The sequence below is a fragment of the Strongylocentrotus purpuratus genome, unplaced genomic scaffold (genome assembly GCF_000002235.5).
Source record: "Strongylocentrotus purpuratus isolate Spur 01 unplaced genomic scaffold, Spur_5.0 spur5_scaffold_2, whole genome shotgun sequence".
Lineage (NCBI taxonomy): Eukaryota > Metazoa > Echinodermata > Echinoidea > Camarodonta > Strongylocentrotidae > Strongylocentrotus > Strongylocentrotus purpuratus.
In genome coordinates, this window is record NW_022145605.1 from 42296759 (window position 1) to 42423357 (window position 126599).

The 126599-nt window shown below is 36.6% G+C and overlaps 8 protein-coding genes across 11 annotated transcripts in view; 3 read left to right on the forward strand and 5 right to left on the reverse strand.

Moving 5' to 3' along the window:
* Positions 1-1787, reverse strand: part of LOC585965 — a 3293-nt gene extending 1506 nt beyond the window's left edge. Inside the window, exons 1-3 of the mRNA XM_785768.5 lie at positions 1624-1787; positions 324-826; positions 1-19 (exon numbers count right to left, since the gene is read on the reverse strand). The exon at positions 1-19 is cut by the window's left edge and continues 1506 nt beyond it. Coding sequence (XP_790861.2) covers positions 1-19; positions 324-801 — 497 coding nt within the window. The 5' untranslated portion in view covers positions 802-826; positions 1624-1787. The remainder of the gene's footprint in view (positions 20-323; positions 827-1623) is intronic.
* A 16483-nt stretch (positions 1788-18270) lies between these two features.
* LOC115918848 (protein HGH1 homolog) lies at positions 18271-21183 on the reverse strand. The gene is made up of 3 exons (XM_030992493.1): positions 20398-21183; positions 19808-19998; positions 18271-18849 (listed from the first exon to the last, which is right to left on the reverse strand). Exons 1-3 carry the CDS (start codon positions 21056-21058, stop codon positions 18583-18585), a joined length of 1119 nt encoding a protein of 372 aa, XP_030848353.1. The 5' UTR covers positions 21059-21183; the 3' UTR covers positions 18271-18582.
* Positions 21184-21264: 81 nt separating this feature from the next.
* On the forward strand, positions 21265-26205 carry LOC588383 (serine/threonine-protein phosphatase PGAM5, mitochondrial). Of its 2 annotated transcripts, none has more exons than XM_788071.4 (5): positions 21265-21599; positions 22334-22506; positions 23045-23262; positions 24251-24384; positions 25252-26205. In XM_788071.4, the coding sequence occupies exons 1-5, from the start codon at positions 21415-21417 to the stop codon at positions 25400-25402; spliced, it is 861 nt and encodes a 286-aa protein (XP_793164.1). In that variant the 5' UTR covers positions 21265-21414; the 3' UTR covers positions 25403-26205. The 2 variants fall into 2 exon arrangements, with proteins under 2 accessions (XP_793164.1, XP_011673375.1); XM_011675073.2 differs by having other exon boundaries at positions 24254-24384.
* Positions 26206-28939: 2734 nt separating this feature from the next.
* LOC588405 (mediator of RNA polymerase II transcription subunit 19) lies at positions 28940-40221 on the reverse strand. Its single transcript, XM_030992495.1, has 6 exons — positions 40001-40221; positions 34710-34829; positions 33917-34047; positions 32820-32928; positions 31573-31685; positions 28940-31122 (listed from the first exon to the last, which is right to left on the reverse strand). The coding sequence occupies exons 1-6, from the start codon at positions 40176-40178 to the stop codon at positions 31054-31056; spliced, it is 720 nt and encodes a 239-aa protein (XP_030848355.1). The 5' UTR covers positions 40179-40221; the 3' UTR covers positions 28940-31053.
* Positions 40222-54765: 14544 nt separating this feature from the next.
* On the forward strand, positions 54766-80398 carry LOC115918849 (histone-lysine N-methyltransferase SETD1B-like). 2 transcript variants are annotated; one of them, XM_030992497.1, is made up of 13 exons: positions 54766-54848; positions 58453-58630; positions 60006-60089; positions 69879-70589; positions 71147-71233; positions 74076-74229; positions 74584-74765; positions 75720-75854; positions 75897-75998; positions 76375-76553; positions 77195-77304; positions 79449-79648; positions 80039-80398. In XM_030992497.1, exons 2-13 carry the CDS (start codon positions 58505-58507, stop codon positions 80384-80386), a joined length of 2418 nt encoding a protein of 805 aa, XP_030848357.1. In that variant the 5' UTR covers positions 54766-54848; positions 58453-58504; the 3' UTR covers positions 80387-80398. The 2 variants fall into 2 exon arrangements, with proteins under 2 accessions (XP_030848357.1, XP_030848356.1); XM_030992496.1 differs by having other exon boundaries at positions 75720-75998.
* A 148-nt stretch (positions 80399-80546) lies between these two features.
* LOC115926892 lies at positions 80547-89939 on the forward strand. Of its 2 annotated transcripts, XM_030992498.1 has the most exons (5): positions 80547-80724; positions 83507-83687; positions 84030-84143; positions 86209-86272; positions 87295-89939. In XM_030992498.1, the coding sequence occupies exons 1-4, from the start codon at positions 80578-80580 to the stop codon at positions 86268-86270; spliced, it is 504 nt and encodes a 167-aa protein (XP_030848358.1). In that variant the 5' UTR covers positions 80547-80577; the 3' UTR covers positions 86271-86272; positions 87295-89939. The 2 variants fall into 2 exon arrangements, with proteins under 2 accessions (XP_030848358.1, XP_030848359.1); XM_030992499.1 differs by lacking the exon at positions 86209-86272.
* Positions 89940-93845: 3906 nt separating this feature from the next.
* LOC591435 (pescadillo) lies at positions 93846-103914 on the reverse strand. The gene is made up of 14 exons (XM_030992500.1): positions 103811-103914; positions 102553-102632; positions 101737-101890; positions 101113-101222; positions 100388-100559; positions 99934-100023; positions 99053-99169; positions 98290-98478; positions 97564-97697; positions 96884-97009; positions 96272-96459; positions 95418-95596; positions 94475-94642; positions 93846-94156 (listed from the first exon to the last, which is right to left on the reverse strand). Exons 1-14 carry the CDS (start codon positions 103829-103831, stop codon positions 94073-94075), a joined length of 1812 nt encoding a protein of 603 aa, XP_030848360.1. The 5' UTR covers positions 103832-103914; the 3' UTR covers positions 93846-94072.
* A 6641-nt stretch (positions 103915-110555) lies between these two features.
* On the reverse strand, positions 110556-121038 carry LOC586058 (sodium-dependent serotonin transporter). Its single transcript, XM_785856.5, has 12 exons — positions 120474-121038; positions 117395-117529; positions 116786-116996; positions 116081-116219; positions 115527-115661; positions 115016-115119; positions 114422-114546; positions 113844-113956; positions 113304-113435; positions 112750-112950; positions 111527-111697; positions 110556-110825 (listed from the first exon to the last, which is right to left on the reverse strand). The coding sequence occupies exons 1-12, from the start codon at positions 120994-120996 to the stop codon at positions 110745-110747; spliced, it is 2070 nt and encodes a 689-aa protein (XP_790949.4). The 5' UTR covers positions 120997-121038; the 3' UTR covers positions 110556-110744.
* Between the last annotated feature and the right edge of the window lie 5561 nt (positions 121039-126599).

Consider the following 126599-nt stretch of genomic DNA (forward strand, 5'->3'; position numbering starts at 1 on the left):
ATAGCCACATCGGCAACAGCTGTTAAGTAAATGAAAGAAAAAAGATTGATAAATGAGTGATGAAAAAGGCAAGAAATTATAAACTTACTACCTTCATAGTAATAATATCTTAAATCGATTGTGCTATATTGATTTTTAAATCGCTTAAGTCTATACAATCAACTATACAACGTTTTGTTTCAGAGAGGAGCTTCAGAAAATTCAATTTCTCGACATTCTAATATCATTTGGATAAGTTCAAATATACAGCTTTCAATCTCTACTTCAGAACTGAATTACATTTTTGGACTACTTTACCAAGAATGAGTAGCGAATAAATTTACCTTTGCAGACGAAGGAAGAACACATAGAGCTGTTGGACGTATCGACACCGGACCAGGTGACTCCAGTGTATGCCATGATAGACACACAGGCATACTGATACACGGAACCATCACCACATTCAATATCGGTCAGATTGAGAGAGGCCTCGAGGTTGCTCCACGTCACAGAGTCATCATCAGTAAGAGCAGTAGTCTGTTGAGCTGATGTCAGTTCGACTGTAGAGTAAGCATCCAGATCTAGCGTCTCACCATCCTCGGACAGAGTGAAGACGGGCATGAAGCGGGTAGAGCCATGGGAATTGGTGATGATTGAAGCAGCTCCGCCAGTAGGCGTGAAGGTGACGTCGAACACGACATCGAATACTTCGCCATCGTAGATGACAGAGGGACTATCGATGGTGAAACTGTCGAGGTCGAGGAACTGTGCGTAAGATGCAGCAATAAGAGCTACCAGGATGATGAAGCGTGTGAAAGCCATTGCTTTGTAGGATGTAGAGTTGAATCTGGAGAAAAGATTGTGAAATTGGGGATGAAAGTTAATCCAAAAGCCTCTTACTCTAAACACAATTAAATATATAGCAATTTATTGAAATAAAAAAAAAAGATACGTAGCAGTTGGAAAATAGTTTTAAAAAAATACTTATTCTTAAATTACACCAAATTCACAACAAGAAATGTGATAAAGGAAGCAAAGAGAGAAAGTTGCCGTGCCAAGACAAAAAATAAAGTTGTAGTCAGGCCAACATCCAAACAACCAGTCGACAGGGGGTGGGGCCGACAATGCACATGGCGGTCAAAATAAAAGAAACTATCGATCACCCCTCCATCTTACGCGCCCTATTTACGTTGTTGCCATCGTGACGATAAGACCACGCCAGCCCTCTCGTACAGATCGCCCACCCCCCCCCCCCCCCCATCGAATTACACAATATATTAATATCAGATTGTTCAAAAAGTGGATCAAAACGGAAAGTTAAAGGATATTTATGCTTCATTCTCACATTAAAAAAAAACCTTTCCCCATTAAGGTTATAAGAGATATCTATCTCAGATATGAATACACTGAGTAACTGAACATCTTTAAAACATGATCAGTTTGCATCAATAAATCATCATCTATCTTTTTCAAATAAGATGAGAATTGGATCATTGATACCAATTACTCAGGGGAAAAAATGATATTATTTCGAAATGAAACCACAAAGTTTAAGAAAAGTTACAGAAAAAAGACTTAAAAAAGACGGAAGACGATGTTAAATAAAAATAAACTAAACAAATATTTAAAAGAATCCACGCTTACCTTAATAAAATCTAGAAATAGCTGTAGTATCCTTAAGGATGGCACAACACCTTGTATAATGAAGATCCAGGTAACGGGTTTTTTCTTCTTCTATCAACTTTTTGATCCAAGTATTTTACAATATCCAAAGATAGAGATGTCTCAGTAATGACTACTTCTTGAAGACTGATACCCCTCTACCAACCTAACATGCTTATATGGATCCACTCTGTGTACCCCCAGTAACCATCAAACCGCACCCAGTTGCTACCCTGGGACAATGAAAGAGGGTAAATCTAGCCCTCTGATTGGTCCAAAGCAGGAGATCGAAGACCAAGATGACGACCGAAAGAGTTGTGTAGGGGTGAAAGTGTGTTACCCTGTGCCATGGAGTCGGATAAAGATCGATATAAATATTGATGGAATTTACGTAGTGACTGGGTCGTGAAGAAAGGTTGCGACGTAAAGAATAAATGCTATTTGGGACGGGTGGTCATAACAATGGAGAACCAATACCCGTTATTACATACAGTAACCAATATCCTACGATACAAGAACACGAAATATTCATCTCCATCCAAATAAAAACAGGTTTGATCATGTGCGTTATGACGAAGGCAATATTAGGCAATAAGATTATACTGTGCAAAGGCATAAATCAACACACTACGTCCCCCTTAATCCTTTTGGACCACATACAAACAAATTGGATTAGGTTTTTGTTCTTATGAGTTGAGTAGAACTATTTAAAAAAGTTATTTTAACAATTTAATTTTTAATTTCATTATGTTGTTCTGATTTTTGATAATGATCCATTTCGAACAAAGAAATGAAACAGAAGCACATAATTATATGACAAATCTTCGGCGTGGAATCTGCTTGATGACTCTGAATTTTGCTTAATACCTAACGAATCATGTAATTATACTACTAATACTAATACTAATTCTACATAGATTTTAGTATGTTATAGTAAGGAGAGAAAACTAAAATACTAATAATTCTGCTACTTTACTTCCATCGCACTATAAAGTCCCTTTTGAGGGCAATCCTATCCATGGAGTATAGGTTTATCTGTATGAATGCAGAAAGTAAGAGAAACATTTTTTTTCTCCTTTTATTTTGGGGCTTTAAACAAAATATATATTACGGATATGTATTTTCATAAATAATTTAAAAAGACAAGACCCTCCTAAATAATATATTTCGAAAAATTGACATTTCAGATTTTCAATAATTATGTGTGTTGGAACAATAGGGAAGGTTGTATGCCACTACTTCCGATTCGGCCAATTTGACACTCCGACTCGCAAACTGATTACAACTTTCAAAATGTGTGGCTTTTTTATTGTTTCTCCAATTTCATTCAAACTTTCACAAGTCTGCTTCTCTGGTTTTTCTTCTTCGTTTTAGAGAAGTTGTCTTAAGTTTGATTTCCCTTTAACACAAAATAAATCCCCCAAAATGTTAACCTCCAACGCTAAAGAATCAATTTTGTGGAAGCTTTTCTAAAATTAATATCGATTGTTATCGTATGAAAAAGTAAAAATTGAAAAAAATATGAGTAAGACATTTCAGTGTAGATAAATGTCTTTCTTTTTGTGTATTCTTTCAATTCCTAAACTAGTTACAAAAAAGAGCAAGATATCGATTTTGATATAAATATGTTCAATCTCAGCAAAGAAAGCGTGGTTTGTGTTGACGGATCACCCTAGTCAAACGCTTTAAAGGTATAACTTGCATATAACCGTACATTATGTTTATTTACTTGTATCCCTTCTGATTAGTATACATGTATTTTTGTTAAAGCTTCTAAAGCTAGAATGATTTGACACGAAGTTTACTACGTTTCATGGGTATCATTACGTTCTGTTACACACCTTAATGAGTGTTGAACCTAAAAATTTAATCAGGTATTTTGTACAAGCGTCGATCGGTATAATGAATATTTAAAAATGCAACCAAAAGTTCAATCTTCAATTCAATTAAATTCAATTCAATTTCAATTCAATTCAATTTATTTCTCTACAAATGCAAAACATGAATAGATACATGAAATTAAATACATACATACAATACAATAATAGAACATGTACATCATATATAAAACGACTAACCCTAACCCTAATCCTAACCCTAACCCTTCATTTCATAAAGAAAGAATTGAGAAATCAGCCCTGTCGCTTTAGGACAAATGTGGAAGGGGTAGTCAAAAAATCAAAAATGATTTGTCGAGATCTACCCCCAATAATACAAAAATATTATACAATTAAAACTTAAAAGTAAATATTATACAGTTATTGACTGGCAGGGGGTGTAATAATATACAAATAACGCACGGTCCAGAGTGCAATAGCGGTGAATGCAGTACGCGCGAGGTTTCTTTAGATTGGTGCCGCTCTGTGCAACGAGCCGCTTGCGGCGAGTTGACAGTGCGAACCATCTGAAGAAACCGAGCGTACACTGCATTTACGTTTATTCGCACAACAGGGTCAAGTGCGTTATTTGTTTTATAAAATAGCGACACAAATAGCAACAAACGAAACTTTAAATCTTAAGTTAGAGTCTACGAGAGTTCGATCTAGATCTAGAGTTATGTTGGTTCTAGACTAAGTCTAGACCTTGCATTTGCAGGCTTACCAAAAAGTCAATGGGATTCGTTGCCTTGATTAAAAATAAAATCCATACAGTCTAGAGACGAGTCTACATCAGACAGCTGAAATTCCTGGCTTCATTATAAAATCCGAAAGTCAAAACAGGCCTAAATCCAAGGCAAAAGTAAAATAAAAATTTGCTTTTTAATAATACCCCGCTCTAAAGTTAGCTAGCTAGCTAACTGTTAGAGCTAAGCTACGCGTACGTTGCGCTGGGGATCATGGTGGATCGAGCGTACAATATTAGCTACGCGTAGCCTACAATAATTGCAATGCAACTCGAGGGAGCGCGTACTACACGTACGCGCGCGCACTGGATCTCCATGGTCACGCGTACGCACCGTGCAATATAACTTTTTACTGCGCTTTTTCTGCACTCATTTCTGCAAAATCGTGCTTGCATCAAATTTTTTTCAATGTCATGTGACGCGTATTGACCAATCACGATGCTTAAAATACTAGAGCCATTTTATAAAACATTATTTGGACCGCTGAAGGGAGTTATATTTCCCAAGTGGTTATATTTTCCCGAAGCGCGCAGCGCTGAGGGAAAATATGGTCACGAGGGAAAATATAACTCCCTTCAGGTCCAAAGAATGTTATATACCCCCTGCCAGTCAATAACTGTTATATTAGATAGCCTTGGGGGTTTTTTTTTGTGGGGGGGGGGGGGGTCCATATTTTTTTTAGCCCGAATATTTTTTTTTTTTTTTTCGGAGACAATCAAAATTACGGAAAAATAATTTGTCGAGATCACCTTTAAAAAAAAAAAAAAAAATTGGGGTTAAAAAAAAAAAAAAAAAAAAAAAATTAGCATTAGCAAAAAAAATAGCATTTTTCGGGAAACAAAAAAAAATTATTAAAAAAAAAAATTTACCCAAAAAAGCATTTTTTGGGGAAAAAAAAAATGTGGAAAAAAAAATTTCTTGGGAAAAAAAAAAAATTCATGAAAAAAAAATATTGAAAAAATAAAATGGCCCTCGATAATGGTGTAATGTATGTAGTTGGTGACATACAGTCCTCAAGAGGGCGACATGCATTGATTAAAAATATATTCATTTCACCAGCCGGTAAAATATAACACTGAAAAGTGACCGGCCAGGAAAATATAACAATTTGGATCCTCGCAATTGATATCACGTGACGAGCTCTGGACCAATCACATCTCGGTATCTGTCTAAGCTATCTAATATAAGGTATTATTACCCGTATCAGACATCTGAGCTGGTCATTTACAAAACCGTATTGCCCTAGTTTTCACTAGCATTGGGAACGGAGGGGTATATTCTTTGTATTTTCCTTGGTCTCCCTGCGCGTATTGACTTTGCGTGTAGAGACGAGTGAAAATATACCTTGGTATTTTCCACGGTCTCCGCGCGCGCCGTATTTTGTCATTTTCATTGCGCATCTATTATGCGTACGAGAACCTGCGCACTTTGCGCGCACTCTATTGTGACGTAATAATCACACCAAATGCACACTGTTTGCAGTGTATCGAAAATTTTGTCAAGCACTGGATGCACAGTGCCGGTTTGACAAAGTTTGTTCAGTTCTTGAGATTGTCATGGTGGATTTCTGTATTTGCTCTAGATGTCTGATTTGGATAACAATAAAAATATTGACTGGCTTTACTTTCGGGGGATATCATAAATATTGACCGCGCTAAGACCATATTGCCCTCGTCTTTCGACTCGGGGCAATATGATCTGAGCTTGGTCAATATATCTGATATACCCCTCAAGGCCAGTCAATATTATATAATTATTACCCGTATCAGACATCTGAGCTGGTCATTTACAATACCGTATTGCCCTAGTTTTCACAAGCAGTGGGAACGGAGGGGTATATTCTTTGTATTTTCCTTGGTCTCCCTGCTCGTATAGACTTTGTGTGTAGAGACGAGTGAAAATATACTTTGGTATTTTCCACGGTCTCGCATCCGGGCATCTTGTATTGACCACGCCGTATTTTGTCATTTTCATTGCGCATCTATTATGCGTACGAGAACCTGCGCACTTTACGCGCACTCTATTGTGACGTAATAATCACACCAACTGCACACTGTTTGCAGTGTACCGAAGATTTCGTCAAGCACTGGATGCACAGTGCTGGTTTGACAAAGTTTGTTCAGTTCTTTGAGATTGTCAAGGTGGATTTCTGTATTTGCTCTAGATGTCTGATTTGGATAACAATAAAAATATTGACTGGCTTTACTTTCGGGGGATATCAGAAATATTGACCGCGCTAAGACCATATTGCCCTCGTCTTTCGACTCGGGGTAATATGATCTGAGCTTGGTCAATATTTCTGATATACCCCTCGAGGCCAGTCAATATTATATAAAAATGATGAAGTGGTACCAATAACGAGAAAGAAGAGGGAGAAAAATATCAAAGACAGGGAAAAAAGTGTATCTACCTATATGTGAATGTTGTAAAGGATGGATTACTTATCAGGAAAATTTTAAGTTGCTTAGTGTAATGTGCTTTTTCAGTTAAACATTTAGAATGAAAATGTATATGTAGACTTAATACGAAGAATGAAATAATCAAAGGAAAAAATAGCAGTATCTTGCGAATTACATATTTCACAAAGATCGCAAAGTGAAAAGCATCCTCGCATAAAATCTGCAATGTGTAGTGTGCGTATGTAGGTGTTTTAAACGTGTTTGTACATTATTGGTTTTAAAAAGCTGACCCATTTTCAGTGTATTTGGTCTTTCAATAAAATATTTATCGATGAACAATTTTCTTTCTGAACGAAAGGTAGGGCATACAAACAAGTAATGAAACTCATCCCCAAGCGATTGCAAATTGCACAGCGTACATAGCCTCATTTCCCTTGTATTTGAGTATTTGAATATCTACCAGCTACAATTGAAAGGTAATGATTGCCACAGCGAAAACGACTTAATATTGTCCGATCTCTTTTAATGAGATCGATTAAGTATCTTTATAAACATAAAGAATGTTTGAAGATTCGATAGTAAACACAATGCGAATTATCGTACATACAAGCAGACCAATACTGAGCATGAGAATCTCTCAATCGACGTTCCACAGTTTGTTTGACCCACTCATAGCTAGTATTTTCACAAATTTCCCATAAATTAGACATCCCCATATTGTCCAGAGTCAGCTTGATTTTTTTTAACCAAGGTGCCTGATATATATTCTTCTCAAAGAGTAATTTTAAGATAATATACACCTTACCAGAAAATTTATCCTGTCAACTATGTACAATCCTACACCAGAAGTTTATCATTCTGCTTTCGATATATTTCTCAAGTTTAAGCCTCCCCAATTCACCAAGTACCATACAATTTGCAGTTGTTTTGTTGACAGAAAGGGCTTGCTTACAAAATTTCATGTGGAAAATTTCAAGATCATGTAGCACGCCCGGCCTATTTATACTTTTACGTCGGCCCACATGGCTTCAACCCTCGAGGCGGATCAGATCCCGTTTACACGACATACAATTGCAGGGTTGAAGCCGCGAGGCGGGTTGAGACCTGCAATTCTGGTGGATTCAAAAGGCGGCTTCAACCCGGCTTAAATCCTCACTGGGATCCCGTTTACACACATAAAACTGTAGGCTTCAACCCGGCTTCAACCCCCTCGCTGCTTCAACCCGGCTTCAACCCTCGATGCGGATCACTGTGTAAACACGGTATTCATGACCGGGGGGGAGGGGGGACGAAACGCGAGGAACGAGGGGGAGTGACGTCATAAGCAAAAACCTTTTTTTTTGGGGGGGGGGGATCCGAATCATCACCGCTCTTACATGTTATAGCAGGCCCCCGGAACGTTTTTAGAAGTGGGGAGGGGGGGGGGGTGGGGGCTAAAGTATTTACGATCAGATAGGGCAAAGGAAGTGGAGCGTAAATCGGCGTGGGATCCTAGGGCAAAGCCCCGGCGGGGGTCAGGTTTTTAGGCATTTAATAAGGGTCAGATGAGCATATTTTGATACCTTATTTGTGTCACTTGAATGCAGGTCACAAATTGGAGTGGGGTCCAGGGGGGCGAAGCCCCCAGAAGGCCTTTGCACATGGTTAGGTGAGCTTCCAGTAGCCCGCTTAGGGCCCTGGTGGGGCCCATGGGGCGGAGCCTACGGAAGCTCAGGTGTTTTAGGCATTTAATTATGGTCAGCTGAGCAACCAGGGGGCCTTATAGGGCCATTAGTGGGGCTAAGAGGGCAAAGCCCCCGGAAGCTCAGAGAAAATCAAGCCATTTCAGCAACATTTGTAAATTTGTCACTGGTATCGAATTAGAAATAAACCACTTTTGAATTTTATCGGGGGGGGGGATACTGCCCCAAGCCCGAGTGAGTGAGCATAGTGAACGAGAGGGGTGAAGGTGACGAAAGTGACTACTCCCTCACAGGTTTTGTTGCATTACAAAATTATATTCCTTAGAAAAACTTTAGTAGTATGAAAAGAAACAATTTTTTTTTCACACTTTACTTTCTACAATATTTTACTTGAACATTTTAAAGGATATTATGCAAGGGAGCATAGCTCCTGAGCCAGAAGATTTTTACATTTTTATGTCTAAACGCTTAATTTTTAAGTCTAAACGCTGCACTCTTGGACCCTCCAAAGCCTAATAGTGTGTTGCAGTCTTTAGTCAGTATTTGCTGTACATTATATGTTAGCACTTCTTCAAATTTACAGGGGGGGGGGACGATCTCCCCCTACAAAAATCGAGGGGGGGGGGACGTGTCCCCCGCCCCCCCCCCCCCCGGGATCGCCGCCCCTGGTTGTGCGTATGTAGGTGTGTGTTGTGAGTTTGCGTGTGTCGCTTGTGCTTTTCTTTTAATTTTATTTACAAGTATACTATGGCGGAAAGAATATAAATCAGTGCCATATTTCTAAAAGTATCTCCATTGATGTTCTGAAGTAGAATTCAAATATCAAATATATCCAATACGTGCAAAAGTTACAATTAAACATTTTAATCAGTTATCTTTTACACGATATTGCAGCATTCCTAATGTAGAGATCATTACGAGACAGCATTGAAGTAATTTAAAAAGTAATTTAAGTGTCATCAAGGACGACTTTAGGCTACCATAACATAAATCACATTCAAGAGAATGCATTTGCTGGACATACTCTTTTTATGAAATACTAATGTGAAAATGTACGCTTAATAATTATGTACAGACGTTCTTTACTGTCCTCTTTTGTAATGTCTTTAACAGCAAATAACTTTCTGCTTTTTCCTAAATCCAAGTGAAATTCATGCGATAACAGACGAAGTTTTTACATTGATTGACTGTTTAGGGTTGTGCGGTCTACAAGTATGTTTTTGTTTTTGCTTATGTTCTACTTTGATTTTGTTTTTGTTTTTTTTTGTTATTGTTTATTCAAATACCATATATCATTTGTATGATTCCTATACTGTTTTTTTTTTCTGGTGGCTGTCCAGACAAACCCTCTAGGGTTTTTATACAGCAACCTAATTCATATTTGTTTGTTTTCACTGTCAATATTGTACTATGTTAATCATATTTATGTAAAAGTAATATTTTGATGTCACTGTTTTTTTTTTTACTATGGAATTAAATAAATACTGAACTTGAACTTGATATCTCAAGAAATCGCGTAGTAGATATCGCGGTGTGTGTTATTTTGTTGAGGGTTTAACTTGCCAACGCAGCGCCTAGATTTTCATAATGGTAGAAATACTAGTAGCCACTAGGTACCTCGTAGCTCAATATGTTCTTCATGATCATCGTCGTCATGAATGTTAAATAAATTTGCTAAATTTGTATATTTAAATTTATAACCCCCAAACTTCGTTTAAAAATGTGTACGAAGTAGGATTATACAACATAAAAAATGCCACAATACAAGAATATACAGAATCGAGTACCGAGTCCATCGTCGTTTTATATTGATTACGAAGCTTCCCAAGCTCGTGATATGAATAATTAATGGTGAGCACTGGGTGTGCAGATGTGTTTACCCGGCGTCTAAGAGACACGATTGATTGTATGTGTACTTATAATGATCAACAAAACTCATCGGTGGGGGTGTAAACACAATAGGGGCTGCTATGGTATGTTTTTGGCTGTAGTTAGATTACAGAAGATAAAACCCCTTTTTGATTGCGGACGTATCTAACAACTCAGAGTTGGGATGCCTTCCTATGGGATGTGATGACGTCACAACCAAGTTTCATCATCATGTTTGACCACTTGCAGTCTATTGGAAAATAGTACATTTTATGGTTCAGCGGTGATCATGAAAACAAAAGGTGATATAAAGGATGTTTCATCGTAATAGCCCCATCTCAAGACATACAATAACATTCATTTACAGCAATATCAGGATTGTGTTTTACCGTGTGCTTATAGTGCGGCATAATCATGAACATGTAAATGAGGCAGATGGTTTTGTGTTGGTCTAATTAATATTGAAGTAGATTTAGAAGGAACTGATACAGTTTTTTTACAACCCAAGTCTTGATAATCAGTCAACAATCTTGTTGATATTTAAAAAAACGAAAAGAGCTCAGTTGTAAAGCAATTGTTTTGAGATCACAAAGTTGATGCTCACGTATTAATTACCATGTTCCATGATTATAGCCATGGGTACACTGGCAACTTATATACAAGCATGTTTTACATGCTCTCTCAACAGACAAATAAACTAATTAAAATGATGATATTAAAGAATAACATAACGGAGAACAAACCATTATTAAAAAACATTTTTGCTGTATAATGATTATGATTGAAACTTTTTTACAACCAAAGAAAAAGAAAGGGCACCTGAGAAAATATAATAAATACGACCACAACATGTATAGGAAGCTATTTGTCTCTTTTTATTATTGACCGATTTTATTCTTGATATGCTCGTCTCAATCTAAGAAATTGAATTGAAATTGATTTGAATTTTATTATTTATTTTCATGCACAAATAAAGGGAAGGCATACAAATCTTCTTACGACTCGCAGTTTGTATAAAATATAACAATACATTGATATGTCATAAACCTATCATAAACAAATAACTACAAATAACATGAAACATAACAATGTCAACTCTCTGTTGAGAGCCAGAGGAATACCAACCCGTATTATTTTGTAATCTCCTGGCTCAAAATGTTGATGCTTTTAATAAACCTTGAATTGAATACATGTTGTATTTTGTAGCAATAAGTAAGATTCTAATGGTACTGAATGGTGTGTTTTGTCTGTATAAAGAAAGAAAAGGCAAAATTTATTATATTATTTATACAGAAGTCATCAATTTTCTTTTATAATTATATTAAATGCCTTGTGCTGATATGGATGGGTGTCATTGACATTATAGGGTAAATTTGTACGTGTGTTTCTCAGGCACTATACATTGATATTTTTTTGCATAGTAGAATAGTAACTGTTCATTGTACATTGTGTACTTTTTGCAAACACTACATGTACTTGATATAATATAGATCAAATTTGAAATGTAATTCTTGTTTTCAAAGAAGGGTCTTATGATGGCTGTGCATAAAATCCATTTGGAAGTGTACAGGTTACTATTATTGCTTCTCTATTGAAATAAAATGTTTACATTGTGAATTTTACATCAGAAGCGCAATTTGATTTATTTTACATTTATTGTTAACAACTTAAACGGTAGGCCTAATCCTTGTCGCACTTCAAAATGCTCAAGAGGTTAAAATTTTTACAAAATTTGTTTAGGAGAACACTTTTGTAAAATACCCGTTTAGGGTGTGAATTCGGGAATAACCACGCGAAATCCTAATTATGGTGTATTTTGGCTTCAGAAGAAATCCTCGTTTAGTGGGTGTCTGAAAACCTGTGGTCACACATGCTAGCGGTATTTCTACATGACCAAGACCCCTACAGGGGCATATATAACGACGAATACAAAGGGGTCGTCACCCTTAGAAACTATAACGATCGCGGTCGGGGGGTAGCCCCTGTGTACGTCTCTCTCGTCGACGGAATAGAAATGGTTGTGTTCAACCTTCAGAAATATACGTGTAGCGTCAACTTATTCTTTGTATTGAATTGATTTGTAATGAATAAAGGCTACTGAATAATCAATGAGGTTTACTGTTTGCCTGTGTTTCAAAGACGATATGCGTTTTATTTATTAGTTTTGACCATCGTAGAAGGGACGTATTATATTATTTTAGTCATTATTGACATCTTTTTTTCATTCTTTATCTGACAGTTATAGCGTTATATTACATTCCATGATTGTGTTTGTGTAGGCAGGGCCATGATAAGAACACTGACACGGCAACCCTGGGTTTAAAACAAAGAAAACTAACCACATGAATAAATAAATTCAGCTGCAAATTTTCGGGATATTGATGTAAATAAGGTTTTAAATACAGCAAGATATCGGCGGAAACTTTAATCGAATATAGTTAAAGAGCTTGAATTGTATAGTAAAGCCATTAACATTCAATTGCATGGAAGAGATATGCTAAAAAAAAAAGTCATCGGTTGATGTTTTCCAGCATAAAACTGGTTTGTCTATGCCAAATCTTAAAGGTTCACTTGAAAATGCTGCAGAGAATGTTGACTACATGCAGAGGCGGCCCTCCTGGGGGGGGGGGGGGCAGAGGGGGCACAGTGCCCCCACCACTTTTTCAAGCACCTGAAAAGTGCCCTTTTTACATAGAAAAAGTGCTCCTTTAACTTTGTAAGAAGTGCCCCTTTTTACATAGGAATAGTGCCCCTTTTACTTTGACAAGTTCCCCTATCAATTAATAAAAGTGCCCCTTCCCCTTTTCACCTCTGATAAGTGCCCCATTTATTTTCACACATGCCCCTTTTCCTTCGACAAGTTCCCATTTTCCTTTGCAAAAAGTGTCCATTTTCCATTCTTGTAAGTGCCCTTCTTAATCTCTATAGTAAGTGCCCCTTTTCAGGTATGAGAATTGCCTTTTTTCACTTTTGATATTAAAGTGCCCTATTCAAATCTGTGAGGTGCCTCTTTTACTGTGACAAGTGCCCCTTTTCCTTTGTAAGAAGTGCCCCTTACCCTTTAATGACTACCTCCAATTCAACTCGGATAAGCGCACCTATATTTTCACATGTGCCCCTTTACCTTTCTAATAAATAAGTGCCCTTTTTCCCAATGAAAAGTTGCCCACATTAAAAAAGCCCCTTCCCTTCTCATAAATGCACCTTTTTATCTCTGGTAAATGACCCTTTTCAGGTACGAGAAGTTACTCCTTTTTACCTCCGATAAATGCCCCTTTAAAATATGATCGGTGCCCATCTTCAGGTGCAATAAGTGCCTCTTTTCACCGATACGTGCCCCTTTTACTTTCTAATAAGGTCCCTAGCCCCTTTTCATAAATACCCTCTTCACCTCTTATAAATGCCCCTACAAAAAATGCACATTTTCATTTATTATAAATGTCCCTTTTTCATTCACATAAAGGCCCCTTTTCATATCTGGTCGTTGCCCATTTTCAGGTGCGATAAGCCTCTTTTCACCTCTGATAATTTCACGTTTAACAATAATACGTGCCACTTTTCCTTTCTAATAAGGAACCTATCCCCTTTTATAAATGCCCCTAACAAAATATGATGGGGGCCCCTTTTCCGTCGACAAATGCCCATTTCCTATTCTCATGACTGATTTTTTTTTTTTATCCCTGGTGAGTGCCTCTTTTTGAAGGTGTAAGAAGTGCCCCATTTTCACCTCTGATAATTACTCTTTGTACTTTGACAAATGGTCCTTTTCTTTCAAGTGATCTATGTGATGAAGTTAATGCAATTGAGATTAGAATATACTTTTTTTGGTGGACAGTTGCTAAAATCGATTTTGATTTATCATTATTGATTTACCAATAGAAGCCATTGGACTTTGGATAAGTGTCCCCTTTTCCACTCATCATTAAACGCGCCCCTAATTTCAAGCGACTAATAGCAATTTCCCCAAAGCTCATGCACTCGCTACGCTCGCACGCATTTGTAGATGATATACTTATGTTACTTCTCAAAGGCCTTTTCGGTCTACCGTTTTGAGAATGTGCTTATTATCTCATAAGGATTAGGTTTTTTCCTCTTTATACGCTCGCAAATAATTTTACAGACCATCACACCCAGCTGCATGGAAAGTATGATGCTTAAGCAATATCTTGTATGGTGTATAAAGTTAAACAAATATTGAAATCATCCCTGAAAATGTATTCATAATGTAGACGTATAAACCAATGTAACAAGGGGGGGGGGGGGAGGGGTTGTGAGCGCTACTTTTTTTTTCCCTTGAAAAATTGAAAATTCGCACCCCCCCCCCCCCTTGGGCGCCAGGGGAGGGGGACCATCTTCCCGAAAAAAGGTAAAATAAATGTGTTTTTACCTGTTTTCCCCCAGGAGAGGGGGCCCGACCCCCTGGATCTGCCACTGGGAATAACGGTACAGGGGAGGGGGGGGGGGGGGCTTGGTAGGCTTGTGGAGAATGTCCTCAATCCCCTTACCCGGAAATTTGCGGGAAAAGAAATAAGAAAATAAAATAAGAAGAATATGTATAGTGAATAATTAGTTAAATAAAGAAAGATAATTCTTTAAAGGCCGTCGCCATGAATGCAAAAACAAATGTCTACTGTAAAAGGCAAAGCCTCCCCCTCCTTTGCGTTCGATTCTTCCTCCCCCCCCCCACCCGCCCCATCACATTCCTCAAATCTGTGGCTCAATATAACCCCAATGCTCGTCCAGAACATTTAAAATAAAATATTGAGCGTCATGGGAGGACCTAGTGTCGATTAGATAACAGTTACAAGTTTGTTATAATCAATGTGTATACAATGTTGCCATGCATGCTTGCTTTCTGTTTGCTTTCTAAGTAATGGTACCTTGTTTGCTCTAACCACGGGTGATAAACTTTCTTCCAATCGATGAGGGGCTTAGAAAGAAGTTTATCGCATACTTATATAGGTTAAGACCCTGGCAGTCTTGTGAGGTCGTGTATTGCTTATTCTTCATTAGCATGATGAACTTAAGTTTTAGGCCGTGAAAAGAGGTAATTTGAATCACATCATAAGCTTTTTTCATTTGAGATGCTTACACGGTGGCAAAAGTTTGTTTCATCAAAAGTAGAGTAGTATTCAAATAAAGATTACAAATAGCTTATGACCACACTGTCCGCATTATCAATGAGGTGTTTTTGTATATAATTAATGTGATAAATAATTAAATTGCAAGTTCCGGGTATTCGATGCATAGCATGTCTTGTGAATAATAAGCATTAAATATGTATTAATCTAATTTGAAAATACCATATTTCAAAAGCAAATTCATGAAAAGGAACATAAACAAATAAGTTTTTGATCGAGAGTACTGCTTTGTGGTGGTTAAACGATATAAGTGGTAAGTAAATGGTGAGAATTAGAGGGGCCCAGTTAAATGATGAGGAACAAAGGAAGATTTTGTGAATAATTTCTTTGGAAACACTCTTCTTTAATTAAGTAAATTCTGTCATCTTACTTAAAATCATCTCTCACCTTCTCATTGCGTGTGTGGGTGTAGGTCCCTCACATTGCGATGTACTCGTCACTTCTTCATTTTACATGATTTAGCTGTTGATCTGTCTCTTCTTTCTCTCTTTAACTTTCTTTCCCTCCATTCATTTAACCACTTCTCTCTCTCTCTCTCTCTCTCTCTCTCTCTCTCTCTCTATCTATCTATTTCCTCTCTCTTTCTACTAATACCCTATAATCACCATTTCTCCTCTCCAACCCAAGTGTTTACTCATTACAAATAGGCAATTCACATTATTTTTCTTTGTGTTATCTGCTTAACTTTATGGTCAAACCACTTTTGAAGTACTCAATCATTATAACATGGACTAAATATACATGTACTTACAATTTATAATTCAATACTTATGTATATAATATATTTATAATAAAGGTATTTCACTATCATTATACCAACAGGAACTAGATTGTGAATAGCATTCATGTAACTATGAAATCATATTTTCCTTTGCAGAAACACATGTTTTTTCAACAGGTTAAGGAGAACAAAGTTTCAGTGCCTTAGGCTTCAATAGACCATGAAGCAGCCAAAAGGTTCCACATGAATGGAAATTTATGACTGGTTTCACCTATTCTTTTAAAGGAATGTGATTGTTAGATTTGATAGGAAATATGATATTTTTGATCAATGAATTCCTGTTCAGTGATTGGTCAACATACTGTAGCATCATGTGACCAAACATAACATTGCTATGATGTATCCGTGACATCATCCATGGTATAGTGCACTATACCATGGATGACGTCATATGCGATCGATCAAGATCAATGTGCTATCGGTCGCAGTGGCGGTACTGTCATCTGCGCTGCTCTCACTGCACTCTACACTACTTCAGTGACAGTTCACATGATTATTATTATTATTATTATTTTCATGACGGTTGGTTTGAAAAATATAAAACAAAAATATCATGCACTATTTCAAGCCATTACCGGTAGTTAAAATTATGGATTCCTGTGCGACAGAAATAATAATAATAATGAACGTTATTTGTATAGCGCATATCACTAACACAAAGAAAGTCCCTATGCGCTTAGAAAAGAAGGAAAAGGGCGGAATAGAAATGAACATTTATGCCTGATACATGAAAATAATTAATTACAACAACAATATGGCACTATTTCCTGCCACCTCGATCCATAATTTCAACTAGAGCCTCTCAGTGCATGGTATATTTGTTTACTATTGTAAATCTGCACTAACAAAACAAATGTTCTGGTAAAATCTTACTTAAATATCAAATAATTTGTCATGTATTTTAACAATTATTGGGAGGTAAGAATTAGTTGCAAGGATATACACCTGTACTATACTTTGGGGGTAAATAATATAAAAAACAAATTCAAGAAAGTTCAGTAATCTTCTTTTTCTCTCATTAGAATCAAACTGCAGTGGATTGAGATGCTATTAATCATGACATGGCATCATTACCGGTCCTTTGCAATCATGAAAAAAACTCACAAATGGAAACTTGTAGAGTGAAACCTGCTTTAGTGACCACCTGTATATAAAGACCACATTTTCCATTTCCCTTGACAATCGTTTCTCATGAAAACCTGTACTAAAGGAACCTGTACATAAAGACCACCTGCCTATAAGACCACATTTCTTGCAACCCTTGAGTGGTCTTTATATACAGGTTTTACTATGAAAGGTACACATTACATGTTAAATGATACAAAAGTATATTGTTCAGATGAGCCTTATCATAAGGTCCTATATTAAACTCCTTCTTACAAGACAAGTATTTGAAGTTTATTATTTTGCAGTTCATCTTGACAGATTAGACTTCCCTCAGTGGTTGTAATGGTTGTTCTTAGGCTCCATGTCAGTCATTTGAATCCACATAAAGATATCTTCAATAGAAATACAAATAACTAGATGAGGTATAAAGCTGTTCTGTCTATAGTATATATCATTCCATATGATCCTGTAATGTTCCAAGTATAACAACTGATTTTCTACAGATAATTCATCTCAGACTTCTCTTTTTTTCTTCTTTATCTACATCTTTCCTATCTCATTATCCTCATCTTTACTTCCTGTCTGTCTCTCTCTCTCATATGATCAGACTTTGCCCCCCCCCCCTGAATGTGATTCAGCTGAAACTCTTACTCTTTCTTTCCGTTTCTTTTTCTGTCTTCAGATCAATCTGTTTCTTAATCTCATCTTAATCCATCTCAACCTTCCTTTACCTCTCATTGACCATTTATATACAACACACAATGTATGAATTTAATTTTCATCTTATTCCTGCTCTTCCATCTGTCATCCTACAGTATCTGTTGCGTCTTGAGCTCCTAATAATCAACCTTTATTTAAATTAAATACCGGTAGATTGTAATGGTAGTCCTCCTGCTCCTCCTTCTCTCGGAGGCGCGATAGCTCAGTCGGTAGAGCAGTGGTCTCGTAATCCGGTAACCAGGGTTCGAAACCAAGTTGATGCGCTAGTGCCCTTTGGTAAGGCATTAATCCTCATTACCAGGTCCCTCGGAGAGGACCTAAAGCCATCGGCCGTCTGGTTGCTTACTAACAAGCATTTCTGCTTTCTTAGCAGTCAGGCAAAAAATAACCACCACCACCACCACCTAATGACTAGTGTGTCTTGATTTCATCATATTCCATTCTAGTCCTTCTCCTGCCCCTCCCGACCCTCCATCTCTTTTATCTGATCTAGCTCTGCTTTGACCTCCTCTAGTCCTTCTCCGGCCCCTCCAGACCCTCTTGACCCTCTATCTCTTTTATCCGATCTAGCTGAGCTTTGACCTCCTCTGGTATCTCGACCTCCCTCAGGTTCTCCATTCTAGTCCTTCTCCTGCCCCTCCTGTTCCTCTATCTCCTGCCTCTCCATCTCTTTCATCTTATCTAGCTGAGCTTTGACCTCCTCTGGTATCTCTACCTCCCTCATGTTCTCCATTCCTGGCTGTGGTTCCTCCATGATGAGAACCTCAATGACCTTACCACATAGACTCTTCACTGTAGCATCCCTCTCCCAATTATAGTACTCCCTCAGGATAACATACGTTCTTTTCTCCTTTACTATACGCCGACCTTCCTTGGTGGAACAAAGCTGGAAAAGAGAAAGAAAAGTCATCGAGTATATCACATATGTTTTTCATAATGAAGGGACTCTATGACTACTCCTGAGTTTCAACATATTGTATATGTGTGTCCACACATAATAATAATAATAATAATAATAATATTCCGCTTATATAGCGCTTAATACAAATATCTCTAAGCGCTTTTACAGCTTACCTCGGTCATTGGACTCAGTGCTTGCTATTCTATTAGCCAATGAATATCAAGTTAACTTCAATACATAATTTTGTGACAATCTCTTTGATAGCTTTAATAAGCATAATCAATACTAGATGTAAATTCCAACTATTTCCAAGACTAATATATTGTACAAGGCCCAGGAGTGAAGAAATAATAGAAGTGACATAATCGAAAGCAAAAGCCTAAATTAATTCCTAATTTCTTGTGTAATGTGTACATAGGAGCAACTGAGTGATACAATATTCTGAGTCATATCCCAATGATTGGAAATGATGCCATGTCTTTGATTGAAAGGTATCATAATCCTCATGAGAATACGTGTTCCCTGTTTCAAGGACATTGATAGAACATCAAGCTTCCTCACTAACAATATGCTTTGATTCAAACGTACTTCTTATAAAATAAGGTTTAAACTTTAATTAGACTACAATATTTGGTTTATAAGATCTACAACAATGGATCAATTGTTATTCATTGACTGAAGAAAACAAATCCTCAATGATTACTTTTTAGGCATAGCAAAACTGCACTAGGAAGTAAGGGGACACATGTATACACCAAATACTTTTTTTTGGGGGGGGGGGGGCGGGATCCTTTTAAGGGGTATGCACACTTAAATATTTTTTTAGTTTAATAATATTTGGGAACTCTTAAACAAAATAAATATCAAGTTTGTTTGCATTTTCGGAGTAGTAAACATTATTTTAATTGAAAAAAAATACAACTTGAGTTAAAGGAGTGCTTACTTGATAGATAGCTTCCAGGAGCATGACACGTATATCAGGATCATCCTCTCTCTTCTTACTCTCCTCAAGATATTGAAGGTCATCTGGTAACCCTTCCATGTCCTCCTCACTCAGCTCCTCAGGACCAGCCAATGGAAGCAACAGATGAGGCAAGATATCCACATGGTCTCCTAGCAACCATTCATGACATGCTGATGGGGTGAAAGGTCAAAGAGATCATGGGATTAAGTACAACCTGAAGCTTTGAAGATAGAATAATAACAATTCATACTTATTTGATGAAGTATAAATACATGTACATTTAGAAGTAGAAGTATGAACCATGATACTCTATAATATCTCAGCACACCTCAGCTTGTAAATGAAAATACACTGTATATATGTAACTGACATCTTTAGCAACAAGTTGTAATTATTGGGGTAATTTAAAACTAAAACACAAAGGGATGACTTGTGAATGTGATAAAGACCTACAGTGGTTTAATTGAAACCTAATGAAGTTGGCTTTTTCCTTTCATTCATATAAACTTTTAATTAATCCTCTAATCATGGCAATAATGTGATACAATTTTCTAAAGCTAAGATCTTACCAGTATCAAAGCAGCAATTCCTCAATACTGTGACCACTCCTCTCCTTCTGACCATTGATAATCTATACTGAGTGAATGGAATCAGTCTCTGAACTACACAGCGCTCTCTGTCCAAGATAAACTCCCTCGCTTCATTCAACTGCGTCAAGTTAGATAATAAGGGTCCAACAAAGTCCAGACTAGAACTCTTCTTGTTGTAACCTTCTATACAAAATGATTCAACCAGTTTGTTCATTCCAACATGGTTCTCCTCATGCTCAAGGATTGTCAAAACTCTTGCTGCTCCAGCCTTGTTTCGAGTTAAGTTATTCAGAATCATGCATGCCTGCCTGGCAAATGGACTCGAAGGGTCAACAATTGTCTGCAGCAAATAAGAAATGTACGACAATTCAAGGGCAAGTTTCTCCGCATAGCTGTCCTCAGATGATAAATTGACGACAATGTGATAAGCCTGCTTTTTGTGTGACTCGTCTATCCCTTCCGAACGGACGAGCTCCCCCAGAGTTTCGGCTACAGGCAAGAGCTGTTTCCCGATGGCAAGCCGCCCGACTCTAGTGGCAGTCGTCCCTTCCACATGTACTAGTGCGGTGTTCCTGATGTCCGGTCTGGTTGTCACCGATAGGAATTGAATCAATTCTTCTATTACTGATGCATCTGCCATCGTGGATGTTAATATTGTATGTCATAAATGTGAGAGAAACAACAAATTTCTTGCATGTGAGCAGTCTAGTCACACGTATACCTTTAGTCACATGTGTGTAAGATAAGGATTATTTCTTAGATTTTTGACAGGAGTTTTATCTTAATCGACAATTCACTGAACGAGCGTATAAGTTCAAAGCACGCCGAGTTGTACAAAAACGACTGCAAAAGTTAGTCTTATCTTTTATTAGCATTTCGTTTCCGGTAGCGTAACTGCAATGATTCAAGTGGAAAATACTTCTTTGTGACTGATTTTGTTACCCATTACTGTGTGTGAAGAATTATTTGAATCACTTTGTGTACTGCATTTGAGTAATGCCAGCATTTAATCACGGTTTTAGAGCTGTTAAGCTCATATTCGGCATTTCAGGCGGGGTTGCGTTTGGAGCAGCTGCAGTTGGATATTCTCGCCGAGAGCGCGATGGATTCCTCCCCACAGCTCTGGCGGCGTGGACTACCAACCACAACCCCAGTGTGAGATGGGATACAAACTGGGATAAGTGAGTCTTCAGTTCTTGAATCGTTCCTAGCTCCTGCTCCCCCCACCCCTCACAAAAAAAAAAGGGGGGGGGGGATAAAAGATAGGTATCTAGAGATAGAAAATCTAATTAGACTTGTTATTTCTTAATTCATTTTTAAAACTTTTTAGTGAAAAAGAGATCCAAGAAAAGGCAAGATTCAGGAACTTAGTACTGGTACTGGTAGGCCTATTTATCTATTTGTCATTAGGATATTTATAAAGAAGATTTAGGAGTAATGAATGAATAGGGGCATTAAGGCATCTAAACAAAGCCCCTCCCCTTTATTTATGGCTTTAAGAAATAATGGTCAATATTCAGTAGTTGACGTCTTAACCCACCTGACTCTTCATGCAATCAGCACAACAAATAAGTAGATAAAAATTTACCTACACACTATGTACAGAAATATAAAGTTCTATAGATCTCAAGTCAGTTTCACATTAAATGAATATTTGGCATTGTGAAGTTTTCTTCATTGAAATTCAGTTTTTCCAAATGTTGAGCTACCAAATCATCAGCCTTACTAGATTCTAGATAACGATAATACTTTTACAAAATGTTAAATGAGTATATTATTCATTTCATTTCCCTACATTTATCCTTTGAAAGATTTGGCTTATTTGAATTTGAAATATTTCTAGAATCTGTATCTTTGATTAATGATTACATGTACCTTGATTTACCATTTCTTTATGAAACGTCCTTTATGCCAGGAGAGATCCAGAAAGCTTGATAAATCCATCTAGGACTGAGGTCGACTCTAAGGATCCAACTACCAAACTTACCGGAGTGAAACCTACAGCAACCAGGCATCTAATCCTCATCAGACATGGGCAGTATAATACAGACGGAATCACTGATGATGAGAGGATACTAACTGCACTTGGTAGGTACTTCTTCTTACTAAGTTAAGCGTATAAGGTTTGTTCAGATATGATGCCACAAAACTGAAGTGTGTGTGATTCGCTTCATAGTATCTTATAACACAGAGACCTTTTTGCCTGCAGTTGTCATTCATTTTCACTGGGAAAAAAATGCAACTGCTTTTTTGCGCAGTTTACTGTTTCATATCTGAACAAGCATTCAGCCTAACTTAGCTTAGGTTTAGAGAAGGAGAGTGGCATGTTCATGTAACAGTCTGTAGAGGGAATCGTTAATGTGGCTCATAGTAGGGGAGGAGTGTGATCTTTATAATACACATCTGTAAACAATTGTATTCAACAGTATAAAAGACCAAACTTTTTGATGTTGATTGATTCAAGTATCCAGGTTGTGTGTCTCTTGAAATTCAAATAGTTAGCTCTGACATTTTGCAGATTCCAAAGATCTTAAATGTACATACATGCCAAATTTTGTGGGATTTTTTTTTTGATGGTGCAATTTACATCCGATTCTTTCAGGATAAATATTATTAAATGTTTCAGGTAGGGAACAAGCTGCAATGACAGGACAGCGTCTGAAGGCACTGAACCATCCCTACACCACCATCATTAACTCCACTATGGCTAGAGCTATAGAGACTGCAGACATCATCAGTGCACAGATACCGGATATACCTCGTGAAACATACTGTGAACTCCTGAGAGAAGGTGCTCCTATCCCTCCTGAACCACCAGTAGGTCATTGGAAACCTGAAGTAAAGGTAAGATCGTGACTGTATCTTCCCTCAATTTTACTTGTCCTTGCATCATTACAAATTCCACTCAAGAAACGTGAATAGAGGTGGGATAGATTTGATGAGAAAACTTCTAGTGTGATTATTGAATTAAAAGTTAAGAGGCAGAAGACAAGAAAGAGTGGGAAAGTGAAGAAGGAGAGTTCAAGGAGATTTATCCATACTGAAACAGAGACTCTATCAACATGTTTATTTTAGGCTCCATTAGTACCTACTTCATGGAAGTTGATTGTCAAAGAGAACTCCAAACTAATGATTTTTAAGCAAGCTTTAATTGCCTCATGTACAGGTACATGTTTGACTGGATGAGGCGACTATGAAGCAAGAATTAATCTACCAATGGTTCTAAACTGTTCAGCTTTGAAATGAGGATTTTTGTAACACAGAGATGTTCTTTTAAAGATTTTTCTTCTCTTTCTAATCTGTTTTTCCTGCTCATTTCATTTCTGTAAATCTCCATCATAACTTCACAACATACATTGTGACCATTTGATGTACGGTATATGTAATCTTTTGGGGTAAAAAATCTGTTGTGAAACTTGTCCTTGTTTAAATCTTTCATTCCCTTGTATTACAACATTACTTTTATGTTTGAGATGTTTGTTGTACATGTTTATGTAATGTATCCCTCTTATGTTTGCATATAAGAGAGAGAGAGAGGGAGGGAGAGAGAGAGAGAGAGAGAGAGAGAGAGAGAGAGAGAGAGAGAGAGGGGAGAGAGAGAGGAGAGAGAGAGGGGAGAGAGAGAGAGAGAGAGTGAGAGAGAGAGAGGGGAGAGAGAGAGAGAGAGAGAGAGTGAGAGAGAGAGAGGGGGAAAGGAAGGTTCCTTCTAGGTTAGTAGCTTATGATATCTTTTAGGATGTTCTTGTGTTGCTAACACTTTTCTATCTGTCTGCTCTGTTCTCCTTTAACACTCCCTTGCATCTTTCTGACCCCTCATCTTGGCCTTCTCTAGCAGTTCTATGAGGATGGAGCTCGTATTGAGGCTGCTTTTAGGAAATACTTTCACAGAGCTGACCCTGCTCAAACCGAGAATAGCTTTGAGGTCATTGTATGTCATGCTAATGTCATCAGATACTTTGTATGCAGGTAAGAAGAGTGTACCTACTTGTGAGTGACTCCATGTGTGTTCACAGATTTTTATGACCTGAATGCTTCATATTTCATTCTTAACACTGGTTGAATTGCAGCAAAACAAGCAGACTTAAATCTGACATCCTAGAGCTCTTCTTCTTGCTCTCGTCCTAGTAAATCGCAAGACTGAATAGAAAACTCAAATCAGTCAATACAAGCAGAAGCTAAAGAAAGAAAGTGTGTTAAAAATTAATGGGCTGTGTTTGGCTTTGGGAAAGTAGATGTAAATCCAGCCATTTAATGACAATGGGCTATAGCAATGCTAGCCAGAATAAGACAAGAGTCCGTACTAGCTCTTTTGTCTAGACTAGAAGCCAATTAATTTATTGACGCTTTGCTCCTTTAGCCTCCGCTTACATTGATTGATTTTGGCTTTCTGTTCATTCTTGCAATGGATCCAATTTTGTAGTACAGGTTGAACATCTAACTTAAACCTAGGATTCAGCAGTATATACAAATACAAATTAACCCTTAAATTAATCTTAAATCCATTTTGCACTGTAATCCTATGATATCCTAGGATAGGATTAACATTCTTTGAGAAATAATTCTTACAGTTTAAAATATCACATAAAAAAACAATGCATTGGAATATATACATGTATGCAACAAATATAGATTTGTATTGATAGATAAATGTATTTTACACAGCACAGATCTATGTTTTATGGTCGATATGTAATAGATTATCTCATATTATTTAATATACATACCGACATTATATTTCAGGTGCTTTTTTATCAAAAGACTAAATATCTGTAATTTGTAGAAATGATTAATGATAGTAACAAACTCTTTTTTTTATTATTTCTTCCATCACAGAGCTATGCAGTTTCCACCCGAGGCATGGCTTCGTATGAGTTTATATCATGGCAGTATAACTTGGGTTTCAATACGCCCCAGTGGACGAGTCTCACTAAGAGCTTTAGGTGATGCAGGATTCATGCCTGCTAACAAGGTCTCCGTTTCATAATACTCATCACTGCCAGGTCAGATACCTTAGGATCTTCATTCGGGTGGTATTCCATATCGTTTGTTCAGAGCCAGAAGAATTTTAATTCTGTAAACATAGGTTTATGCCCTTTTGAATGTTAGATGACATGCCAAGATCATGAGAAACTATTGAAATAATAGCAATTCATTTGTGTGTTCTATATTGTAAAGCATTACTTTTGTATGCTTAGTTGATAGGGAGACTATGCCGTACCAGATTACATGTACAAATAGTAAGTGTATACTTTTTTTGTGTGAATTAAAACAAAAAAACTACCTGAAGTCTTTGGCAGATTTAAGATAAACTCACTGAACGCCATGAATGATACCCATTAGTAGACGCCTGGCATTGAATTACCTCATTTAAAAAGTTGTATGTCAAAAGAAATTAGCCAAAATACTTGCATAAGCTTGATGCTTATCAAATACCAAACCTGCCTATATTGTGACACTGAACTTTATGAAGTATGCCAATTGTGCTTTTAAATGAACAAGAGTACTGGATAGTATTGTGCTCCATATCTCGACACATGTGCATTCATCTCTTTGTATTGTCAAGAATTTGTTCACTTCAAGTTATCAATGCCATGTAGGTATATAAGTAATTACAGTACATCTAATAATCCCTAAAATTTTGTATAGCTTTCTTCAACGTGTAAGAACAATGCTTTCTTCCGTCCTTTCGTAACAAATTTGGTTTCCAATCGATAACTTCAGTAATGTTTGACGGATTTTAATTAAAGACCGTCACCACTACTGGGCCAGAAGAGCCATCGAGGTCACTGTGACAGGTGGCTATCTCATTAACTCAGCTCTCATTTAACATAAGAAAAAGAGGATCATGGATCAGTTTTTTATATAGAGGGAGCAAGTAGCTACAAGTATGGCAGTGTGCCTTTAAATTTGATATGAAGGTACATGATATCAAAATACAGGCTAAGTTTGATTTCGGCATAGGGTATGTAGGTCAAAGGTCATAGCTCATTAAATATGCGAATTTGGTTTGCATTCAATAACTTAGGTAATGTTTGACGAATTTTAATGAAATTTAATATGAAGGTACATGGTATCAAAATACATGTACAGCCTAAGTTCAATTTCCGAGTATGTAGGTGAAAGGTCGTAGCTCATTAAATATGCAAAAACACCTAATTATATTTGTAAAAATGTGGTTAACTTCCTTGCCTAGTAATATTATAGTATAGTCCAATGGAGGTAACTTGTTCTGACGTATACAGGCCATTTGTACCCTACATGGGGATGCTACGCTTTGCATTGACTTGTTTCCTATTGATCCTATGCATATTTTGTTGTCGCTATTAACCTAAATGCTGACTTAAATGTTAGATGCTGCTTATAAGATTGGCTTGCATGTATCAACTTTAAGGTTATTCAAAAGATTTAGACTAATGCATGCATACATGTACTACAAAAATGGGATGCATGCACCATTTTCCTGATAAGAATACTGGGGCACCTAGCCAATAAGTATTTAAGATACTAACAGTTCCCAGAATACTACATGTCTCATAGTACGATCAGGATGTTGTTATAGATTCACTGCATGTATTCTCAACACTTTATAATATTGATGTGTCATAATATCAAATCTGTAAGAGAATATATATATATATATATATTTGGGAGTAGGCAAAAGCTGTTACATGTAATGTGTTAAAGAATAATGTTGCCGTATTGACTTTGTGTGTTTGTTTGATTGTAAACTTTGAAAGTTCCTTGACATTTAATATTATTCTATTAATAAATTGAGCCTTGGATGTCTCTTACTACTTAGAAATCAACCAGAAGATGAGTGACAAGGCTTATGAGAAAGCATGTTTATATAGTGCTGGCAACCTAATCATAACGGATGGACAAACTGTTATTTTAAATGTGAGATGTATTCACTTGTATTATGAATGTGTAGCAAAACTCAGTTTTATACTTAGCTGTGTTAAGGTCTGCATGTATTGTGAAAGGTGTCAGCAAATAGTAATATGGAAGAAATTTCTGTATTTCAGGAATTAAAAAACAAAAAGATGTGGTTGCTAACTTGATATTTTGGTTTATGGTAGATGAACCCTTGTGTAATATCTAATCAGTCAACTTGTACAAATGAGCTATTTCTTTACGTAGTCATTTGCCTTAACTTCTTTTATTATGCATACATAGGCCTCGATGCTACGGGTGTGAATATCGTTGAAACCAGCTGAGCAAAGCTAAATGTTAGATGAGAATGTGCTTTACATCATCTACAATACATTACAGGCCAACAAAATAATTTTTACTTCAGAGTATATTTATGATTATGTGACCAATAAAAAAAACATCTGAAAAATAATCTTTGCCTGCTTGTGGCAATTCATTTGTGTACTTTGGATCTTGGTGGTGGGATTAGTGATACATATCGAGAGGTCAGTGACACAAAGACGTAACTCCATTTTTGCCATTTTGAGAAAAAGAGGTTTAAAGATTAAAGACCCACTTGGGTCTTAAGGAGTTAAGTCTATGTTTACTAGCCATTGACTTCAATTGGGTTTCTTTGTCTTTCCTGGAAAAACCCACATTTTTCTGAACATTTTGATATCAAATACTCATTTTGACAAAACATGGAGTTGCGTCTTTGAGGCACTGAACCCTCAATATAGGGCTCTCTGAATCAACAGGAAGTAGGACCAATGGTATAACCATGGACTTATTACGGATGGACATTCATCGTTTTCTTAACGAATTCATTGTGATCGTCTCTGTCAATGTCGTCTCAATAACATTCCCTACATGTTTCTTCACTTTGATCTCATGATGGTCACTGCCAAGAAGCCGGGACAGAATCAAGATAGTGATTTTACACATGTTAATCTACCTGCGCAGAAGATAATAACTCGCCTAAGTCATGGAAAATAGATGTGCAGATCTGGCTTATAATCCAAAATTGTTGTTCCGTGTACTGTACATGTATTTTTTTGAAAAACATGTTGATATTAACAGATGGAGCTTATTTTTTGATTTTTTGGTTGTGATTTAAAATCCTGTTTCCCCCTATTTCCTCATAATATTCCAGAGCTACAACGCACAGGGCTGATACAGATCATGGCCTTCTAATTGTTTTATAAGGTCATAGGTGTGTGCGAAAGTTTGCGAATCAGTAATAATACATTTCATTTCACCAAAATCGTCTGCTTTTCAACTTTGCTGCTCCCTATTGGGGATGCTTTTATTTAAGACACACTCTTACAGAGCACACCATCCAAACAAAACCCAAGAGAGGGAAACTGCTCCTTTGTCAATGACCGAAAATGCTTACGCAGTCGTTATTGTTAAAACAGATGAATTTTATCATTAAGATGCACATAATCAGAAGGCAGTGACTATCATTGGATCAAAGAAAGAATCATGTTGAATGTCCATCTGTAATAGGTCTATGGTATAACACATTCAGCTATGATACGTTCAATGAAGACAATATGTATGCTATCAAACAACACGGACAAGAATAAACTGCGTAACACAGACAGACTTTCATTTTAAATAATTTTCTTATTTTTTTCTTTCTTTTACATTTGTATTAATAAGAATGAGACATCTTCATACCATTTAAAATAATAAAAACATGCATCTATTCATACATTTACATAAACAAGAGTCACTGCTCTGCAAGATTTTTTCTCATTTAGAACACTTGTTACCAGCATGCAACTACATGTATTAGAGAAATTAAAATATACAATACATGTAACATAAATTCTTGTCTATACCATCACTCTGCTTGGTGTTTTGTCGTTGAAATTATCATGTGCTTTAATAGCAGAAGAGAATGATTGGATGCATGGAAACTGAACTATTTCAAGTTTTCGTCTCCTTTGATTAATCCAAACAACACATTCAAAACATACACCATACACAATCTACATCTACATTGGCACTTAATAGTCTTCTCTTAATATTTCTTTATCTTTTCAACACCAATAATATAAATGGTAAAACTTGATCAAATCTATGTTGGTGAACTTCTGCTGGACACATGATGATATCAAAAGAAATAAAACAACTTCAAAGTTCTTTGAAACTCAACAGCTAAAATCAGCATCATGATTCCAAAATTCAGAATTAATTACCTGTAATATTTATAATAAAATGCTCTCTCTCCTTTTCTCTCCTGCTCTTTTATTTCTTCATTTTCTAAATGCAAACATTAATTTACAAAAGCTGATTCAAAAGGCCTGATCAAGGCTAAATTAGTGAATCATGTTGTCAATGATTAGGTGTTTGAAATGCTAGAATACTTACGGTATCAAACAAACCGTAGAGTTCCAGAGTAAAAAAGTTGAGTTAAAAACAATGAAAGAGCGGGTATCATCCAACCCAACACAGGAACATGTAGTGTCTGCATTCTTGTGTTTGGTTCAGGATGATCCTTTTCCTCTTTCATTAGATCTACCAGTACTCAGATTTGTTTAATTAGTATTCTAGCTGTAGAGAAAAAACAAATTGGCTATATTTCAAAATTACTTTCCCCAATAAATAAAAGTTATTTATTATACATTTTTCATTCCTCTATTTCCAGCCCATTCTTAATCTGAATATTGAAACAAATGACATGAATAGCATGCTTAATAATTCAACAATTTGACAATATTGCATTTCTATTGTGTGATTTACATGACTTTGAATAAGATCATGCTACAGCAAATTGGTATGATGAAAATGTATGCCATTTCAAGTCATCAGAAATACAGTCAGCCCTTTTTGTTTCATTTGAAATACTTGAGTACCATATATAATGGTCAACTAAATTACTGTATGAAAGTGTGATAGTGATATTTAAAACCATGAGATTTTAAAATCTCATTTATACATTTAGTTGAACATGGTCCTAGTAGAGGGAGCCCTTCAATCCTTCCTGACACAGCTCTGGAATAGGTGCTCTTGAGCACGGCATCAGAATGATCTTGCACCAGTTGTCCTACAAATCATGATCACTGACCCTTTGTGACCCTATTGATGATGACATTCCAACCACTTCTATCCTGGGCATAGCGATTAGCTGCGCAGATGTTCATGCCAGTCATCTCTTTTATTCCGTCAGCCCATCAAACTCTTGGTCTACCACGTTTTTGTTGACCCTCAACATGACCTTGGGTAATGATCTTCTCCAGGTTGTCACCTCCTCTTCTAGAAATGTGCTCAAAATACTGGAACTTGTTCTTATCTATCTTTTGGTATAGGGTGACCTTCAATCTAATTGCACCAGGGTCTGTGTACTATTCTTGATAAAGTAAGTACAAGTCCCCCAACTTGCTTGGAAAGTATCAAAATGTAGATGAGCCATGATAAGGGCAGATTCATTCAGGAATGTGCTAAAAAACATTCAGCTTTGAACTGGGAGGTAGTTTACTTGTGATATCTCTGCACACACACACACTCTCTCTCTCTCTCTCTCTGCTGGTGTGTTAGACATAATTTAATGATTTATGCAGAACACATAATGGGGATTTGAAAGCTGGTTTCACCCCCTAGAGGAGCTAAGTTGCAGAAAGGTTTCATCTGGATATCACTATCCGTTTCAGGAGAACTGCTACAGTCTTTGCTTGAATAACGTTCATTCATATTACTAATATACGTTGGACGTCGTTAGGGCCTACCTGGTCCACTGCCCTCGTGTGTTGCAGGCATGCCAGGGTGCATCGGATCTTGACGAGCCTGTGAGACAGTGAGAAGAGAAACAGGCAATTTAAAGATTTCCACTTACAATACTAACAATACCACTTTTTGTTCTTAATAAATATAAAATAATCATGTATATTTCATATGCTTGGTTGCACATGAAAGAGAGATTAAACAAAAAACATACAAGCATGTTTTAACACATCTTAGCATCCCCCTCCCCCCCCCAAAAAAAAAGATTTAAACTTTAAAGAGTGTGTTCTATTGAGTGTTTCTCAACTATAGTAACATCATACACCTCGAAGATTACATGCAACATCATTTAATACCAACAGTACCATTTTAATATGTCCAGTGCACATCAGTAAAACTCGTAACAATCTATGAGTATGATTTTAGCTGTAAATATCCAAAGACATACCCAGAAAGCAAACTTTCTTTATATGCTAAGTATAGGTAGGAGGACAAACATGAAATCAAGTTTACCTTCTTCTTTTTCTTCTTCTTGTCTCTCTTTTTCTTCTCTCCATCTTGGTCTCCATGTTTCTTGGTTTTCTTATGTTTCTTCTCATGGCCATTGTCTCCTCCAGCTTCAGCTCCTATTATAAGAGAAACAAGATTCCAAGGTTACACTTCATTCAGAAACAAGTATGAGATTCCAAGGTTACACTTCATTCAGAAACAAGTATGAGATTCCAAAGTTACACTTCATTCAGAAACAAGTATGAGATTCCAAGGTTACACTTCATTCAGAAACAAGTATGAGATACCAAGGTTACACTTCATTCAGAAACAAGTATGAGATACCAAGGTTACACTTCATTCAGAAACAAGTATGAGATACCAAGGTTACACTTCATTCAGAAACAAGTATGAGATTCCAAGGTTACACTTCATTCAGAAACAAGTATGAGATACCAAGGTTACACTTCATTCAGAAACAAGTATGAGATACCAAGGTTACACTTCATTCAGAAACAAGTATGAGATACCAAGGTTACACTTCATTCAGAAACAAGTATGAGATACCAAGGTTACACTTCATTCAGAAACAAGTATGAGATTCCAAGGTTACACTTCATTCAGAAACAAGTATGAGATACCAAGGTTACACTTCATTCAGAAACAAGTATGAGATACCAAGGTTACACTCCATTCTTAGATTTCATTCCAAGACTCTCTCCACCTCTACACTTGACACATCTGACTCTGACACCTTTCTCATTCATATGAAACAAAAATGTGTCTAGTCTAATTCTTTTTATTGCAGTTTTACAGCAGCAGATTTTCCAATTGCAAGAAGAAAACAAAAATTGGACTCTAGAATTCTGTAATACAACTCATGTTTTAACCAGGGTATTAATACTGAGCTCTGTTTCAATCTTGTTTCAAACAAAACTGCTACAATTCTATCACATGCAATAATGTCATCATCTCACAGTAAAACCGAAAATGTCAGTAAACCATTCTATTTTCACAGCAAGAAATGTTTGTGCATGGCAAAAGTTCAATGTTGTGATTCATTTTTTAAAGCATTCTACTTTCACAAATCTTGACCACTTGCAAAACAAGCAAAGTTCTATGGACACATACATCTCACATTATAGAGTACATCAATCATGTATACATATTCATGAATCACAGCCCTGGAATGAATGGATCATCTTAAATGACAGAGCACAATATAATGATTGTACTCTTCTTAATACTCCTGAATATGTGGCACTCTTTACCTGCGCTCATTGGTTCACTGAGTTCCGGTATGCGATGATCTCTCTTGTGCTTCTTGTGTTTGTGTTTCTTAGCAGGTTGATGATGAAGTAGCTTATACTGGTCAGGAATCTGAAGAGAGAAATAAAACAAGTGATACAAATTTTAGTTGAGAGGTGTAATGTATACATGTAGCATGATGTCAAGAAGTATATGGGATACCCTGTAAATCTGTTCTCTGAGTGCTTTGCTTTTGAATATAACAATATCTAATCACAAAAGAGTAAAATGTCATATATGCCACAGAAGGGTAATGGTGACGACCATCCTCACACCTCATCTATATCAGCCTTTTTAGAGTCGTGGCAACCTTTCATATTACAGAAGATTCATTTTCTATCACTCTGGCTCACATCATGCATCAAGTGTTTTGGACGCACGTAAATCATCCCGTTTCTAAATGTTTCAAACGAGTGGGATGAACGAGCGTGGTAAAGAGGCAATTTCAATATATACAAATATAAGACGTATTCAGGCACCTTGCTCTCAAAAGAGATATTCTAACACCTCATAGACTAATTATATGGGTATTCAGGCACATCACAGTTTCTTAATTTTGCAAGCGAACAAAGCGAGCGAAGTAAAAAAGACACTCAAAATGTTATTTCTTCATGAAAATACATAGCAGTTTTTTAATATTTTGTTTTCACAAAATTGAGGTTTATTTTTATGATGGATCCAAAAATAGATGCTTAATTAATTTCCCTGGCAGCACCACTAGAGATGTCCTGCAGCACCCCGGGTGAAAAACGCTGATCTATAATAGAGTTTGGCATGTTTCCTCTACATTGGGTGGTAGGAGGTAACCCATATACATGTACGTACATGCAACCATGCATGCATACATTTTCTGACATTACCATCTCTTAGTTTAATTTCTTGGATCTATGACTGCATATCTATAACAGAATAAAAATCAGGTTTTGTAAAACATTGGTTTACTGAATACAGGTGGCTAATTTTCTTTAGCATAATGAATATGCATTAGTATAATAAATACTGGTATGCATCAGTATAATGAATATGCATCAGTATAATGAATATGCATTAATTTACTTACTGATCCTGGATGCAGTTTGAACCCTTGCAACATGCCTGTAGTAAAGGTAGTGATTTCCTTTGTAATTGGAGGTTTCTCAATCACAGACTGAAGACTGCTGTTGTCTTGTGAACTAACAGTGTCAATATTCCCTGAAACACAATACAATTGTTGAAAACATCATCTTTAGTACAAGAACAATAGGAAAATTGTAGAAGAGAAGAGGACAATGTTTTCGGATCTGATTATCATGAAATTGAATTTCAACATCATTCTACTTTCAAAGGAAAAGGATAAATGGAGTAAGGAACAGAAATAATCAGTCAGCCCTGCAAATATACTTCACCTATTCCAGAGCTGTGTCAGGAAGGATTGAATGAAACTAATAACATAAAGGCTCTCTCTATCCATTATCAGACCTAACATTTCTAAAACAAAGACTATTTCATGACTGGTGAAGCCACCGGTACTTAAAATGAAACATTCTTTGTATCACTATAAAGAAAATACAATGAAAATGCAGACTACTGTATAAGTAACATCAAGTCTCTTTGTATTTTTCTTTCCATGTGCGTAAAAGGTATCAAAAACGTACAAGACCATCTAAATGAACCTCATTCCATAGAGAATATTACACAACTTTCTTTAAATACTTGATGTTAAGAAAACAGTGTCCCTTAAGAAATTTTCCCCCTTAAGTTAAGAACAGGGGTTGCTACCGCAGCAACCTATAAACCTGTAATTCCCTATCCAAGAGACTTGTAGCGACCTATACACCTGTAATTGCCTATCCAAGAGACTTGTAGCAACTAACCTGGTAAGAGAGGCAAGAATGCACTGAGCTGTTCTTTGAGTTTCTTGGTGGAGAATTTGTTATAGCTGTGCTCCAAACCATAGTGGCTGATCATGTGGGTTTCACCTGTCACCTCAGAACCTGATGAGAGAAAACAAAAATACATTCAACATAGAACTTTGTTAGCTGCAACACTTCTTCTTTATACATGTACATTCTAACCACAAAATAATCTTCTTCTCCTTCTGAAGTGCAGACTGTCCTATTTACATAAATTTATAAATATGTTGACGACTTAACGATTGTAGAAAGCCAAAAAGTAACATCTCAGTCTAAACTACAAAATGAAATCACTGATCTATACCAATGGTCAGCTAAAAATAATATGACATTGAATCCCTCCAAGTATTTCTCTATGGTTATAACATTTATGAAAAATTGTGAAGAACAAACTTCAATTTCATTGGCGACAGAATTAATTTATGTTCATCAAGCCAAAGTCCTCAAAATAATTTTACAATCAAACCTGAAGTGGGATAGTCATGTATCCGATCTCTCAAAAAGGTTTAATGGGAAGTTGTTTATGTTTCGTTGCCTTTAAGAAGTATGGATTGCCTGTAGATGACCTTTTATTTATATATAAAGGATACATTCGTTCGATTTTAGATTATGGGGTACCGGTTTTCAATGGTAATTTAACAAAAACTCATGTATATATTTTAGAATGTATTCAGAAAAGAGCTTGCAAAATCATTTTAGGACATCAGTATGAAAATTATGAAGCAGCATTGGAAACGTGCAATCTACGTTCATTAAAAGCAAGACGTGAGCAGCTATGTTTAGACTTTGCCAATGCACTTGCCAAACACCCACAATTTAAAGAATGTTTACCTCTTAGACAACAAAGCGCTTATGCTCTAAGATCTCAATCAAAACAATACCAATGTAAAACAAAACGCTTCCAGTGCAGCTCTCTTCTTTACTTTATAAATCTTCTGAATAAAATGTAATACCAATATAAATTGTATTTTTACAATTTCACAGTCCATGATTCAACTACGTGAATGAATTTTGACAGTTTTTATCTCAATTTTCTGCATTACTGAATATTTCTTGCCATCTCCCTCATCTATAATGATAAGGTACCCTTTGTCTGTCTCTTCGTCTCTTCAACTCTCTCTCTCTCTCTTTCCGTCTCTCTTTTTCGTCCCCCTTCTCTCTCTTTGTCATTACTCCAACTCTCCCTCCCCTACACCTCTCCCCATCTCTTTCTTTTTTTAAGAAAAATTTGAATTTGATCAATGAATTTTTATGAAATGTCTATATGTTTGATTAGTGATTTATGTCATATTTTGTGTTATTTCAATTTGAATTGCAATTGTATTGTATCCTTGTAAAATCAATCGCAATTCAGCCATTGGCTGCGATGATCTTTTTAATAAAAAACATATCTATCTATCTATCTTAAGGTGCAAGTAAAAACAATTGTCCCATCTGGTGCTGATTCAGCCATTGTTTTTTTTAAATTCAACTCTTTCACATGTATGGCACAAAGAACTTTGAGCATTGAGCACTGTACAGTGAGTTTACGCGCTCTCATTGGCCGATCCGCTTGAGTGGCTTTGAATTTAAGTGAGAGAGGGTCTACTTAAGCGCAACTTAAGTTCAATGGCAATGTCAATGCTTAATGTTACGTCACAACACAGAGATTTTGACATGTCATGCTTTAACAGGTGACGCACTTCACACATAACTGACGCACACATGAAATTGCACACACATAAAGTAGAAAAATCAATGAACATTTCAGAACAAAATTCCAGTTTGTACCATAAATATGACGAAAATGAGAATTGTTCAAACTTAAAAATAGCTATATAAGACTTAAATCAAGGGAAATACTTAACCTTTTAAGGATGCTGAAAAAGTTGTAACAAATAAAGGGTTTGACTGAAATATCATAATTTTGGTATCAAATGAAACGGAAAATCGCAAGCTTGCTCCTCACACAAACATTGAGCAAATGGAGGCCAGCGATAGCCAATAAGAAGGTCCCTTGTCAGCGCCAATTTCGTAAAATGAGACTGCGATTCGCAGAGATCGTTTTGCGCATGCGCTAAATGTAAGCTAAAGTTCTCTGGCATGGCCAGGTTTGCCAGGTTAAAACATTTCATTCTCAACTTTCACACAAACCACATTCAATCACAGATCCATTTCTCTAATTTCTATTATCCTTCTATTTGAATGGTTGGAAAGATTGGATTGCACTTCATTATTGCTTTATTATGGACATAAATCTCTAAAGATCAAACAATAACAAATAAAATAACTTGGCCTAGAGTAAAGGAGCCCGTAATCGGCCAGCTCCTGTTTTCGGCCGATTGGTTGGATGCAAGGTAAAATCACTCTAAAATACATCGCATAATAGCATAACACATATCCCACACATACCATACCATGCCAGTGTCACTGAAGAACCACATTTGCAATGGAAAATATATCCTAAAATATCACATTTTAGCGATGTAATCGCCGGTCCCGCTACCCAAATCTGAAAAATCGAGTATCTTACGCGTGTCTGTAAGAAATATGGGTACCATAAAATGAGCTTTATTTCGAGTATTTTTCAGATTTAGAGCCCGATTTTGTGCTAGTCGCAAGCTCAAAAGTATGTCATCGCATGTATTAAATCAATGCAGCCGCACACCGCGACGCACACACGATATCTCTGTCTAATTCAGATTCCAACTTCCGATCACCGCTGTGCCTGTCTTCGGCCAGGCGAGCATCAGGGAGCTCCGGCGTGGGATACCTGCTCCGCCCGCTTGTGCTGTACATCAGCGCGGAAACGCACGGCGTGCGCGAGCGCTTCCTATTGACTTTGTACATGCGGCCGTAAACTGAAACGCTCGGCCGATAACGGGCTCCAAAACAGTGAAAATTGAAATGAATATTGTCATGGCAATTCGTGATTTTTTTCTGGGATTCTTTTTTTGTTTAAATAATAACTAGCAGGACCCGTGGAAAATCCACGGGATTCTAGGGGAGGGGGCCAAATAGATAGATAGAGGCCTATGTGCTATCCAAAAAAAATTTAGATTATCTTTATATAGAGAATTTTTATAATATATGCTGTTTGACCATGAATGGCGCATCGTAAAACAAACTATGTCAGATAGGATCTCGATAATTACGATTTATTTGCATTATTAATGTTGTGATTTCAATGTAGTTTCATGAAAAGACTACATATGCAGAGGCTTGGATTATGATTATGTTGGCATTGTTCACAAAATGTGTACAATTATTTTCAAAGTAAAGATTTTACGCGAAAAATCGGACAGTTTGTGCACAAATTGACTCGATTGTGTGTGGGACTGTGAGCGTAGAATCCAGTGAAAGATTTTTTGTTCGGGGACTCGATCTATATCAAAGTTTGGGAAAATTTTGGGGGGCTACTTTTTTATCTTTCGGGGGCTCATTTTTCTTGGGCTAATTTTTCATTAATTCATTTAAAGATGCAGTTTGTTTAGTTTAGTAGCGTAGTGTTACGTAAAAAAAGGCGTACTTTCTGCGTCAAGTTTCTACGCCGAAAGTACGCGAATTTTGTTAAAAATATTAAATTGTTTGCGTCCATCTTGCGTACTTTTTTGCGTTCCTCAGGGTATGGTAACGTAGGCCAGCATACTCTCAGCTCAGCGTAGTTGGTACGCAACTCTACTATGGACCCTACGCCAATTAGTGATCGACCTGCCAGTGTCACAAATAAGGTATTAAAAATATGCTCATCTGACCGTAATTAAATGCCCAAAACCCCCGAGCTTTCGGGGGTTCAGCCCTTTGTACCCGTAAACACCACGCCTGCACTCAAATTGCTTTGAGTTACCTGACCCCCCCCCCCCCATACTTTAAAAATTGATTTGATGCAAGAACTGTATCATACTAAAAGTATTATCATGTTTTTAAACGACCATGACGACCGTCTGATTTTCTTGTGAAAACTTTACTTTGAAAAATGATTATCGAAATTCAGTATACAACTATACATGGCCAGAATAATCACAATCCAAGCCCAGGTTTCATACATCTATTCACGAAACTATATTGAAATCGGGGCAATAATAGCAATTTCAAAGTGTTGTTTAGACTCTCCTCACACCACGGATAGACCTGGCTACTCCGGTCACCGCTACTCCATGCTCACACACTCAGCTCCGACAGCACCCCCGACAGCAGCGCTCAGCCGCGGTGGCAATACACTGTAGACTCAAGGCAGTTTGCAACTGAACTGTCACGTGAAGGCGTACTATCACAAATCTATTTGCGCTATTCTTGTTGTGATTTCGATGTAGTTTTCATGAAAAGACCAATAAAACAGAAGCTTGGACTATGATTATGTTGGCATAGATCACAAAATTTGTATAATTATTTTCAGAGTAAAGATTTTACGTGAAAATAGGTCCATGGTTTGCGCCAGTTGTCGCAATCGCCTCGACTCGAATCGACTGTGGTGTGTGCATGTGTGTGACCTGAGAGCGTGTAATACACTATGAACGCCTGGCCTACAAAGCATATCCTACAGAAAGACGCATAACACGGGTAAGCTCAACCCGTTGAGCGTACATATTGGCTACATCCCATCACCCGGGTGAGTCGTCTGTTGATGTGTATTTCTCTTACATGCTACAAAGCGTATCCTATAGCAAGAGGCCTTACTCGGGATATGCCGCAGCCTTTACAATGAGACTTGCTACACCCGTTGACGCGAGTGGATTCTCGTCCATCGTGTGTCTCTTCGTCTCTCTTTGATAATTAGACAGAGGGCGGGTGCACGCCTTGCCGACTCGCTCTCGCGGGTTCGTCGCCCCCTCGCAATCCGCGACGCCCGCCGTGCTCTCGTCCGCCCGTCCTCCCCGGCCGCCCCGAAACCGCGTTTAACGGCATGGACGTCGATCGCGGGGTCGACGTGGCACGCGGGTTACGGGAGACAGGCCTGGTGGAATTGTGCCGCCCTCCCCGCGCCACGGCGGAGGCGGGCGGGGTCGGGGAAAGACGTTTTTGAGGAACCGTTTTGGCCCGTGTTGGACCCCCCGCGGCGATTTTGCGTATTAGTAATATAGATAATATTTGCTTCATGATTTGAACAAGAAATGATAATAAATAGGAAGTAAAGAGTCCTAAAAATAGGATTTTGTCTTAAGTGGCCGAAAACGGGCTCCTTTACTCTACTCTGTTTTAAGTTGCACTTGAACCAACGCCATTGTGTATATGTGGGGCTACATCAAGTGCTATTTCTATTTCCTATGGCTTACCAGGTCCCGATATAGGTGGGTCTTTCAGCAGATAAAACGGCTCTGGATCAACACTAGGTGGACTAAGAAACTGCTTTGTTGGCATTGGAGATCTCTGGCGAATTGGAGTTGGCATTTTTGATGGTATTCCTCCGTAGTTTGAAGAGGAATCGGAGGGACTTCGCTTGAAAAACGACATTTTCACAACATCGTCAATAATATCGACAACTTTCCAAGAGAGGGCGCTATGCCATTATGATCTGTGGCTGGTACCGGTTGCATACCCCTCCGAATTAGAACTGAAGATCCGTATTTTCAGTTCTGTGAATACCGCCCCCCCCCCCCCCCCGCGAAATAAAATAAAATTCAAACGTGCTTTATTTTTTAATTCGATACCAGTAATTTACAAATGTCGGTAAAATGACATGATTATCCGGGTTCCCCCCCCCCCCAAAAAAAAGAAGTTTTTTGCTCATTACGCCACTGCCCCCTCACCCTCTTTCAACAGTTAGTGAGGATTATTTATTTTTCACTCTTTTTTCACAGTTTAAAGTCAAGCTTTACAAAATTCCTTTTTTTGTTTCTTTCATTTCCTTTATGAAGAGAAAATAGAAGCAAGAGTCGTATTTTTTTTCTAAACCGCACTGGCTGAATAAGCCCAGCATAATTTTGTCGTGAAACTATTTTGTTTAGTTAACATTTGATTGTCATCTTAGGCAGAAATAAGTAAGGGAAGCCTAGGATATAAAGAAATCCCGGACAAAGCGATATCCGTTTGCAAGGAGGAGAATCGTGTAAAAAAATAGGTTTAAGGGTCACTATATGTTTGTTTGGCTTGATACAAAATTAAGTTCAGAATTAGATTCGTTTATTTTCAAGTTTTTAATAACATCAATAGTGCATAACAACATCAATACATTTGAGATGAAAGCAATGTGTTTTTATAAATAAGTAAATTATACAATAGCTTCACAATAATTATATATCATAACGGCCTATATAAGTTATGACCCTCAGGAATTCTGTTGTTGTTAAAAACATGCTGACATGCTGAATAGCTAGACTGAATCATTTCCCAAAACGAGTTATTTAATTTCATCTTTTTCATTCATTACCATCTCAGTTAATTCATACGACAAACATATCATGCTAAAGTTATGGCAATCTATAATGACCTGAAAATGTCTTCCCTACCAACGGACTCGGAATGGTTTCTCTTGGTTCTTAGTCGATCAAGGGGCACTGGATTTATTGGGATGCATCGACAATCGAGAAAAAAAAATAGTTTAATGAAATGCGAGAAAAGAAGTCCAAGAAAAGTGTGTGTTGCACAATAATTTCATCAAGTTGCCTCCCCTCATAAGTGGGGTCAAAGTAACAACTTTGAGAGCGCCTTATTTTTCTTCTTCTTCTTTGTTTTTCTTTGTTTTTCTTTTTGTGCGTGTGTATGTTGGGGCGGGTGGTTTAGTGGTATGAAGGGTATGGAGGGGAGGGTTTCGGCTTTAAGGGGCAGGGAGTGAGAAGAGTCAATGTAGCATTCAAACATGGCTACATTCAGTAGGAAAGGTTAGGGCTAATCATAATGTAATCATGATAGATTTCATTCTGTATCCTTTTTGTTGTTGATAATCTCAGTTAATGTGGGTCTTTTTTTCACTTGCTCTTATAGTGGAATGTTATTTGTATCACTATCAAATTTTAATATGCATTAATTGACTAAAGCATCAGTGTTTAAAAATATAATTTCCGTTTCTGTCAACAGTGAAATATAATTTATGTGCAATGGAATCAAATAAGGATTACGGGGATAAAAATGTGTTCCGGGTCGTGAACCAATAAAATGAAAATGGCAATCATTTTCTTTCTCTTTAAGCATTTTATGATACTTTTTGATATACTGCACTTACAATCATTTTGTTTTCCTCACTTTTTTCTCAAAACAAGAAGCAATATAAACATGATTATACACAAAGAAAGAGCCACTTACAAAGTCGAGTAACTATCAAACACGATTTTGTTTTTGTCAATTTTGATTGATGTACGGATTCTCTCTCTCTCTCTTTCTTTCTCTCCTCCTTTATATTTCTCTCTTTCTCGTTTCTTCTGTACCGGTCACCCTCTTCATCAATCTGCCACACCTATCCATCTCCCCCCCCCCAGCTCTCTCCCCTCCCACTCTCCTATTCGCCACCTCCTTCTCCCTTCTCTTACCAACACAAACCCATAGTCACCTTTCCTCTATATCACATTATTGTCCTCTCTTTGTCAGACTGATTCGGACAATGAACCTTGATTCACATCACATGCTTTCGAAATTCAAACTGCCTTTCACGTTGCCTTTATTATCACATCACTAATCTTTTTCTTTATCATTAATAAAATCACACAGAATATAACTAATAATTATGAGAACTGAAGTCAATCTTATACGAGATCACATTACAAGGGTTTTTATTGAATAATATAATGGCATAAAGGTTGAGTACATTACTCGTTATAATTATCTGTGCTGAATGATTTCTTCGAATATTCATCACGATTTCTTGCTTGTAGAACTATATCAAGGTTGAGGTATATGAACAGATTCCATGATGAGATCTATAAAATGACACAAAATGAAACACAAGGGACATCCAATTAGCGGTATGCATAGACTCGGCACTCGGCCGTGATTGATCAGAAACAATAATAACAATATATTACATTCTTTTAGAATAAGCAGCATGAATCACATTTTTTATCAATGATTTGTCAACTTATAGACAACATCATTTCTATGATTGAATATCATGCATTCTATAGCTATAATCATTGCAATATCTATAATAGGCGGGGGCGGGGGTGGTTGGCGGTAAATAAGCCTATACCCGAATTGCAAAATGAACGCAAGCGCTATACAAAGATCACTTGGAAGACGGGGGAGAGGAGCCGGGAGGGGGGGGGGGGATTCGCATGCTCTCCAAAAAGAACTTGATATTTATTTCAACTAATCTTCAAAAATGTGTAGCATCCACTGATGACGTAATAGGGGAGGGGCTGTGCTTGGTTATAAGGCGCATCGTTGAAGTCAGGCGTGAAGCTAGGCGAAGTGGGTGTGGTGAATTTTCTTATTTGAGGTTTTCTAAGATCGATAACAATGATTAATGTAGTTGCTCACCTGAATGTAGTTCATTCATGATAGTTACACGAGTGTGTTTAGTGAATCTAGACGGGTGTACCCATGTTAGCAGGCCTGCAGTTGACATAACGTCTCCTGCTGTTACGTCTGAACTTCCTATCACAGACACAGTTATCACCACGGAAGTTCTTACAGACTGAATTCAAAAGATATAAGGAGAAAACAGAACATGTTAGAAAATTATGTTTTAAGCAAACAAACGCTGCTGTATATATAGCCATGGAATAATCATCCTTGCTTGAATGTTCTCTATTATTGAAATTATTTTCAACATTATTATCAAGCAAAAGTGGCATCAGAAGCGTCGCTAGAGGTGTAGAGGTGCCCCCTCCCCATTACCCCCCCCCCCACATCTTACAACTTATTTGGTCAGACGCCCCCACCACATTATGTGGAATTCCTGTAAATTTAAAGTTAGTGGGGGGGGGGGGGGTGATTTGCTTAATCCAAAAATTGATCAGTGTAGGGAAAAGAAGTTAATAATTATTTTTACAATTTTATGCGAGGCATGATTTTCAGTGAATAGGCTTTTAGACTCAAAAATACTTTTTGATCTTAACATGGAAATTAAGTTCCAACTCAGTTTCTGTTTCTGGAGTAAGTTTCTGTAAAAAAATTATGGTTTAAATTTCAGTGTTTCAAGAGTTCTTTTAGAATTTGAGTTTATTCCATTTTGGGGCAAATCTTGTCTATCGGGTTAGACTCACATTTGAATCGTCCTCTCTTCACCATAGGCTCACTTCCATAAGCCATGTCCTCCAAGAAATCTCCTTCCTCCGGCGATCGTTTGTCAATCATGTCAAAAAGCTCCTCCTCTTCCTCCATAGCAACAACGGAGGCGACGATGACGGCGAGGGCGAGGAAGACGTAGAAAACCTTCATATTGGAGTTACTGATCAACAGAAATTAAGATGAAAGGTAATATACATGTATAAGCTGATTTATATGATATAGGTTTACAAACAGAATATTGATGTACTTCAATGAAGTTTAATAAATACAATACACAATACATGTATTGCGTAATGAAAATTGGTGTGATGCTGATGGAGGAATCCATGCAGTATGATCTGAAGAGGGGAAAGAGAACCTTGTGCCCCTCCCCCTTTCCCACAAAATGTGCATTTGAAAAATCCGGCCATGCAGCTCCTTGACTCCCGGGGAAAAGGTACATTTTTTGACGAAAGATAATTATTATCAGTTTAATTTTCCAAAACACCTTCACCCCTTTATGGATTACCGATTTAGATCATGTAGTCTGTCGTAGTTCAACCGTTATAGGCTCGTACCCGAAAGTATATGGTATATAAACGAAAGTTACTATTTTCCTACATAATATGTGTCAGCAACTTCATATAACATACACATTCTATATTTTGTAGAAATGAAATGGTGGACGCGTATGTTAGACTGTCCCGTTCATCATATTATTCTATGTCTCCCATTAACATGTTTAACTTTCATGTTATCTTCTAACCTGAATAACAGAATGATCTTCATGTTCTTTTCCCCTCATTCTATAGTTGAGCTACAGCCAAAGCTCTTTTTTCTTATTTTAAAAGTTGCATGAAATAACGAAGTTGACATCACAAAATGACACTCATATTATTTTAGTCATGATGTTAATTCCTCTATGTAATAGTCATCAAGCGTTCAACGTTCTGTTTTCATATGACAAATATTTTATTCGAATGACAGTGAACATTAAAAAAAAAAAAAAAAAAAAATCCCATTATTATAATAAAATTGATGCTATCATCCATTTCCGAATGCGCATTGCTCATTCCCACTATTTTAAAGACTATTATACAACTAACATACTATACCCTTTGGAACCATTAACTCACAAGCGCAGTTTTCACCTATTATAATATTATATAGGTACCTCCATATTTCACGCTTCTTTTTAGTTCAGTCTTTTCAATTTACTGCATGCAATCAAATTGAAATAAGGTACTCAATTTCTTTTCTAGTCTCTGTCATTATAAATCATGCGCGTTTGTACCATTTATATTGTGAATCCTTGCAAAAAATATTAAGAATAAACTGAAACTGAAAGAAGAGAATCATATGATATTATCAGACTTACCTTGATTCCGCTGTATGTTGCAATGAGAGACTTGGATGCGAATGTCCAAAGACCAGATATTGACGCCTTTTTATACTTTGTCATCGTTTCGTAGATGTCATTACCCTTCAATATGTTCGTTCATCCAAAACTATATAAAACCCAAAACTATACCAGAAAATTGTTTTTATTAGAAGTTATATAAAAAAGAATGATAACATTTTCACCGTTTCTGTAACCTCTACACATCATCACCAGTCACTGTAATATCATCAGGATTTAATGTGTTTTAGTTTGTTACGGAAAATCAATTAATGAAACTCATCTGCCTGTAACCAAGGTTTGTTGTTATTGGAGTGATCCGGAAGAGCGTAACCAGGGTAACGGACATGGCCTTCAAGTGTCTGTCATCTTCTCGAAGAGTTTCTTTGATTAATACCTTGCTACCAAGTAATATGGATGTGTTGATGTGTTGGTCGTTGCATTATTAGCAAGATGGAAGAGGAAGGTATGGATGCCCACACTATGACGTCATCGATTGGGATTTTGGATGATAAGCAATATTGCCCTCTGCTGTGTCTCAACTCATGACAGTTTGATGTTTAAAAGCTTAAAAAACTTCGCTATTATGTTGAATGAAGATACACAATTAATTATCCTAAGCAACATGTCATTGACCGTGATTCAACATCGTGTATACTGAACTGTCGATGCATGAAACGTATATGCAGTAGTATCAGGGCTGGGCTTGAGAAGAGATAATGGTGTTTCTATTTCGATTTATGCTAAATGATCATTGTCTGAGGCCACATGTACCTCCTTTTCAATAAAAACAGCCAAGTGTATTATCTTCTTTGCACCAGTCAAACTACTCAGGGGCGGATCTAAGGGGGGGGGGGGGGATTCGGCGATTTTCCCCCACCCCCTTGGGCGGCCAAGTGAAGAAAATAAAAAGGAGGAAAAAAGTGAGAGAGAAAAAAAAAGAAGTAAAACGGCGCGATTTTTGGAAAATCCTGGATCCGCCACTTGGTCGAACCCCCCCCCCCCTCCTTGGCAAAAAGCTAGATCCGCCCCTGCTACTTGTCGGATCGATTGAGAAGGGGGCAATTGCACGGGTGTACTGAACCGACATACCGTACACATGAAATAAGATGTACTCATTGTGCCCCCGGTAGCACTGTTTAGACCATAGGCACTTGAAATGTAGGCTTAGTAATTCTGACTATGATTATATTTCTTTTTTTTCTTTCTATCTTTCTTTCTTTCTTTCTTTCTTTCTTTCTCTCTCTCTTAATGTATTTCATGTCAGGGAAATTGGGAGAGAGAAAAAAGCTAACAATCCAATGACCCCCTCTTTTATTCAGAGAATATTTTAATTTTTTCCGGTTAATTTCTAGAGTCATTGATGATTGGTACGGATCTTTTTATGAAAAGAAAAAAGTTGGTGCATGTTCTCTTGATATTTCAAAATGTTTTTAATTTGTATTGACCATGAACTTTTGTTGTCCAAATTGAATAAATATTGTATTTTAAATACTGAACTTAAAAGGTTTTCTAGTCTTTTATCGGGTCGGAAACAAGCATTAGGGAAATATTCGTTTTAAAATAATATGCCATAAAAAGGGGAAACATTTGAGATTGTAGCTCATCATAGATATTCAAGCCATTCGGAACTTTGTCTAAAGCAAAAACTATCATAAATTTTGTCTTTTCTCTCTCTCTCTCTCTCTCTCTCTCTCTCTCTCTCTCTCTCCTCTCTTTCACCCCCGTTTCTTTTGTTTCCTTTTTCTCTTTTTCTTTTCTTGTTTTCCTTTCCTCTTTTTATTTCTTTCCTCTCCTTCCTCTTCTTCTTCTTTTTTCCTTCTTTCCTTCTCTTTCCTTTCTTTCACCCTTTTTCTTTTCTTTCCCTTTCCCTCTCATTTCCCCCTCCCCCTTTTCTCATTTTTCTCGATAGCAGCGCAATTTTACCGACAATACTCCTGACAGGTGGGGGGGGGGGGGGGTGTCGCACCGCACCCCCCTTTAGCAACGTCCCTGGAGGCGACTATATAATATAGAGGAGTAGATTTTAGCAAATGCCAGAGAAGCGCGGAATCTTTGACGTTTCATTAAATCATTAGAGAAAAAAGACGATTCGTTGTACCGTTCTCGACTCTTATTCCTTGTCTGAATTCAGTCGCCCCCTCCCGCGCGTAGCGCGCCAGCGTTTTATCTTAGAGAAAGAAGACGATTCGTTGTACAGTTCTCGACTCTTGCCCCCTTCCACGCGAAGCGCGGAAGCTTTGACGTTTCATTAAATTATTACTCTTAATCCTTGACTGAATTCAATTTCGCCCACTCGCGCGAAGCGCGTAAGCTATGACATTTCATTAAATTATTAAAGAAAGAAGACGATTCCTTGTATCGACTCTTAATCATTATCTGAATTCTCAAAAATGTTTCTTTGCCGGATATAAAGTCATGAGTTCGAAGGGAAAACAAATTGACGGCCGACCGACATATTACATCGCACCGACTTCAAACTTCTGCATTATTATACACGAGGATTGAGCAATTGAGGATTGAGCTGACCCGACACAGCAACAAATATTAATCTATGCGTATCTTTCTTGCTCCCGCGACTCGACGTGGCGACTTTACCCAGTGACCCAACATCCCCTTCTCTCTTATTCCCACCCCTCTTCTTTCAGGCTCTTATCTCCCTCTCTCTCTCAACTTCTCTCTTTCAGGCCCCGTTTCTTATGTTTCCTTATATTCACTTTTTCTCTTTTTCTCTTCTTGTTTTCCTTTCCTCTTTTTCTTTCTTCGATCCTCTCCTTCCTCTTCTTCTTTTTTTCTATTTCCTTCTTCTCTTCTCTTTTCTTTCTTTCCTTTCTTTTCCTTTTTTCTTTTCTTTCCCTTCCCTCTACCCTCCCCCTTTTCTCATTTTTCCCGACAGCATCGCAATTTTACCGACAATATCAAGACAGGTTGGGGGGGGGGGGGTAGGGTGTCGCACCGCATCATTATCTGAATTCTCAAAAATGTTTCTTTGCCGGATATAAAGTCATGAGTTCGAAGGGAAAAACAAATTGACGGCCGACCGACATATTACATCGCACCGACTTCAAACTTCTGCATTATTATACACGAGGATTGAGCAATTGAGGATTGAGCTGACCCGACACAGCAACAAATATTTATCTATGCGTATCTTTCTTGCTCCCGCGACTCGACGTGGCGACTTTACCCAGTGACCCAACATCCCCTCCTCTCTTATTCCCACCCCTCTTCTTTCAGGCTCTTATCTCCCTCTCTCTCTCAACTTCTCTCTTTCAGGCCCCGTTTCTTATGTTTCCTTATATTCACTTTTTCTCTTTTTCTCTTCTTGTTTTCCTTTCCTCTTTTTCTTTCTTCGATCCTCTCCTTCCTCTTCTTCTTTTTTTCTATTTCCTTCTTCTCTTCTCTTTTCTTTCCTTTCTTTTCCTTTTTTCTTTTCTTTCCCTTCCCTCTCCCCTCCCCCTTTTCTCATTTTTCCCGGCAGCATCGCAATTTTACCGACAATATCAAGACAGGTTGGGGGGGGGGGGGGGGGGTAGGGTGTCGCACCGCATCATTATCTGAATTCTCAAAAATGTTTCTTTGCCGGATATTTATTTATTTATTCAGTTTTATTTAAAAACAGGGTAGTCTTTTCAGTGCCAGAGGCCTGCTTTACAAAAGAGCCCTGTGCATACAAAGATTTACAAAAAATAAAATACATTGTAAAAAAACAAAGACATTATATAAACAAGATACCATAAGAGAGCTAAAACAACTTAAAAACTAGATCAAAATTAACATAAGGCCTGAACTATTAAACATTAAGATATTATTGATACAATACAAAATACAAATACAAATACACATGCCATAAATAAATAACAGACATAAAATCAAAAGGGTAAAAGGGTAAAAGGGTAAAAGGTAAGAAATAAAACTACTACAGACTACAAAACAAACAAAACCAACTGTAATAAGTCATAATATAACATTAGGTACCAGTGCATGCATTAAAGTGGAGGGAGTGATTTAATTTGTTTTTTGAACATTTGGAGTGAAGTTGCCGTGCGAATATGAGTCGGTAGATGGTTATAGATGCTTGGAGCGATGAAAGAAAAAGATCGTTTTTTAAATTCAGTCTTAGGTTTTGGGATAAATAAGGGATTAAAGGTAGAATGACGAGTAACATAGTAAACTGGACGTTTACAAGCAAAAGGTTCTAAATAATAAGGGGCTAGATTATTGAGTATTTTGTAGACGAAAATGCAGTAGTGGTAGTTGATTCTATTTTCAACACTTTGCCATTGAAGAGTGCTTAAAAGGATGTCTTTTGGGGTTAGATAGTCTGCATTAAGGACTAATCTTGCATACCTGTTCTGCGTCCTCTGTAATTTGAGTAAATCTTTCTTTTTGCATGAGTTCGAAGGGAAAACAAATTGACGGCCGACAGACATATTACATCGCACCGACTTCAAACTTCTGCATTATTATACACGAGGATTGAGCTGACCCGACACAGCAACAAATATTTATCTATGCGTATCTTTCTTGCTCCCGCGACTCGACGGGGCGACTCCACCAAGTGACCCAACATCCCCTTCTCTCTTATTCCCACCCCTCGTCTTTCAGGCTCTTATCTCCCTCTCTCTCTCAACTTCTCTCTTTCAGGCCCCGTTTCTTATGTTTCCTTATAATTCACCTTTTCTCTTTTTCTCTTCTTGTTTTCCTTTCCTCTTTTTCTTTCTTCGATCCTCTCCTTCCTCTTCTTCTTTTTTTTCTATTTCCTTCTTCTCTTCTCTTTTCTTTCTTTCCTTTCTTTTCCTTTTTTCTTTTCTTTCCCTTCCCTCTCCCCTCCCCCTTTTCTCATTTTTCCCGACAGCATCGCAATTTTACCGACAATATCAAGACAGGTTGGGGGGGGGGGGGGGGTAGGGTGTCGCACCGCATCATTATCTGAATTCTCAAAAATGTTTCTTTGCCGGATATAAAGTCATGAGTTCGAAGGGAAAACAAATTGACGGCCGACCGACATATTACATCGCACCGACTTCAAACTTCTGCATTATTATACACGAGGATTGAGCTGACCCGACACAGCAACAAATATTTATCTATGCGTATCTTTCTTGCTCCCGCGAATCGACGTGGCGACTCCACCCCGTGACCCAACATCCCCTTCTCTCTTATTCCCACCCCTCGTCTTTCAGGCTCTTATCTCCCTATCTCTCTCAACTTCTCTCTTTCAGGCCCCGTTTCTTATGTTTCCTTATAATTCACCTTTTCTCTTTTTCTCTTCTTGTTTTCCTTTCCTCTTTTTCTTTCTTCGATCCTCTCCTTCCTCTTCTTCTTTTTTTTCTATTTCCTTCTTCTCTTCTCTTTTCTTTCTTTTCCTTTTTTCTTTTCTTTCCCTTCCCTCTCCCCTCCCCCTTTTCTCATTTTTCCCGACAGCATCGAAATTTTACCGACAATATCAAGACAGGTTGGGAGGGGGGGGGGGGTAGGGTGTCGCACCGCATCATTATCTGAATTCTCAAAAATGTTTCTTTGTCGGATATAAAGTCATGAGTTCGAAGGGAAAACAAATTGACGGCCGACCGACATATTACATCGCACCGACTTCAAACTTCTGCATTATTATACACGAGGATTGAGCTGACCCGACACAGCAACAAATATTTATCTATGCGTATCTTTCTTGCTCCCGCGACTCGACGTGGCGACTCCACCCAGTGACCCAACATCCCCTTCTCTCTTATTCCCACCCCTCGTCTTTCAGGCTCTTATCTCCCTCTCTCTCTCAACTTCTCTCTTTCAGGCCCCGTTTCTTATGTTTCCTTATAATTCACCTTTTCTCTTTTTCTCTTCTTGTTTTCCTTTCCTCTTTTTCTTTCTTCGATCCTCTCCTTCCTCTTCTTCTTTTTTTTCTATTTCCTTCTTCTCTTCTCTTTTCTTTCTTTTCCTTTTTTCTTTTCTTTCCCTTCCCTCTCCCCTCCCCCTTTTCTCATTTTTCCCGACAGCATCGCAATTTTACCGACAATATCAAGACAGGTTGGGGGGGGGGGGGGTAGGGTGTCGCACCGCATCATTATCTGAATTCTCAAAAATGTTTCTTTGCCGGATATAAAGTCATGAGTTCGAAGGGAAAACAAATTGACGGCCGACCGACATATTACATCGCACCGACTTCAAACTTCTGCATTATTATACACGAGGATTGAGCTGACCCGACACAGCAACAAATATTTATCTACTATCTTTCTTGCTCCCGCGAATCGACGTGGCGACTCCACCCAGTGACCCAACATCCCCTTCTCTCTTATTCCCACCCCTCGTCTTTCAGGCTCTTATCTCCCTCTCTCTCTCAACTTCTCTCTTTCAGGCCCCGTTTCTTATGTTTCCTTATAATTCACCTTTTCTCTTTTTCTCTTCTTGTTTTCCTTTCCTCTTTTTCTTTCTTCGATCCTCTCCTTCCTCTTCTTCTTTTTTTTCTATTTCCTTCTTCTCTTCTCTTTTCTTTCTTTCCTTTCTTTTCCTTTTTTCTTTTCTTTCCCTTCCCTCTCCCCTCCCCCTTTTCTCATTTTTCCCGACAGCATCGCAATTTTACCGACAATATCAAGACAGGTTGGGGGGAGGGGTAGGGTGTCGCACCGCATCATTATCTGAATTCTCAAAAATGTTTCTTTGTCGGATATAAAGTCATGAGTTCGAAGGGAAAACAAATTGACGGCCGACCGACATATTACATCGCACCGACTTCAAACTTCTGCATTATTATACACGAGGATTGAGCTGACCCGACACAGCAACAAATATTTATCTATGCGTATCTTTCTTGCTCCCGCGAATCGACGTGGCGACTCCACCCAGTGACCCAACATCCCCTTCTCTCTTATTCCCACCCCTCGTCTTTCAGGCTCTTATCTCCCTCTCTCTCTCAACTTCTCTCTTTCAGGCCCCGATTTTTATGTTTCCTTATAATTCACCTTTTCTCTTTTTCTCTTCTTGTTTTCCTTTCCTCTTTTTCTTTCTTCGATCCTCTCCTTCCTCTTCTTCTTTTTTTTCTATTTCCTTCTTCTCTTCTCTTTTCTTTCTTTTCCTTTTTTCTTTTCTTTCCCTTCCCTCTCCCCTCCCCCTTTTCTCATTTTTCCCGACAGCATCGCAATTTTACCGACAATATCAAGACAGGTTGGGGGGGGGGGGGGGTAGGGTGTCGCACCGCATCATTATCTGAATTCTCAAAAATGTTTCTTTGCCGGATATAAAGTCATGAGTTCGAAGGGAAAACAAATTGACGGCCGACCGACATATTACATCGCACCGACTTCAAACTTCTGCATTATTATACACGAGGATTGAGCTGACCCGACACAGCAACAAATATTTATCTATGCGTATCTTTCTTGCTCCCGCGAATCGACGTGGCGACTCCACCCAGTGACCCAACATCCCCTTCTCTCTTATTCCCACCCCTCGTCTTTCAGGCTCTTATCTCCCTCTCTCTCTCAACTTCTCTCTTTCAGGCCCCGTTTCTTATGTTTCCTTATAATTCACCTTTTCTCTTTTTCTCTTCTTGTTTTCCTTTCCTCTTTTTCTTTCTTCGATCCTCTCCTTCCTCTTCTTCTTTTTTTTCTATTTCCTTCTTCTCTTCTCTTTTCTTTCTTTCCTTTCTTTTCCTTTTTTCTTTTCTTTCCCTTCCCTCTCCCCTCCCCCTTTTCTCATTTTTCCCAACAGCATCGCAATTTTACCGACAATATCAAGACAGGTTGGGGGGGAGGGGGGGTAGGGTGTCGCACCGCATCATTATCTGAATTCTCAAAAATGTTTCTTTGCCGGATATAAAGTCATGAGTTCGAAGGGAAAACAAATTGACGGCCGACCGACATATTACATCGCACCGACTTCAAACTTCTGCATTATTATACACGAGGATTGAGCTGACCCGACACAGCAACAAATATTTATCTATGCGTATCTTTCTTGCTCCCGCGAATCGACGTGGCGACTCCACCCAGTGACCCAACATCCCCTTCTCTCTTATTCCCACCCCTCGTCTTTCAGGCTCTTATCTCCCTCTCTCTCTCAACTTCTCTCTTTCAGGCCCCGTTTCTTATGTTTCCTTATAATTCACCTTTTCTCTTTTTCTCTTCTTGTTTTCCTTTCCTCTTTTTCTTTCTTCGATCCTCTCCTTCCTCTTCTTTTTTTTTTTCTATTTCCTTCTTCTCTTCTCTTTTCTTTCTTTTCCTTTTTTCTTTTCTTTCCCTTCCCTCTCCCCTCCCCCTTTTCTCATTTTTCCCGACAGCATCGCAATTTTACCGACAATATCAAGACAGGTGGGGGGGGGGGGGGGGTAGGGTGTCGCACCGCATCATTATCTGGATTCTCAAAAATGTTTCTTTGCCGGATATAAAGTCATGAGTTCGAAGGGAAAACAAATTGACGGCCGACCGACATATTACATCGCACCGACTTCAAACTTCTGCATTATTATACACGAGGATTGAGAAATTCAGGATTGAGCTGACCCGACACAGCAACAAATATTTATCTATATGCGTATCTTTCTTGCTCCCGCGACTCGACGTGGCGACTCCACCCCGTGACCCAACATCCCCTCCTCTCTTATTCCCACCCCTCTTCTTTCAGGCTCTTATCTCCCTCTCTCTCTCAACTTCTCTCTTTCAGGCCCCGTTTCTTATGTTTCCTTATATTCACTTTTTCTCTTTTTCTCTTCTTGTTTTCCTTTCCTCTTTTTCTTTCTTCGATCCTCTCCTTCCTCTTCTTCTTTTTTTCTATTTCCTTCTTCTCTTCTCTTTTCTTTCTTTCCTTTCTTTTCCTTTTTTCTTTCCCTTCCCTCTCCCCTCCCCCTTTTCTCATTTTCCCGACAGCATCGCAATTTTACCGACAATATCAAGACAGGTGGGGGGGGGGGGGTAGGGTGTCGCACCGCACCCCCCCCCCCCCTTTAGCGACGTCCCAGAGGCGACTATATAATATAGAGGAGTAGATTTTAGCAAATGCCAGAGAGGGAGGAGGTGGGAGAAACAGGCGAAGTACGGAGAGAGAGAGAGAGAGGGAGAGAGAGAGAGAGAGAGAGAGAGAGAAGGGGAGGGGGGGGGGGGGTGAGAAAAAAGACAAACAGACAGACATACACAAGAATATTCTACAGACAGTGCTAAGTACCGGGTAATAACGAAAGAATAGAAAGAAAGAAGGGAAGAAAGGGGAAAAGAGGAAAGAAAGAAACATGAACATAAAAATAAACAAAAATAAAAAGGAAGATAAAAAAAAAAAAAAAAAAAAAAACAAAAAAACAAATCACGGCCCTAGCTGTTTTATAAAAAGTTGCGATTAGTCCAAATCGCAAGTCTTCCAACTCTCCAATGAATCGCAAGTTTGCAGTCTCCTATTATGACAGTTGCGATTGATATAAGTTGGGATCTCAGACGGGTAGCTTCATAAAGTAGCTGCGTCGAGTATTTATAGCGCCATCTATTGCTATGTTCTTGAAATTTTGTCGATCTACATAATTTTTCTCTCAAAAGCGAAGTCGAGTCGTCAAGTCAAAAACACCTTGGCTGAAAGCTATGAGAGGGAGAACTGTGGTAAGCTAAGCCTATTTATCTGCTCATCTTTTCAATTGATTATTATGAAATGGAATATTTTAGTCTTTTTTTCTCATCATATAAGATTGTGGGTGTGTTCGAAAAAGTCGTGGAAATATATGTGCAAGTCCCGTGAGTTTGACTTCTCGCTCTGTCTCAGACTTCACCGAAGCCGATGCCTATGGCACTGGCAGCTGTGCAATCAAACAAGTGGTCTGCATCTACTATGGTCTAGCGCTCAGCTAGACCGAATTTTTCTGTCTCTTTCGTTCGTTAGCCTCTGATTTGTGTAAGGTCGGCTCTCTCTTTAGAGACAGAACAGCCCTATACGCTGTAGTGGACGCGCGTTTGTGTAAACATGGTAAAGAAACGTTACACAAAACTTGGCCAAACTTAATCCCTAATTTTGATATTTTACCGAATGCGTATCCGATGCATTTAAAGTCCTAAATTAGTTAAATGCTTAACTACTTCGGTTTCACTTACCAACTTGACTACTTGAATCCATCTAATGGTCCCTTTTCAGGAAATTATGGGTCAAGATTGACATCCATGAAGAAAATCTTGCAGCCGGGTCTCGTTCCTTCTAGTCTAGACTCTACGCCGAAGGCAAAATGATTATAACGGAAAAACAGTGCATGTCATTACGAACTCGTAGCTCGTGCACAGTCTTTCCGTTATAATCAATTTTACATTGTAAAACAAAAGCGTGGACGGCATTATCCTGAAATAGAAAACCAAACCACTATTCACTCTGCCCGGCCCAGCACGTAGAACTTGAGCTTACAGCTAGCCGATTCTAGTGCATGCGCATTACGTCGATCCAGTCTCAGCCTCATTTTGCTAAATTGGCGCCTACAAGGGCCCTTCTGATTGGCTATCGCAAACCTTGTATTTGTTAAGATTTTTGTAGCATCCTTATTTCACTTTATAAGTTTAAGTTTTACATATTTTTTTTAAAGTTTGAAAAATTCTCATTTCTTTGTGCAGCACAAAGCAACAACCATTCTGTAAAAGGGTCTGAAAATCAGACTATTACTTAGGTGATTGCATTACATGTATATAATTTTCTCCAAAAAGAAAAAAAAAGCTAAAAGAAAAGGGATGGAAGAGAAAAACTGAACTTTTTCAGTGCCTGCATCACTATCATAGCTTGCAGTTTAAAAAACCTGGCACAAAACCTCATTTTTCAGACCTTCAGCTCATTTTGGGGATCCTGTTTCTTATCAGTGGGCGTAAGTGCTGACTTTCAGACTTTTTGGCAGCAGAATTCAACCTTTCATTTTTTGTGAGTTTAGTGTGAGCGCTCAGCTATTTTAGTTCAGAACAAATCCTTTCTAAAAGTTGGTCCTCTGTATTTTATTGTCATAACAACAAAGTGCTTCATTATGGGACCTGTTTCACGAAGCCTTTTTTCAATGACAAATGACAAGTCTGCTGATAACCAATCAGAAGCAAGGATTTCAGTAGCTTATAACAAAAACTGTCATTTGTCACTGATGACAAGTTTTGTGAAACACCACCCTGGTTGTTCAAATCCAGACAAATGCTACAAAAGTCCTATGAGTGACTTTGGTTTTGTGTTGTTTTGTTTTGTTTTTGAGCATGGATGTTTCTTAAATGAGATACATTGTTTAAAAACTCATAAGAAGCTTCAATATACTGTATGCCTTAAAGACTTTCAAATTAAGAATTCAACACGGCCCTTCACATTGCATTGGCATGTTGTTTACAAAGTACAGATGGATTGAAAATCTTGTTCATTAAAAACAAAACAAACAAAAACAAAAAAACAATGCACTTCCTATACCTGTAGGTTACAATACAATATGCATCATGGTAGTTGGCCTGACATAGTAGATTGTCAATACATGTACCATGTACAGTACATGTATACAAATAAAAAGGTTTGATTAGATTTGTATTGAAATGAAACCCAAAGTTGGGAAAGGTTATTTGTCAGGCCTTGTAATGACATCTTATCTTGATACGTGAACCTTGGTATACCCAATCAATGAGTGTTTGTCTGCATAGTTTATCATTCCTGTATTAATAGAGCAAGCATCTGTGTTGTGTACATGTAGGTGTGAAGAAAATTCATTATTGATTTATTTCTGCTCTATCCACCACTACCATGTAAAGTACATGTAATGCCCCATATGGATATATCATGCAGTTTATCTTGAGGCTGAATCACTGAATACATGTATGTTTGGAAATATATTGGAATAGTTGTTTTGTCTACTAAGAATTAATCCTTTCGTCATCTCTCAAAAGTAAGTTTGTTTCAATTTGTTATGGAAATTACTATACATGTACATGTATGTGTGTCATCTACCATGACACGTTGTTAGAAATAATTTGATGTTTTGATTGAAATTTGGTCAGAATGTGAGCAGCACACCCGGATTTTACCTGTACTCTACATACTGTATGCACTGGAACTAAATTATTCCTACCCCTTCTTGTTCTGTGTCAGTTTATTATATGTTTTTTTTCCCTCTTTTTTTTCATTTAACTAAAAAATGAAAGGTGGATTTGTTAAATTCGGGCCTTTGTTGAATACTTTTAGATATAGGCTTTAATATGTCACATTCTCAAGAAACATGAATTGGGACAAATAAATTGTTCACAATTCCAACACTTTGTAACTAAAGGGTATGAATAAATGAGCTGTTAAGGAACCCTTTCCTGTCTGTTTGTTGTTTTGTTTTACCTTGTTTAAATTAAAAAGAATGTTTTCCAGAGCATCTTATTTCTATTATTATATTGTGAGGATTATTATTAATATTATTACTGAATAATAATCATAATCATTATAATTATTATCATCATTATCATAACTGTTATACTCATTATTTTGTATAATTATTACAATTATTATTATTTATTTTTTTATTTTGAGTATCGTAAATTATTATTATTTTTATTAATTCATTAATATTACATTTGGCACAGACAAAATCAGAAAATAGTGAAAACAAAAGCAAAAGTAAAGTTTGAAATGAGTCACATGGATGCTTGGAAAGAAAAAGATCTATACATGTACTACATGTAGGTGTGCTTGTTCATGTAAATAGAAAACTCCAGCTTCTGTTGCCCTTCATAGACAGGCCTGATAATTACCCGATTTAAATCAGTTTCCAGATTATTTTTTTTCTTCATGATTTTATTCCAATTTTCCAGATTTTTCTGATTTTTCTCTAATTTTCTCTATTCTTCCCTATTTTCCCTATTCTTCCCTATTTTTCCTATTTTTTCCCTATTTTTTCCCAATTTCCTTACTCAAAAGGGGGGAATGTTGTTAGATGCCATCCCCCCCCCCCCCCCGAATCCTCTTCTTCTTCTTTTTTTACTCAAGGGGGGGGGGGGCATGGTTGAGGGGATGAATGGATGAATTTGGGTTGATTTGATCGATATACATGTTGTATGTAAAAGAATGTTTCAAAGGAAGTGTCTGAAGTTTGTGCTGCATTTCTGGCTGAAATACACTGATATCGAATTTGTTGAATACTGTAGCCTTCATGTACTGTAATTGTATGTAGACCTACAAAAGGGAAACTTGAAGACATTGTTTATTGAAAATTGTTTTTTTTGTCTGCAGGGGATGCTCTTGAGTTTGCCCCCACAATACTGAGTGAGAAGGATTTATAGTGATGTCCCAAGAGGAACCTAGTGATCTGTCAGCGTTAGATTCTCTGTTCAGTAGATACGGACAAGGAGGAGCTCGTGGGCTGTCAGAACAACGCAAGAAACAGATCTATGCAGGCAAACAACAGGAGGTAATTCATCAGTAATTCATTCTACATTCGTTCACTACAGTAATGCTGGAAATGAAATCTTAGTCTTTTTATAGAGTAGTTGGCCATATATCCTTGTTAGAAACATAACAAAATAACAATTGATACTGTAACAAAATGATTTTATCAATCATCATGTCTTCAAATGGCTATTGGTGACCCGACCCAAATCAAGAACAAATGATAATAAAAAAATAAAAAATGCAAAATATCTTGACCTGTCTGTTTCATGTTCTCATTGTGTATTCCCGGTAGGTACGTGTACATGTACATGTCTAACAATTAGTTAACAGGTTTTATTATAATATAAGTATGTGTGTAATTTTACAGGTACAGGTATACAGGAAAGAAGTGAGTTATCTTGAATAGATCTTTGTTCATTTGTAGGTTGAATGAGCTGGCATTAGATTATGCTTGAGTCATAAGAGTAAACTCCAACAGATTGTTATCATCACAGGAAATACCTGCTGATTTCTCCACTGATATAAATTGATAAAAGTTGACATTTGTCTAAAGCGCTATAGATTACATTGGTTTGCATTGTTGATTAAGGTAGAGGAATGTGTTTTGTTGCAATATTATTTCAGTGTTGTTGAATGAATAACAGCTACACGTACACTGTATGTATGTAAATTGTACAGCAATAATAACTATTATATCTCTGTGCATGGAGTTCATTACATCAGTTTGTAACTTTGTAAATAAAAATATATTTCCATCAAATAGGCTTAATAACTTGAAGACTGGTAGTGATTAAAATATGAATACAAGAAAACAAAAAACCAAAGGAGATTCATCCATTAGTGTTTTACTTTGTTTAATTACATACACGGAATAAACTACATAACAACTGATACGTATTAGACCTTTACTGGGATACTAACCTTGTGACAGTAGTCTAATCTGTTGTTGTTTTTTGTGAGTGCCATAACAGTACAAAGGTATCAGGATACACAGGTATTCAGCGCTCAATTCTCTACCGTCTGTCTCTACGTGTATGTATGTTTAGGGCTAGATCCACCCCTTATTGATAAGAAGTTGAGGACAGATTAAATTGGAACAGTGAATTGTGGTCAATTGTAGTAATACTGACCAGGAAATCGCCTTCCTTATAACATGCTCTATTCGTTGTAAAGGTGTGTTAAAGAGTACTGTACAACATGATATACATGTAGACGGCAAGCATATTGGATACGTGTACTTGTAGTTGAAAATAGAGAGCCAGTACGGTGATATATAAGAAGTAATATATCCTAGAAATGCATTGTTGTAGAAGGGTTTTAAATAATCACTGCTGCATGTGAATTGAATGTTCAAAATACAAGTGTGTTTATTGTTTTCACCATATTCATGACAGGATCAGCAGGAGTCTAGTAATCCTACCCACAAGACACTGCAAGCAATCCTTGATTACGAAGAGACTATCCCAGATCGAGAGGTGGTAAGTTCAGTAGGATCTATAATGAGTTTATTTCATGTGATGTGTTGTGATCGTGAGTGACCTGAGGAGCACTGGTATGGGGATCAACCTTTGACAATCATATTGCAAGGTCTGCGCTATCTAGACTACAGCTTCATATTGCTTGACCAGGAGCTCTAGAAACATGAATCTTCTTTAAAATTGACCTCTTTCGTGTTAACATTTCTTGGATTTAGTTGTGACTGCCCAATATCTGCAGACCACTTATTAACTTACATACAGTACATGTATGTGTCTTGATGCAAGGGGACAATATCTATTTACATTATGGTGATGGACATTGTTCAGTGGACTTTTCTTTGCCAAGTCTGTTAAAAAGAGAATGAAAGAAAAATAAGAAGAAAAAAGAAGAAGAAAGAAACAGATTATTTTTTTTTTAGATCTATGGTTATTGAGGAGCTGCAGTTTCATACAACCTAGAGCAAGGTTTCCCAGAAAAGACTAACTAGGACCAAGTTCATGCAGCATTAAGTGTCCCCCCTTCCCTATGAAATACAGGTCATATATGACCCTTAAACTTGAACCCAGCCGAGTCAGGAGACTGTTTCTCTAATGTTAACTTAATGAATCCACAAGAATACTCTGTTCGTAAATTCTTTAGAAAGCACATTGAATGAAAATAGGAATAGAATTTTTGACTGGTATAATATGCCCCTGTAGTGGACCACAGATTTGAATCTTCTGTTCTGAATATAATGAGTTACATGTACCAAACATCAATGGACATGGACCTGTGTGTTTCCTGAATGCATGAGGAAGAGAAAGACTTTTATCTTTCCTTTTATGTTTATCAACCAGTACAGGTGGATTGTAACCAAATAGTAGATATCAGATACCAATGAATGCTCTCTTTAATATACACAGGATATAAAGACCTCTATATATACACAGTTAAACCTGTATATAAAGGTCATTAAAGGGATAACAGTAAGGTGGTTGTGATAACGATCTGGACGATGGGGTCCTTACATGAGCCTGTACTCGTGGTATCGGCTCTTAAATACATGTTGTAATGAGAAACACATAAAGGGAAATAAGAATGTGCGGTCTTTATAGACGGGTGGACAGTAGTCACAGAACACTATGGCAGGTGTTACTGTACTTCATTTCCTGTTTCTGAGAATTATATGGATGCCTCATGCTCTAAATTCTACATGTATCTTGTTCCTAGGAAATTATACACTACAATTATATAGAGGAAGTCTTCTGGAAAACTAAAACCCGGTAAAATTCCTACAATTGTATACAAATGTCCAGCATACTTGTCTATTGACTGCAGTAAATTGTATCAGAACAGGAGGACAAAAAGGTCAGAATCTGTAAAATATCCTGGTACTTGGTATAGAGCCCACATATTGTTGAAGCTTGTTATGATGGATTGAAGATCTGATCAATATTACAGTGTACAGTATACCACTGTGCAGTCAAGATACAGTTTCAAATTTCTCTATAAATGTTCACTGTTGCAAATCTGCTCAAGGATATTTTTTCTGATTTACTTTTCAAATATATTTGAGAACAACAGTTTAGTAGAGCAACAACATGGATGCTCAGATTGTTGATGTCCTCATCATGGTCATGCATTATGTGTAGACCCACCATTGTACTAGCTTTCAACTGTTTTCTCAAGCCGTAATGAAAATGTTGAAGTCTGTAGAATGTACATTTGGCCTACCGGTAACCTGATGAGTATTTTGTCCTACAATACGCTCAACCTACATGTAGTATTCACTTGATAGCCAAGCATGCCTGTGCACGTCTTTATTATTTGTTTGTTCTTTTATGTGGTTTTATTTATATTCTTTTTAAAACACTGTCAATGTAGTCAAAACTTCGTAGCATAAACAGTACAGGGGCATGAATATGTTCAGTAAATGGTTTCTTGATGTACTGTACAGTATGCGTATGCAAAATTCATTGTTTTACTTATATCTTTCGGTTGGAAGAAAATTATATCTGTGGTTATATTACAAAAAATCACCCATGATTTAGGTCTCTACATTATATTTACCTGTAGGTCTGGAATTTGACATTTTTTTTGCTTGATCTACATGTACAGGAGCATTTGCGTTTGGTGCTTTTTCATGACAGACATTGTCCCAGTTAATATTGGAAAAGTTTGTTAAAGTTTGTTCCCATTTTATTGCTTTGATCATTATCTTCTTACATGCACCATTCATATTAACAAATATCAAACTACAAATATTCTGAAACATTTGAGGCAGTGTGTACATATGTTTAACTCTGGTTGTTGTTAGATTGGTGGTCAGATTGGGTAGGACTGTGTGAATAGTATTTGAAATACCTGTGGGTGACAATTGTTCAGAATGTTTACATAGCTCTTGATCTCTGTCTAGTTCTCTCATAGCGTTTCTAAAGTTCTGTGATGTTAAACCATTGGTCCATGGTTGAACTGTGCTTGCCTGCCACCAGGTCAGCTCTAGGTCACTCTACACTACTGCAATATGTACTCTCATGTAGTTTCAGGATTAAAGAATGAACTTTTATAAGCGGAATACGCAGGAAGGTTTGGGCATGGCGATCACTAAACACAGGAAATGTGTTACAGTTGTGCCAATAGTAGTATGACTGTCATGGCTTGGATTTGGAACCTTTTGTAATAGTACGTATTTGCCCTAATTTCATGGTAACCATTATAGTTTAACTGAAAGCAGCGATTTGGCTTTCATTTTAGATACTACAAGTACATTACTACATGTAGTTCTAATAAACATCATTAGCAATTAAGGACAGTATTTGGCACAAACCCATCTTGGAAATTACATGTCCCTTTGCACATCCAAAGAACTCTGGGCTGGATTTGAACCCTCAACCCTTGGATTAAGAGTCAAGTGAATGAACCACTATACCATGACACCTCCACATATACATGTAGGCCTAATGTACAAGTACTGTATGTGTACATTGCATGGAAGAAGAGTATTTGCAACAAGTACCATTCAGATATCTCTTTTAAGTTCCAACTTTATACAACCCTACTAGTACATGTACTATACATGTAGATACTGTACTATTGTCCCTCCAGTTTCAAGTGTCATTTTGTAGACAGGTGGTTTGGTTTTTGTATGGAGTCTATCAATGAAATATTATGGATTCTTTGTTTTTACTTGCATTGTGAGACCTCTTTGAGAGGCTAACATTGAGTTGTTTAGTCATTCTAGGAGGATCACTACATCACTCTGGTAAACCTAAGATCAACTCATTTCCTCTTTAAACGGTCCACCCATACTCCTTGCTAATCAACTACTCTTGTGTTCCTGTAGCAGCATGCAGTCATGCTCGTTGTTAGTTGTACATAGGACAGACTGTATTCTGCTTTATTAGTGAAAGCTTGTGAACACAAAGGCCAACAGAAATCACTTCTTGAAAATATTTTTCTGGGATCTCTATGTTTTTAACATGATTTGTCTGCAGAAACTTTCTTTATATATTCCATCAAAGATTGTCTGAAGGTAAATGCTTTGATAAGCTTGTTTTGTATGAATATTTTATTCCAAATATAAATTTAACTGAGGAATAGCTGTTGTCTTTTACATCAAGGGACTGATAAGATGAATTATAATCTTTGTGACTGTAATTATACATTCCTCATTTGAAAGAGGTACAGATAAAAACTGTTTTTCTTATTCTTTCCTATCCATTTTCCGGTTCATACATGTAATATCTACAAATGTACATTTACACGTTTATTTCTTCTTAAATAAGCTTTTTTATATTCTTGCTTGTACTTCTCAATCAATTGGCTCTTCTCCTTTGAAGTTTATTAGATTCCATCTCTTATTTCTGCATTAGTCCAGTTATCCACTTAATGATTTTCAATGTACTAAGTATTACATTGGCCTATTGAGCACAGCATGTACTAACTGGCCATATTGTATCTGTACGAACTTTACTGAATCACATGAGGGTGATGTTACATTGTAAATAAGCCTTCATACTGCTTGTTATTGTTGGTGACCATTTTTAGACCTTCTATTTTGTAACCCCCCCCCCTGCTAATGTCATTGTCAGGGGGGGGGGGGGAGTTAAAAACATACACTGTGACTGTACATACTCAACTGTAGAAATACAGAACAGTAGTTTTAATGTGTTTTTTTTTATTGCAGAATAAGCAGACATAAGCATTGGGATGTATTGTACGTGTATTGTACATGTCTGACATTTCTACTGCATTTCTCTTGCAATGCAGAATTGCAGATAATAAGGAAGTTTGAGTTTAGTCGAGTGAAGGAATGAATAGTGAGTAGTAATAGGATTATTTAGACAATGATGTGACTGACTGACTGATCTGTCTATCTCAAGCTGTGTTTCCATGGTCATTGATTGAATAGAGCAACGAGTTACTCATTGAAGTTAACAAAGATTTGTGTCACTTCACAACCTTTGTTCTTTTGGGCCATCTACATGTAGCAGTGTACAGGTACATACTTTACAAGCCTTTCATTTGTTTATTTGTTGTTTTGAGGCAAGTGTAAAATCAGTCCAAAATATCGTCAATTTCAAAATAACCCAAGAAAATTAAAGGTTAGATGAAAGACATGTGTTTACATGGAGAATCACAAAATGAAAAAAAAAAGGAATTTGATAGAAATCAGAAGAGTGTACTGTGCAGTCAAACTAACTGTTTTGGTAGAAACATCACAGAAGAAGAAGAGGGAGGAGAACAATTACTATTACACAAATGTAATATTGAATTTGACAGTGAAGTATATACTTGCAAAGTTGCAATCTTATAAGTGGTTTCATACTTGTGCAGAGTTACTCTTAATTAATGGTCTTCCTTGCCTGAAAAGTTAACAGAGACACACAGAATTGATGGTGCAGTATGCAATTTTAGTGATGTTCATGATCAACCAAAGTACATGGCACTTACTTGCAAATATCACTAACTCATTAAAGTTAAAAAAACACAAAACAAAACAAGCAAACAATAAAAAATCACACAAATCATCGAGAAACAATAATATTCACCAGATGATAAAAGAATGCTGAGCAATTCTTGTACTGACTGATTGCAATGTGATTTCCATTGGATTTGATGCGGGTTGCAATGTAAACACTGTGACACAGATCCTAAAATAGATCTTTTGTTAGGTGGGAAAGTGAGTTTCCTGCCTGCAGATTTTGATCAATATTTGATGAAGATTGCTGATCGCGATTTTTTATTAAATTCTTATAACAGGGATGTACACTGTACTTAAATGCATAAATGAAAGAAGATAAAATCGGGTTAATTTGATCGCATTATCATAATCAATTTGATGTCAGAATGATCACCATCATTATTACATGTATCATTAATGAAGAATTAATGATGATCACAATAATTCTGTTAGTAAAGCAGTTAATTTGACCTAATTTCATGTGATTTCCTCTTATATCCTCTTATAGTATAGCCAAGATCAATTCATGCAAAATATAGATTAAAGTCTACCAAGCATAAAATCCACATTATATCTACTCCAAATCAGAATACAGAGATCTAGTTTTATGACAGTGTTTGCATCAATATTTCTCCTCAACGAATTGGGAAAATATGCTCTTATCCTAAATCAAATTCTGTTAAACGTTCAGAAATATGTTGTTGGATGAGGCAGATATGCTAAGGAGATGAACTCTTAACTTAAGTACAGGCTTTAGCACAGAGAGTATGGTATTTGAGCCAACTACATTATGATACAGGTATGTAACTAAAACTATTTTCCCTTAAGTCTGGATCCATGCATACATTTGTAAAATGTGAAAGAGTGAAGGGTGAACAGAGTCACTCAAGTTTGTTATCAGTATGACATTTCTAAGACAATTTTTTTTTTTTTTTGAGGCTGTGTTTGTATTTAGTTGAGTTACTTGAAACCTGTTCATAGTGATACAGATGAGCTGTCATGTTGGAAACCATTTTTCTAAATGAAATAGACTGCAAGGATGCGTTGCTTTAATATACTAGTCAATGTTTTTGACAATTTCAAAATGCAGCATATTCCACTCGATAATATAATTGCTAAGATCGCAGTGTGTTCACACACTGAGCATGTCTTCTATGTGTAGATGTATTCACATTTACATATACCGGTGCTTCTTCAGTGGAGGATTTGTTCTGTGACATTCAGTGTGGTTGTTTGTAGAAATGTTCACATTAGAGAGGTTTTATTCACTTTCTAAATTCACTTGGGAATATCACAATTCTTAAAGATAAAGTTGAGTTCTGGTCAAGCAATTGCATTGTGAAAGAAACGGTATGGAATCGATCAGAAAAGGTTGATCATCTAGCATATGAGTATTGGTGTGTACTGCAAGGTTCTAGAGCAGGCCTTCTCAACTAGTTTATTAGAAGTGCCAATTTTTTTTTATATTGAAGTTGAAGTGCCAACCTGTATGGTTGGTGACTGTGTTGTGAGGGAGCGTAGCGACCGAGCCGATGCCGCGTGGTGTCCGCCCCCGGAAGCTAGTCGATTTTAGGGCTTTTTTAGGGCCCAGATGTGGCATTTTTAACACCTTTTTATTCCATAAAACATCAATCATAATTTCATATTGATGTGAAATAATTAGTACAATTCCTTGGTAAAATCTACACTGGAAGTAAATTTATATGTAGTTATTTTGGTGCAATAAACATGGAAAATGTCAAAATCCAGTGAAAATCAAACAACCAAAATGGCTTGCTTACATTTTGGGCTCAACTTCAACTGCGACTTTTGATTTTGCTGAGTTTTTAAATTTTGAAATATAGTTTTTTAATTTTTTCTTTCTTTGATTTTTAATTTTAAATTTTATTTAATTTTTTATTATTTTTTGGGGAACAGCCGCGCGCCACTCCGACTGACCGCAAGCGCCACTAGTGGTGCGCGCGCCGCCAGTTGAGAAGGCCTGTTCTAGAGTCATCAAACTGATAAGAAATTTGGTAAAGTTATATAAGCACTGCACACAGGAAGATGTATATGGGACTACACAAACATGGGGCATCAAAATCTGTCCTGATTTTTAAGCTGTTACATGCCATATTTAGAATATTAAGGCATTTGAAGAGCTACATGTACAGTGTATGCTTTTCAGGGAACATTTTTTTATCCAATGTTTTTCCACACTAGCATAATAAGGGAGTTTACAGATAGCACATGGTACAAATGACCCCAAATATCCACAGATCTTTTACACATGGAGAAGTTCCACTTTGAGCATCTTAGAATAATAACTGCCAAAGTCCTAGATATGCTTCATGAATACCTTTTGTTTGCCCTCTTGAAAAGAATACTTCCACCTGCGTGTCTTAGAATGTACTGTTAGTGCATAAATGAATAATGTTACATAACTTTCATGAGTGCATATCCAGTATTCATCTCTGGTGGGTGTTACCTTTTTGGTACACATGACCTTTATCTGCCCATGCGCAGATTGTATCTGTAAACTCCCTAATATAACAATGATAACGCTTACAATTTTTTTTTCACCTCTTCCCAGAACTCAACCTTCTCTTTAAGCCAACTGTCAGCCTTTTAAAAATTCACCCTGTTTGTGTCAATAAATTATGAAATTTATGGGTAATAAAGCTGTTCAGTCACCACCACGTGATGATATTTAGTTTTGAAAGTTGTCTGGAAAGTAAAACACAGCTATAGAAAAGAGCCCATCTCATTTCCTTTGATATGTAATCCATATAAAACCCTCTGTCAAGAACTTCCTCCCATCATTGAGTGATGTGCTTCTTCTACTCATGATCTGTCTCCTGTCTGTAGCTGTAGCTTAATTCAAGGCTCTAATAACTGTCTCTGTTTAGCTTTCTCTCAAAACTATTACATGCAGAGTGATAAATGTCATATTATTCATACAGTGGGTTTTGATATCGATACAAGCACACAAAGCTGCTCTTCAGTCTAGATCTACAAACCTTCATACTCGGGACATGTTGTCTTTCTTCCATTGACCGGTCTGTCTGCTAGACGTCTCGTATACATTTCATTTGAAATGATCCAGCATTTCAGAGAATTCCAATGCTCAGTTTTCATGTTTAACTTGGACACATGTACCCTCTCTATTTATGAGTTAGGAGGTCTTGATTTATCCTTTAAAAAGATCTGGTATTGATTTGGATTTGGATTTGAAAGTTTGGATAGCTGTCCAGAACTTTGTTGTGTCATGCATTGTGCAGCTCATTCTTATGAAGCCAGTGAAATCCATGATATGAAGTGGTAGTCTCATTTTTTCATGAACTTGAACAGTGAACATATATACCTTGCATCAAGAAGTGATCATATTTGAGTTTATCTTGTTGGTCTCATTATCTTTCATCATGTTTTTATCAAAGATTCATGCCTGTATATTGGTAAGTTAATTAGCATTTAAACATGTATGTGTCAATTGTACACATTTCATTGAAAATGGTTTGATTCTGATGCAGCATACATTTTGTATAAACAAGTAACTCAGTCACACCGTCAAATTGACTCCAAACCGACTCTAAACTGATCACTTTTTGTTGCCATTGGTTGTGATGCAATGGTCAGTAGTCGGTCTGGTGTCGGTCTGGTGTCGATCTGGTGTCGATCTACCTGGTGTGACTACAGCTACAATCACAAAGGTTTGTACGAACGATGCGTTCGTACAAATCTCCCTGTTTTTCCATTGTCTTCCCGAATTTCCATTGTCTAAAAATTACAGCGTTCCCAGCAGTTCGTAATGGCATTTGTGACCGAGGCTTTAGGTATCAAGCCTGATTAAAATGTACATACACTTTTTGACAGATATATTGTTTAAATCTACTACAGTACAGTAGATGTTCTTTTTTTGTTTAAATTCAGAAGATATTTACTGCAAGAAGTTGTATTGTTCATGTCCAGACCTTATCCTAGTATTAAGCAGCCAGAGTTCTGTGTAGTGATAGAGTTTATACCTGTAGCTACACTGTAGATGGGTATTTTCATAATTCAATGAGAAGGCAGTGTCAAAGTCATTAGGAATTAAGCTTTCTTTAGCATTATAAGTGAGGTTATTTTCAACTGTAGAAATGTATTGTATTGTAAGTCTAATACTGATTTAGTTTCACATGTGAGACATCCTGCTTTTCAAGACTGGTACTTCTCTAACCACTGATTGACAGAACCAAATAACAGTTACAAATTAATTACCTCACCTATTAAAGTCACCTTATAAAACCTCTACAGTGTGTCATACTGAGAGGCAGAGGCAGGTTATGTGTACAGAACAGGAGGAGTTATAATTTAGGGCCTAATTTAGACCAATTAGTCTTGCATGGGGAACCAGGAAGAAAAGAACATTTAGTTGGCCGGCACTGCCTTGATCAGCCCTTGGCCTCTGTGCACTGACAAATTATGAATGTTTGCTGAGTTAGTTGCGTATGGCAACACAGAAAATAACAACATTGCACTGCTAAATATAGTATGTCTTGCTGTATCACACTCGTTGAACTTCATGTACATGTATGTATGCACATATTAAAATTGCTATTTTATTATTTTTACAGAAATTTTAATAAAAAGTTAAGAACCTTCCCAATTTAATTGAACTGATTTGTTGCTACATTTCAGATTTTGATACCAGATTGAGAACAGGGAAGAAACTTCCATGATGTACATGTACCCTAAATGTAAAAGAAACACTCCCTAACTGTGGTATGATGTGTTTCACGCTGTGCCACCATTTTTATTTTGATCACGTTATGCGTTCTTCACATTTCATTCACGCATCATTCAATCATTGCACCATTTACCCTTACAGGATGAATTTGTAACGAAGATTCGTGATACACGGTTGCTTGATGATTATCCTGAAGACGACACTCTAGAGTCTACTGAGGCTGCTCCAGCTTACAACCCTTGGCCCCTGGATGAAGATACCTCTCCTGCCACCATGGCTGATCCATTGAGCGGTGAGATCTTAGTAACAGACTTACAAAACACACTCAAACCTGAGCCTGAGGAGGATGAGACACTCGATGATGCATCGGCTCATCAGGAGGACGATCCTGCTTCGTTAAGTGAGAGCGACATTGATGATGAGGAAGCAGAAGATTTGACGGAGGAGTTTGAGAAGGAGAGAGCAAAAGAAGATGTGTCAGCAGATCACCATGGTGGTGGAGATGCACAGAAAGACGAGGACGGAGATGAGGATTTGTTTCCTAGAATAGATGATGATGCTGATAAAGACCAATCTGTTAAAATGGTTGATGTTTTAGAGGAGGAAGAAGAAGAGGAGGAGGATGATGAGGAGAAGGAGGAGGAGGAGGAGGATAAGGCGGATAAGGAGGAGGAGAAGAAGGAAGAAGATAAGGAAGAAGATAAAAATGAAACTGATACCAGTGCAGATACCACAGACATTGAGGTAGATTCAAGAACAAGTCCTGTGCAAATAAATGTAGAGTTGTGTGAAGACTCTCTTGATAGCACAGATGGCATCACAGATACAGATGGAAAGACATTGGAATCACAGGTATGTTATGTTATGTTATAAAGCTATTCACTTTGAAAGGTTTATGTGAGTATTGGGATGCCTCTTTTTTGTTGAGCACAGCACTTGAAATTCATCACAGTATGGGCAGTTGATCTTTTTCCCCTCACAAATATGCCAATAAACCACTTAAATTATAGGCGAATGGTGCTATATTTTTGTATTGATTCACATGAATATTCAGTGGATTAGCAGCTTTTTAATTTGAATGTTGGTAAATCTTATTTTGCATTTTGCTCAGAATGCTGTTTTTGTTACTGCACAATGTACACTGCACTTGACTTGTACTATTGAACATTCATTCATACAAACTCGACCACAGGTTATTTGCTTAACATGCATGTACTCAATGCAGTACATATCAGCTTGCCTTTCTAGCAAAGAAAATATTTGGTTTGAACCTTGTATCTGCAATATAAGAATGAGGATGGTTCTGAATTCATGGTACAAAACCTTGTAAGAAATATAAGCTTGATCTTGAGGAGAAAGGAAATAACTATAAAGCACATGTCAATATTTATATTTTGTTATTATTTCAGGGTAATACAGCAGGTACATCAGAGAAGAGTCCACAGGAGAAGAAGAAAGAAAATGTTCCAGATTTTGAAACATTCCTTGCAGAACTGGTAAGATCTATTACACATCTCTCTAGATTATGCATTTCTATTTCTAGAAGCCACCCACAGGCAATCTCAATACCTTTGTGCATTGCCTTTTTCATGATAAAAAAAAAAAAAAAATCTATCTCTCTTTAATCAAAACACAATTTTCTTTTTTAGGCAATACAATATGTATTGAAATTTTCCTAAAGTTAATTTCTTGGATGTCATTGTGATCAAGTTGGCAGAAAAATTGGAATTAAGATGTAGATTCTACATACAGTATACCTGTATAGATGTAGTGAGTTATGTACAGTAAGTACCTGTATGTATCGTCTGTTTGGAGCCAGAAGGACGTACAGTATACTCATATTGTTTGAACAGAGTTAATACCCCTGATCAGATGGTATGGTTTCCACATGAAAACTTTACAGTATTTAAAGCAAGAAATTGTCACTTCCCCAGTTCAAAACAAGTGATGCCATTGCAGTAAAGCCAGGCAGGCAGTCTTGTTTAATCTACATGTACATGTATACGTGTAGCACTGAACCCTCATGTGGTAGTGAGTGGGAATGGCCGGTAGTTACAATCCTATTTTGGGCAAGTCTATTTTTGAGAGGGGGATTAGTCAAGATTAAAGTGAGCTTACAATGATGTGATTCATATCCCTGTATCTAAGCCATTCACAGACAGTATTCAAATAGTACCTACTGTACATGAGCAAAGCTACATAACATGGATATTACTAGAGTGTGTTATACAGGCCAGGCTGGTGATATGCCAGTTCTATCCTATTTCAAAGTGTTAATATTGTACCGGTATGTGAAGTGTAAAATAGATTAAGTGATTGATTTGGTACAAAATGGTATACTATATTATTTTTGTTTGTTTGTTTGGGGGGGGGGGGGGGGTCAGTTGAGAGCAAATTTTATCTTGACATCAACATCAAGTAGAGCTTTAAACTTGTTATTGAGAGGGGGGGGGGGGATGAGATGTACAGGACACCCTATAGCTATCTCATAACACTGATTGTACACCATCCTACTTGTGTGTGCTGTGCTTCCTGGTAACGTGAGTTATACAGCTGTTTACTTTGAAGGTCTGTGTTTCACCAAACCCTGCTGTTATCACAATGGGATAGAAACCTTCAATAGTAGATACGATTTGTAATACATTATAGTTGTCTGTCATGCAGTATGGGTGCACCACCACAACAAGTATTTAGTAGCCTGTCTCTTTTCAAGCGGCATTATGATTAATCCTGATTTCAGATTCAGAATAATACTTGTCATGCCGTTAAATAGATAGGCAACCAGTGGACATTCAAAACAAGCTGAAGTGTACTCCAAGCAAGAGAGTACCTAGGAGCATCAAACAGTTTTTAAAAGTTTTTCAAATGAGTGTCATCTTTCAATACGTGATTGATACCATATATTTCAGAATTCAGTTGATTGTAATCGTTGAAGTTCATCTTGATAACTTGTGTAGGAACCTTAATGTGACTTTTTTGTCAGGGAAGTAGAAATAGCAATATACATGTATACCTGTCATATGATATACATAATGTACATGTCGTCTGCAATGAAATTGGCAGTACATTTGCACATTCTTGTAATATAGACTATCGATAATTAGTTACAGCATTGAAAATGCTTGACAATAAATGAATGTGAGCCAGCATCACAAAACCACCAAAAGTCACCAGAAATTCTAAAAGATGAGATACTCAGTTTCAAAATGATATAAATCATCAGAATGGGATGCTCCTATCCCAATGAATAGAGAAAAATGTCTACCTACCGTAGTTGTAAAGAGTGTTACTTGTGAAAAAAAAACTAATTTAAAGTCTGTAGTCTCACTGTGAGACTACAGACGACAAAAGGAACTAGGTATATAGGAAATTCTGTGAAGGCCGGATCAATTAGATTGTCCTATAATGTTGTACACTATTTAAGCACATTGTGCAATTTTTTTTGTCCATCTATCATCACAACAGCTTACTGTATTTTGAGTTATAATAGGAGATGAAAATGAGTCCATGAGCCAGAATTGTACAAGAAATGAAAACTATGATAACAAATTCAAGATCAGACAAACATACATGTAACCTACATGTTCAGGAAGTGTTAAAAATCTTAATTTTGAGCTCTAACTGAAATTCATACCATGCGACCTTTTTAAGGTTTTGTGGTGCCTCGTCACAAATGTCAAGTTTTTGTTTTTGTATGACCCCCATACATACTCCTCCTCCTTTTCCTTGGTTTTTATATACAGGGTGTATCATAATAAAGGATATTGAAGTTTAATGACGATTTATATGGAAACTACTGATTTCATAATCAAGCACTTATGTCTGTTGTAAAGGACAGAATGTCCTCTTTTTAATGACACCCCAATCATACTTCTACTGTCACAGTTGACTGAATAACAAAGCATTGCTGTCCACCATGTGAAAGGTGCACTGTGACAAGTTAGCATTCAAAGATTAGTGCTTGTGTCAGCCCAGACATATTGAAATGCTGAACAATGAGTGGATTATGTGTCTAAGAAGGAAATGTTATCAAACTTGGCACAGTGCACCTTTCACATGGTGGACAGCAATGCTTTGTTATTCAGTCAACTGTGACAGTAGAAGTATGATTGGGGTGTCATTAAAAAGAGGACATTCTGTCCTTTACAACAGACATAAGTGCTTGATTATGAAATCAGTAGTTTTCATATAAATCGTCATTAAACTTCAATATCCTTTATTATGATACACCCTGTATATTTAATTATTTATAACTATCTAATGTGTGACAGTGTTGATTGATCCTGATTGAACAAAGCAAAATTTAATTACAGTTAAAAAAATGTATGTGTATTCCAGGGTGTGGATCCCAGAGAGACGCTAGATGTCGAGGTCCAAAAGTCTCGGGCCAGACTGAGTAGACTTGGTCCTATGGCCCAGAGGAGACCTATGACGAAACGGTTCTCAGGAGGAGATGAAGACGGATCTAAATGGATGTTCGTTGATTCAACAGGTGAGTCAAGATTTAAATATAATGTATTGAAAGATGATGGTGGAATTCAACCTCTTACCAAATGATACAAAGTCATTTGTATATCTGGGGACATGAGATTATCTTCTTCCGTACCCCCCCCCCCCAACAAATAAAAGACACTCAAGTGATTATCATTAATGTTAAAAGAGGGTACAGAGAAAAATAAAAGTTATAAACAAAGGCTGACACGGAAGTCAGTTTGGACATTTTATGTGTGCTAAATTGTTATGTTGTGCACGGACTGGTCTACTTACAAGTAGCTTTGTTCTATGTTCAGAGTGTAATTTCTTTGATTTTGCAGTAATTTGATTATTTTTCTGTGCTTTTATACAGAACCTAAACCACAAAGATCAAGTATAGATGAGGAGGATGAGGAGGAGAAAGAGACCCCAGTAAAGGCACCTGCCCCTCAACCAGCCAGTAAACCAGGCATGAGGAAACCTCCAGGAGGAATAGGACTAGGTCCTATGGTGCTTCCAGGTCTTGGGACAGCTCTTGGGGGTGCCAAGCTAAAAGTAAGTGAAGACCAGAGGAAAGACACCCTATGAAAGGTCTCAGTCTTGGGATAGACCAGGATTGATTCATCCCCTGAATGGATAGATCTAGATAAAGACAATCTTGCAAAGGTTAGGTCTAGGCCCAATAATGCTTTCAGGTCTGTGGGTACACCATTATAGAGACACATCCCAATGGGATAGTTCTAGGCCACCTAGTGCTTACAAGGCCTGGGGCTACCCTTCTGTATCTAAGTAAATCCAAATGTATTGATAGGCTAAGGCTGAATTTCCAATGTCACTAAAATATGGACTTGCTAGAAAGATAAAAATTGCAACCAAGGATTTGCCCTCGAAACTCAAAGCCTTATAGCTTATTATTGGTTCATTGAAGGAAATGTGAATCCTGGATTGCGTGATGAGTTTATACGCGTTCATTACTGGAAGAGGAGAGGCCTCGATTATGCACTTGTCCTGTCAACAAACCTATAGATTGACATGAAGAATGTAAGTCAACTCAGACACAGCAGGATGGTGCAAAGAGAGATTGCTGTTCACTCGGCTAAGTAGTTGTGGTATTCACTTGTATCTGTAGATACACAGAGGTTTGCTATCCAATGCCCAATGCCAAAAACTAAATATTTAATAGATATGAAATTAGTGCAAATATTGAGGCTTAGTAGATATATTCTATATTTAAGTGCTTTCCCTGAAGGCAAAGGATGTTACATCTAGCTGTTGACTCAAGGCTCTTTCAGATATATAAACCCCAGCTGGTTTTTAAAAATTTAAATGAATGGCTAATATGCGCAATGATATGTCCTATGTGTCTTCACAAAGATACAGAAATGTGAAGTGTATTACCCTTATCTCGTCCTGAATATATAAACAACACAAAATTTGTGGTGGTTTACTGCATTATATTTGAACAAGTCTTATATTTATCCTCTCAATTTCTCTTACTGTAAATACCAGAAAACACCAACCAGTACACCGAACAAAACCTTCCAGAAGTCTATAGAGGAATCTAAAGTGAGCATCTCAAAGTCAGAACCAACCAGAACAACACCTTTATCATCTCTGAAGAAAACCCCTCCCCCTGCATCAAAGGCTCCTCCCCCTGCATCAAAGGCTCCTCCCCCTGCATCAAAGGCTCCTCCCACTACAGCCTCCAAGCCCCTCCTCATCAAGAAGAAACCGCTAGCCAAGCCACGCCCTGCATCACAGGCCATGCCCTCAAAGGAACCCTCTCAGGTAGAGACTTTTATCTTGCTTTAACAAAAAGTTGGAATAATTGATATTTAATGAAGTGAATGCTTTTTATTGCTTAGAATTTGTGAAGTGTGTATGCTGTCCATTACAGCGTATTAACAAAAAGAAAATGATTTGATGTAAATTGCATTTTGCAAATTGTGATATCTCTATAAAAACAATAAATTATAGTTATGTTCAGAGAGGGAAACTCAGGAAATTCTAAGTGGGTTGATTGATGACAATCTTTAACTGTACCATGCGACTAAAGGGTAAGACCATTTTAGTTCATGCTTAAAAATACAGATATGCCATTATATGTGAGATACGTCATCCACCGTTAATTCAGATTTAAGATAAGTATGATTTTTTGTTTTAGCCTGCCTGGTTGAAAGAGTTGAAGTCTAAACCCAAGCCAGAAGTGAAGGAGACAAAGAAAGAAGAAGATAAATTAAACTCAGATATCCTCCATCCTAAGAAGGCGACTCCTTCAGAGACTGCACCTAAGTCACCATCCTGGATTGCAAACAGCAAAACAAAGAAACTGCCTCCTATTCCGTAAGTCTCATTTTTATTCAGCGTATCAGTTCATTTCATTGAATGTTTGATGATTAGAGTTTGCACTTCATGTACATAATAGAACCATTTTTCTGGCTGACATCATTTATTATTCTGAAAATACTAAAAACTGTTAAGATATTTGCGGCAGTTTTGATCATCATAATGTATGAAGTGTACATTAGTTTATTGTGAATCTTTTCCTTCTTCAGAATGAAGATGTCATTGTTTAGTTGAGGAATAACCTGAACACAGATCAAATGATCCAGTGTATGGGAGTCAGTGCCAGAACTCACATCTTTAATATGGCAGCTACATGTTTTAATCTACACTTGCCACCCTTTACCCTAGATAGAATGAAATCTAGGAGCATTGCAAAAAAGCTAAATTTGTAGATATGCAAATTCTTCATTGTCTGGGATGCATGCATTAGAGTGTTTTAAATAGATTAAGAATGTTCTACCTATGAGTGGAGGTGGTGCACAATGATGTTTGTTTGCTAAGTGCAGTGACCTAGGTTTAATGTCAACTTCTTGTTGTGTATTGAAATATTCACTATTGCATTACACATTAAGTATGAGACGGTATTATTATCACTGTGTGAGATATGATGATTTGGATCTCTTTATGCTGATCTGTAGGTCTTCATCTAGTACACCAAAACAAGAAGTAGAGAGCTCAACATCTAACATACCTGCATGGAAACAAGAATTAATGAAGAAGAAAAAGGCACCAGTACCAGCACCAAGCAGTGAGTCTCCATCTTCTTCTATTTATATCCCCTTTTTTTTACCCCAGTATATATATACTTTGAGAGATTTGTTATGGAAGACATTGATGTCTTATTATCTCTTATTTGCCATAGAGAGCAAGAAAGGGAAAGACAAGGAAGGAAAGAGATATAAAACAAAAATGAGTCATAAAAGGAATAGAAATTTACAACAAGGGGAAGAGAAATACAAAAAGAGATTGGCAAAGTGAAGGTGTTATGAGAAACAAGCAGAGAGAGAGAGAGAGGGAGAGAGAACACAAAGGAAAGCGAGCAACAAACGGAGAGGCTAGGACCTGTCTGGAGTTTATGCCTGTTCCTTCATTTAATTATCACATTCTTACACACATTGTATCCTCACCATTACCACTCACACTGACAGTTATATGCATAAATGACAAGTAGCTGGACATCCGTCCATTGAGAAATGGGTGTATTTTTAGAATCCTAGTACATAGTCAATACAGGTAGATTAACAATGGGTTTAAGCATAGGGTCACAGGAATGTCAAGTTAACAGGATATTGGTCGCTCATATCGGTTGCTGCATAACTGTGAAACCAGCTAATTACTGCTGTGCAGACGGCTTCATCTGTTGACCACTTTAAGAACTTACTTATTAAGTCACATCTATTCTGCTAGAAATTGCTTTATTACCAGCCTAAATATATTATACAAATGATGCATGTTCTCATTCTTTCATTATACGATCTATCCGCACTCGAGTTGAGGCTGTGTGTATCTATCGCACGTGTGATAGATACACACAGCATCAACGAGGGCGGATAGATCGTATAATGAACGAATGAGAACATGCATCATTTGTTTTATACAACGAAACTCCTAGATCCTTGTTATTTGATGTAAAAAGAATTAATTCAAGATTGTTTCGTGACAGTATAGATATAGCAAGAGTACATACCTCTACACACATTTACGCATAGTGCTGCGCAAAAATAGGCCCATACACACAAGTATTAAGCGCTCTAACCTCTACGCCTACTACTGCGCGGTCTGAAAACGAGTTCAATAGTACTGGGAAATATTGCACTCCTTTTTATGAAAACGAGTCCAATAGGCTCAGTAATTGAATCACACGTGACCGCGCATGACCAATCATTTGATTAGGATCTGGGAGTGAGTTGTATATTATGTACTTAACTGATCTCTGAGAAGTGACTTATCTTTGTTTATAAGTGATCCAAACATTGTGGAGCGGTGTGTGCAGTGCTTTGTAGCTTTGGGGGGGGGGGGGGGGTGGGGGTCATGCAAACTAAAAAGCATATTCAAATTGGATGATTATTGAGAGGAGGGCATTTCTAGGATATAAATATTATGAACACTGGTCTTAACCCGGCTAGTCTGAACACAGCTCTCTCTCCCATCCTAATTATGTTAGTGTGTGGGCATGATTGAGGATGTATCATATTAAAGATATAAAGAGTCTCAGCATTCTCTTCATGGTTAATTACTCTCAATTGTTTGGCTCATTGATGTCTATATCCTGTTTGTTGAATCTCAGTGACAGTGGCATTCATTGGGTAGGTTTCTCATGGGTGAAGTTCACAAGCACTGATCTCTCCCCCCCCCCCCCCCCCCCCCCCCCCCCCCACCCATCTGCCTCTTGTGAGATATCTATGTTTTCGTACCTAGTAGGTTTATAGGTTTAGTCAAAACTTCTCAAGGTTCATCTATGAAGTATTCACATCATTTTACCTGTCATGAAATACTTTTTGTGGACATTGTTGGAACCATGTTTGCTGCTCAAAGCTCAAGCACAATGATATGATTGTTTGATATGTGCTTTGTATTCCTGCTAATTATTGTGCATGTGTGAGTGTGTGTGTTTGGGCCTTTAACCACTCAAATCCACATGGGATGGTGAAATAGACCATCTAGCATAATATATCAGAAAGAAAGATGGGATGAGTGAGACTAGATAGAGAAAGAATGGAAACAAGAGAATATGTAGAGAAAGGAAGAAAAACAGAAAGGAAATAAAATAAATTCGAAAAAAGAAAGAATGAGAGAGGGGAAGACTGTGTTTTGACTCTCCATGTTCAATGTCCATATTTTCTTAATTTTTCATTTTGTCTTACTATTTTTTATTTAAATTTCTGTTTCTAGGTGTTAATAAGACACCTGTCAAATCTCGGATTTTGCCAAAGTCACCTACCAAATCTCCAGCTAAACCCCCAATTGCGAGAAAGCCCGGTTTTCCTCCTCCCAAGCCATCCCAGACGGCTGGTACGGATAAGGGTTCAGACTTGAAGCGAGAGGAGGAATCAAGAGATGAGACTGACTCCAAGAAGATCAAGCTATCTCAGGTTTGCACCATCTACATTCTCATTTTGAAGTCAATTATGCTCCAAACTCTAAGAGAGTAGAGTAGAATGATGTTGATGGAGATGTTATGTCTGAGATACATGTAGCCTTTGACCCATAAAAGTTTTGTTTACTTAATATTGGGATAAGAGTAACAGTTATGCAAAGATTTCATATATGTACATAATATTTAAATTACTGAAATTAGTGAACATGAATTTGTTTTTGTTTCACATATTAAAAATAATCTGATATTGTTACTCCTCTTGTAGCCTGATGTACCTCATCAGTCTAAATTCATTCAATGCTTTGAGAACTGCATAATTGCTGGAATGATACCAGACTAGTTGAGTTGATATTTATATGCAGTGGTATTACGTGTGTGTTTGCAGAGTATGGACTCTTCACTTGATGAGGAAAAGATGGATGTTAGCCAGGAGGAGACACCAGAGGAAACACCAGAGGAAAAGCCAGAGGAAACATCACAGGTGCCAAAGGATGATGAGAACAAGGATGACTGCCAAGGAAAAGATGTTGAGATGAAACAGGAAGAAGAAGAAGAGAAAGAAGAGGAGAAAGAGGAAGAGGTGAAAGTAGTGAAAACTGGAGAAAAGAAAGTGATTATTATAACAAAAGAAAAATCAGAGAAAGAAGAAAACAAACCATTCAAACCAGAAGAGCATAAGGAAACCATGGTTAAAGAAAAGCAGGATGAAGAGAAAATAAGAAGGGAGGCGTAAATTTGGAAGTAATGAAAGATGAGAAAAAAGTTGAGAAACCTATCGTTTCAAAACCAAAAACAGATATACCAAAAATTAAACAGGAAGAAACCAGCAAGGTGAAACCTGTTAAAGTATTTATGAAAACAGACTCTAAGAAAGAAGAGCCAACAAAGGAGAAAGTCACAATTGTGACAAAATCAGAAAGCAAGATGGAGGCACCAAAGAAACAAGAACAGAAGAAGGTGACGATTGTGACTGAGGATAAAAACAGTGATTCTGACTCCAGCATGCCTAAATGGAAACGGGAAGCACGTGAGAGGATGCAGAAAAGAAAGATGTCTGGCGGCAACATCGTTGTGAGTCTCATTCTACCTTGGCACGGTGTTCTTTGGTTCATCCCTCTCTCCTTGCACCTTGTCCTTTATACCATTCTTGTCTATCTTGCACCTTGAAGTATTGAAAGCCTTTCCCTGCAAGTTCTTCTATGCTTATCCTTGGTTTACCTTTCTGTGTCTCTCTTTCAGACTGCATGCCTTTGCACTGTGATTTGTGGTCCTTGAAAATATTCCTTTTTACCTTTCCATTGCAAGTCTCACTGTATTGAAATGTTTCCCGTCTTGATTCCTCCTTACCCCCACCCCTTCTCTCTCTCTCTCTTTCTCTCCCCTTTATTTCTGTCTGTCTGTCTGTCTTTCTTGCTCTCTCTTTCTCTCTCTTTGTCTCTCTTTCTCTCTCTTTCTCTCTCTTTCTCTCTCTCCCCGTCTCCCCTCTCTCTCCCCCTCTATCCCCGAGACTGTCTGCCTTCTCTCTCTGTCTCTGTCTCGCTCTCTCTCTCTCTCTCTCTCTTGCTCTCTCTCTCTCTCTCTCTCTCTCTCTCTCGCATTCTCCCTGTTACTGTCTGTTTTTGTCTCTTTATGTCTTGCTCCATGCTTACATGATCTGTAACTTCTCTTCTTCCCAACCTATTTGCTATTTTCTTTATGGGAGCATAAACCCGTCTCCTATATAAAGTCTGGCTTGCCTTAAAACTTTATTGCATTTCTTTCCTGCAATACTCTTGCTGTCTCTTCACCTGGTCTGTCTTTTCATTCATACATCAATCCCTCTCCTTGAGTCTGTTACTGTTTGTATATCCCTCATTTACCTGATATGCCTGTGATACCCATTCTTCCCCATATTATACTTTCTTATATTTTCTCTTGCACTTAAGTAAAGCCCTTTCTGATTTTAAAAGTTCATTTTCAATGTTTTTCTTCAATTTGGTTTGTGCTATTGAATTCTTCACCTCCTACCTTCACCTACATGTACCTGCCAATGAGGCAGCTGAAGAATTCATAGCACAAAACACATGTCATTTTGGCTTCTCTCTGCTTTTTATTTAAATGCTCTTTGCATGTAATGCCTTCCCACTCTTGCCTTCATTGTTTTTGCCTGTTTGTGCCTTTTGTGAGTTATTTGTTGTTCTTGTCCTTGATCACTCTACCGTAAATCCTGCTTGCACCTCATCCGTTGTTCAGATCAATCAATGTGTTTCTATAATAACTCAAGTTACTCCTATATGTGGGACTATTGTCAGACCATCCACTATGCCCATTTTTAGAGGTATTTTCTTACTTATTATTTTATGTCCAGTATCTTGCTCTGCTCTATTTTCATACCATATTCATTCCTCCTCAACCATTTCTGTAGATCATTTCTTTATTTTCACTGTTTCAAATATTCAATGCAATCCTTCCCAAGTGAGCTACTCTACATGTTTCCTCCTTTCTTTTCTCTTGGCCTGTCATCAGTTTGTTGATCTTCATTATAAGATGTGTCATCTATAGGGTGGATCTCCTTCTCTTTGCTGCTCTTCAATATTCAATGGATCATATTAAGGGGATATCATCGTCATCCTGCTCTCTTTAGATCAATCTCTGCTTTTTACTCAATGCAAGCACAAAACACTTTACATGATTATGCATCTGTCAAAAAAAATTATGCATATGATTTATTTGAAGCAAATCACAATTTTTCTGCCTCATTCTCTGCGGATAAAATTCATCTGTTGCACTTCTTCATTCTGCACTGGGTGTTTGGGGTGTCTGGTTTCTTATATTCCTTATCTTTTGCTATTGGTTTCAATCTTCTGTTATAGCCTTCATGTTTATTTCTGTTGTGCACATGTTAAAAAGGTAGTAGCATTGACTTAAAAAGAGCATTTAGCTTTGGTATTTCAGCCTCAAAATGTTGAATAATTACTTTGAAACTCCACCTCCTACAATTGTTGACTATTATGATGATAGAACAATTTACTTTTTTATTTGGACTGTATGTCTGAGGTTTGTGCCAGTAGAGTAGCTGTATGCTGTGTTTGCTTAGAAACAGGCATCCTTTTACTTTTCAGATGCTATTTGGTTTTGGTAAACTCATTGTAGTTTTCAGCTCAAGTTATGTTTTTAGTTTATATTCCAAAGCTTAACATTGTATTCAAGCAAATACAAGTCAATGCTACTATCTTTGAAGTATAACTTACTATTCTTGCCTTTTTTTCAACACCTTTATTTGATTTAAAGTCAAATTGTTCTATTACACTGAATTCATTCTGTGTTGGTTATTTATGGGTGTAGCCATTTTGTCATTATACATGTATGTGTGAATGCATTGAACCGTTGTTGGTAAGATGTTTTTTTTTCTGTCAATGTGAAATTTCATTCTGTTACTAATTTCTTTGAAGGACTATTGGTTTTTTATACTTCTTATTCTTGTAAGAGAAATCGTGTATATGAAGGAAATTAATTTGTTAAATTTAAATTGTTGGGGTGCTACAAATCAGGCCAAAGTGTTAAAGATAGATACAAATCTATTGGATTTATGAAAAGACATGGAATAGCTTAAAGTCCACCATAGAATTGCATGTAAAGTCATGACTTATGTGTATGTCTGGTAATTTAATATGGAAGGCCGTGAGTTCCCACATGAAATAATGAATATTTGTCATGAACGTACATAATTGTATCCCCAAGATTTCTAAAATAAAGTGACACGTATTCATAATTCAACTCATAAAAATCCTGTTATCCCATCATACCATGATTACCGTATGTACATTCTTATATATCATTCTTATAATGACCCCTAACCTCTGACCCTCTGCAGCCAATGAGGTCACCCAAAGATACGATAGAGACAAGTAATAACAACACTCCACTATGGAAGAAAGAGCTGGTGGAAAAGAGGAAGCTATTTCCTAAGATGCCCTCGCTTGACAACGAAGAGAAAGGATCTGTTGAGTCACAGAAGTCAGAAAAAGTGCTTAAGAGACATACCATTGCAGCAGGTTAGTGCACTAGCTGTCTATTCAATCAAACATACTTGAGATAAAGATCAAGTGGTACTTTATAGCTTGATTTAAGAGGTTTGAAATTCTAACCATTACTCTTAAGTGCTTTATTTGTTATACAATGTACATACTATACACTCAAAGGCTTTTGTCAATTGGATGGCAATAGAAATACACAATAAATACACAATAATAAACAAAATAAAAAATATAGCTTTTGTAAATTATGAATGATCAAATACATGTGGGGAATTCTTGTCATAACATTTTGTAAATGTTTTAAGTAGCCAACATTTCTGTACAGTGGAACATTTTCTTCTACTTTTCATTGGATTGCAGAGGTTCCAACGATCAGCGTACCTGCAGGTCATAAAATGGGCACTCCAACATGGAAACAAGAACTAGAGAAGAAGAATGCTCGTCTGGCCAAACATCTAGCGGTGAAGGATGCAGGTAATTACTCCTCAGTCCGATCCCTATCATCGCTTTAATGCCTTTGTATCTAAGCCAACCTTTTCTGAGAAAGCAAATCATTTCAATTTCCACCCAAATTGATGTGCTCCTTGTCTATGCACACTGAAGCAGCTTAAATAGGTGAATAACTCATTCCCAGCGTTGTTAGAAACTTCTTCACATTAAACATTGAAGTAATACTAAGTATTGTAGAATGAAATATAACCAAGAAGATGAACATAAAGTAAAATTATTCTTTGAAAGGACAAACATTCTGTTTATTTGTAAAATAGAAACACATGTTTCATGCTGTTTTCTCTCAGCATACCTGTATGAAGAAGGAAATGACAATCATGTACTTGGTGTTCATGTAAATTCATGCCAACAAGACAACAAGAGAAGACTGTGAGATGTGTCAACCTATAGCTTTTGTAAATATATTTGGTTTAACATTCTGTCATTTACAACAGCTGTATCTCAATAAACCATAAATCATTAGTCATTAACATTTAAATGACTGAGGCTATACAAAATAGTTAATTATAATTGTAACGGGTCAATTCTATAAATCAAACCTGTAGTTTTACATGGAATTACTCCTGGCAAAGACGGGTTGTGTGATTTATAGATAACATTGAGGCAAGAGTTGATAGATTCTGTGGCAAAGGCTATGTTAAATCACCCGGGGCCAGTTTCTTGAAACCTTATCAAGTCTAAGTTCAGTGGCATCCTATAGAAAAGTGTGTTAATTCTATAACACATTATATGGGATGTCCAAGAAGTTAAGAATTGTGACAGTTGCATGAAACAGCGCCCAGATGGGAACTTGCTTTGAAGAGAAGAGAAATGGAAATTCAATAGTTCCTAGGATTTCTGGAATTATACAAAACTTCTGCTTTCAAGCCTCCCCATCCAGTCAGGGTGTTGTTTGCTAGTTTGCTGGGAGTTTGAGGTTGCACAGCTAATGCTGCACTCGATGTGAAATGCAATAAATGTTTGTCTCTCTCTTCCAATCTTTATGACTCGTGTACTTCTCTTGTAGCAATTGATTTTTATTTTTCTGTTTTGAAAATGTTCCATGTAAAATGCTTGTTGCTCTTATGTTCTTCCTCTTGTATCCAATTATGCCAGGATCTGTTTTTCTCCTTTAGATGTCAATATAGGCCGCTGAAGTATCTAAATTTGTTCTATTTAACAGTCTTATAATCCTGTTGAAAAACACATTAAAAAACAAACAAACAAACCAATCATTCATTTCAGAAAATTATGTCATATATATATATAGCAGTTGCAAAGAACTTACATGTACATGTATATATGATATATTGTGTCTGTATCTGAAGTAAATAAGCAGACTGTGTAAAATGTAATTTCTTTTTATCGATTCTCTCCTGTTTCTATAATTCTTTACAATCTTTCTCTCTGTTGATGCAGAAAACTAAATGATACTGCGCATTCTATGAAAGCTAATTGTCTTTGCTCTTTTCAAACTTCTTCCCCTTTACTTTCATTCATTTAACCCCAAACCACTATTGCATTGTTGATTTCATTGTCTGTTTGTGCTCTGTCCTTCTTTTATTTTGTGATATAATTTTGTTGCTTATATTTTCCCATTATCTAACCATCCATCATTACTTAACATTATGCAAATGTGCATTACCATGTCATGATGATTCATGGTATATGTTATTTTTGCTTTCATGATCATCATTACATCTACACTTTCATGATCATCGTTACATCTACACTCTTAAACCCAAATTTATTTGTCTTAACCATACTCAAACATATCACATTTATTTCCATATGATTATGATTTATCTTTCATCAATTTATGTACATTATGTTATATTGCGTTTAATATCACACATCCATTTTAACTGCATTCTGTCTTGCACCACTTCATCTATATCACACAACCTTTCCTCACTTACCCTCCCTCACTAACCCTCCCCCACTAACCATTCTAATCATCACCACACCCCACCCCACCCTATACACGTACCATCTTACACCCCTTCCCTATACCCACCCATCTGTATCACCACATAACCCCCCCTGTTAGGTCCTGAGATCAAGCCTCCTATTGATGGTGTTAAACAGCAGCCTGTTCCTGAGCTCTCTTAATGGTATAAAACGTCACTTTGTATTTAAGAAAAATCAGTAATATCTGATGTGTGTAATATCCGTCTTGTATGCATTGTGGAGGGAAAATACTCTTCATCCTAAGCGCACAGTTGTGACAAGATTGTGGCTATCACTATGTATTAAGAAAAAACAAACCAAACCGCCATCAAATTGCAGACAAAGAATTACCATGAAAAAGCACTGTCTTTGACATGTATGTAAGCTATGAATCCTGTACACTTATTACAAGTTAATTAATGGGAGTGTGATAAAAATATCAATGGTATAATATTCAAAGAGTTGATGATTTGTCTATCATTTAATGTTTCTTAAACATTGTTTTTTGTATGAAGTGTGATCTTTAATCCTTCTGTTGACAACATTTAGCAGAAGTTATTGGTGTTTGTTTCCATAATGATTCTTTTCCTTAAATGGTATGTTTCTTTTCATTTTCAAATCATTTTGATTGGATAAGTGACCTAAATTCATGAAGGATAGCAAACTATCTGGCATGCCTAGTTTATTACATCATCTTACATGAAACAGATATACTCTGTGGTAGGCATATATAAATGGTAATGAAAGTATCTTGAATTGCAAAACAATTTTTATATCTGAAATTTTATCAAAAAGATTGTATTTTTTCTCAGTAATGGAATATGGACAGTAATCGAATCCATCATTGATTAGGAAAATTGTCAAAATTTACCTGAAACCTTGGATTAGTAAAAGGAAGAAAAAAAAGTGTTGTTAGGTTCTTACAATTGGACATGTTCCTTTTTGATACTAGGTTTACGTTTACATTTTTTAGAACGTACACTGTACACAAAGATTTTGGTGAACTGAGTCACACAAAAATAGTTTGACAGTGATGACTGATGACTGAGCTCATATTGGATAGATCAGAACTTGAAATGTCTTCAACACATATTATTCTAGTACATAAACATAGTTTATTTACTAACTCTCATTTTCCTCTTTCTTCCATCTTCATCTCCATCTCGTTCCCTCTCCCTCTCTGCAGAACGAGACAAAGATTAGAGTGAAGCATCTTATCCAGGGATTCAGAAAGAACTATTACACAAGGAGAGGATGCATGCAGGATCAACCCTTGAAACGAATAATTGTCTGATCCAGTTCTAAGTAGTGAAGTGTTACTTTGGCATCTTCCAAAACTGAGATAGGGGTGCATAATTGAGATATCTTATATGATATCTGTTTTTGAAATAATCCCCTGCTCTTAAACCTATGAAATTCATGAAATTTCTTTTGATTCATTCCTAAAATTTCTTTTGATTCATTCCTGAATGTTTGACTTCATTCCTGACTGTTTGACTTCATGTTTTGTGAATTGTTTTATGATGTAATGGAGAAAATAATTCTTACAAAAAATGTGGAGAAACATTGGAGAGACCAAAGCTAGCAAATCGGATTTCTTGACTGTAGAACATTAGGAAACGTATGAAACCTTGATCAAATGAACATAATCCATGAGTTGTAGTTCTTTTATGATGAATGGAGTGACATCTTACTATGTGAAGTCTGTACTCAGACTCTCAGAGACCTGTCAAAATGCAGCCTGATTGTTGGGCCCCCCTCTGTGGATAATGCAGTGTGCATCTATGCAGTGTGGTTTGGAATAAAACTGAAGGTTGTGTGCTTTTATAGCTTTCAATGTTTATGGGTCCAAAATATAAGCATTTGTGGTTTATAAACATTAGGTATGACATCCTATGGGCATCATTTAGAGCTCCACGTATCGGTACAAGAGGAGATTTGAGCATTGCACATCGTATGTACATATAGATGCACAAATATTACTTAGAAGTAGAAAAATATTATATCAAAAAGTGGTGTTGAAAAGAGAACATGAATGTTTGTTCTTTGTACATTTTTTTCCTTTTCTTCTTCAGAGTTTCCTTTTTGGGATGGTAAACAAGTTTCTATTAGATCCTATTTTGTATATTTTCCTGTAAGTATTTCATTTTCTTATTCTCAGTAGGTGTTGAAATATCCACAGGTTTTCTCTGCTGCCAAAGCTTTCAGAAGTTAATATATGCATGGTTCTATTATTGTCCTGCCATTTAATCCATTGACAACTGAGTTAAATGATACTTAGATTGAAAGTCATTTGAAAGTCATTTGAAATGCGCATTAGAAGAAAATTAATTACATGTAGAGACCAATGGGATAACATACCACTGCCTAAAACTGCACTAAAGTCGTTTGGGGCTTGAACATGATACACACACAGATTTCCTGATACTCCTCCTATTGCTCTTACATACTAAATAATCATCAGGTGAATGTTAGGTAGTCTGTAGTCTGTTTGTCTGTCTGTCTATCTGTCTTGGTTTCCATGTGATCATCAGTTATATGATATATTCATTACATTCAGTACATGTACAACATGACATAGCGATGGAATGACAGACAACATCCGTCTTGAAGTGAAACATTGAATGACTCATTTGCATTCATGTCCAATTATCTCTCTACCATTCCTGTCTGTATATTTCCCCATTGTCTGCTCTGTTCTCATTGTGTATCAGTTAACCGTTTAACCCTGTCTTGGTGTACCATGCACAAGCACTAAATCAATTACTGCCATTGTTATTTTCTTGCTGAATTTATGAGTAATGACATGTAGGAAAGATGTCATCTCAGGTAACTAGAAGAAATTTTGAACCCATATTTTATGTTACCGCTCGCCCTCTCAATCATTCTTATTTTGAAAGGAAAATATGTTTAGTCCTGTCTTAATTGCATGAGTTCATGATGTACATGAACAAGAAGTGAATACTCTGTTAAATCTTGTTATTTCAGATATCTGTTGTGTTTTGCCAAAGAGGATACTTCACTCTGATGTTCATAAAATTGTCCAAATTGGAAAAAAGAGTGATAATGCAATACTACTACATCATTTAGTATGGGAGAACATGATTCCATTCATATTTGGTTAAAACTTTGTCTGTATGAGGTTGTTTACAATTTGAGTAAACTTGAATAAATTGAATTGAATAGAGTGAACAATGCTAACATTGTAGAATTATAACGGAAGTCTGTATTTACAGTCTTGATAAGTTAGATCTTCAATGAATTAGTGGATCAATGTGCTGTACATACACATAGATTCATGAGGACAGTTAATTCAGTATCTGTGTTTGGTATCTGAATAGTGCCTTTGTAAGAGAATACAGGTAACATGTAAGATATACTGTTGTTGGAGTCCTTTTATAAAGACAGTATGGATATATTCTCTACAATGTAAATCTACTTCAACTTTGTTAAAATATCGTCACCAGTCACAGTGCCTTGGTGCAGTATTTGTTCTTTAACCTTTTTGTGCGAGGTATTTTATTAGAATTTTGTTTTTCTTTCTATCAATCCCTTATTGCTCTGTCTATAGATAGTTCCATTACCTGGTATATATATATATATATGTATAAAGTCACTCTTTCTTTACAAAGCAGTTTATTTTGTGAAAGAAAGGGCATTTGCATTGTTGATTTTATTCCAATCTGTATGCAGGCCATTTTTGAATTGTCTTTAAGGATGTATGTATCCGATAACAAGCTACATGTACTAGCTTGTAGAAGAGAGATATTTTCGTAGAAACAAGACAAAAAGAGTCTATGTAAGTGCACATACATGAATTTTGTTTGAAAGTCCGCTGTTAAGTTTCCTTCCTGCTTTGATTATGTTCCCAATGGCCATGTACATATAAAGGGAATGGATGTCCTTGTGTTTATCCTGTATGAAGTGAAGCTATATGTATCTGAAATTCTAACTGAATTTAGAAGAAAAAAATGAAATGAAATCACTGGGCTGTTGTTTCAGAGAACTATAATTATAGATATAGATTTCTTTTATTTTCTATTTTTTTTAAATACTGTAGGTATGCAGGATAAAACATGATTTGTAGATATTATTTTGTTGCTTTCTGGGTGATTATATGTTCAGTCAAACCCGTCTATAGCAACCGCCCAAGGGAAACACAAAAATGGTCTTTGTAGACAGGTTCCTTTAGTCCATGTTTCAATGAGAAACCATTTTCAAGGGAAACAAAAATGTGGTCTTTGTAGATAGGTGGTCACTAAAGCAGGTTTTACTGTATTTAGAAAAAAAATATGAAATATATAATATACTCTCATGTAATTAAAAAAACACTATTCTGAGAAAATTGTTTCTTCATGTATGAATAATATTCCCATCTGGTATTAGCAACACATTCCTCTATCCTTACTAATCCTGATGAGTAATAGCTTTATATTTTTCTTGTAAATTACACTGGTTGTGTAGTTCTCTTTTCAAACATTCTACTCACTATTTGTTTGTATATATTTGCTTTGTGTGTGATTCTTCTTTGATTTCTATCAATTGCTACTCTGTCCGCTCTCATAGTTTTATGATTTGTGTATATTTTCTGTAACCCATAGTTATTATATATTCTATAGATGCTATTGAACAAATTCATAACAAATGATAGTATAGGTAAAGATTTTAAGAATTAATAGCTTTATTTGACAAATTATATGAGTTTAATCAACACTTGTGGGATATTCATAGAATGATGCTGGGAAGGTTGATGTATGCTTGCGATACTATTGATATTGTGTAAGAAATCAAAGCTGCTAATTGTTATATTTGATTTATATTAAGCACTTTGTAAGAAATCTTAGTTGTTTTATATTGATTCCATGACAAAAAGACTGTACATTGGTCATATGTGGGAAATTACATTATACATTGACACTATAAGTAGTTTTATAGTTTTATAGTTTTTTTTCTCAAATAATCAGTGAAATCCAAATATTGCTTTTTATCTTATCTCACCATTCCTTTTCCATCATTCCAACTCTTTCTCTCTGTCTTTGTAGCTCCATGTATTTCAGCACTGTCAATCAATTCCTATTGTTATACTGTGGTTTACCTCATAATTTCATTACATGCATTCACAGAACAAATTCTAATGAAATTCCTAATACAGGACAAATTAATATGGTTTTGCTGGAGGTATTAATAGTGGACAAGTATTAAGGATGTTGATGTATTTACATGCATATGTTAGTGAATAAAGATTGATATGAAGTGTTGTTCTGGTTTAATGTATAGTGTGATGGGTTGAATTAATGTCACACTTGTGTAGTTGATGCACATTGCACAAGATGACATGAAACAATACACTTCGTAGATCTTGTTTGTTTTCACTCAATGATATAGTTAAGATATGAATGACAGCTAATCAGTCAAAACTAACGTCAACAACACTTGGCTGTAAGTTCTTTTAAAAGGCAGATAAATAGGATCAAAATAATTTTTTTTAAAATGTGAAATGAATCGTCTTGAATTTGAAGTAATGAATTACTGGAAGATAGTTATGTGATGAATTTTGATCGATATTTTTTCGAAAATTAATGAATAATATTGAATCTGCATATGAAAAGGATCTATCAACATTGCCCTGAATGTATGGGGAATCTTGTATCGTAAGACGTTTCTAATGATATACTACAGGTACATGCCATAGAGCAAAGATACAATTCCTTTCTATTTTAATGCTCTATTTGTACATTTCTAAGTATACTGTGTCATCAAGAGTTTGTCTTTGTATTAATTAGGTCATTGCCTGTATCATATTACCTCCAAGTCTAAAGACATACATCGAGCAAGTACATATATGTTGTCCAATACATGTGGTATATGCATGTTCAGAGTAGCTGAGAGTAGTTGTCAATGCACTACCCTGCCCTGCCAGAATGAATCCAGATGTGGCCTTCATTTCTTACATGTTGAATGAATGGAAGTATTGTCTCATCATCTTTTATAAAGAATTACATTTTGAAAATCTGCTTCAAACAGTGCACTTTCAAAAAAATAAAATTTTATAACTGTATACTGTGGCTTGTGTCAATGTAATTCTTTCATTTTATCAAATATAGATACAATCTCTTTCGAGTTCCTTCTGATAACTGCTTCTTCTCTTTCTTTCACTCATTTTTCTGTTCCTCTCTTTTTTCTGTTCCTCTCTTTTTCACTCATTTTCTCTCTCCATTTCTCTCTCTCTCCCGTCTCTTTCACTCATTTTCTTGATTATTCCGTTTGTCTCTCTCTCTTTTTCTCTCTCTCCATGCATGTATGTTCTTCAATCTATGAGAATAAGAACGACATTTTCACTGCAATTATATAGTTGCACAAAATATATATTTGTGATGACAACGGCTAAAATTGGAAATATTCTCTCAGACGAGGTCCTCCCCCCCCCCCCAATTTCTTTAAAAATTTTGTGAAGGATGATCATGTATGTTTACTCAGCAATAATTATCCAAATAAAAAATGTAGATTTGTGATGTGAATTTCTTCTTCTGTACATAGCTACTGTAGTTAATCAACAATCAGTACTAACATGACGATATCCAGATAGCTCATCTACAATACAGTAACATTTAACAGGTCAGGGGGTAGCATATAAATTATGATTAATTATCAAATTTTGACACTTCGGTAATGTACAGAGACATAGCAAACTGCAACAAAGATCTTCTTCATTCTTAGAAAGCCTTCAATAGGACAGATTCACTTAGAAGTTGTTGCCATTATCATGATTAACAAAATATTTCTGGCCATACATCTAGGAAACAAAGACCAATTTACATATAAAATCCATACAATTAGTAAGGTCAATTAATCGAAATCCAATGTCCCAACTAAATAAAAGCCATTTTCACAGGCATAATCCATGAACAGTTGACCAATACGTATTACAGTCAAACCTCCTTTAGTGACCACCTGTCTACAAGGACCACATTTTTTGTTTCCCTTGAAAATGGTTTCTCATTGAATCATGTACTAAAGGAACCTGTCTACAAAGGCCACTTTTTGTGTTTCCCTTGGGTGGTCGCTGTAGACAGGTTTGACTGTACTTTAACATGTATTTTAGTCATAATTTCAATGTGAATACTTTCATAGTAACGGATTACATGAATTTTAACTCGTGGTTATTTGACATTCATTTATGACCCAATATATCTATACGTGCCTGCAGAAGATAGAATTCATTTATTTATTCATCAACATACAGAATTAAAGCATGATGGAAAAAAGTTGAGTCGAACTAATAACAAAAGTTATATACGTTCTGTATCTAGATCAAGTATTACCGGATCAAATACTGGATCAAACCAGGAGATAATGATCTTCCTCATACATATTTTGATTGCTGAGGAGCTATAGTATGATATGAACATCCATTATCCAATGAACGTGAAAGGGAAATATTTGTCCAATTTCTTTTTTATGCTCGTCTGCCAGAGAAAAATCTTTGATTTGACTGATTCCCAAGCAGATGTTTGCTTTCCAAAATTGTAATGCAAAATACATTAGAGGCGGCAGCAATTCAGATCACTCAATCATGATCTAAAGTATCTCAATATTTGTGCTCTATTTGTTACTCCTTTAAAGCCCATCTGCACTAGTTTGGCCAGGAGTGATTAGACCACCCAGCAAGGTCCCTGACAGGTGGCTATCTCATCAACTCGGCTCTCAATTAACATAAGAAAAAGAGGATCATGGGGGACCAATGATCACCGATTGGGCATTGTTTGCTATATAGAGGGAGCAAGTAGCTACAAGTAGTACAGTGGGGCTTTAAGATCTTTATTATACATGTATTATACAATGATGTCCTCTTGATCCACTGGCAGAACATACTTGTATGTATACTCCATTGGTCAGCACACAGTACCATATTCATCTATGGTTACTTATGAGTCTGTTATTATAAGGCATCTATGATATCAGTCCTACATCGCTGTCACCTTCTTCTTCTTCTTATTCACCTTCTGTTCCTCATCATACTTCAACCTCTTCTCCTTCAATTTGCGTACCTACAAGACAAACAGTTAATTCATTTTATTAATTGTTTGCAGTGGAAAGCAAGATATATAAAGATTGAGAGATTTTGTTTTTACTACCAATATGGTTTTAGTAGATGGACATAGATAATCAAAATAAAAAACAAATTAAAACAAAACAGAAAGTTGACAAATAGCGATGCTTCAATAAGAATTATCAAATTTGCTAAAAACTCACATTTCCATTTTTTTTCCAAACTTAATTGCCAATTGAGGAAAAGGAATTGTATTAACAATAGTGTTGCCACTTTGAAGATTTCAGTGATTTTTCTTTATAAGAAATGAGCTCACCTCCTTGGCTTGTTCTTTCTTCTTCTTCATGAGTCTATCATATAACCTCTTCCTCTTCTTGGGGATCATCATCTCTTGTAATCTCCTTTCTTGTCTAGCTAGCTTCTCCGCGTCCCATGTAGGATTCACCTTCTCTACCTCTCCCTCAGCTACAGATAGATTCATCGTCTGATGGTACAAAGAGAGTAATAGATATAAGGAACATGCAAATAATCACTGTTTGAATATTCATGTTTTTGCTACTGTGAGGCAGCTGGTCATTCAAATGAAATGATGACCATGGTGAATTGTTGTTGTCTTTGATTTATTTTGTCCTGTGACTGAGGATGGGAGAATACAATCATGTATTACTAGATCATCCAAGCTACACCAATTTTAATCTATTTCTACTTCAGCTATAGAAAGCTTCATGGAGTAATGTTAACAAACTATCACTCTTTCAAATACAGAAACAACAGTCCGTTAATCACAGAGTAATATATACATGAATACACAATTACACATAAAAGTCAATATTTTAACAGACAAGCCATTAAGTACTTTGCTTTGAACATCCCACTTTTTTGTAATAGTTTTAGAGTCAATCAAAGATAATTTCATGAATAATTACAATGTTTTTATTTAAACCTGTAAGAATGAGTGTATTCCTTTGACAAGTCATTACATTCCATCTTTATGCTCTAAAAACTCCACATTTCTTGTTTTTCCTAAGCTCAATACTAAGTGGGGAAGTTAACCTTTGCCCATGCAGGGCCTTCACCGTGGAATGCTCTCTCTCAAGAGATTTGTAATGGCAGATCAGTTGAAGTTTCAAAAATAATCTTAGAACAAATCTGTTTATAATGCAAATGCTTTTATGTGAACTCTCTTTCGTTTGTTTTTTGTTTCACAAGTGCGCCTTCAGCACCTTACATATCTCATATTCTCATTAGTAGTATCTTACCTGTTTTTGTGCTAGTTTACTGAGCTGTTTTAACCTCTTCTTCTCAGCATCACCTATACTAGTCTCATCCTCCTCCTCCTCCTCCTCCTCATCATCACTGCTGAGGCCTTCCTCTAAATCTTCTTCATTCTCACTTTCACCAATGATCTCTTCTTCTTCCTCCTCCCCAACTTCCTCATCTGTAGGAGAAGGATTGTAAAAGCATTAAATTATACCAAGAACCTCAGATATCATTAGAAGAATAATTCTATTTCATAAAATGAAAAAGTATCATCAGTCCTCACAGGCTTCGTTCCTCCTGGTATGGTGTATTCATTTAACATCTTTAAACATCCCATTAAGATGAGACATTGAAATATCTTTAAATAACAATCTAATGGTGCTTTTTATAATTCCCATAATGTACTTGATAGCAGAACATTAACTTTAGGTGCCTTTCATATTCCGATTTGGACTATATCTCATATCTATTTAGGGGGTTATTTTCTTTACAAATATATACCGGTATTTATTTTAAAACCGGTATCAATTTTCCTGTTGTAAAAGCTTTATTGCTTGAAGCTAACATTTGGATCAATATTCAGGTAAAACAGATAAGATTTAATCTTCTAGTGAGATATAAATACTGTTTTATTTAAGGAAAATAAGAAAATCCAGTTTTCTATTCGATTTTGGGGTCAGCATGACTACATAAAAGGCTATGTGACTCTTCAGCAGTATGCCCAGTTTCTGTTCACTTGGTTTAAAAATAAGAAGAGCGAAACAATGTCATGAAACAGCAGAGAGATTCTTGTGTGTTGTGAAGAATTGTACAATTTTGTACGGGGGTGAGTGATCATGACAGCCCAACGTACCATCAGACTCTGTTTTCTGGTTTCCATCCTGCATGGCCATCCTCTCAGGGGGTAAGTATGAACCTTCTTTGTCTTCAACGAACGGTGACAGGTGAGGGGGTAGGGGAACACCTGGGAAGTAGTCCTCTAATGGGAGTAGCCGATGAGCATTCACACAGTCAAACACCCACTGAGGCTGGATATAATACCTGAACGTCGATAGAGAGGACAGAGAGAGGGAAACAGGGGTTAAACTACAGAGAAAATGAAATCTATAATTTTCCACCAAACTTTGACTCACTGCCACATAATTCACTTACAAGGACATGCTAAATGTTAAAATAGGGGTTACATATCTGTTGATAAAATAATGATGGATACAAATATCAAGAATGATTTACATTTTTTTAATGATGCTTTTTAAAATCTTAAGAATTATTTGTGGTTTACATCCAACACAATCTATATTGTAACCCACTCCTATAGTGTTATTTCAAACTATGATTCAGCTTTGTAATTCAATTACAGACAGACATTCCTTAGAGCGCTAGATTTAAGCATGCATCCATTCCCTTGCCTTTTCATCTCCTGTAAACTAATTTAGAAGTATACCTTTAATGAAAGAGAGCATACCTTGATAAATACTGCTTATCCTGCTGTGGTCTGTCTACAATCTGATGTGTGATCGTCTCATCAGACATTTCATATGGAGCACCAACAAACATTGTCTTGTCCCATGATACCTGTCCTCCAAAACACCTGCATTCACACAAACAAACAAACAAACAAACATGAATAAATGATATACAATCAGAGTGCTATGGTCGTAGTTATAATCATTCCTGATCATTCCACTAATCATTGTTCTTTAGGCTTAATAATTCTGTGGGTGTTTCACAGAGACTAAGATCGACTATTTGACTTTAAGTTGGACTAACTTTGGCAGGCTGCTCATGCCAATGTTTGCTCTCACCGTTTACTGGCATTGGTCTCTCAAGGGACGTACATAATCACAGTCACAAATCTACATAATTAACATTTTTTAATGATTGGAAGTAAAAAATATTTTCTAAAAATCATTATGGTGAAAGCAAAACAGTGGCATGAATGGCCTGCCATAGTAAATTCCAACTTAAAGTCGATCTTAGTCTTTGTGAAACACCCCCCTGGTCATATCATTTAAAGTGTACAGAAGGCTGCATTACCAATCCACTTGTTTTCTTCATGACTGCCCACCCATGCTAGAATGACTCATATTTTACATTTCTTGTATGTACCAACAGGTTTTGTTTGTATCAATGTAATATTCTCACCTGATGACGAATGTGATAGCTTCTCTTGGTACCTCTCTTGAAAGGAAGAACTTGCATCCTTCAAACAACTTCTTGAACCTTTTCATGTCATCTCTCTCTTCTCTTGCCTTCTTCACGGTCTCTTCATCCACAGTCTAACAAAGAATCAACATAAGTCAAGTCAAAATACAATTGAAAGTGTTACAGACTTTTTCAGTGCACAAAGGAATGAAGCTCTAGATTTAATTTGTTAAAGGTAAGTTACAAATCTAATCAGTATTACTGAGGGAGAGAAATACAGCACAATGAAAAGTATTGAAACAGATCCATGTAATGGAGGGAAATTACTTGTGACTTGTGTCTTCACTGTAACTTCAAAGTATATAAATAACTCTTCTGACATACAGACACACACAAAAGGGATTCTTTAAAAATATGTATTAGTCATTTTTTTAGGTACATGTATGCACATCAAAGGTCATATCAAAGTACCACCACTATCTTTCAACAAATGTTTCCACATAAATCAAAATATTTAACCCATGAAAACAGATGTGCCAGATCTTATATAATAATGGCTAATTGTCATGTTTACTGGCACAATCCAATGACATCATTGAACTATGAGAATTATGGGAAACGGTAGGGGATTACAAAGTACTTTCGATGGCATAAAATGGTTGCTCATTAATAAAGTGAAGCTTGATTCAACTGTATGTATCTTTGATAATATTAAGTGTTACTCACCCCACCAGCAATGAGAACCTCTTGTTGATCATCATCCTGTTCATTGTCTTCCTCATCCTCACCAGTAATACTTGACCCCTGATTGACCTTTACAAGGTCATGTGCAAAGGAACCAATGAGGTCATCTACAGCATCGTCCACTTCGTCCTGTTCTGCTTCTGACTTTGTGCTTTGTACTGCCATTGACAACTGTGACGTATAAAATGGGAAGTTAAAGAAAGCATTTTGATTAATAATGACTGGGTGACTGTACTTTAGCAATACATGCATAAATAATGCTGTATTTGGCATCATGTCCCAGCAATGACATCTTTTGAGTAACATGATTCATGATCCAAGAGTCACTTGCATAACTGCCAAATTTTGAAAATTCAAAATTCTAGCCCCTTTTAAAGACAGAGGGCTCTCATGGGGAAATAAACACCATTTGTTTGTGTGTTTACCCAATAAGAGGTGTTGTCAATCATCAGGATTAGACCAACAAGCTTTACGTAATGCTCCGTCTCTTCCCGATATGGTAAAGTACATGTCTCACATTTGCATCAACTGAAGACTCTCCGAGAGACGGGGTATTTCTTGATTAGCCTATGGGTTTGCTGTGTGCAGACTTGTACACCCATTAATGGTATTTCGACCAAGTCTGGTGTCAGCGAATTATGAACTTCTACACATGGAAACCGTTGCCTGACTGGCTGCAAGTCCTAACGGTACATGGGATTAACGCTTGAAGCCTGATCTACTATGAAGAAGACAGTTAACTCACCTTAGGAGGGTAGTGGAGGTTGAGACTTGTGTAGAGTTTAAAGTTGACAAATCCTACTAGAGTAGTGTAAAACTCTGTGAATGTAGACATGATCTTTAAATCAACATCGCCCGGCACCTGAAACATGAGAAAGATAAAGTGGACATCAAAACTTTGTACCATAATATATTCACCTACAGCAATAACATTCATCATAATAATGTCTCATATCATTTTGAAATGACTTAAATTAAATACACTGAATATGTAAATGTAGTTGTTTTCTAACCCCAGCTTTATCTTATGATGGCCATGTCAGCCTTTTCAATCTCAACGTTTGGTAATCCAAGGAACATACTGTAATTATATCTACACTCTTCTATCAAATGCTGAATAATAAATCCAGTAAACCAAAATACACATCTATTCCTTGATACTGCAAAATGGCTAACAAAAATGGAGTGAAAACAAGTCCTCATGTCCGTCAAATCTGTTTTTACACTGAATCATGGTCAAGAATGGTCAGTATCATGGTCAAGAATGGACAGTAAAAAGGGTCAAGAATGGAAAGCAATGTGCTCAATAAAGAAATTATGCCTTCATAAATTTGTGGACATTTTCAAATCCAATTTTGTTTAGAACTACTATCTCAAGACTTAACATTTTAGGAAATATATTTTCAAACCTCTATCCCTAGTCGCTAAAGCCTTACTCTTACTAGCCAATCATTTGGAGGCTTGGCATCATAAACGTGATTCATTAATGTGATTTGTTTTATGCTCTACGTGTATTATAACTGTAAAATTATTGTATCTTGTAGCAAAGCCAATAGAAACAGAATTTCAATGTATTACCATGGACCAATAAAGGAAGTGAAATTAATGACCATAAACCGTTCTCACCTGATATCCAAAGTTATATGGAATGATCCATGTTAACATCTGACCCTTAATCTCAACCTGAAAGTAGATCCCTTTGATAGACAGGAACACCTACAACAAACAAAGACCACATCAGAATAAACATCATCATAGGGGCATGACCAACCTACCAGTTGAGTTTAATTCTCTTTTCTAAGGACTGGATTGTTGGTAAATATACTGATATGTCCAACTTTTTTTAATCCCCCCCTCCTTCCCCCCCCCCCCCCAAAACAAACAAACAAGAACTGGCGTTTTAATACATCGCCCCCTACATTTTGTAGGTCTTTAGCTAATGGGAGGATTTATTAAATTCTTACAGCTGCATTCTCTCAAGTGAAGTACAATCTAGAAAGTATGCATTCAACAAACACATACAGAGTAGAAGATACAAAAGTATGTGTTAAGGATAACATTGAAAGTTTCTTACGCTGACCTTTCTGAGTGACCTTGATGCGATGACATAGTTCATGAACTCTACGATGAGTCGTCTACAGAGAGGGAGGACTTCACTTTTGACCTTGGCATTCTTACGGAACGTACTGAACAATGAACACAAGGTCAAAGGATCCTCAAGGTCACGCAGAGCATCGACAAAGGTTGGGTATCTGTCAAACACGGAAAGGAAGAAAAACTTTGTTGTTAATTGAACATTTGACATTACACTAAGACAACATACATGTAGAGTCCATTACAAAGCACAAAATAAAATAATGATTTCTTCTTTTGTAATTTGCAGAAGTTACATGCTGCAAGAAAGACTGCTGCTAACAATCTGCGACTGATTCTGGTTTCCAGTATTCAATATAATTATGTGGAGGTTTAACAGAAAACGGAAAATAATGAGAAATATTAGTTACATGCTAACCTCTTCATAAAAGAGGATGACAAATTGTGGCTATTCATTTTCTATTGACAGAGAATTCTTAAAGCGTATCTGCCATAGTTAACAGGAGGGATTAGACTGCCCTGCAAGGTCACTGGACAGGTGGTTATCTCATCAACTCAGCTCTCAGTTAACATAAGAAAAAGAGGATCATGGGGGACCAATGGTCACCGATTAGGCATGGTTTGTTATATAGAGGGCGCAAGTAGCTACAAGTAGTGCAGTGGGCCTTTAAAAGATATAAAACACAACAATCACAATCTCTCTGCACCTACCTCTCTTTAACGATGTGGTCTAGTCTATATTTGGGTTCATTTCTACAAAGTCTGTTCACTGTTGCCCATTCCTTTTTGGCTTTTGCTTTCCTCACTTTCCTCACGAAAACCTGAGACACAAGAGTGAAATGAGCCATGTGAAGAGAATAGATATACATATAAATATACATCTATATAAATGCATATATATAATGTTAGAAAGTATCAAGTAAAGTAAATGTTAGAAATAAATTAATGAATGTCATTTGGTGAGTAAACCAGTAGCCTTACTTCATCTTCAAGTATGTAGAAGAAAAAAAAATCATTAAATTTGAAATAATTATTTAGAAATATTCATTTATCAGAAACATACATGTATGCTACTTTGATAGTTGGTTTCTACATCCTGCTTCTACTGTACACACACTTTGGGCTAAATTTGAATCATATTAAAATTCCTGTTTTTTTCAGCCTTACATTTCTTGTTTTGAGGAACAGGCCAGCCAAAGAGGCACAAAGCAGTCCATTTCATGACAGCAGAGGGCATCACTCGACCATAAACTTTTAAAATAGGCATGAGAGTCCATGAGTAGGGCACCATGGCTAAAAGCAGCATAACTTGAGGCCGGCTATTATAATACATACCCTGTGATCCCTGAACTTCTCAACAATGGGTTCATGAGCTAGAAACTGGATGTCTTTGAATCTGAAGTAGGTTCTGTGAAGCCTTTGTCCTTTGCCAGCTTTCCTGATACTCTTGGGTTCTACAGGGTAGATACCTTTCAGAATACACAGTCTCCTGTAAAATCATAAAATATTATCATTATATTATATACCTTTTCTTCAATTATTATAGAGTTCAGAATCACTCCAGTTCCTTAAACTTGTCACTACTCGTGTTGGATCATTTAAAACCTACAAAGGTAACTCCACCCATTCAAGTAAGAAGGGAAAAAAAGGAAAGAAGTACAAATAATAGTCAGGTCTGAATGTCTATCTTTGTACACTTTACAGGAATTACATTAATACAGTATAGTAGACCGATGCAATTTTACCCCCTCCCCCCTCTCCAACAAAAAAAAAGAAAACACACAAACTTGGCATCTTGAATTTAACATTTCAGAATCTTGCATAATATATTTGCCAGGCTACCTTAAAAAGGTGGTGACATCATTAACAATAAGCATGACTACAATCTAAAATTTTATATTTATTTTTCGGGGGCTACTTTTCAACCTTGCCTGCATGAAAATAACATTCTAAAATTTGTTTTGCATTGAAGTCTATGCAAATTTAAGGGGGCTCTTTTCTGATTTTCGGGGGCTCTTTTGGGCATTTCGGGGGCTATTTCGCCCTGAGCCCCCGTGTATTTTTTTCACTGAAAAGAAAGGGTATGAATGACTCTAAATTTGCTTGATAAATGGATATCACTGAATTCTGAGGTCACACAATGTATCTCACCTGAAGTTGACTAAATTTAACTGCAGCCTCTTCACAGCTGATGCTCGTGTAATGAAGCTTGTTGCTATACCACTCTTGAACTGTAACATGGAGAAGATATGAATTTGAAAGAAGATTGGTAAACTCAAAATGTTAAAGCATGTACATGTAGGCCTATTTGCAAGTTGCAACTGATTTAGTACCCTGAAATTTAGCATCCCAAATCACAACATCTCAGTCAAAATTGTCAAATAGCGCTATTTTAGGGTGTAAAAGGCAGGCCTGTGTCACGGCAAACTGCTGCACATTACAATTGCATACCGAACCGACGGTAGGTGCGGGCGCGCGCGCGCGTGTGACGTTAGCGACTGTAATCTTAGATCCCCATTCAGTAAATCTAAGCAATTCATCATTACAGTCGCTAACTTCACACATGCGCATGCATAGCCAGTACCCTCCATTGGTATAGTATGCAATTGTAATCATGTAGGGCGCTGATCCGAGAAAAAGGATCCTCTGCATAAACGCAGGCCGATACGTCCTCAAAAAAAGATTCGTCCGCATTTTCGCAGACGTTTCATATTTCTGATCGGCGCGTTGGCGATGCAAAAAACTGATTCTGTGATGATTTTCTTGATGCATTTTACATTGTCTTTGTACAGAGACTTTCACATTATGTCCGATAAATCCTCAGGAAGACGGACAACCCAGTAAACTAAGTAGACTGTAGACAGTGAACTAGGTTTTTTTTTTTACGCCGAACGAATCCATTGCCAGCGGGCGGTTTGGTAACCCGAAACTTGTAGAGCGTCGATGAAAAAAATACGTCTGCGAAAATTGATCGAAAGACGATCCTTATTTTCGAGGACTTTCTTTGTTAAATCTGGCAATTTTCTGAATTTGTCGACGAGCACTCATATCGTACTTCGTAGGCGGCTTACGCGCGGGTATTGCACTGCCATTGGGATTGGCCTCCCTATTCATGCTATTCAACTTGTGATATTGTCTGGATTGTCATGAAGTGTTTTTCTCCATAGTCTACAAGAGGTGATTGCATGCCAAGTAAGGCCTGTCTCCTGAATGAATGCAAACGGCCCGGCGCGCGGCGCGGCTACCTGTTTTGTTTTGGGCAAAACCATGTACATATTACCACACACAAAATGCGACATGTGGGACTAGTATTACTCCCCAATCACGCCAATCTAAAATTACATGACAATTCTCACAACATACAAGCAAAGGAAAATGTTTTATCACATATACTTGACCTTACGCTTACCTTCTTTTTCTCCTTCCCCATGATTGACTTCTTTCAATCGATAAGAATCTACTAATCAACTTACGAAGAAACAACACAATATTGATGAATTTCTAGAAGGCACGCACGTGTTCTTTTTTTCTCGCACGTCTCTTTAAATTAGTAGTCTTGATAAACCAGGCGCTTTTTAAGTCTTCTTCTTGATGAACAATTAGTTTTGCCGATTTTATTTCACGGCTGTGAGGTTTGGGGGTCCTCAAATTGAGTCGTTTTATTTGAAGTTTGGCAAGAGTTTGATAAGATCTAAGACTAGTAAGAGTACTCCAAATACCATGGTTTACGGAGAACACTGTGGGTTTATGATTATTAATCGTATGTTGATGTTCTGTTATATTCATGGTATAGGCTGAGGCTGGTACACAGAAAAGAGGGAAACTGAAATTAGCACATCATGTTGTATTCTTTTAAGTTTTAATTATTTATTAATGAAATGCATTTCATACCTTGAATTCACAAGATTAAATGGCTTCTTGATAATCTGAGTTTTACTAATATTTGGGACAGGGGCGTACGCAGGATTTTTTCAAGGGGGGGGGTTTTAAAATATTTTGAAATTTGAAAATCGCGCCGGCCGAAAAGTCGCTCAGTGGGGGGGGGGGGGGGGGGGGGGGGGGGGGGGGGGGGGGGGGGGGGGGGGGGTAAGCGGACACTTTTGTTTTTGTTTTTTTGGAGGCCAAAAAAAATCGCAACGACTCAGCCGGCAGAAAAGTCGCTCAGTGGGGGGGGGGGGGGGGGGGGGGGTAAGCGGACACTTTTTTTTTTTTTGGTCTCAAAATTTCAAAATTTGACATTTTTTTACGTATGGGGGGGGGGGGTAAGGTCACCTTAATTAGGTTAGCGGTAGGGGGGGGGGGGGGTTTTAGGTTTTTTTAGGGGGGTTTACATACATTAAAATACCAAAGGGGGGGGGTTTGAACCCCCAAAAACACCCCCCCTGCGTACGCCCCTGATTTGGGACAATCAAACGAAGAGAATTATACAAATGTCCAATTAAAAAAAAAATCATGTAATATAATTATAAGTTATCAAGATTGCCACAATTGAGGTGAATTCTAAGTAACAGAAGCTTACTTAAAAAGCACTCTAAATACGAAAGAAGAGAGAGAAAGAGACTTAAAAAGGAATGGAGAAAAAGCTTTTTCATCTCGCACCTATGCCTAACATTTAGTTTGTGGAATTCACCAGCTTCATCTTATACTACTATCTTTCTCGTTCGCTTAATCTCTCTCTCTCTTTCTCTCTTTCTCTCTCTCATTCCATTACCCACCCATTATCTACCTCTATATTTATCTATCTTTCTCTCTTTTTTTTCTTCTCTCCCTCTATTTCTCTCTTTTCCACTTTTAGCCGCAATATGTTGCATTATGTTTCATTTCTTATTCTGTCTCAGTTTAGTGTATATTCTGGGTTTTATTTCTTCTGTATTTAAAGTCAGTGGTTTAATTCAGTGAACCTACATACAACATTAACAACCCTATATAGCTTGTAACCTTCGATCACTTTTTATTTCCGTATTTAATGATATACAGACAATTCTTTCATGTCAATAATTACTATGATGATTCAGGATTATTTACTTCCATATTACTTAAAGAAAATAATTGAATGTTTTTTTCAAATGAATCATGCTTTATTAATCTTGAATGGAATATGAATAAAAGCAACCATTTTTTTTGGTTTTAAATAACAAATATAGCATGACTTTGTATACGTAACAAATGTTATTGTCTCGTCAAGTGTTTATCTTATTTTATTAATCTCGCATGGCATGTGAATAAAAGCAACCAATCAAATACAATTTTAAAAAATATAAATCAAAAATCTCATATAGCATGTGAACGTGAGAAATAAAATCAGATGCACTGGCTTTTAGCCTACCGGTGAGGGGAGGGGGGGGGGAGGTGTCTTTGGGGTTGTTTCCCTATAGTGCTTACAAAAGAAAATAGAAAATATTATTATTCTTACTGGCTTCGCCGCTCATGTTTTGGGTTATTACGCTACCGCCTGCAGTATGACAACTCTTTGAGCATAGATTATAGGTTAATTATCTGATAAAGTAAATGTGGGATTAAATTCATAACCGTTATGAATTAGTAATTAAAGATATAAGTATGTAGAGTAATGCCTTACCAAAGGACATTCGTGCCGCGCAGGTATTCGAACCGCATACCTTGTGATCAACATTCCGGTGACGTATCCGTTAGACCACAAAAGCTATACAAATAATCATAATCATAATCATCAATTCATCATCACCATCACCATCATTACCATTTTCATACTTCATCCCCAACATCATCACTACTTGCCTTCCCATCATAATCACCACCATTATCACCACCATTATAATTATCATCATCATCATCATCATCATCATTATCATCATCATCATCATCATCATCATTGATTGATTGATTGATTTTTATTCGACAAGCTTCCAACATACAACAATATACAATAATAACAGATCAAAAAAAGTCAGCTTGAACAGGATAACCCACGAAAGCTCGAGAGCTTATTTCCAGAGGGGTCCCTTACAGACATGTATAAAATTAATAAGTTAAAATAGTAATATTTACAGACAGATAAGAAAATTAAAAGAACTACTTATTAAATATAATAATAATAACAACATTAAACTGATGATAGAAATGATATTAAGTACAAGAAGAAAAAGAAGAAGGAGAAGAAGAAAAAGAGGAGAAGGAAGAAGAGGAAAATAATGATGAATTTGTAGAATTTCTATAACGTACGAAAACATAAGTATATACAACATGAAAAAGTATGAACCGACAGAAGAACAAAAATTTCAATCATATAACATGTCATTCACTTCTCTTCTCTGACTGTCAAGTATTAGGTATTCCTTTAATTTCCTCTTAAAATGATCATAGTTTCCTATTTCTTTTACACCATTGGGAAGGGAATTCCAATGTTTTATGGCATTGTAATCAATCATCATTATAATCATCATCATCATCATCACCACCATCACCACCATTATAATTATCATCATCATGATCGTGATCATCACCACCATCACCACCATAATAATCATCATCATTATAATCATCATCATCATTATAATCATCATCATCATCATCATCACCACCACCATCACCACCATTGTAATTATTATCATCATGATCGTGATCATCCTCACCATCACCACCATTATAATCATCATCATTATAATCATCATCATCATTATAATCATCATCATCATCATCATCACCACCATCACCACCATTATAATTATCATCATCATGATCGTGATCATCACCACCATCACCACCATTATAATTATCATCATCATGATCGTGATCATCACCACCATCACCACCATTATAATCATCATCATTATAATCATCATCATCATCATCACCACCATCACCACCATTATAATTATCATCATCATGGTCGTGATCATCACCATCATCATCATCATCACCTTTATCAATAGTATCATCCAAATCGTGCTTGCTAAAAAAAGATCCCAAAAGAGGACTTGGTACTCAATATTAATTATTATTCTCGTCCACCATTGAAATAAATATGCGCTATTATTCATTTCAGGAATCCAGCCGCGATTCACTTCGAGACTCGAGTGGGGGGGGGGGGGGGAGGGGGGGGGGTATGAGAGAGAGAGAGAGAGAGAGAGAGAGAGAGGGGGCGGGGGAGGTGTTTCATTTTTCATTATATGATACAAAACATTAGTACACACAACAACAAAAATTGTATGTGCTATAATTGTATCGAATTATTTACAAAACAATACCGGATTTTATTCAGATAAACATGGTCTATAATTACATATATATATGTATATATACGAGCAAAAATCACACTTGCAAGTGTTCACAACTAGCATGCAAACTCGATACTTAATAAATTCTGTATACGCGTATCCAAACAATTGCATTGAATAATCACAAATCTCTTGACTACATGTATTTAAACACCGATATAATGTGATGAATTAGTACCCACATTTGTTTAAACAGCATTACTTTGATTTTCGTACAAAACAACGATTAAAAATTACAGCATTAAAATGGCAACAAAACAAAACAATCTGTGCCAATAAGACAATATTGATATTACACTGTATCAGAGTTGATACCACTTTTATTTTAACTAGGGAACGGTAGATCAGCAAGAAACATATTGGACAAACTATGAACAAGCAATAATATGGATTTCTTATCAAATACGTGTATACATTAAAACAATATGTCGACAGACGTGGGTTTTAAAAGGAAAATCACATGAAAAATAGGGGGAAAAAATGAATAGAAAAAGAAGAGGTATACAAAACAGGTTAAACAAATAAATTAACAGACAAAATACGGACAAATCGACAAAAACAATTACACTGTAGTACTAAAATCTATTTGGTTCAAATCATATTTTGTTTTCTCTTTCCATGGACCTACATAAATACATTTCATAGTAATATACATCTTTCATATGATACACTTTTGTTAAAGAAACATTTCAGGACGGTACATTCCAAACACAGATTTATATGCAGCTTTCATCCATTCTACTTCTATCATGAATTAATCATATTAATTATATTACTAACGTTCAGAGCAGCACAGTTTGAATACTTTGAAAATAACATTAAAACATAAAATATAAACTTCATCGATGAATAAAATAAGTTAATGCCTTATTCAGAAATCCTGTGACATTTATATTTAAACATAAACATAAACATTGATAGAGCTCATTGTAAGTTTATTGAAACCAAAACGGGATAAAAGAAGAAAATCAAGCCAGACGTATATCGATTTGATTTTCAATGTTTACTTCCAGTCAATCATCTAGTCAAATTTTCAGTCTATCACAACATACACATATTTAGGCGATATGATAACAGTAAATACTGATTGATTTGAGTACCATTTGATTAGTTTATCCAAGGAGTTATTAATGTCACCTCCCTGGTTTATGGCAACATTATACATGATTTCAATTCGGAAACACAGCATATCACCATATCATCATCAGACATGATATATCGCATAGCTCAGATTAAAAAAAATTGCACATCCATATCTAATTATCTTTTATTCTAAAGAAGCCAAACAAAACTATTGAATGAGTACTTAGTCATGAAAATCAAATGTGACCCAACAGATCAAATCTTGTCTACAGCTTCCTTATGACGGATAGTATAACTACATCGAAAACATCTTCACGAGCAGAATACATTACAATAGCAGCAAACAACATATCTGGCATGGTCATTGTTGTATGTCCACTTGGAACTACATTAACATGAGATATGATATGTAAATACCACGCCGAGCTAGGCGGAAGGATACAGAAATAAAGGGTCTTACAATATGGCTACTAATCAGTAAAAAAAAAAAAAAAAAAAAAAAAAAAAAAAAAAAAAAAAAAAAAAAAAAAAAAAAAAAAAAAAAAAAAGAAAAGGAGAAGAGAGAAATAGCATACAATGATGCTAATGTAAAGAAATGTGCCCAATGGTATCTTTATGTTAGATAATCAAGCAACATAACTTTCTTGAATACAGTGTTTTGTGTTGAGTTATTATAAATGTTTTAAGAATATGAGAACAAAGTTGAATGTATGTTCTAAAGTTTCCATAGAGTTGCTCAGTAGCTCTGCCCAGCAAAGTTCTTTGTATGAGCAAATTTTAAACAATGTTTTGCTTACAAACTAGTATTACAGTATTTTGGTTGTAAATATATGTAAGTACAATTTACTTCTAAATGGCCAAGTTTGGATCAGCAAATAAGAAGTTGGAAATGTCAATATAGAAGGAAAAAAATTGTATAGGCATGTGTTTGCTGATGTATATGTAACCGCATAGTTTTATTTTTATCATTTGGTTTTAGGTATTCCACGTATTAATCTCTCAAAAAAGGACTACTTTATGGATCTAAAGTAAGGTTGCGAATTTAGGTTCTTATGAATCATATACATATGACCGGGGTAATAATATGTTCCGCGCCTAGAAACGTAGTATTAGGCGCATTATAAATGTGAGCTATTATTATTATATTCCTTAATTGTTACTTGGCAATCAGTCGGGCATATGTTAAAGTATTTTTAAGGTATTGGTATTTGCAAAATGTTTGCTTGCAGGTGTTTGGAGTTTCAAGAGGTTTTATGATTAACTGTTAAAACTTTTCTTCGTTATTCATTTAAAAAAAAAAAAAAAATCTATTGTGAGGGAGATGTTGTATGTCCACTTGGAACTACATTAACATGAGATATGATATGTAAATACCACGCCGAGCTAGGCGGAAGGATACAGAAATAAAGGGTCTTACAATATGGCTACTAATCAGTAACTACATCGTCTGCCAGACTCTATCATTTCACCGAGTCATATAACATATTACAACAGTCATGACAATATACAAATCTATCTAGTACAGTACTATCAAAATGAATGGCAAAAATGGTAGAATAAACATGAGCCATAGAAGAATAACGCAACAGAAATATAACGAAAAATATCAACATAATACATGAACATATTTCAACAAATTCGACGAGAACAATAGACAATTATACTAAAATGATAAAATATAACTCTTCGGAGAATATTACAGGAATGTTCGTTGACTTTTCCTTGTTAAAAGACAAATGTTTTGCAATCATAAATCTTGAATTGGCTCTAGTCCTTAAGATACATAATAATGATATTAAATAATATTCCGTTATATCGCGCTTGAGATGTCTCTGAGCGCTTTGCAGATTATCATTACCCCGGTCATTGGATTCAGTGCTTGCCCACACACACACACTATGTGCACAATCTCCACTCCCTGGGGAGCATAACAGCCAACTGGGACAACAGGAACAGAGTTAGATGTCCAATGCTGTTTGTCCATGACGGAAGAAAAGAGATTCATCACACACTATCGACTGATGAGCTGTCATACGATGTCTTATGATCGGGATGTTCCTGGGGAGAAGTTATAGCTACAAATCTCTGTATGGAGAAAAATAAGTAAATGAAAAATTGTATTTGAATAATAATAATGATAATAATAATAATATTCGGCTTTTATATCAATACATCAACGATGTAGGCGCCTTATTATTGCCCCGGTCATCGGATTCAGGCTTACTCGCAAACAATAGATGCACATTCTCCACTCCCTGGGGAGCATTCCAGCCAGGCGTCATTTTTACAAGCGCACACAGTTTGCTCATCTAGCCACATTAACTTTCGCATCCTGCCGGGTACCCCATTAACACCTGGGTGGAGAGTGGCAAATGTAGATTATGCCAAAGGACATTTCGTGCCGCGCGGGATTCGAACCCCGTACCTTGTGATCTGCAGTTGGGTGACTTATCCACTATATATATAGACCACAACACCTCAATCGAAGTCATTTTAAACTAGGATCTTATAGCAGCTTTACAAAATGGTTATTCAAGTTGGTGCATATGGGCATATATTGCAATATATATGCCTTAAAATGGGCCATTCATAATGTGACAATTATTACTTTTGTAAATGGAGAATTAAATACATGTATGTATACAGTATGTTATTGATGTCTTTGGATAACGTCTTCGAAATGTATGAGGTAAAGTTGATGTGCACGCCTTATAAGGCGCTAAGGACATTTGTGAAAATAAGTAACCCTAAGTGCATTGGCCTATACTTTTATCAATGAGCATTACCTCCTTAAGGGATCCTGGTGTAATGAGAAGCTTGTAGAGAGCAAATGCAGGAACACAGACAATAGTAGACATAGTGAGACACCATCCTACACCAATAGACCACTGTGGATAGGGTTCCCCTTGGAATCCTACCATAGGGCGATGCATGAATAGGCCAAACACCACTACGAACTGAAAAAAAGAACAAGTAAGAAACAAAATTGTATAAATGAATGAATTTGAATCATGTTAAAGGTCGATACGTGAATAGTCCAAAAACCACTATGACCTATGTTAAACAAAGAAAAGGCAGTGAACAAAATTTCGATCAATGAAACAGTGAGGGGATCCAATATGGAGGGGAAAAGAAAGTACGATTTAATAAATTTGGAATTCAACAAATTTCACTGTTCAATTCATTTGTATGACTGCCTAAACTCATGAATAGAATCATCACAAGATAAGGTTCTCTACGTGTCCTGGTGCTCTCACATTTCATAATTCACCATAACGAGAAGATCCATGAAAGTATAGGTCCTAGCAAGACATGACTTAGTTATCAAGTAGATTTCGAAGTTGGTCTATACTTTTACGAAAGAAACATGATTTGAAAGTTGGTGGAGAAACCATTATAAGATACAACCGAGGTCTGCGAGAGTTGTGTAATCCATCTAACTATCATCGCAACTGAGATACACCAGAAATAAAGATATGATTATATAAAATATGATAACAACCAAAAACGTGTTATGACAATATAAAAAACTAAGTGAAAGAAGAAGAGCATTAAATGCAAAAGTAATAACCAATGATGAACAATGGAATTACGTATGCGACAATTATTATCATCATATTAGTATCATAATCAACATGTGGTGCCACGCCGCACTAAAAGAATTTGCATTCATTTCCCTTATATCGAATTAAAAACTTATCATCCATGATGACTATGATTTTGTGTCAGTCCTGTTATTCAGTGAAAACCTACAATTCCATCTTATATAACGGATCATCGACCCCACACAAGAAAAATAAAAGTGATTCCACCCTCTTTGAAAGAGGGAAGTTATACAAAATCTTCCATCTTCCCGCAAATATGTTTTCATTTTCAAGGTCTTTTTATACTTTCATCTTAGAGTAAGGTAGTAAACAGGAAGAGACAGTTGGATCACAAAGAAACCAACTCAAGGGATATTGGGACAATTTTGATCTACTGATCTACAGATCTACTGATAGGTACTTACGAGTAGCATGGCTGGACTTAGAATACTCCAGCATAGCTGCCAGTACACGCTGGGTGTTCGGCCTATCATCGTACGAATGTCGCTAGTAAAGTTTTGTAGTCCGTAGAACCATGTGATTGAAATAGCTTCGAGAACGACGACGAGGAGGAGAGTGGTTGAGGCGCCGTAGCTCTCTAATAACTGAAATACATATTGACCGCCCTGCATGGTGATAGAACAATTAAAATTATATTATATATGTATGTGGGGGGGGGGGGGGGACGGGGGACGGGGTGCTGCGATGTGAATGCGGGCGTGGGTGTGTGTGCCTGCATGTGTGTTGCCAGTCTTTTTTACATCTCATTACTAACTGAAGTAATTCTGTGGCGCATAAGTCATGGGTACATATTTTAAATTTAGGAAAACAGCATTTTAGACCCTCAAACTCCTCCTGTCATCATTGTTACTTTCTAAATGGTTACCTATACCAATGCCATGATCGTTCTTTGCCACGCCTACACTTAAACTTTGAAGTATACAATGTTCCTTATGAGACGAACAACATAAACACTTACGTAAGTAACCGTCGTAAGTGAGCCGAGGAAGATAAAACACACAACGCAAGCAACGAAAATTTCCCGATGTTTACCGATCGTCTTCGGATTGCGATCACACCAAGCTGTAATGATCGATTCCAATCCACCGAACTGCAAGGAGAATTAGAAACAAAACGGTCAAATCAAGTTCCAATAAATTGAAAAGTAATTGCTAGCAGTTTTATAGTTTTCTGGTTCAAGAAGTCGTAAGCTAGTGCTGTCATGATAGAGGTTTATATAGACGGTGGTTTTCTGATATTTGTAGTTGTCAGGGGAGTGTATTTGGCGAGTCTTTTTTTTTGGGGGGGGGGGGGGTGGCAATGTGGGGATGGTAGTTCGGGCAATGTATTCCAGATACAATAGTTTTAGTAATTTCAGTCAAACAGATTATATTTTTCTGTGTGAAAATCCTTTTCTTTAACAAAATAGTGATAAACTTTGCATCCCCTTTATTTTGTGTAGAGCCAAACCTAGCTAATTCCGATGACATTGACATAATGTATTAAATGGCATACTTACAGTGCTATCTAGACCTAGTGAGATGATCATAACAAAGAAGATGACAGCCCACCAGGTTGAGCCTGGTAACTGACTGATAGCTTCAGGGATAGCGATGTAGATGAGCCCAGGTCCTGTTCGTAATCAGAGGGGTAATGTTTAGTCGTGAAGTGGTAATGGAATATCATCAGGTGTTCTAACTAAAAAAGCGACAACTTTAATGCATGTGTCGATCCACAAAGCATAAGAAAAGTATGATCTTTCGTCAAGGAGAATTATGTTTTTAAGCTTCATTACTGGTATTGACAGAAACATATACATTAGATGAAATACCTCTACCAAAAGACTCTTATAGAAAATGCAAAGTAGAAATGATCAAAGGATTATAAGGAAGTGAGCTTGTTAGTCGTGAGCATAATTATGTGCAGGCTACGGGTGTGCAAAAGTGAGTTTTTGGTATCCGATGTTTTCATCGGTTTTGTTGCTGGTCCGAAACCCCTGACTTCTACATGAAATACAAACATGTTTTTCTGGAAATGCAAGTCAAAAACTAGACACAAGACGAGGTTTAAATTTGATCCAATGCAGAATGTACTAACCATCAGGTGTTACTTCTTCAATATCTCGCCCCTGTTGGACAGACATGAAACCCAGCACAGAAAATATGGCGAAGCCAGCTAAGAAGCTGGTAAAGCAGTTGATACCACTCGTAATCAGCGCATCCCTGTAAATACAGAGAACATCATAGTTCGATCAGTCAAGTTAGTGAGTTTGTCTTGAACAATTCCCATTGTAAGGTTTCAGGTTAATCCAAATTTAATCCGATTTAAGCAGAAGATCATAATAATCATAAGGGAAATAGAAAAGGGCATGTCAAAACATGAAGATAGAGAATATGTATCCCAATTCATCCTAACTAAACAAAACACGTGTACCGCCAAGCATTGACATTGAATACTAGTATAATAACTTAGTGAATGGATCGGTGTTTACGCTTAATCAATTCAGTAGAACTGCCTCCATCCAGATATAGCAGTGTATAAGGTTTATATGTGTTCCTAACCAAGCAAAAGTCATGTTTTTATCATGTTATCCTCCTCCTCATGAAATAAATCGATTTTCCCTTATAAGGTAAAGTTGTATCACATTCATCAAGCTAACATGCAATACAGGAAATGTTTATCAAGACTTACTTGAAACAGTTGTTATGGAGTTTATTATAACTAGAGAAAGCAAGAATAACACCGAAGCCCGGACCAAGCGAGAAAAACACTTGGACAGCTGCATCAACCCATACCTGAAAGAAAAAAGAGATAGCATGAATAACAGTGGGGATAGAAAGTAGTAATAATGTAATTCACGATTAAAATGTTTTCTTTTTTACTTGCTATTTAATTTCGGACGAAAATTCTGATATCAAACATGTCACGTCATTTTAAACAGACGGAATATTACAGAAAATTAAATAAAAACAAATATACCGGACAGAAACAGCAATGGCTAAAAATACCAGTATGGTGGAAAAGGAAGAGGAATTAAATGACAAGAAGAGAGCAAGGCAGAATGAGGACGAACCGTGTGTGTGATAGGGAGGGGTGGAGAGGCGAGAGAAATAAATGAAGAGAGATAGAGAGAGAGAGAGAGAGAGAGAGAGAAAGAGGCTGGGGGAGGGGGGGGGGGGTGGTGGTGGAGGGGTGTACGTACCCCAGCATTTCGTAGAAGATGCCATTTAGGTTTGAGATAGTAGATGATGCCTGATGAAGCGCCCTCTAGTGTCACTCCTCGAATGAGAAGAACGATGAGACAGAAATATGGTAGAGTAGCTGTCACCCAAACCACCTAATAAAATAACATACCAAGAAAGAAAATGTAGGATGGAGACAGTTTAAATACCACATCATGTGATCATTGCAATCATTATGTTTTACCAGCTGTAATCATACAACTATTTTTTCTTTATTGTTTCTACTACTACTATGCTTGTCATTCAATATCCAGGGGGTTAGAGGGTGGCGGATTGGGCTTCAGCCCCAGCTCCCACACCCCCGAGGACTCTGGAAGTTTCATATTGTCTGGAAACGAGTCCCTCATATTAGGGCTACGAGTCGCCCCCAATCCTAATACTTTGACAGCGAGGTATATAACTTATACATCTTATCTTACTTCTTATACTATTTGACTATTTCCGCTAACTGATAATTTGTGATTGAAACTCATTTTTGTGGATACGGAAAGACATAATACGTGAAATACATTACCTTTCCTGAAGCCTTGATGCCTTTCCAAATACTGAAGTAAACAATGACAAATAGAAGGAGGAGACAAAGAGCGAGCTCCCACTTTAATCCTCCAAGATCACCGATACCAGTTGAGAGATGAGATCCAATAACTTTACGTCTAAGTGCCATAAACACAATATATTAAAATGCAATTCAGTTTGCGATAAGTAAAGATAGCAAAGGTATTGTGTATGTAAACTTATTTTGATTCTTTGTACGTTTGTAAAATGTGAGCAAAACAAATTTCCAATATTGGACAATAAATTGAAATTGAAATGAAATTGAATTGAAATTGAACGTCAGCGAGGTCTTATTTTTTTAATACAATTAATGTTGGTAATAGCAACAACAATAAGTCATTCTTACTAGGTGATACATTTATTAAGACACATAACACTTTCAAACAAAGTCAATAACATTTGTGGACTGACAATAAGAGTAAACTTTTAGGGGAACCTATAATCTACTGTACAAGCTACAAGCTACAAGCTTTTTAATAGGTTCCTCACATTTCACCCTGTATAATCTACTATTCAATACAATTAGTTTCGACGTCTTTACAAAGAATTGATTGTATAATGTGATACTTTTATTATATTTCATATTATGTTCTAATTTCGTCAATTATGTAAATTCTTTTTTGTGAAATGTGTAACAAAATAAACTTGAAAAACTTGAACTCACTCAAAGAACTCAGTGGCAGGGGTCACGCTTGTGTTACTGAAATTCTCTGCAAACGGACTGGCACAAAACTCAGTGTTCCAATCATTATCACAGCTCGTCCATGGGAGTGTTGTAGCGAATGACGCAATGAGGTAATAGACAGACCATGCAGTGATGGTCGAATAGAAGAACCCCACATAGCAGTTAATGATGCAGATTGCATAGCCGATACCTACAGAAATTGAATGGTCGAAATATCCTCAATTACCATCTCAGTCGACTTGTATGATAATCGTAAAATCATCATCGTCATTCCTATAACGAGAATAATTCATCACAACTTCCACTGTAATCACCGTCGTTATCATTATCTTTTCCCCTCGACAATCATCATGAACATCGTTATATTTCTTATTATCATTATGAATATCATCATCGTCGACTTCATCATGATAACTCCTATTGTCACATTCATCGGCATTATTATGGTCAACACTGCTATTCTTTTCGTTTACTATCACAATACCATCCATTATGATCATAATCATTATTGTTAATCATGTTTATTCATCACTATCATCATTATCACTATAATCATCATCATCATCATTATTGATCATTTTCTCTTACCTCCCATGATAGGGCATATTCTCCGCCAGACTGTAATGCATCCTGTTCTTTGGTACTGCCCTAGAGCCATCTCCATATACAAGAATGGTACTCCACCAAAGACAGCCATCAACGCGTATGGCACTAAGAAAGCACCTGTAACCATGACAACCAAAGTTCATAATGGTCTGCTATAATATTGTCAAACAAGTACAGTTAAAATAATCCTAACTAGAGCTTCCATTTATTAACAAAAAATATATATTCATATTCTGCTCTTGACAAAAAAGTCTACCTTCAAACTACCTTCTGATGACTTGCTATAAACGAAAGCTCTTTAAAAGATACATGGGTTTGATAGATGAACGACATTCTTCATTTATAAACTCTATCAGGATAGATTTTTTTTCTTCAATCTCTTATACTCCGTGGGATGACAGGTGATGCAGATGCTTGAAACTTATAGATTCATATCTCCTCTTTTCAGACTTTTAGAAGTAAATATGTTTAATTTGTCTCAATCGATTGATAATGGAAAGAATCTTCATAATCTATAACCCTCCTGATTGCCATCGTATCAAATCTAAACGAAATACGTACATTTAAATGCAGATTTACGGCAATTTCTGTGCTTAAGCTAGTGCTTGGAACCATCGTAAATGCGACGTACAGTCATTAATACTTTCATTATTAAGCTAACCAATTGTTACCAATTGTTAAAAGAGTTGGATTCCACGTTATGATATAATGAATATAAGATGCATATTGCACACAAATTACGTGACTAAAAGTGAAAGGCGTTCATGACTCTATTGGTAACAAATTGGTTCAACCGCATTGTCAAGTAGGCCCTTGGTAGTTCACAGCAATAGATATTCTTTAGCGTTCACTTTTAATTGGAATTAATTGTACTCATGGGAGTATTACTTTGTATTACGCTCGTGAACCTAATAGGCAGGGCATGAATATTATTATTTATTAATAGATCCAGCCACTACAGACATGCAGCAATTCTGTCCAGATTATGTTAAACTCATTATAATGATATTATTGTTTGAATGGATAAAGGGATGGGGGGGGGGGGGTGTTTTTAGATTTCCAATGATGTTTGTATAAACATAAAAACAAAACTGAAACGGAAAAAAGGGAACAAGTGATATCAATTATTGAGTGAGGATCTCTCATTTATTTGGATGATTTCAGAGTGTGCATCTCCGGTAAAATCACAATTTATCATGGGACTTATTCAAAAGTGTTAATTCTTGAAAACGTACGATCTTATACAAAATCCTCACTAGGTTTGTGAATTCAGAAGCAATTTGTAACCATGTTTCTGACTGCCATTCCAGACTCCAATCAGTGTCAAATTTATAGAGACTTATTGAACGCGGATATTGAGAACTCACTAATATGGCATTATTATGCAAGAAAGAAAATCAGCAAGTAGCGTTCACGCCCGTTCACGTACTCTTAATTTCAATGCTTTTCAAATATATTTTTTTCAATGAAATTCAAGCAAACAAACAAACAAACAATTACATTGAACTGTATTTCATAACCCTGAATGTTACTTTATGAAATCCTAATTAATCATGTTTATCATTCATCATGTGTGACCGATGACAACTAGCATAACATCGGACAAATAAATTGGAATATGAAAAGAATAGTTATGAATTGTGCAAACAATATTTCAATTTTTAAATGATAAAAGAACGACAAAGACTAATCATCACGATGACTTCGTTTCAATTGAAAACAAAAGGGTATTACAAAAATTCCCCAAGCAGCATTTCCAATGAGTATCCTTTCGGGAATAGCAACTAACTGCTGTTTATGTGAAGCGGTTTATTGCTTCTCCGTTCTTTTATAAATGCGACGACTGAAAGCAGGTTTTCTTTGAAGAAAGTTTTAAAGTTGCCACATTATAAAATAATCATTTATTGTGTTTAAACGCGGTGTACTGTTAAAAGGACTGTCATTAGCTCTCTTTATCTAATTCATCTAAGAATTTAAGAATGTGATTTCTTCGATTGTCCAAACCTCCACCACCTCCTCTAAATAAAGGGTGTCTTCTTTTCATGGTGCACTTATCTTTCCTGTTTTAACAGATTTATATTACCTGTGTAAGATTTTAATATAAGTTCTTTATATCATTTCTACTGGTTCTATTAAAAATACTCAGGAATATTTCATGCAAAAATTTCGGAGCTATATTATGATCCTGTGGATATGATCAATTATGTACTTTGTCTTCAAATCGTTAGTCGTATATATCACACCGGAGTGTTGGCTCAAACAGCAGAGCGTCCGCCTCACAACCGGGAGGTCGTGGGATCAATCCCCGGCCGCGTCATACCAAAAGACGTTAAACAATGGGAGTTGCTGCTACCTTGTTTGGCGTTCAATTTAACCATGAACCTAATACAAACAATAAGGGATAGAGCAACATCGATCTGGCGGTGCTCAGTGGCTGCCGGGCTCACGATCAATTGGGCAAAAAGAATTTTCATTTCGGTTGAATAAAATTTGGAGTGGACTAAAAGATTATTTATTTATTATTTTTGACAGATTCTTTTCCTAAAATATTATTTGTGTTTTTTCACGCTCTCATCTTTGGCTGAAATATAGGCCTAACACTATAAATTCTTATTTAGAGTAGAATGCATCATGATAATTTGATGTGGTAGAAAACAATATACAATTAAGCTTATATTATCAAGACTTTGTTAGGTTACTTTTTGATTAAGTGCTCCTATTTGATCGATATTATGACCATTTTCATTATCAAAATGTGGTTTATGTCTTAGTTTGTGGTCGTGATATTATAAAACGTAATCGATACAAAAACATGTTGTAGATGTAGCAAAATCATAGTTGTAAGCATCAAGGAAATCAACGATTATAATGTAAGAGTGTAAATGAAGAAATCTCAACTTAAAAAAAATTGTGGACAGAATGTAATGTGTAAAGGATGCAGCTTGGCCTGCATCATCTAGAAGTCTCTTTAAAAAGGAAATCTTGCCCTTTGTCTTTTAGTAATCATTCTGTACTTCATCATTTAAGACTAAAATATAAAAATAAAAGAATATCGACCTACCTCCACCATTTTTGTAACAAATATAAGGAAATCTCCAAATGTTTCCGAGGTCGACTGTGAAACCGATGACGGAGAGTAGAAAGTCTGCTTTCTTTCCCCATACTGCTCGTTCTGATGTCGGTCCATCGATGTCATCTCGTGGTTCATTGGTATCGTATGTGATTCTATTATCCCCATTCAATCCACGGTACCCATTCTCAGCCCGCTGGGATAAGGCTTCCACATTAACTACTGGTGGTGGAAAACCGAGAACATGTGTCTCTTTTCCTGATTGGGGCCAAGTTTTACCAGGCATGTTGAGTTTGCTTTCACTTTGGTCCAACTGAACAATATTATCTGGGCTCTGTGGTTCAATGAGTGAAGTGAGAGCAGTCTCCATCGTATCCATCGTCGTCTTGTATGTTGACGTGATCGTCTTGATCTCCGTTGGGAGTGAGATAATTACCCTTGATATCGATGTGTCTCCTTTCTCACTTTTAGATGAAAGAGTGAGAGGTATAACACCTTGCGTGTTGCTAAACATCGACGAATCATCTTTACCATGAGAACAGAACGGTTTAATTGATGGCTCCGCCTCCTCCTTCCTTGTGATGCATACGTCATCAATGGAAATGAATCGAAAGGCTTCATTTTCCATTATTTGGTCACTTCAAAGCTGCCAATCATACAAGATTACGAAGAGGAAGGAAACTTCAGAAATATCGTGCAGTTCACCTACAGCAAAGTAAGAGAAAGTAGGATACGAGATGTAGATGAGTGTCCTAATCAACCTTGGATCATTAAGGGATATAGGGTACACGGGAGACATATTAAACACCTAATCATCCAACCTTCATTCTCTAATGAGCAATTAAGATATTGTGTGGATCTTCATCATTTTGGCACCGATCCCTTCACTAAATGAACGTCTACATTTTAAGGAGTCCAAACAACGCATGTAATCAGTTAGCCTACATGATTCAAAGTTTTTCTACCATTTCAAATCTGAAAGTTGTTCGACTTACCTTAGCACTTTATAACTGGACGAGTGTTTTAATGGAATCCAAAGCTACTGACACCACTCAATAGTCTTCCTTCCAACCAGTTTTGTTTTTTGTAAATACATAAATACCTATTACATAACAATAATAAACTATAATGCCAATCATTATATTATATCCGGTAGATCAAGCAAAGTTAATCTGGCATTAAGATCAAGGCCGTTTCTAGTCTTAACTCTTTTTCTTAGTGGAATTTGTTTTAATCACGTCTGAACATGCAAACTAGTAGTTATAGCAGTGAGTAGGCGGACGGCCCTAGGGTTTGTACACGAATATTTTCGTACTTATACTATTTCATTGACTCGTGTACATTAACTTTGACATTTGACATTTGATATTTTGACACTATTTTCGAGACAAAATGGACTTATAACACGCGGCGTGTCTATGGGGTTTTGACGAGGTCTTGACTTTTTGAATTTAATTAGGGATTTTTCATTTTGAACTTGTACATTTTTTCGATAAAAACTGACTTATAATTACACGTGCGTCTATGGCATTAAGACTTAAATTTTACTTTGGGATTTTTCATTTTGGACTTGTACATTTTTTTCGAGCAAAATGTGACTTACAAAACGTGTTTCTATGTGAATTTTGACATTTTGAATTTTACTTAAAGATTTTTTTTTAGAAATTATTGACGTTTTGAATAGTGCATGATAGGTATTTTCTTTTTTGGAACTGACTTTTAACATGCGTGTCTATGGAATTTTGACTCTTTGACTTTCTTTCTATACTTTGAGTTAGAATTTCTGAGGAATGTTTACAACGCCGTTGTAGGTTGGATCAATATCTATTGTTCGATCAACTAAATGAAGGAATGTGTATTGACCCATACTGTGATCCTCGCGTGGCAACACGGGGAAGCGTATTGTAGCCTATGTGTAAAGGGTATTGATTTTGTATAGGTCTAGTGTCTTTTGTATTTGAATTACCTCTTTTCAGCAATAGTACCGTCATTACTTATTGATCGTACATCGACTTTATGAACCTCTCAACGGACTTTCGACAAATGAAGCTTGTTTTACTCCGACCTGTTCATACCGCCGAGTTCTTTGGACTTTCACACAACACGTTGATATATAGTTCAGGGCTATGTTTGGACTCTCTCAAAACATCATCAAAACAGATTTGAATACAAAGATAATAATTGCAATTTAGTCATGTTACCATGGGACGGAGATAAACTATACAAAACATTTTTAACTAGAGAAATAGAACCCAAGTCACATTATTATTTCATCGTAAATATGTAAAAAATATATATATATATATATATATATATAAAACAATGTAACATAATAATGTATAGCAAACGTACACACCGTAAATCCGCAGTTTAGCGCCGTAACATGCCGTAACGCCGCAGCCGCAATGTAACGCCGTAACACCGTGTCGTTAATATCCACAACGCATTTAACGGATCATTCATCTCTATGCTTCATCACCAACTTTTCTAGACGAAGTACGAAAATATTCGTGTACAAACCCTATGGCCGTCCGCCTACTCACTGCTATAACTACTCAGACTATTAAATGTAAAAATAATAAGTGACACGTTTCACACTTTTATTTAAAACAAAACTGTAAAAAAGGAGGTCGACATACCCTTCATGCAAAGTTTGTGACCTCTGAATATTGCTGAATTAGTTCGAAATCTCACACAGTATCTTTTGATCGTACGTCAGAAATAGGAAAATATTTAGCCCCCCCCCAAAAAAAAAAAAAGAAGAAGAAGAAATAACAAAAAATAAATATATATATGAATATATACGTATATGACTTTACAGAATTATCGCAAAGGTACAAATATGGGTCGTACAATAGTAATATGTTTTATATGGTTTAATTGTTAGAGGGCGTAGCATGACTGGGCGTGTTTTGATTTATTTGTATGCTACACTGTTAGAACGGTGTTTAAAATATCACTGTTTAAAAGAATGTTGTTTAAAAAAGTAAACAACATTGTTCAAAATCGGAAAATCAGTGCTCGATTGACTTAAACAACTATGTATTAAAAGACAAAAATATTTAATTAAACAGAGTTGTTTAAAAAGTCCCGGGGGCGTCGTTGATATTTCTCGATACGCGATTGCAATTTGCGCACACACATACGATATGCACAAAGTAAGTACATAATACATGCATGCAAGCATGCAGTGCTAGTGTGCAGTGCAAGTGCATACGAAAATGGCGGAACAAGGGCAAGGCGACGACTTGGTTCTTCTCGGCTTCGCCGATGGGGTTTAGGTGAAGTTATAGAGACAAATAATAATGTTGTCTGTCACTGCCATGAATATGATGAACAAATGTTGAAGTAAATTGGCAACAAGCTCTGCATGTTACAGTGTATAAATCGTTGTGATTATTGCAGGAGTGGTTCCAGTAGGTCATTTCACAAATTCAAACAACCAGATAATAACCATTAAACAGTTCTGTTTAAAATTTAAGCAACTCCTTTTAAACAACCCAGTTGTGCAGTAATACTGAATAAACAACAGTTGCATAGTAATTTAAACATTACTGTTTAAAATTTAAACAACTTGCTTTAAACAACCGAGTTGTGCAATTTTATTACTAAACAACTGTTGTTTAAAAGGTTTCCTAATTTTTAAACAACTAAGTGTTCAAAGTGTAAACAACCTTAATTTGTTTAATTTTTAAACAACGTTGAGCGATTCACCGGTTAACTCGGGGTTGTTTAAAATTTTGAACAAATTGTTTAATTTTTTTCTAACAGTGCAAGAAGAGAATAATGTGTTCTCATTGTTTTTTTTCTTCTAAACCCTGTACACCTTGACGTACACTGTTAGAAAAAAATTAAACAAGTTGTTTAAAATTTTAAACAACCCCGAGTTAACCGGTGAGGGGGGGGGGCACTTCACCACTGGAACTTTTTTTCGAATTACCTATTTTGGGGAAACCGGTACCTTATATTAGGGCAGCACGGGTTTATTTGTGAATTTTATATCTTATTCAATAGTGAAAAAATTATAAAATACATTAATAGACAAATAATAAATAAACATAAATGTTTAGTAAATTTGGTGATGAAAAAAATTTAATCTCCAGTAAAAAAAAAGTTCTAAACTTCTTGTCTCGATTGCAAATACAAAACTTGGCAAGAGAAGGCGGCCTCCTAAACATGACCCCCTATCACTTTGTAGTACCATATGAACACCCGATCCATTAAAATGATCATGAATGTGGAATTCTGTATCAGTCATGTACGACCTCTAGCAAAAAACATTTAACAAAAAAAGGTACCAACAGTGACTTAAAGGTAAAGACCAGTTTTGGAAACGCCCCAATTTCAAAAAATGAAATGGAAGCTCTCATTACCAATCATGTGAAAGAATATGTTTTGATTAATACATGATGATAAAAAATTTGCTGGGAAACCGCCTACTAATTCATATATTTTGTAAATTTGTTTCTCTCATGGTTTGTGAGAGATATAGGGTAGTCCCATATACATCTTTCTGTGTATAGTGCTTGTAACTTTACGAAGAATGGGCCAAATTTCTTATCATTTTGATGATTCCAGAACCTTGCAGATGCTAGATGCTAGATGATCAACCTTTTCTGATCGATTCCACAACGTTTCTTTCACAATGCAATCGCTTGACCATAACTGGTCTTTGCCTTTAAAATCGATCTTCGAATTTCGTTTTGTATAAGATATATTGTATAGTAATACAAAAATAACGATAAATGTTTGGCATCTCTATCTGCATAGAGCTACGTTTTATTAATATGATGATTTCACTAACATTTAGATTGCAAAACAAAACATTCTTGTTAAGAAAGAATCAATTAATACCAGATTATCATTTTTATTATTTTTTGGGTGAAAATGATAATAACTGATCAAAAACCTCTATCATGACCTAAAAGCAACAGTGAGAACCAGTAACGGCAATACTGAGTGGTTTGGAATTGGCAGGGGAGTACGTCAAGGCTGCATACTGTCTCCCAACCTTTGTAATACTTATTCTGAGGACATTATGAGAAATGCTCTAAGTGACAGAAAGAGAGTTGATGCCTTTGAAATGTGGTGCTACAGGAGGCTATTGCAGGTGTCCGATGGAAAGATAAAAAGACAAATGTGTGGGTCCTGGAACTTGAAAAGATTGGAACAGACTTGATCATCAAAAGAGAAATCATGGAAAGAAAACTAAACTATTTTGGGCACATTGTTAGGAGATTTGAAGGTGTTGAGAAGCAAATACTGCAAGAAGCAGTCGAAGGAAAACGTCCACCAATATCTTGGACTGATGATATCAAGAAAGTGTCTGGAAAAGGAATGAAAGGTGCAACACAGATGGCAGGAGAAAGAGTTGCATGGCGTGCTCTCTAGAAGACCACAGCAGCGTTTTACAGCGCCACCAGAAGTTGATAATGATGATGATAATAACGATATTAGCACGCAACTTACCTGATTGAGATGAGGAACTCGGTAAAACAAATCCAATAGTCGAAGATAGTAAGAAAGTTATAAAAAGGATTTTTTTAACGTGTAAGCTGTTTTCTTTCACGGCATATTTTGTTTATATGTAGTAAATAAAGAAACAGCGACCACTTTTATACAATTTGAAATGTGAAGGGATAACCTTTACTGTACGACATGACAATGAACTTGAACCAGACCACTTTGATTTGAAGAAACAGTTCAAGCTCAGTGAAATCCCATTCTCACAAGGTTATAACAACAAATAAAAACTAGGTTAATTATTTTAGTAAACTACCCTACTTTTTCGAATCTTTTGCAGTCTGTTATTTCAAACGTGATCATTTTTAGATGGACCCCTCTGAAAAGACAGCTTTTAGCACACAAAGGCATTTCAACCTACGAGTGCAGATTAAATAAATCTATGTCAATGGGTGTATAAAGAGTGACGTTTTAGCAAGTGACAATCGACTTGATGAGGACTTTAAATAATACTACTACACTACGTCTACTACTATTAATATACAATTAAAATATCATTATTATTTATGTATTGTGCAAGACAGGGTCTGAAGTATGTAGACTGGCAGAACGAGGTCAGATCTTCTTCGAACGGCAGTGGTATATCCTGTGTCC

What these genes read in the sequence shown, in the direction of transcription:
- LOC115918848 (XM_030992493.1), bottom strand. Translation starts at nt 21,058, where the DNA reads ATGGCAGATGCATCAGTAATAGAAGAATTGATTCAATTCCTATCGGTG. An exon ending in GAATTGCTGCTTTGATACTG is followed by an intron (nt 19,999 to 20,397) that starts GTAAGATCTTAG and finishes TCACCCCATCAG; the next exon opens with CATGTCATGAATGGTTGCTA. An exon ending in TCCTGGAAGCTATCTATCAA is followed by an intron (nt 18,850 to 19,807) that starts GTAAGCACTCCT and finishes TCTCTTTTCCAG; the next exon opens with CTTTGTTCCACCAAGGAAGG.
- LOC588383 (XM_788071.4), top strand. Translation starts at nt 21,415, where the DNA reads ATGCCAGCATTTAATCACGGTTTTAGAGCTGTTAAGCTCATATTCGGC. An exon ending in GAGGATACTAACTGCACTTG is followed by an intron (nt 22,507 to 23,044) that starts GTAGGTACTTCT and finishes TAAATGTTTCAG; the next exon opens with GTAGGGAACAAGCTGCAATG. An exon ending in ATCAGATACTTTGTATGCAG is followed by an intron (nt 24,385 to 25,251) that starts GTAAGAAGAGTG and finishes CTTCCATCACAG; the next exon opens with AGCTATGCAGTTTCCACCCG.
- LOC588405 (XM_030992495.1), bottom strand. Translation starts at nt 40,178, where the DNA reads ATGTCGTTTTTCAAGCGAAGTCCCTCCGATTCCTCTTCAAACTACGGA. An exon ending in ATTCTTGCCTCTCTTACCAG is followed by an intron (nt 34,048 to 34,709) that starts GTTAGTTGCTAC and finishes ATTGTGTTTCAG; the next exon opens with GGAATATTGACACTGTTAGT. An exon ending in AGAAGAAGAAAAAGAAGAAG is followed by an intron (nt 31,123 to 31,572) that starts GTAAACTTGATT and finishes ACTGTCTCACAG; the next exon opens with GCTCGTCAAGATCCGATGCA.
- LOC115926892 (XM_030992498.1), top strand. Translation starts at nt 80,578, where the DNA reads ATGGAGGCACCAAAGAAACAAGAACAGAAGAAGGTGACGATTGTGACT. An exon ending in TGTCTGGCGGCAACATCGTT is followed by an intron (nt 80,725 to 83,506) that starts GTGAGTCTCATT and finishes GACCCTCTGCAG; the next exon opens with CCAATGAGGTCACCCAAAGA. An exon ending in GAGACATACCATTGCAGCAG is followed by an intron (nt 83,688 to 84,029) that starts GTTAGTGCACTA and finishes ATTGGATTGCAG; the next exon opens with AGGTTCCAACGATCAGCGTA.
- LOC591435 (XM_030992500.1), bottom strand. Translation starts at nt 103,831, where the DNA reads ATGGGGAAGGAGAAAAAGAAG. An exon ending in GACCACATCGTTAAAGAGAG is followed by an intron (nt 100,560 to 101,112) that starts GTAGGTGCAGAG and finishes CGTGTTTGACAG; the next exon opens with ATACCCAACCTTTGTCGATG. An exon ending in GTAAACTAGCACAAAAACAG is followed by an intron (nt 94,643 to 95,417) that starts GTAAGATACTAC and finishes TTGTACCATCAG; the next exon opens with ACGATGAATCTATCTGTAGC.
- LOC115918849 (XM_030992496.1), top strand. Translation starts at nt 58,505, where the DNA reads ATGTCCCAAGAGGAACCTAGTGATCTGTCAGCGTTAGATTCTCTGTTC. An exon ending in GAAAGACATTGGAATCACAG is followed by an intron (nt 70,590 to 71,146) that starts GTATGTTATGTT and finishes TTATTATTTCAG; the next exon opens with GGTAATACAGCAGGTACATC. An exon ending in AAACATTCCTTGCAGAACTG is followed by an intron (nt 71,234 to 74,075) that starts GTAAGATCTATT and finishes TGTGTATTCCAG; the next exon opens with GGTGTGGATCCCAGAGAGAC.
- LOC586058 (XM_785856.5), bottom strand. Translation starts at nt 120,996, where the DNA reads ATGTTTAGCAACACGCAAGGTGTTATACCTCTCACTCTTTCATCTAAA. An exon ending in GCATCAAGGCTTCAGGAAAG is followed by an intron (nt 115,662 to 116,080) that starts GTAATGTATTTC and finishes TTATTTTATTAG; the next exon opens with GTGGTTTGGGTGACAGCTAC. An exon ending in CACTTACGACGGTTACTTAC is followed by an intron (nt 112,951 to 113,303) that starts GTAAGTGTTTAT and finishes ATCACCATGCAG; the next exon opens with GGCGGTCAATATGTATTTCA.